This window comes from Aythya marila (genome assembly GCF_965140915.1).
Source record: "Aythya marila genome assembly, chromosome: 20".
Lineage (NCBI taxonomy): Eukaryota > Metazoa > Chordata > Aves > Anseriformes > Anatidae > Aythya > Aythya marila.
The window spans coordinates 5,813,263-5,938,285 of NC_139061.1; the positions used below are offsets into that span (position 1 = coordinate 5,813,263).

The 125,023-nt window shown below is 45.0% G+C and overlaps 9 protein-coding genes and 1 long non-coding RNA gene across 14 annotated transcripts; 5 read left to right on the forward strand and 5 right to left on the reverse strand.

The window, feature by feature from the left end:
- Positions 1 to 2,739: 2,739 nt before the first annotated feature.
- Positions 2,740 to 9,744, forward strand: CCT6A (chaperonin containing TCP1 subunit 6A). The gene is made up of 14 exons (XM_082776155.1): positions 2,740 to 2,907; positions 3,079 to 3,142; positions 4,489 to 4,623; positions 5,230 to 5,403; positions 5,566 to 5,669; positions 6,365 to 6,475; positions 6,771 to 6,930; positions 7,185 to 7,267; positions 7,666 to 7,762; positions 8,191 to 8,338; positions 8,456 to 8,589; positions 8,695 to 8,797; positions 9,149 to 9,221; positions 9,398 to 9,744. The coding sequence occupies exons 1-14, from the start codon at positions 2,774 to 2,776 to the stop codon at positions 9,468 to 9,470; spliced, it is 1,593 nt and encodes a 530-aa protein (XP_082632281.1). The 5' UTR covers positions 2,740 to 2,773; the 3' UTR covers positions 9,471 to 9,744.
- Positions 9,745 to 10,777: 1,033 nt separating this feature from the next.
- On the forward strand, positions 10,778 to 15,658 carry SUMF2 (sulfatase modifying factor 2). Its single transcript, XM_082776484.1, has 9 exons — positions 10,778 to 11,020; positions 11,374 to 11,530; positions 12,397 to 12,511; positions 13,138 to 13,182; positions 13,415 to 13,565; positions 13,829 to 13,884; positions 14,326 to 14,410; positions 14,938 to 15,100; positions 15,443 to 15,658. Exons 1-9 carry the CDS (start codon positions 10,963 to 10,965, stop codon positions 15,546 to 15,548), a joined length of 936 nt encoding a protein of 311 aa, XP_082632610.1. The 5' UTR covers positions 10,778 to 10,962; the 3' UTR covers positions 15,549 to 15,658.
- A 665-nt stretch (positions 15,659 to 16,323) lies between these two features.
- PHKG1 (phosphorylase kinase catalytic subunit gamma 1) lies at positions 16,324 to 22,255 on the reverse strand. Its single transcript, XM_082776048.1, has 10 exons — positions 22,116 to 22,255; positions 20,900 to 21,023; positions 20,298 to 20,473; positions 19,881 to 19,935; positions 19,241 to 19,306; positions 18,882 to 19,045; positions 18,336 to 18,426; positions 17,498 to 17,651; positions 17,292 to 17,417; positions 16,324 to 16,646 (listed from the first exon to the last, which is right to left on the reverse strand). Exons 2-10 carry the CDS (start codon positions 20,980 to 20,982, stop codon positions 16,395 to 16,397), a joined length of 1,167 nt encoding a protein of 388 aa, XP_082632174.1. The 5' UTR covers positions 20,983 to 21,023; positions 22,116 to 22,255; the 3' UTR covers positions 16,324 to 16,394.
- A 1,459-nt stretch (positions 22,256 to 23,714) lies between these two features.
- CHCHD2 (coiled-coil-helix-coiled-coil-helix domain containing 2) lies at positions 23,715 to 26,317 on the reverse strand. Its single transcript, XM_082776049.1, has 4 exons — positions 26,192 to 26,317; positions 25,374 to 25,620; positions 24,582 to 24,741; positions 23,715 to 24,015 (listed from the first exon to the last, which is right to left on the reverse strand). Exons 1-4 carry the CDS (start codon positions 26,239 to 26,241, stop codon positions 24,005 to 24,007), a joined length of 468 nt encoding a protein of 155 aa, XP_082632175.1. The 5' UTR covers positions 26,242 to 26,317; the 3' UTR covers positions 23,715 to 24,004.
- A 3,638-nt stretch (positions 26,318 to 29,955) lies between these two features.
- VKORC1L1 (vitamin K epoxide reductase complex subunit 1 like 1) lies at positions 29,956 to 45,918 on the forward strand. The gene is made up of 3 exons (XM_082776536.1): positions 29,956 to 30,173; positions 40,582 to 40,691; positions 41,386 to 45,918. Exons 1-3 carry the CDS (start codon positions 29,980 to 29,982, stop codon positions 41,610 to 41,612), a joined length of 531 nt encoding a protein of 176 aa, XP_082632662.1. The 5' UTR covers positions 29,956 to 29,979; the 3' UTR covers positions 41,613 to 45,918.
- Positions 45,919 to 45,975: 57 nt separating this feature from the next.
- On the reverse strand, positions 45,976 to 59,781 carry GUSB (glucuronidase beta; the record flags this gene model as incomplete). 2 transcript variants are annotated; one of them, XM_082776534.1, is made up of 12 exons in its annotated part: positions 45,976 to 47,976; positions 49,231 to 49,366; positions 50,283 to 50,459; positions 51,978 to 52,062; positions 53,234 to 53,380; positions 53,773 to 53,951; positions 54,772 to 54,924; positions 55,810 to 55,997; positions 56,513 to 56,655; positions 57,142 to 57,323; positions 57,787 to 57,969; positions 59,545 to 59,781. In XM_082776534.1, the coding sequence occupies 12 exons, from the start codon at positions 59,779 to 59,781 to the stop codon at positions 47,822 to 47,824; spliced, it is 1,965 nt and encodes a 654-aa protein (XP_082632660.1). In that variant the 3' UTR covers positions 45,976 to 47,821. The 2 variants fall into 2 exon arrangements, with proteins under 2 accessions (XP_082632660.1, XP_082632661.1); XM_082776535.1 differs by lacking the exon at positions 57,787 to 57,969 and having other exon boundaries at positions 59,545 to 59,765.
- Positions 59,782 to 61,302: 1,521 nt separating this feature from the next.
- On the reverse strand, positions 61,303 to 69,878 carry LOC309886038 (argininosuccinate lyase). Its single transcript, XM_082776576.1, has 17 exons — positions 69,808 to 69,878; positions 69,648 to 69,716; positions 67,476 to 67,670; positions 66,450 to 66,533; positions 66,077 to 66,133; positions 65,425 to 65,522; positions 65,111 to 65,188; positions 64,753 to 64,830; positions 64,568 to 64,620; positions 64,342 to 64,404; positions 64,105 to 64,219; positions 63,319 to 63,403; positions 63,086 to 63,145; positions 62,743 to 62,826; positions 62,370 to 62,450; positions 62,014 to 62,120; positions 61,303 to 61,525 (listed from the first exon to the last, which is right to left on the reverse strand). Exons 2-17 carry the CDS (start codon positions 69,663 to 69,665, stop codon positions 61,375 to 61,377), a joined length of 1,407 nt encoding a protein of 468 aa, XP_082632702.1. The 5' UTR covers positions 69,666 to 69,716; positions 69,808 to 69,878; the 3' UTR covers positions 61,303 to 61,374.
- On the forward strand, positions 66,104 to 83,809 carry LOC309886040. Of its 2 annotated transcripts, none has more exons than XR_014318884.1 (5): positions 66,104 to 66,238; positions 72,719 to 72,818; positions 78,844 to 78,975; positions 81,320 to 81,509; positions 83,119 to 83,809. It is a non-coding gene; the product is annotated as an uncharacterized lncRNA (long non-coding RNA). The 2 variants fall into 2 exon arrangements; XR_014318885.1 differs by lacking the exon at positions 66,104 to 66,238 and adding an exon at positions 68,878 to 68,936.
- LOC309886039 (delta-1 crystallin) lies at positions 74,479 to 81,901 on the reverse strand (the record flags this gene model as incomplete). Of its 2 annotated transcripts, XM_082776577.1 has the most annotated exons (17): positions 74,479 to 74,702; positions 74,974 to 75,080; positions 75,452 to 75,532; positions 75,826 to 75,909; positions 76,174 to 76,233; positions 76,407 to 76,491; positions 76,885 to 76,999; positions 77,122 to 77,184; positions 77,556 to 77,608; positions 77,741 to 77,818; positions 78,085 to 78,162; positions 78,450 to 78,547; positions 78,814 to 78,870; positions 79,193 to 79,276; positions 80,249 to 80,443; positions 81,721 to 81,789; positions 81,886 to 81,901. In XM_082776577.1, 16 exons carry the CDS (start codon positions 81,736 to 81,738, stop codon positions 74,552 to 74,554), a joined length of 1,407 nt encoding a protein of 468 aa, XP_082632703.1. In that variant the 3' UTR covers positions 74,479 to 74,551. The 2 variants fall into 2 exon arrangements, with proteins under 2 accessions (XP_082632703.1, XP_082632704.1); XM_082776578.1 differs by lacking the exon at positions 81,886 to 81,901 and having other exon boundaries at positions 81,727 to 81,738.
- A 6,958-nt stretch (positions 83,810 to 90,767) lies between the features above and the next one.
- On the forward strand, positions 90,768 to 118,605 carry CRCP (CGRP receptor component). 2 transcript variants are annotated; one of them, XM_082776662.1, is made up of 6 exons: positions 90,768 to 90,797; positions 93,145 to 93,243; positions 96,516 to 96,610; positions 108,384 to 108,441; positions 116,726 to 116,855; positions 117,278 to 118,605. In XM_082776662.1, exons 2-6 carry the CDS (start codon positions 93,235 to 93,237, stop codon positions 117,352 to 117,354), a joined length of 369 nt encoding a protein of 122 aa, XP_082632788.1. In that variant the 5' UTR covers positions 90,768 to 90,797; positions 93,145 to 93,234; the 3' UTR covers positions 117,355 to 118,605. The 2 variants fall into 2 exon arrangements, with proteins under 2 accessions (XP_082632788.1, XP_082632789.1); XM_082776663.1 differs by having other exon boundaries at positions 116,726 to 118,597.
- The last annotated feature ends 6,418 nt before the right edge of the window (positions 118,606 to 125,023 follow it).

Here is a 125,023-nt window from a genome sequence, read left to right on the forward strand (position 1 = left end):
CGTTTCGGTGAATACAGTTAAAGAAAAACAGATCTTGATAAAGATGAAAGAAAACTGTTTTTCCTGGGAATCTGTTGTGTTGTTTTTTTTCTGCCAAGTTAAGCATTGCATGATTTCACTTAAGTGAATTGCTACTGGACATTTCATGAAGGATATTCCCATTACTTTTCTTAGTTTAACAGACTTGTTTGTAATTCGTTTAAATATTACATTACTGATTCCATTCTGCTGTACTTTGTTGTAACTCCAGTAATTTCAAAGGATAACTTAGGCATTGTAAGCATCTGTCTTGTATTTTTACTATGCATTAAGAGCAAATATTCAAAACTGTTCGGCACCTACTACTAAAAGACTGAAAAATGTAGAAAGGCTTGTAGTATTGTCTGAAAAATGCTGCAAAATGGGCATTTAATGTGAAAATGCAAACTAGAAATATTACTAAACCATAACATAAGCACCCTTAGACATATGTGGCCCAGGAAGGAAGCACAGAGAGATGTGCCTGGAAATGTTAGGATGGAGAATTAATGCCTCTTTCACAGGACATCACCCACACGGATCACAGAAGAGCAGCAGGGAAAACATAAAAAAAAAATACAGCGTGCCTGCTGGTGCGCCTATAGGTGTGACAAGGCTGCCCTCTACTGAGCACAGCCTGGAGAAGAGATCGAGGCAAACAAAATTTAACCAGAGGCAAGAATAGCAATGTGTGTGACCTGTGGGCTATAGAGTCTAGGGCAAAGCTAGGCATTTGGGTATTTTCAGTGGGCAGAGCAGCTCGGCACCTCAGACACTAGCACTGCAGCTCCTCAGGGCTGGGCTGTCATGTTTTGTTTCGTTATGCTTTCAGCAGGCAGGTAGCATCCCAGCAAAAGTGAAGAATAAACATTAACTGGAGAATTCCAGAGCCCAGTTATGAAATACCGGGTGTAATTTCCTGTGTTTTGCAATGTTTAATGTTTATTTTTAATGATTACAGCAGCAGAAAATTTAAAAAAAAATGCAGTCTCTCTACTAAAGTATCATCATTAAAATATTTTACAAGACAAGCACGCTGCTGTGCTAAACAAAAAGGCTCCAAACTTGAGGTAAATTTTGCTCAAACATCAACTCCATCCGAAATATGTGAAAATCAGAAACCCAAGCGTAATAGCAGCTGTCCCCTCCAGACCTGCCAAGTCAGAACGATGGGCCGTGTGTGGCGCTTTGCCCAGAAACTTGAGATCCTCACCCAAAGCAGCAGAGCACATTACCGGCAGGTGCCATCCTCTACTGCCAAAACCAGCACGGCTGCTGAGTCTGCCCTTATATTTGACCCTGAATGACCATTTCAGTCAAGCTTCCACCAAAACTTTTGTTGTGCAACAAAACTGTACCCATCAGCAGGCTTTTAGAGGTTACTACTGGAAGTGGCATGGAAACATGCCCTTTGCATTGCTGCTCAGCAGCCAACCTCTCCATCCAGAGCTCCCACAGCCTGGGTTTTGGCAGCTTTCATGCTGCAAAAAGTGGGAAGGAGTAGGGGAGATTTATTCTGCGTCATGTTAGACCTGGTGGATGAGCCCTAGGTGAGGCTCCTTGTGGTATGTACTGAGAAAATTCTGAGCTCAGGACTAATTTTTATAGAATTGTGTGTGTCTGTTTGCTGGGGGTTAGTGCCCTGTGGAGCAGTCAGGCTGCAGAAATACCAAAAACCACTTGGCCTGGACCTTCCCAGCACAGCTTTGCAGCCACAGGCCACAATTATTCTGTGGCAGGGACTTTCCTAACAAAACACTTGAAATAACAGAGGGTTGTGTCATGCCTGGTATTGCCAATCGCCCCTGCAGCAGGCAGGTGCTAGTGGACACAGGTGTGGATGGGGCAATGTGGGAGCCGAACTTGGTGCAATCTGTGCCTGTGGTATTTGTAAGGAGCCCTGGCAAGAGCTCTCAAGCTCTTTCCATGGGAAATTCCCCATCTTCATCCTTTGTGGAGCTGAAAGCCACCAAGATGTGTATGTTGTGCAGCCTCAAGGACTGGGCCCTCACTGGCCACATTGGCCAAACACTGCCAGTATCCCATTGAGGTTGTCTTGATTTTAACAGTATTTTTTCTTGCACAGGTCTCACGGGACACCTCAGCATTGCCTGGGGATATTTTTTCCCCATAGTTCCTAAGACCTGTGAAGTGAAAAGCCACGGCAGTGAGCAGGGCTGTGCTGTGGTGACTGGCAAGATCCCACTGAGAAGCCACTGGACTTGGTGGGCCCACACAGCACCTTCTGTTAAGAAACTTTTGATTAACCTCATCTCTGGTATTTTACCAAGACCCACTTCGATTATTAATCCATGCCGCTTAACTATTAATCTGCTTGATCTAAGGTTAAATGGGCAGGTTTAATTATTTATTCTCACGGTTCTGTGAACCTGCCCTGGGGGGTGTCTATCACATGAGTGGGTGGGATTGACGAGCGAGCACCCCGGCCCGATCAAAGACCTCGTTTATACATTCACTGTTAAGCATGAGCCGAGCCATGCCATGCCATGTCCCCCCTCCCCGCCATTCCCTCATGGCCCCGCTCCCCTCAGCACCTCATGAGGGGAGAGACGGTAGGCGGGAGCTGCCCGTCAGACCGACAGGCCCTTCAGCCAATAGCAGCGCGGCTCTGGCGCCCACGGACCAATGGGGACGCGCGGCCGCCGGAGTGTTCTAGAAGGGGCGGGCGGGGAGGCGCGGCCGGGGGCGTTCCCGCCCAGTGCGCGGCGCGGCGCTGAGGGGAGCGGCAGCGGCCATGGCGGTGAAGGCGCTCAACCCCAAAGCTGAGGTGGCTCGCGCCCAGGCGGCGCTGTCCGTGAACATCAGCGCGGCCCGCGGGCTGCAGGACGTGCTGAGGACCAACCTGGGCCCCAAGGGCACCATGAAGATGTGAGGGAGCCCCGTTGGGGATGGGGGAGGGAGGAGGCCGCGGCCTACCCGCCGTGCGCCTCAGCATTTGGGGCCTGAGGGGAAGCGTGAGGGGAAAGGGGGAGGGAGGCGGGGTGTGGGACTGTTGGGGGGGTCCTGCTCATGCTTACCCCCTCCTGGTATCGCCCACAGGCTGGTTTCAGGCGCCGGAGACATCAAGCTGACCAAAGATGGCAACGTGCTGCTGCAGGAAATGGTGAGTAGGGAGGGGGGGAGGGCTGGGAGCCTGGGCCTGTTCTCCTCCCCATCGCCTGGGTAAAGGGGAGTGTGTCCGTTGCTGCCTCCCGTGTGTGGTTCTGGGGTGTTTGGCCCCGTGTTTTGGGAGGGAGATACTCTTTGGGAAGAGTGTAAGAGATAGTAAGTGCAGTTTGGTAGGTGTTGAATGAAGTTGGCATGCTGATGTGGCAGTTCCCATTTAAAAGAAGTATGAACGAGTTAAATAATATAAACGTTTTTCTTACCCTATATTTTATTTAGGAAATGCATAATTTTATTGTACTAAGGTCGGTTGCACCAGAGTGCTTCGTAACTGTGTGATTTGGAAAAATGTTTAAAGTTGAGAGGTGGGTGGGGTTGATGTAACATGAGGCCCGAAGGGAGCTTGAAAGTGCAGCCCACTCCAGCTCCATGGGGCATGTTATGCAGAGCTGGCGCCACCCTGCCCCTGGCTCTACAGCAGCCGTTGGTCCCAGTACCTCCAGTACCCAGCACCAGTCTCCTCAAATACTGATGCTGTTCTGTAGGTTCACAGGCTCCAACCTATGCTAAAATAATCTTCATTCAGTGGTTGGAGATGCTAAGTGCTGCATGTGTTCCTTAAATTGAAAGGCTGACTCGTGTAAGTACCCTGCAGTCACGTGTGGTGGTTGTGAACTTTGGGCAGGCAGCAATAATTCTCCATCCATCTTCATAGCTGGAACACCGGTGCACTGCTCATCAGAGGAACTGATGAGAAACAAACTGACTGAATGTTGGTCTTCAGTTTTACAGGAGTAAATAAAGCAACTGTCAAATAATAAACCAGTTAGGGTTTGTACAGCATTGATCATGCAGAGAATTAAATTAGTTCTAAACCGTTTTTAGTGCACCTAACAGTCCAGATGTCTTGGTGCACCTTGGTTGCTAAAGGAGAAAAGGGCTCTGTCAAGTGAAGCCCTGTTCATAGCTGAGGACTAGCTGGGGCTAACAGCATGCACCATTGTTCTGTGTAGATCACAGAATATCCGAAGTTGGAAAGGATCTGCAAGGATCATTGAGTGCAACTTTTGCTCCACACAGGGCCACCCAAAAGGTGGTCACCAGAGACTTGTTGGGTCTTCAGGGGGAAAAAAGACTGTGCTGTGCTGATTAATTCAAGAAATCTACTGTCCAAATATGATTTTTATTGTTACTTACTGGAATTGTATGTTGAAACAAGGTAAATTGACAGGAATAATTAAAACATTGCCTATTAACTTAATAAACTACTGAGCTAATTTCAGATCACTTGCTTTCTCTACCATTATGGTAAGGCTTACAGTTCAACTTCTTACTTTTGTTTAGCAAATACAACACCCCACAGCCTCCTTGATAGCAAAAGTAGCAACAGCACAAGATGACATCACTGGGGATGGCACCACCTCGAACGTCTTGATCATTGGTGAGCTCCTAAAGCAGGCAGATCTCTATATTTCTGAGGTACGTGTTTAGTGCATCTCTTGTAGGTGTGCAAGTGAAAAGCTTCACTTAATACTGTTCAGCTTCTGTGTTGTGTGCTTAATGCTCATAAATCAAACATGGAAACAAATACGTTTTCTACTTAAAATGAATTTGTAAAATGGAGATAAGCTACAGAGGAGGACCGGAGACTTGTTCCAAACTGCTTATTGGGAATACAGGAGGATTTTATAAGGTTGCGCTTGATACACGCTTTTATGTCTGGTTGTTTTGTTTGAATTAAAACAGTTACTGCATGTACAAGATGATGCTCTCTGATTATAGGTATTTGGGGGAGTGTAAGTTGCAGAATACATCTATGTTGCACAGTGAACACCCAAGTGTGCTTTGTAGTTCCCTTGGTTTTAATTCTGTGCTAGAGTAATCTGTGCTTTTCCTCTGCATTAGAAGGACTGGCATTCCTTTTATATGTATTCAGAAGGACAGAACATTTTATTGTCCCTGTAGCATGCATGTACCCTGTGTTCTGATGTTACATGAGAGTTGAAACCACAGGTTCTACTTGTGGGAAAATACTTTCTTATCTTACTGTTGTCTAATGATTTCCCTTCTTCTCCTGCACCCTAGGGCTTGCACCCTAGAATAGTAGCAGAAGGATTTGAGATTGCAAAGGAAAAAGCACTTGAAGTCTTGGAGCAGGTCAAAGTGACTAAGGAAATGGACAGGGAGACCCTTATAGATGTTGCCAGAACATCCCTCCGGACTAAAGTTCACACTGAACTTGCTGACATCCTAACAGAGGCAAGTAGTACATGTATTTTCAGCCCCTTTTCATGCAAAGAGGTCCAGGTTTTAAGCTGCTGTGGTTATTTCTTGGGCAAAGGGTGGATAGGAGGGTGCAAACTTGCACTTGGAAAGATTAATGGCCCTTCTGGGGATTTTCTTTTCTCCTCCCTATTCCAGGCTGTAGTAGATTCTGTTTTGGCAGTCAGAAAACAAGATGAGCCTATTGACCTTCATATGGTAGAGATTATGGAGATGAAGCACAAGTCAGAAACTGACACAGCGTAAGTAAGAAGCATCTCTGAGGATTTTAATGGTGTCCTGATGTTTGAGCAGCCTGGGGTCTTTGTTTTCTTTTAAAAAGAAGAACTTGTGTGTTTTAAACCTACAGCTGGGAAAGTCACTAGGAAGGGAATGAAAGAAAGGCAGAAATGGAGAGTTCAGCTGGGGATCATCTAGAGAGCAGAAATCTCCCAGTAACTGAACTTGATTCCCTGACAAAAGATGTTTGGATAGCAAAAGGTGGCACTGTTTCAGACTTGTGCTTTGCTATGGGTGGACACAGTTGTTTGCTTTTGATCTATACCTTTTTTTCTTAAATGCCTGTTTATTGCAAGTGAAAAATAGCATTCAGTACATGGAAACGGTTGTAGTCATCCAGTTGTTTATTCTGTAGGCTCCTATGTTTATGTCAGTGGCATGGATGAATTCTGCACTAGCTTTTCTCAATAGCTACTGCAGTCAGACACTATGCCAGAATAAATTCCCTCTTTACATTCTGATTGGTGTGCTTTCCATATGCGAATGGGCATGCCCTTGGAAGTGGGATACATGATCGATATTTACTCCTTACAAAACCACACAGACAATTCATTCTGAACCTGTTTTGCTGTTAGTTAACTCCCTAGTCTGCACCTCCATGAGGTGCTCATCTCCTCTATGTGTACGTTGGCACACAAAATGCTTTCTCATCTTTCAGGCTGATTAGGGGGCTGGTTTTGGATCATGGTGCTCGCCATCCTGACATGAAGAAAAGAGTGGAAGATGCCTATATTCTTACTTGCAACGTGTCTCTAGAATACGAGAAAACGTAAGTACCCAGCAGCAAGATGAGCAGAAATACTTCTGTCTTTTATAACTTCTTTTAAGGTGTGTTTAAAAAAGTGGCAAAAAGATTGCACAGGCTCTCTTCTAGAGCAAGGAAGGTAGTGTGAAAGGTGGAATGGAAGAGGTAGTGTTCCTCTGCAGCCCTTCTCTGGAAAAGGGAAGTTAGCAACTGAGATTAGATCTGCGTACTAACTTTTAGAATATTGCTTTTAAAAAATTATTTCTACAGCATAGAGGATGGCTAATTTTCTTACTGCCTTTTTTTTTTTCCCCTCCAGAGAAGTGAGCTCTGGATTCTTCTACAAAAGTGCAGAAGAGAGAGAGAAGCTAGTAAAAGCAGAAAGAAAGTTCATTGAAGACAGAGTGAACAAAATCATAGACTTGAAAAGAAGAGTCTGTGGTGATTCAGATAAAGGATTTGTTGTGATCAACCAGAAGGTGAGATGAATGATATAACGAAGTAGAAAGAATAACTTGAAATGTGGGCTTTCTTGGCAAGCTACGCACTGCTTGATTTTGTACGGTTCTTCAGACACAAATAACTAAATCCAGGTTGATGTGCTTGTGGATATATGCACGCAGTTCCTGCTTGAGATTATCTTTGAGCCCTGAAGAAGAACTTAATGATTAATGTCAGACCGAGAGATTTTTTTTTTTTTCCTTATCCTGATGGTCGCTTTCTTTGTTTCTAGGGAATTGACCCATTTTCCTTGGATGCACTTGCAAAAGAAGGAATAGTTGCTTTGCGCAGAGCTAAAAGGAGGAACATGGAAAGGTTGGTTCCTGGGGAAGGAATGGGTAAATAACTTGTTGCAGACTCATTTAGTGAGTTAGGTCTGGCTTGAATCCACCTTTTAAGGACTGTCACTAAAAAGTGTGCTTTGGTCTGACTGGTTCTTACGAGAGAATTTTTTTTTTTTGTACAAACCATGGAACTGTCAGCTCAGCACATGGCGTGTCACACAAATTGGAGCTATCAGTGTGCTTCACCTGTTGAAGAGGCTTAATTTTACAAGCTTACTGCTTATGAAGAGCTGCTTTTACGTAAAAGGAAAACTGTTGCAAGCCTAGTAACTATAGTATTCTGCATGCTGAAATACCTTTATCCATAGTGGTGACTTCAGATTTTACGTAATACAAAACAACTGCTAAGCTGTAACTGAATTCTTCCAGACTGACCCTGGCATGTGGCGGTACTGCTATGAACTCTGTGGAGGATCTCACCCCTGACTGCCTGGGCCATGCAGGCCTCGTCTATGAGTACACACTGGTATGTACAGCTATGCTTGTAGTTGAAGCTGCATTAAATATGTCTGCTGATAGCACTTGACACCGTTTTCTTGTGTACTGATGTGACTGCGTGGAACTCTCTTCATGTTTTAAGAGCTGCATTGGAATATGAACAAAGGCTGGTGGGATTTCAGATCCTAGTGTCACTTCTGTGTGAACATCTACCTGGATGCTTGCTCTTGCCATAGTGCCTTTTCCTATTGTTATTTCTATATTATGCATTTCATTCCTGTAAAATTGAGAACATGGAAATAAGGTTGTAGAATGCTAAGTTCTTTCTGCTTAGGTTCTGCTTCTTATTTCTTCTTGGAGTGCTCTTAGTTCAGAACTGGAAGTGTCTGCTCAGGTTTTTTATAATGTGTACATTTGCTCAATACATATGATATGAATGCCTAACCTTGCTTACAGGGTGAAGAGAAGTACACCTTTATTGAGAAGTGTGACAACCCCCGCTCCGTTACCCTGTTGATCAGGGGACCGAATAAGCACACGCTGACACAAATCAAGGATGCAGTAAGAGATGGTCTGCGTGCTGTTAAAAACGCTATTGAGGATGGTAAGTCTCTGCTCTGTCTAGTGACTCACACAAAATTCACCAACTTTGAGGTAAAATTAACTGTTCAGATTGGAGTAGGTGCTTGTGAAGTCTCAATGTTAGTGCTTTCCCTTGCAGGGTGTGTGGTTCCAGGAGCAGGTGCGCTGGAAGTGGCAGTAGCTAACGCACTTGTTAAGCATAAACCTAATGTCAAAGGAAGAGCCCAGCTTGGAGTTCAAGCTTTTGCTGATGCTCTGCTCATCATTCCTAAGGTATAAGGAACTCTGGAGTGATGGGGCTTTAAAGCACACTGAGATCCATCGTGTTTTCTGCAGGTCTCTTTAGATTAACGTGAAATGATGTTTTCCTTCTCAAAGGTTCTCGCTCAGAACTCTGGTTACGATCCCCAGGAAACACTAGTGAAGGTGCAGACAGAACACGCAGAATCAGGGCAGCTCACTGGAGTTGATTTGAACACTGGTAAGAACTAAAGTTAATGAGATGCTCTGGTAAAATCAATGTGGCAGTTAATACAAAGCAGCAAAACAGTTGCTTCTGAATGACAGAAGTGTTCCTAAGAGGTAAAGGCCTCTCGTGGCTCAGGTCCATAAAGCAAAAAATTGCTTTTACTGCAGAAAGCCAGACTTCATTTCATGAAAAGCTCTGCAGAATGCCTTGGCTACTGTGCTGTTGCCACAGTCAGCCTTGCTTGCTTGTAATACTTACACGTGTTCTGTTACACGTGGCAAGTAATACCAAGTGTTAAACTGCAGAGAGTCCTGCCTTGAATGGTGTAAGCTGGTTAATTAGCTTGTTCTGCCTCTTTTCTAGGTGAGCCTATGGTAGCTGCAGCAGCTGGAATCTGGGATAACTACAATGTCAAAAAGCAACTGCTTCATTCATGGTAAGTGTTACTGCTTTCACTTGAATTAGCAAGGGGTGTTTGATGGTTGAAATTGATAGAGTAATGTGGAACCAAGGGTTCCCATGTAGAGTAAGGGGCTTTGAAGGGCAGAAGTAAAACTGGGTTGTCTTCGTGTTGAAGCAGATACTCTAACGATATTTATTTCATATTTCTAGCACGGTGATTGCTAGCAACATCCTCTTGGTGGATGAAATCATGCGAGCAGGAATGTCGTCTCTTAAAGGCTGAACTGGCAGGGATGGAGGTCAGCCCCAGTAGTGCCCCATGAGATCTCTTCAGGAAATCCACCCGAAGGTGCTCTTTTCTTAGCCAAGGTGGATTTTCCCAGCAACGGAAGTCACTCTGCTGTAACAAGCAGCACTCTTTGGTAAACGTGGCCACTCAAAATGTTAGCAACTATTACAATATTCGGTTCTAAAAATCAGTTATTTATTTTTGACTTCTCTGAAGTGTACAACTGAAGTTGCTGTCCTTTTTACCCAATAAACTGTTATGTTCTGTGCTTTCTGGGTGTCAGTTATTGAAAACCTTGCATTCTGTGGCCAAAGGCTTTGAACTTCTACCACCATTGTGAACAGCGCTGGACTATCAGCTTTGATTTGTTTCCTGGCTCTGTGTGCTGGGCCTCGTTATCAATTCCAGTAGTTGCTGTGACAGTGATTAATAGGTCTCAGAGTTGTGAAAATACTGCTCAGGATACTGCTTTTGGAGGGATGTGGGTTTAAATGGGATTTTTGTGCTACATGACAGAGCTGGATCACAGTTTTGGTCACAAAACTCTTAGTTAATGTGCTCCAGAATGGCTGGGGGCGTGTGTTGAGGTGGCGTCCTTGCCGTAACACTGGTAGCTTTTTACCATTTTCATGCTGCAGGTAAGTTCATGGACTGCTAACACTACACCAGATCTAGGCAGAATTCTGGATGAAAACCGCATTGAGCGGGTAATTAATGGGAGAGAAACAGCCTACTGCAGTCCTAAGGTGATTTTGCCAAATCCTCATCCTCCTCTTTGTCATTACCAGACAGGAGTATCTGTCAAGTGGGATGCATCTAAAAAGCAAACCTCTTCCGTGTTTGCCAGAAGGAAGAGTGAAGTTGGGTTACGAGGGGATGAATGCAGTGTGTGCACAAGTGTTAAGATCTCTGGTGCTTTCTCAGAGCTGTCACTGGTTCCTTGGGATCTTTGTGGGTGGCTGGAAAGGGGAAAACTGCCTGGAATGGCTCCCAGGGCAGGTACCCTGAGGTTGAGGCTGTGTCCTAGAGTAGGCCTGAAAGTGGTTGACATCTTGTAGAACTGATAGAGGGCTTATTTCACCCCCCCTGTCACAGCTGGGTGGCTGGCAAATGAGCACCCTTTTTAAAACAAAACTTGCATGAAAAGCATGCTCAAGTGCTGGTTTTATCGGTGGCCCTGCTAGCTGGAGGCTTTGCACGTGTGGAGGTGAAATTGCAACCTCTGAGCGATCAACGTGGTATGAAAGTATCCCTTTTTTTTTTTTTTTCCTTTCTGAAAGGAAAAGCATCTGCTCAGTGGGTGCAACAGGTCTGGCATGCAGCGTGCGCAGCAGCGTGCAGGCACAGGGAAGTGCGTCCCCTCCCGGAAACACTTCCCTGAGCCTGGAGCACTTCTGGGTCAAAGCCTTTTGGTTCCGCTGCCGTCTCGCTTTTTCTTTTTGCACTGTACCCGCTGCTGCTGCCACTTGGCACTGCTCCCGGGGAGATGCGCCTCACGCTTGTAGTGTGCTGCTGCGTGTTGGGCTGCAGCCGAGCCCTGCTCGGTGAGTTAGGGAGCTTGTGCTGCTCTTGTTTATCTGTCTGCCTCGCAGGGATGCTTTGATATCACTTCGCTGCACAGGTTCCCTTTCTTCAAATGCAGCAATGGATTAGTTTAAGGGGTTTGCTGATTTGTCCTGACAAAAGCTGTTCCTTTCCCAAGAGAAATGCTGAAAGTGAGACCTTAAAATATAGCTTATTTAAAAATATACATATATATGTGCTAATTGTAGCCACTTATTATCTTGCACCATATTCTCCTGTATATAAAGTGACTTTATGGCAGTTACAGTATCCTGTCCTGTGCATTCATATTTACAAGTTAATGTTCTTGTACTGAATTACTTCACTCTTTTAGCATATGGAAAAGATGAAAACATGGTGCAGCTCCCCGGTGGGACGTTTCAGATGGGATCCAATTCCCCGGAGAACAGAAATGAAGAAGGGCCTGTCAGGGAGGTGACTGTGAAGCCGTTTGCTATTGACAAATATCCCGTCACAAACAGGGATTTCAGGTAAGACAAAGTTTTGGATCTGTTTAGTCTGTGGGGAGGTGCCAGCAGGACGTGGCTCTTGGTGCTGGGTCTTGTGGGGTCTGGAAGCCTCTTCTGGGGTCTGGAAGGCAACGCTTGCACGCTCCTAGCAGTTCCATTAGCACAAAAAATAGGTGTCACTAATAAATCACTGTTACAGGTGCAGGCTGAAGGATCTTACTGCTGTAGCTTGCAAATGTAATGTGCTTCTCTATCTTAACTAATAGGGCTGTGCTATTTCAGATTTCAGTTTCCCTTTGTAAATACTGGATCCACTCCTGCATGGACTTTATAGAAGTTCTCGTTGAAAGCACTGGTGAACGTACTGGGGGAAATGCCTTTACTTGCCCAGCTGAGCCCTTGTTGGTTAAGAAGAGCCATATTTTCCAGACACCAGCAGCTGCACAGCAGCATATAGTAAAAATCCATCCTTAAAACAATGAAGAAAAGAATGGGACAGAGGCAGGGGGAGGTTTTTCAGCATGTCACATTTATTGCATTTTGGGGGCATTTAACTAATATAGGAGCTGCAGCTTTTAGTGGCAGGGATTTTTAATTGGTGCAATTGCATTTTGTGACAGAGCAGGGTGAATTATGAGTTCACCTACATAATGTTAAACCTAACCATCAGACCTGTGAAGGGATTGAAATCTGACCATTTAAATCCTTATCTGTCAAACCCATCAGAGCTGTGCCAGTGAGGAACTGGGACTCCCTGCAGATTGGGGTGTCTTTAGCTCCCGTACGTTTGCATTGGTCTGGGCTTGTTGCATGTGCAGCTCGTGGTATTTGCTGGTGTGAGTTGTGACCTCTTACCCAGATGCCTGAGCATGTTGTGTTTATGCCAGGGAGTTTGTTAGAGAAAAGAAATTCAAAACAGAAGCAGAAGCATTTGGCTGGAGCTTTGTCTTTGAGGATTTCGTATCGGAAGAGATGAAAAAAAAAGTCACCCAAAAACTGGAGGTAAATCTGAATCCCACCTGGAATTTGAGAGGTTTCAGTAGGTGGGTGATGCCCCTGGGGATGACTCAGTAATGATGATGATGGAGGTTCTGCTCATGTTCCTGTCTGACCTCCTTGTTGTAAGCACAAAACCTGTGAGGGCAGAACCTTGCTGATTGCAGTACGTATTGCTTTTCTGCTGAGTAACAGCTACAGCTCAGTCTGGCCTTCCTCAAGGCTTGTTTTGCTTTTGAAACTGAATAGCAGGATTGAGCCTGGGTTGATTTAAGGGCTCTTCTGTTTACATCCTCTCCAAATGCTGCCAAACTTGGCTCTCTAGATCTTCCAGCGAGCTGGGAGAGAGCAAAGTATGTTTCCAATGACTTTATTAATCCAATCTTACAACAGAAAGAATGAATACCACAGACTTCTTGATCTGTTTTTACTTTTAAAAGCAGATTTTCTACTCTGTTGAAAAGCAATATTAAAATGCCTGTGATAACCTGGATCAAACCACAGCATTTAACCATTTCCAGACTAACACATGCTCTGCTTTACACCTAGTGCTGTAGAACAAATTAAGTGTGCATGGTGCTGGGGAGGGGATCACCAGTATAGCTTTAATCTGGTGTTGTTTCTTTTCCCAGTCTGCCCCTTGGTGGCTGCCAATCGAGAAGGCTTTCTGGCGACAGGTGAGCAAAAATCAGGCATGGTAAGTCCACTCCCTGCAGGGCCACAGCCAAGCTCTGCTGGGAGCATGCACATGCTGAGCCTTGCTGACTGAACAGGGGAAAAAAAAAACACCTCTGCTTAATTTACACAGGTTCCTAACCCTGGTCTGGTCTGTCTTCTATTTCTTTTTTTGTTGTTGTCATTGAAAAACATTTAAATCAGTTAAGATCTGTTCAATCTAATGCTTCCCAGCCTGCAGGTCCTGGCTCCAGCATCAAGGACAGGCTGGATCACCCGGTGCTGCACGTGAGCTGGAACGACGCGCGGGCGTTCTGCGAGTGGAAGGGGAAGAGGCTCCCTGCTGAGGAGGAGTGGGAGTTTGCTGCACGGGGAGGACTGGAGCGTACGTAGGATAGGCTGGGACTTTTTCCCAAACCCACATAAAGTCATCAAGCAATTTTTATTCTATTAGATCTATGAAGGCTTAGGCATCTCAATACAGAGATGTTTTCACAGGTTACTCTAGGGGGCTGAATGACCTTTTTCAGCCTGGGAGTGGAATAAGCAGTGGCTTAAGGAGAAGGACAGTCACAAAATCCTGGTTAAAAATAGTCAATCCAGTGCTGGGCTGACTCATGGAGTAACTGGTCTCTTCTTCCTTGACAGAAAGGCTGTATCCCTGGGGAAATAAGTTTCAGCCAAACCGTACAAACCTCTGGCAGGTAAGAATCCTACAAATCACCCCATCTCAGCTGAGCTATTCTGATGGCATTTAACTTGAATGCAGCGTATGTGTAGCTGTCAGAGCGTGCTCCTGGGAAGCAATACAGACCTACCTGCGAGGTCCTGAAGATCAGCTCTGAGGGGTGCTCTGAAATACTGTTAGAGAGAACAGACTCAGCCTAGCTTCCCTGGGAAGCTGGGACTTCAGTTCTCCCCAAAACTCATACATCAAGTTTTTGAAAAGCATGTGGTGTTTTTTTTTCCCATCAGGTGAACTTTAGATGAGTGGTTTGCTTTCTTGGACACAAATGCCATATCGAGTTAATTTGCAATGGAGAGTTGTTTCCATTATTTGAGTGTAACAAGTTTTTGTTTGTTTTAAGAAAAAAAGCTTTTCCTCTGCAGTGGCTCTTTACTCAGCGTGATCTTTTTTCACATAGGGTGATTTCCCGAGGGTTGACACAGCGGAAGATGGTTATCACGGGGTGTCACCAGTGGCAGCGTTCTCACCTCAGAACAACTATGGTACGGTGTTCATCCTGGCTGTGCTTTTGGGGTGACATCTGCTTCCTAACATCCATTTAACACTAAGTATAAAATCCCGTAGTTGTAGAAGTTTCAAATGTGAAATGGAATCACATAAGCATCTTGGTGGAATGAGTACAGCAAAAGCATTGACGGTTGTTACCGCAGCTGGCCGATGTACACCTGCTGCACTTCACTGCACCAAACCATCCCTTGATCTTAACCAACAGTTATTTTGCACTGCCGTGTGATTTATCTGAAAATCCCAGGCACACTGGGGGGCAGCAGATGCCATTCCCTCCTGCAGATGGAAAATGATGAGACATTTAAGATGAGAGGTTTGTTGGAGGCCCACCTGCAGTTAGTTAGCAATACAGTAACGAGCTTCTGGTTCCTAGTCTCACTGCTAAACCACACTTTTCCAGTGATGATTTAAATGTTGCACCCCTTTCCCATACACCAAAGTGTTTTTGCAGCCCCTGCAGATGTGCTCCTGTAATCCTTGTGTAAAACCACTTGTGTCTCAGGGCTCTACGATCTGCTGGGGAACACTTGGGAGTGGACTGCATCAGAGTACCTGGCACCAGGACGCTCGAGGCAGCGTGCTCAGAAGATGCACGTCCTGAGAGGGGCCTCTTGGATTGACACTGCAGATGGGTCTGCAAATCATAAAGCTCGTGTTACCACCAGGTAGGTCCGTGCAGTGCCCGAGCAATGATTTCTTCCTTGGCAGTGCAAGAAGGGGTGTTATTTTAGAAGATATTTGTTCCTACTCAGTTTTTCTGAGAAGCATTTAGGAAAACGCACTGCAGATACTGATAAAATTTTACTGTTGTAAACACATTCCTATTGCTTCTCAATTATTTTATTATTTTTTTTTAATTTCCATCAAGAATTTATTGTTAAATGCTTTTCTAGAAATTATTCAGGTAAGTGGAAGATATCTGTAGCCTGTTACACAGGGTCATATTCAATGATTTAAGCACTAACTATGAAGGATCCCTAACTCTGGATGTCTTTTTTCCTTCTAAGAATGGGGAACACACCAGATTCAGCATCCGATAACCTCAGCTTCCGCTGCGCTGCTGACATCCCAGATCACACCGCTAAGAAGAGCAGGACCAAACCTGAGCTCTGAAGAGGTCACGTGGAAAGACTGTAGACATTTTCTCCTGTGGAGATAAACAGTAATCCCCAGAAATCCCTTTCATTTAACCCAGGCAGTTTTAAAAATTAAAAATAAGTACTTTCAGCACTCATTTCTGTGCAGGGGTGTCTGGGCACTCAGTGGTGATTGGGAATGGCAGGCAGGGTGTTCTGTCTCCGTTGTCCTCTGGGTGTTGTGGACATCACAGCTCTCCTCTTAGCGGGTGTTTCAGACAAGCAGAGGGGTGTACATACGTGACCCCGGTGCTCAGGGCTGCCTCAGAGCTGCTCTCATTCCAGCCCAGCACTGCTGCCTGCCTGCCCAGTGCTCACTCCCTTCTGTGCCAGGTCCCTGTCAGCCACTGCAGAGGAAGCAGTGGGGACACGTCCCTGGCAGGGTGGCGTACATCAGTGCCCATCTCCCCAGGAAATCCCAGCTCCGTACAGCCCTGAGCCTTCCCAGGCAAAGTGAGGCACCTTTACTGTCCCTTTGTGACAGAGCCACATGTGTCTGTTCCCAAGTGTGTGGATGACACAAGTCAGTAACCTGGCTTGGATGTTATAACCAGCACACGAGGTCTACAAATGTGCTGCGGGCTGCCTCTGACCCCCAGCCCCATTTGGTTTCTCCAAAGTGGTCCCTTACAGTGATTTTGGAAGAAACTCAGAGTGGAATATACCCCCACGGCAAACCACAGCCTTGACAGCTGTTTGCACATAACTCAAGGCCAGCAGTATTTTTAAGAAAAAGTACAAGAAATCACTGGTGGGTTTTGAAACATTTTATTTGCCTTAACTCTGAGCAAACCCACCAGCTTATGCAGCAGAGGCGCTGTGATCAAAACAGCTCTTCCTCCGCTGCCAGGGTGAGCAAAACAGCCTTGCAGGTGTTCTCGAAGAGAGCGGCTCTGTTCTGCGCCTCCCCCTTCTTCACCCAGTGCCGGTAGGTCCTGAAGGCGCAGGCGTCGATCAGCTTGCGGACGGGCTTCAGGGCGTACGGGTCCCGCACCACCAGCTCCCGCGTCACCGCCTTGACCATGCGGTACTGGTAGTAAATGCGGACGGATGCCAGGACGGTCAGGCAGATCACCTGCAGCACGAGGGGAACAGGCAAATTGCTGATCAGGTCCAAGACAGGGACTGGACTGGGGCTAATGTGCCCCAAATTGCTGCTATTGCAAAGGGGAGTCGGGAGGGAGCCCAGCTCCTGCACTGTTATTTAGCTCTGTTTGAGTGTTACAAGCTTTCTCCAACTGTTCAGGGCTGACACAGTCTTGATGTTAAGATCACATTTCATCTAATGTCATTTTGGACACTCTTTGCACTACCCTAATATTTACCCTAACGTGATAACATAGTCCTAATGATTAGCTATAGGAGAGGGGAAAGAATTGCTCTTTTATCACTCTGCATCATTTGATGCATCTGTGTGAAGTCAGGCTCACTGATTTCCCCTTGAAAGTAATTTTTTTGAGGCAGGTTTTTCTCTCTTCTCTTTTTATTTACCCCTCCCTCTGTGAAAAAGCCCTTAGGAAGTACCAGAAAGTGAAACGGTGCTCAGAGAAGCATCTCCAACCTGGCTGCTGTGTCCTGCCAAAGCCTCGGTCCACCAGCCTTGTTGAATGCCCGGTTTCTCCCAGCTTAGCTAGGAAATCCAGCCCACCGCTCACCTCCCCGGCTCTGGCTCTGGGTTGTTGGATGCCCCAGTTCCCAGGTGCACCAGCAGCACCCTCACCTTGAATTTCCTGAAGGGGCTGAAGTGCCGAACCTCTTCCACGTCGTACTGCTGGAAGAAGGGGTGTGCCAGCGCCTCGCTGGCCGTGTACCGCTGCCGGGGGTCCACCACCAGGAACCGGGAGATCTGCGGGAGGGCACCCGATCGACCCGGGGTGTCCCAGACACCTGCTCCCACCCCAGGTTTTCCTGTCCCTGAGCACCCACCAGGTCCTTGACGGTGTCAGAGCGGTCGTCCCACTCTGGGGAGCCGAACTGGTAGTCCCCGTTCATGATCATCCGCAGCATCAGCATCTGCTTGCGGTGCCAGAAGGGAGGCGAGCCAGCCAGCAGGGTGTACATGATCACCCCGGTGCTCCACCTGCGGGGACCCAGGGGGACACAGCAGCCTCAGCAGCCTGGAAAACCAGGAGGAAACTGCTCTGCTTGGTTCTGACGAGGGGGGCTGAGCTTGCTGCTGGGGCTCGTTAGCCCTAATGGGTCACAGGGAGCAGCAGGTTTTTGAATCATGCAGATGGTGGTGGCGTGGGGCTGCTCTCCTGATGCTGCAGGAGGAAGCTGAGTTGGAGGCATGCACCTTACTTGGTTTTTGTTTTAGGGAAGGGACCTGGAGGTGCCAGCAAGGCTGGAGGTGCCCGGGCAGTTTTGGCTCAGGCTGTGGCACACAAAATGTCCTGCCACGGGGTGTGACGGAGGTAGCTATGCTGAAAGGAGGCTGAAATGCCCCTGTGTGTCTCAGGAGGTTGGTCGCAGCTCTGAGCACTGCAGACCTGAGCCCAAAGGCACCAGCGTGGGTGGCAAAGCCCCTGTTGGGCTCCCGCAGCTCTGGGCTCTTCCCCTGGGGACACAGGCACAGCTAGAGGCTGCTGCTCCCACAGCTCCCTGCTCGCCAGCCCAGCCCCGTGTTTTTTTTGGTGCATCGTTCAGCTCACAAATCCTACAGCTGGTCCCCAGCCACTGACCAGCAAGGAGCAGCTCCTGCTGTGCCCTAAACTATGATCACTTTAGAAGCACCCCAGGGGCTGAGGGCAGGCATCTCACTCACATGTCCACTTCCTTCCCATAGCCCTGGTGCTCATCATCCATGGAGCACTGCAGGATTTCGGGGGCTAGGTAGCCGGGTGTGCCACAGATTTCTGCAAAACAGGGGAGAGCATCCCCTTAGTGACCCACAGACAACGAGGGGTGTCTGGATCTGGGTGGGATCATTGCAGTGATGGTGATGGCAGCAACTGCATCTCGTGTGCACCTTGCTGGTGACTTTTCTTGGTGAATTATAATGAATTATGAAATGCGAGTGAGGAGAGCTGTGGGTGTGCTGGTGGGTGATGCCCGTTGTTGGATGCTTGATTCTTTGCAGGGCAGGAGAGGGTTCAACCTTAATGAATGGGGTGATGTGGGTCAACTGGACAACAGAAAAAAGAAGTGGAAAAATTGGATGGTTTTCCTAAGGGGCAGGAACATGGTCATTGAAAAGAGTGAGAACTGGAGTCACTGGGGCTGGAGGGGCTCCACCAGCTCACCGCAGGCACTATGTTAATGGGGTGGCTGGGCCAGCCCAGCATCACACCCACCTCGCCACACCGCCTACCTTTGAGCTTCTCATTCTCACGCAGCTGGCAGGAGAAGCCGAAGTCCGTCAGCTTAATGTTCATGTCATCATCCAGGAGGATGTTCTCCGGCTTCAGGTCGCGGTGGACGATGTCGATGGAGTGGAGGTACTGGATCACTTCCAGCAGCGCGCGCATGATCTTCCTGGGGACGGGTGACAGCACCTCTGCTAGCCCTAGTGCCCCTCAGCACCCGGGGATGGGGCCAGGGACCAAAGACCTCAACACCCAGGTGTGGGGACACAGCCTGGGGGGGTATTTAGCTCATGGGTGCTGCGCCCACTGCAAGGTTCTCCTTTGAACCTGTACTCTGCTTTTGCAGCGTGGTTTTCAGCCTTACCTGGTTTCCTTCTCGCTTAAGGTGACTTTCTCAGTGAGGTAGTCAAAGAGCTCCCCTCTCTTCATCCTGCGTGTGGGAGGGAAAAACAGACCCAAACCCCTGGGGAGGACTGCCTGGGGCTTGTTGCCCTGTAACAGCCCCAGGGCACCCACTGCACAAAATGACAAGCTGACACATTAATAAAAAGGGTTAAAAAGGACTAGATATTGTCACAAAATGCCAAGCAAGAGGAGGAAATACTGCGCCCAGAGCAGGCAGGCTTTGGGCAGGACAAGACAGGGCTCTCCTGGTGCCAGCTCACTCTGACATCCATCGCACCGCCCCGCTGTCATGAGCCGTGGCGTCACACGAGCCCTGGTCCTGCTGGGCATATAAATAACCTCCAGGGACGCCTGAGGGCTCCCACCAAAGGTTACAGAGAAACCTGAGCTGCTGACGGAGGGGAAACGGGGGCAAGGCTGAAGTGAGCCGGCTCTTTTCTACCTGACATGAGCCCTGGTCGCGCCCCCGCTTTACCCTGTCTGGGTTATAAGGTGCTGGGGAGAATTTAGGTTGGTGGCTGTTTGCAGGGTGAAAATTAGGAGAAATGGGGGCAGCTGGGGCTCAGGGAGCTGGTGGTGCTGGGCGAGAGGGTACTTACAGGTCAAACACCAAGAAGAAGAAGGTGCTGGATTCGTAGCTGTCCTTCAGCTGGACTGCAATGAAAGACGGGGGCTGTGAGCACAGTGTGGTATGTTCCTTGCCACATACCCCATGTATAGCATCTTCCTTTCCAATTACGGGCTAAAAATTGCTGATCTAATTGGTAATTAAGTTAATGAGGTGATCTTTGTTAATGTTTTGAGGGGGAGAGCAGGAGAGAGATAGCCGGGGTGGCCTGGGCACTGGTGGCACATGTGTGCAAAGGTTGAGCAAAGGCTGCTCAGAGCAGGTGCCCTATGTCCTGCTAGGACCATGGGGCCTGTGGAGGTTTGATTTCTGGGGATTTCATCCCCAAACCCTTCCTGGGAACACCCTGAAAAATAAATGAAGCAAAAAACACTCTTCCTCAACTCACTGACGTTGGGGTGGCCTGAGACTTTCCGGAGGATGTCGATCTCCTTGGCAGTGGCTTCCCGCAGCTCCTGCACCTCCTTGGGGGTTATGTTGCCCGCCGTGATGTCGATGATCTTCACGGCATACTCCTGCCTCGTGGCTTTGTGAATGCACCGACGGACGACACTGCTCACCCCCCTGCCAGGAACAACACGGGAAAGATGGGGTGATTTCTGTTCCCTGTTAGCATGCTGAGATGTTGCAGGGTCAGGCTCAAATTGCTTTCTAATTACTAATTGTCAGGGGGATGGTGTGAGCATGGCCTGGGCTCCCACCACCCTGGGGATGTGATGCTGCTCCCAGAAAGGGTCCTGAGCTGGGGCAGTGTCTTCTTCCTCCTGCCCAGCCCAACTCTGGGGATGCACCACAGTGTTTCCTTCACAAATGCATCTCACTCTGTTATGCCATCCTGGTGGGACAGATTTTGAGCTGATGCAAAAAGTTTCTTTGCTATTTTTAACCCTGTGATTCCACGGGCCCTGTTCAGATCAGGTTCCTGTGGGACGCTGCTGCTATTGGGTACTGGAAGGGGCAAAACAGCAATTTGCTAAAACCAAGCTTTACCTGCCCAAAACCTCCTTCGGTTCATATTTTTCATAAAACTCCTTGGACGAGCTCCAGTCGGGGAGGTCTTCCTCCTTCGTCATGGCTGGCTCCCGCCTGGTGCTCACTCACGGGCAGGAAGGGGCTGCAAGGAGAAAAGAGCTCAGCCATGTGCTGCTGGGGCACTGCAGCCGGCATGCGACTGCGAGGTCCAAAGGTCCCCAACAGCAGCATTCACCCAAAAAAAAAAAAAAAAAGCACAATATCACAACCCAAAGACCCCACAAAGCCTTGAAGTCTACCTCTTCTCCACTCACTCCTCATAATTTCAAATACTTTTTTTTTTTCCTACCCCACCCTGATTAGTTCTGACCTGATGCTGTCCCAAAGGCTTTGGCTGAGGAAAAGTAAGAAAAAAAAGATGTTAAAAGGGAAAGGATTGAGGAGGGGAGGGGGGTAATAAGGGACAGTGGGGCAGGGTGGGACTGCTGTGGGGTCAGCCGGGGCTGAGCTGCAGGGCAGGTAGTACAGTGCATGTGTACACCCAAAATCTCCTGAAAGGCTGCTGCCCTTGGTTTTTGGTGTTGGCTTTTACAGAATACACAACCGCTTGTCCCGAGCCCTAATTTTCACTGGTTTCTCTTTTTTGGGCACCGGGAGCAGGATGTCCTCAGCTCGTTCCTGCTTTTTGTGAATGCCAGCGGGGAAAGCACGGGCTGAGTGGTTACCGCCGGGCCCAAGGCTTCCAGCCCCAGCACTGTGGGTTCTCCTCTGCCCTTTGCTCTGACACAAGCCCTACAAGCAGGGCTGGCCCCCATCTCAGGGCAGTTCGATCCCATTACCAAACCGTGTCCGTCCTGACCCCGTTACGGAGGGTTGGCGCTGTCCGGTCCCTGAGCCTGCTGTCAGCGCTGGTGTGGAATCTAACAGAGCTTTAATGAAAATTAATGGAATACATAAACCTATAAACGCCCTACATGGAATTTATAAAGCTCAGCAACGCCGCCACGGCTTATAAACGCCGGCAGGGCCCTGGGTGAAGAAAGGGGGGGGTCCCTGCGGCACCAACGCGGCGGAGGAGCGGGGGGGGGGCCCGGCCGGCGCTGCCTCCTCCCGGGGGGGTTATGGGGACAGGAGCAGGGGGGTCCCGAAGCACCGGTAGCGGGATTGGGGCCGGGCGAGCGCCCCAACCCCATAAACACACCCCATAAACAGCCCCCCCCCCCCTCCCCGTTACCTCCTCGCCGGCCGCCTCAGCCGAGCGCCATCGGGGCGGAAATGGAGCGGGGCCGGCGGGAGGCGGCGGGGGGCCGGGCCGGGCCGAGCCGGGCCAAAAATAACGCCCTGGGAGGCTCGGCACGGGGGGGGGGAGGCCGTGGTCAGAGCTGGGGGGGAACCGGGGGCAGGCTCCGAGCTGAGGGGAGCCCGGGGAGGCCCCGCGCTGAGGCGGCGGGGAGCAGGGGAAGGGCGCTGAGGGGAGCCCGGCTGGGGTCGGGCTGTGGCTGAGGGGGGCACCGGCGGGGTCTCCGAGGGATCCCCCCGAGCCACACCGCGCTGATTGCCCTCAAAAAGGCTCGAATGGGGTCCGGAGAGGGCTCTGCTTTTCCCAAAGCCCCGAGCGCATCTCCCTGCCTACCCGGTGCTACCTCACTCTGAGGCCCGAAGTATTTTCGCCTTCTTTTTTATCAGTATGGTGAGAAACGCGACCGAAATGTGAGGTTTGGTATCAGAAGCGCAGCTTGTGTCCCCTGGAAAAGGTATTTCTGTCCTTGTCCCCCACCTTTGAGGCGGCCCCTCCCCATTCTGAAGGCTAATTTTATCTTTTCACTTCCAGGAACCGCAGATCAGAGACGGGAGGCTCTTGGGAACGGGCAGAATACACAACAGCTCAAAAGCAGCTCAGCAAAAAACAGGTAATGCTATGGCTTTTTAAAAAGAATCGCACCTTTCAGTACAGCCTTATTCCACCCCACACACTCCCCTTGGGAGAATGCACCATCCTGGTTCCCGTAGTGCTCGAGACACATGTGCAGGGTTCACAACACAGCTCAGTGGCACGTGATGACAAGCTGAAGTGCAGGAGGGTATTTACACTGCATGCTCTGGGTGTTTTAGCAGGACATGAACTGGCTACTCCCTCTGAGAGAGAAAGGCTTTGCCCCCTCAGGCACATCAGTAATTTTTAAAGAGAGATTTTTCTTCCACGTGGCACCACCACCTTTGTTACTTCTCTAAACCAGCTGTGAGATGTCACATCACCCTTGCTCAACTTGGCCCCATTCTTGCATTTCAGTTCAAGACTCCCAAGATGAGGAAGAAAAACCTACAGCCTCTGCTTACATTATTGGGGACTACAAGTCTAATAACTTAAGACAGTAATACGTCATTTTAAAAGAGTAGAACTGCTTAGCATTGTATAGGCTTGCTCATGTAATGGACTACCACAGATTTTCTCTGAGTAAAGGTGTTTCTCAGCCTCCTGAATGCGAACATAAAAATTGTATTTACAGGTATGATAGGATGCTGAGTTTTAAGGGAATTGAGACCTGCTGTATGCAGAATATTGTGGCCAGCCATTGCATTCCTTGTCACTACATGTTGTGATGAGCAGAAGCTGCCCGTGGGGCTCAAATGCTCAAGTATGAGGTGTCTGGCAAGCACAGCTAACCACAGAACCAAAGGGTGTTCCTGGACTCCTGGAGCTCCAGCCCTTCAGGCACCTTTCCTGTCCAGTGCACCTGGTGAGCAGGCTGATCCTGCTAACTTCAGTTCTTGCCTGCTTACTCTTAAAATTCAACTCCTACCCCACATTCCAAAATCCACTAGAGCACAGGACTTCTAGAGAGAAGTTTTATTGGTTCACTTACATTCAACACAACAATCAACAAAACAGTTGACCCCCATTAGTTCATTCCACTTTATTCTTAATTTTTCCATGTTGTGGTAAATTAATTTGCAGTTTAAGTTGTATCACACATAGAGGCTATGGCAGAAATCAAGCCACAAGGACAACAGTGTGAATATACGAACTAACAAAATATCAGACAGCTTTAGACTATTACTGAAGCTTTTTCATTCATAGGTCAGTTCTTGTAAGATGGTCTTCAGCAACCTTGTTCTGGAGGCTTAAGCTAAACCTGTAAGATAAGAAGTTGCACAGTTAATCACATCAAGTTTTAGATCCCTAAGCTGCAGGTCCCTTACTATGAAGTAACCATATACGTGTCCCAGCAAACACTGAGGGGTGATAAGGAATGTGTTGAAGGGAAGGCTTCAGCAGTCCACCCAGCCACATGTGCTTGGCAGTCTTCTGTCCACCCACATCAGAATGGTTTGTTAGTTGTGCCCGAGACACCTGCTACAGGCCAGCAGCTCTCCTAAGTAGCAAACTGGCAATGCTACACTGCTTCTCGAAGCACGCTGCCACCCCTCTCCCAAATTATTTGCTTCCATTAATTTAGCATGAAAGCATCAGGAATTCGTGCAATCTCCACCCTACCACCTCCAGCTATATGTACTGGATTGAAACAGGAAAGCCAACAGAACCACGACTCCCTTTAACCAACTTCTGCTTGCTGCTTTGTACCAATCCCTATTCTTTATAGAATATAAAAAAATATAGGAAAAAAAAAAAAAAAACAGGGCATTGTACCCACACAATGACTGCAGCAATTAGCTCCTTTAGTCTGCTACCACTGCTTACCATTAGCAAACCTGCACTGCTTCAGTACTTCACTGAAGCCCTCGCACAGCTTGAGGTCGGTCTGGTTCTGCGCACACTCCAGGAATTGTTTCATTTCATACTGGCAAGGAGCAAACTGCTGCTGCTGCTGCTGGTAGGCAGGTTGAGCTGCCTGGGGTTCCTGAAATGGCAGACACCTCCGTGAGCACCTTTTCAACAGCTCCAGCCCGTGAAACCACACCCCCTCAGTACTGATCGCTGTGTATTTCTTCCCTGCATTTCTGTCAAAATATATTACTTTTTAAATGGAAAACAAATACTGGGTTGAAGTACAAAGTTTCCAGTGGTGACAGCAGACATTCTGAACAGTTTTGTAAATTATAAACACTTAAGTAACTTCGTACAGCATCTAGGCAAGGCAACAGCATTTATTATGTTTGAGCAGCACAAAATGTGACTTCAGGACACCGATCTTGCAATAGATCTTATCATCAGCAGACTGGGCACATGGAAGTCCCGAGTCACAAGGGTACTAGAGCAGGGAACAACACCCGTATACCAGAATATACATAGGAAACAACCCCCGATGCCAAAGGCACACATCACTCGTGTCCCTTTGAACTATTTTTAAGATAAACAAACACGATGACTGTGGAGGTAAACTTGGAAACTGAGTCAGTAAAGTTACCTTTGTTTCCCCAGCCAGAACTCGTGCATCTTTCATTGTATAACAATCACTTCAGCCTATACCTAGCCAGCCTTTCAAATTAACCACACCTCAACGAACTAGCATCCAGCTGTGCTTCCCCTTACCTGATAAGTGATATCAGGCCTCGCAGCTTCTGAGCTGCTTCCCCCGCCAAACCCTCCTGTGAGCGCATGGCCGATGGTGTGGCCCACGGCAGAGCCTACAGCAACCCCCGCCGCGGTCGTGGCCATCTGCGCCATCAGGCCAGGCTGCTTCGGCGCAGGGGCACCCACGGCGGAGGCCGGCGCTGCCGCTGGCACTGGGGCCCGAGCGGCCGGTGCTGGCGGCGCTGCTCTCATTTGTGGCGCCCGGCTGCAAGGACACAAAAAGAAAAAAACACAAATCATTGCCTAAACCCCAAACAAGCCAAGGCCCTCTGCCTGCTGGCGATTCCTCCTTGTGTAACCCCACATGTGGACAGCACAGACTCGGTGTTCCGGGGAACCATTTGTGCACAGCAGGGTGAGGCTGGCAGCCTTATTTTTATTTAGTTTTCAATTGTTTTTTGTTTGTTTGTTTGTTTCTCTCCGGTTTTCACACCCCGCATCCTAAGGCACCGAGGCTGGCGGCCTTATTTCTAGGTTTCAAGGCCAGGAGCACCCAAGGGACCGCGAGAGTTCACGGGAAGCGAAACAGGGCCGGGAAGGGGAGGCTTAAAGCAGGCCTCAGAGCCTGGGGGAGCTCCCTAATGGGGGGCGACCCCTGATGGGGGGAACCCTCCGACCCCACAGAGCCCCAGTTCCGCCCCCCCACACCCCACAAACCCCCGTTTTCCCCTCAAACCCCCCTCCCCGACCCCATAAAGCCCCATTGTCCCCGGACGGGGCCTGGAAGGGCGAGAAGGGCTGGGGAAGGGGAGGCCGCGCAACCCGGCCGCCCTCACCTGGCGGGGGGCGCCACGCGGGACGTGCGGCTGCGGCCTCCTCGCGGCATGGCGGCGGGGAGCGAACTGCGGGGCTGCCCCTCAAGGTCACCCGACACCCGCCGGGCGTGATGACGTCAGCGCCGCGACGTCGCAGGGGGGGCGTGGCCTACGAAAGCCACGCCCCCTGACCCCCTCAGTCCTCCTCAGTCCCCCTCAAGCCCCCCACAGCCCCCTCAAGCCCCCCCAAGCCCCCCTTAAGCCCCCTCAGCCCCCCTCAGCCCCATCAAGCTCCCTCAGCCCCCTTAAGCCCCCCTCAGTCCCCCTCAGCCCCCATCCCTCAGCCCCCATCCCTCCTTCTTGCCTCCAAGGGGTCACCACCACCCCGAAACCTCCCTGCTAGAGGCTCTTTGGGGTTCCTGGGGTGAGGAGGAGGCTGGGGGTGCCCAGGGGTTTGGTGCTGAGGCGCCCCCTGACCACCTTCCCAGGGGTGTCTTGCCCTTGTGGCGCTGTAATAAAGGGGTAAAGGGCTTGAGGTGAAGTGTGGGATGTGTCATGATGGTACCCACAGGCACTGGGTGTCCTGCCACGGAACGTGGCTCAGCCATGGGGCATCTGGGGGCTGCTCCTAAAAGTAAACAAAAAAATAAAAATTGGGAATGTGGAGCCCGGTGGTGAAATTGGCCTGAAAAGGCTGCTGTGGCACAGCCTGGGATTGGGGGCACAGCAAAAATGTGCAGGGGAGTTTTAGGTTAGATGTTAGGAAGAACTTCTTCACTGAAAGGGTTGTGAGGCACTGGAACAGGCTGCCCAGGGAAGTGGTGGAGTCACCATCCCTGGAAGTCTTCAAAAGACGTTTAGATGTAGAGCTTAGGGATATGATTTAGTGGAGGGCTGTTAGCGTTAGGTTGGAGGTTGGACTCGATGACCTTGAGGTCTCTTCCAACCTAGAAAATTCTGTGTGAGATTCTGTGTGAGAAAAGAGCAACTGGGACAGAGTAAATGCTGTCAGGCCTTCCACCATTTAGCAATAAGACAAAATGGGGAGTATTATAAGAAAACCAAAGGCACAGCCCCTACTCCAGTAAATGGAGGGAGATCTTTACACAAAACATAAATGATTTTTGGATTCTGCTGTGAATAATTAACCTTAGTAGAGCCTTAGAAAAGTATGAATTATTTATTAAGGATAGTGAGAAAGGCACAGTTATTCCATAGGAATATAATTAAAATCCAGTCCCTACAGCTTACTACCTCAGTACAGATAGACCAGCTGTTGCACTGAAACCTGTTCTCTATTAATGCAGTTAGCAGACTAGTCATTTGTATTTTCTTTATTTTCTTAATGTCTAAAACCCACTGAAAATAATGAAAGGCATCCAGATGACTAACATGCATGGGATTAGACCTAATGAGTAAATAAACTCTCAGATGCAATAGAAAGGGAAATTTAAAGCAACTCATTTTCCCATTGTAAGCAAGCACCCTTCATTATAGCTATAGTAATATGCACAATTCATCCACAAAATGCAACCGTCACTCAGTAATATCATCACTTCACTATCATGACATTAAAAAATGGCTTGTTCACCATTTCTGCAGTTGTGTAAGGGTGGTGGCTACCCGAGAGCAGTCATTTCAACATCTTGTATGTATGGGGATGTAACTGTTGCCTGATGACAACGACTGCACCTGATGTAGGCAGCATAAATGTTGGCTTATACACCAACAGTAATCCAAAGCACAGCTTCCAGCAGAAAAGCAGTTGCTATAAACGTGAAAATCATTAGGAGATAAATATAAGCAGTACACCATGATTCAGAGCAGCAGTGTCTACGTAAGCCCAGACTGTAGGCATTACTGCAGGAGCTGATCCACAACAGCTCCCCTCTCTTTCCCTTATTCTTGGCCTCCTTCCATTTCGTCTGCTTTCTAAGCAGCTCTGGGGTTTGGGTTTTGTCAAATGCCTGTGCAGCGTTATGGGACTCGCACTCCAGGCAAAGAGCAAGTAATTCACTTCAGCTTTGGCACTTTCTCTCCAGCAGCTGGCCTGGGACTCCTGCAGACAGCTTGCAGCTCTGTCCTGCTCTTGCTGATGTCCAGGGGGCTCCCAGCCCTCGGTATCCGATGGTGCACGTGCAAAAAAAGCTTTGACTAGACCTTGTCTTTTTTAAGGGCTAAACTATAGGTATGTGAGATTACTTTATTTCTTCTTCTGCAACTTTAGTACATCTGTTGTTCTTTATGTTGCTCTTTCTGTCTCAAACACCTCCACATTCTTCCCATTGCCCCTCTGTCCTTGTTTATATTAATAGCAGAAGACACAAGAGAGAGCAGATCATTTACTTTATAAACTAGTTAGGGTTCAAACAGCTCTTTTTAATTGGTTTTCTCAAATATTTTTCATGAATATCTTTCAATTTCCCATTTTGGTGGCAGAGATATTCCTGCTTTACACTGAAGTCATTTTGCAACACATTTCTCTTTGAATTAGCTTTGTTTTGCAGAACAATGAAGGCATGAATGGCAGGATTAATGGGATGAATGCTGCCATTGTGCTGTACCATCCTGCCTTCCTTGGGAAAACTTTGGAGGTTCCTTTTGTACAGATCCACTCCTCCATCTGCTAACAAGTGGCAGAACCTGGAAGGGAAGGAGAACCAGAGGGCTGTGGCCATCCTCCAACGCAAGCAAGAGCAGCATTTGTGGTGGGTGCCTACAGTGGGCAAAACCCAATGTATTTTCAGCTGCTAGGTGGGTTGTGCGTCTGCAGACTGGAGATGTGGGCCAGTTTCCCAAACTCCAACTGGACCAGCACTGGGGCAGCTTTTGACAGAAGCCCGTGGGGTAACTGAGAGGAGATGTGGCCCTGGTGGTTGCCTTTTACCAGGGTTATATGTGGGTACACTGTGAATGCCATCACCAACCTACAAGGACATTGAGACCACGGAGTGTGTCCAGAGAAGGGCTACGAGGCTGGGGAAGGTTCTGGGACACAAGTCCTGTGAGGAGTGGCTGAGGGAGCTGGGGGTGTTTGGTCTGGAGAAGAGGAGGCTCAGAGCAGACCTCATTGCTCTTTGCAACTACCTGAAAGGAAGGGGTGGGGAGCTGGAGGTCGTCCTCTGCTCACAGGTAACCAGTGATAGGACCAGAGGGAATGGCCTCAAGCTTTGCCAGGGGAGGTTCAGGTTGGGAATGAGGAGACATTTCTGCTCAGAAAGAGCAGTCAGGCACTGGGATGGGTTGCCCAGGGAGGTGGTGGAGCCACCACAGCCCTTGGGGGTGTTTAGGGGCTGTGTAGGTGTGGTGCTTGGGGACGTGTTTTTATCTCTGGGGGCGGTTAGGGGCAGGTTGGTGATGCTTGGGGACACGCTGCAGTGGTGGCAGTGCTGGCAGGGGGTGGTTGGAATATCCCGTAGCTCTTTTCCAACCCCAGTAACTCCCTCAATCCATAACGTGTGAACGACGACAGAACCCCAGCGCCAAGCACAGGACTCTATTTCAGTACCACATACAACAAAAACGACCAAAACCTCCTTTTCCCTCCCCAAAACCCGCTCTACCCCCTCCCTCCGCCAGGGGGCGCCCCCCTCCCTCCTTCCCTCCCCTCACGCAGCCCTCCCCCCTATCCCCCCTCCCTCCCCTCCCCTCCCTGACGTGACGTCGTCGCCGAGCGCCACGCGTCGGGCGCGGCCAAGCGGTGGAAGGGAGGGGGGGCGGAGCGAGCCAATGGGGTGCGGGCGCGCATGCGCGGCCGGGCGGCGGCGGGCGCGCGGCGCGGGCCGAGGAGGAGGGAGGGCGGGGGTAAGATGGCGGCGCCCGTCCTGCTGCGAGTGTCGGTGCCGCGCTGGGAGCGGGTGGCCCGCTCGGCCGTGTGCGCCGCCGGCATCCTGCTGTCCCTCTACGCCTGCCACCTGGAGCGGGAGAAGGGCCGCGACCTTCGCTACCAGGCCCTGTGCGACCTCAGCGAGAGGGTCCGCTGCTCCGCCGCCATCACGTCCAGGTGAGGGGGCTGAGGGGAGGCGGGCAGGGGGCTGAGGGGCTGAGGGGAGCGGGCCTCAACGGGCCGGGGGGGGGCGATGAAGGGCGTGGGGGGCAGCTGCTGAGGGGCAGCCGAAGAGGGTCGCGGCCTGAGGGGCTGGGGGGCTCCGTGTGGTGCCGGTGCCCGCCCGGGGGCTGCCCTGTGGTGCCGGTGCCCGCCCCAAAGGGGGTCTCTGGGCGGCCCCGGGGGGCTCGGTGCAGGGAGGTGTGCCTCAGCAGCACGAGCCTCGCTCAAAGCTCTATTTATTTTGCCAGTTTCCCATCAGGAATTATTTTAGGGGGTGTTTTTTAAAGGTACGTGGTTTTCATCTCTGTTAGGAGAGTTGGGGTGTGAATTTCAGAGTGCTGCTGGCTTGGGTCGTTACCTGTCAGGTAACTGGTTTGCTCGGTGGCAGCAGGGAAAAGGCGTAACCTGCTGGGTGGTTACTGGTGCCAGCGGTGTGAGGGTGCTGCAGGAAGTGCCCACGGGTGCCATTTGGCTGGGAAACCTGCCTAGGAGCACGCTCTCAAGTATTTCAGCCAAAAAAATAAGGTGATTTGTCCAAAGACATGCATATACGTATGTGTGTGCATATACATGTCTGTGCATATGTATGCGGAAACAGGCAAAGGTATACATAGGTAAGGAGCTAAGAGCAGGAGTGTTTAGGTTGTTCAGCAAAATTATGTATTAAAAGCTTATGTTTTTGTATCTGTACCTTCAGTGGAGTGTTTTATGTCATTTTTTTTCCCCTTCTCTTGGTGTAATCTGCACAAAAGCCGTCACAATTCGTGTAAGGGCACATTCTGTATTATCGTAACAAAGTTGTGGGTGAGAACACGCCCATAATCTGGTAAGGTGGGAGCTGGTTAATCTGTTTAGACACAGCATACAGGGAAATCTTACTGCTGAAATCACTTCTGGGGTGACATAGGCGTAATTGTCTTAAGTTACGGGGAGAGGTGTATCTGGGGATGTCTGAGAAGAGACTCTTGGGATTGTACGAGGGCTCTAACTCTGCTTTCGGTCTGTCATCAGACAGTCTTTAGTTTGCGAAGGTAACGAGCTTGGTCATGGCACTACTGGCGAAGTGTCCTAAAATTCAATGTTTATATCGAAACAGCAAGAAGGCTTCAATATGCCTGCCTGGATAGCTTAAATTTATAAGTTAAAATTATGTGTGGGCTATGGAGAGTAAACCCTGTGAGATACTTTTCTCACAGCTCTAGAGGTGAAAGAGAATAACGAGGACTCAAGCACCTGAGTAGCCTTGGCAGTGGTCTATTCGTGTATACAATTGGCCCTTCAGTAGCTTGTTGTTATTGTAAAGGCTGCTCTTGAGACTGGGAATTTCAAGTAAACAGTTTTAATATGTATTTACCGAATGCTTTGAAAAGCAAAATAGTTCTAATTATATCTGTAGATATCTCTAATTATAGAATAATGCTGTGTAATTATAGTATTCATTGGGAATGCTGCAGCAGAAATGTTGTGTAAGCTGTGGTAAGACCTGTAAATACTCTACTGCAGGAGTTCTGTATAACAACATGAACGTTTAGGGACAAAATCCGCTGAAATCTCCCCAGCAGTTGCTAGGAGAATCATGCTTAACGACTGAAGTATTGCAAATGTCAGGATAGCTCATGATAATTGAAGCAGGTGGTAAAAAGAGTTTGCGGAAAAAGGAGCATGCAAGTTCTGCTCAGTCAAACCTTATTTGGAGACGAATGTGCTTCCAGCGTTGCAGGATGCAGACAAAAAAGGAATATTCCTCTAAAACCAAGACAAGAGGGCAAGCTGTTGAATTTTGAAGGAAAACGAGGATAGAAATTGTATTTTCTGTGTTGCCACAGCATCCCATCCATCAATCCTTCTTATGTCCCTCTCCCATTTAATGCCTCTCGTTGCTACCATGTGTCACCAAAGTTTCTCTGAAGCTTGGTTTCTGGGAGGAGCTTCAAACCATAATTCAGATTTCACAAGGACAGAAGACTTTCAAATGTGGTGCACACGTGCAATGCAGATTTAACTTTCAGCTCCTTCTTTTTTCATTAAATTATTACGCTGCCAGTTACACAACCAAGCAAATAATCTGTGATTATGATCAGTTTTCACAGAGTTAAATGGATGGCAGACTTGCTCTTTGTGTCTCTCACCAGCTTCTGGAGTGTTCTTTCGGTTGTGTGACTTTATTTAAGGTAGATTTGCTGATGGAAGTAATGGAACTTGGAGCGTAACAACCTGCACGTTTCAAGCGATGATTCCAGCAGAGGACTGAATTTAGAAGTAGAGTCACGGTGTTGGGCTTAATACTGAATTTGTAGAATAATTGGAGTAAGTTCGTGGAGTCATCTTTAGCTGAGTTATTTTGTAACAAAGTTCTGGTCTTTGGGGAGGATTTTTTTCCACTAATAAGCTGCTGTTATTCCCAAGTCTTGTTTTTAAGCCAAATCTGGTATTGGCACAAGAATGAGAGAAGAAATGCGAAGATTAGCAGTATGCAGAGGGAGGAGCATGGAAAATCTTGTATCAGAGACTGACTCACGCAGAAGATTGTGCTGGAGAGCTACCTTCCTAGTATCTCTGACTGCTCAACATGTTAATGGTCAGCATATTTCAAGCTTTTATCACGGGGAAAGTTCATGACAATGGTTTAGAAAGAAAAACTGTTAAGGACTGCATAATGACCACTGTCATTATCCAGGGAGAGATAAGATGTAGGGAAATAGCAAATGTTTTAACTTGGCAATTGCTGGAGATGCTTTAAGTGGATTGCTCTCTTGTATCTGAGAATAATTAAGTGGCAGGAATGGCTTTATTTATAATGAGACTGGCTAATAGCAGGTCCTAAAAACCTTTTTGGTTTTGCTATTATAATAGTTTCATAGCGGAAATTAAACTAACAAGTTTCAAGTCCTATGGCTGGTGGTGTGGCTTGAAATGAAATGGGACATTTTAGTAGTAACACAGAACCCCTGAGCTCTTTGTTTTGTTTTATATGCCATGGGAGAGTTTTGGGGTCTTTTGGTATGTTTTTGCTTTCTCTCTGGATTAATTTAAGGTGCCTGCAGGACAGATCAGGTTAGTGGATGGCTCTTGCTGAAAGAGTTTTGTACCCCAGATTGTGTTAATGCTGTGACAACTTTAATACAGCCGAAATGAATGACCAGTGACTCGTCACAATCCATCTTCAGCCATGTTTGTAGCTTTCAGGCAGCCGTGAAAGTGAAGAGCTTTGGAAATAGTGACCAACATCTTTAGCCAACTCACTGAATAGGTTCTAGAGTCAAACTAGGATTTTAAGAATCAGTGTTCGTCTGGATAGATGACATTTTAGGGATTCCCTCCTCTGAACTTCGTGCTCACATGCAACATCTTGGATTGCCTGTCGGCTTATGGCTGAGCCACTCTGAAACCCCTGTTCAGATGGGGGTTTTGGACTTCTTCAGCTTTCTGTCTTCTGGGTGAGTGGTGTAGTTGAATTGCTCAGTCTTGTGCTGCAGTACTTCAGTGCTGTGATGAGTGAGCATAACTCCACTGCTGTAGGGCTTATTTGTCCACCAGCGGGTGTTCAGTTGTGCTGCAATGGATTAAAGTTAAAAACTTTGACCAGTGGTGGTTTTTGGTGAAGCACACCTTGCCGAATCTGTTCTGCTGGTACATCTTCAGAGTGAGAATGCCAAGTTGTGAACAACCCTGTTATCCAAGGGAGTGAGACATGGAATAAAGCTCTGACCTCGCAGGTTCCCCTTCAGTTCTGTTGAGGACCTTCCTGTAAACCTGCTGTCTGTCAGGTTTGCTTGGTTCCAGGTTAAGGACATTAAATAGCAGTTACCTTTCACTTTACCAGTAAGCTCCTGATGGCCCAGCACTTTTCTATCATTGTGCCCACAGGGAAGCGTCCTGATGTGTTTGGGGTTGGTAGTTGCAGTTGTAGGTGACTGTAAGGTGAAAAATTGTGCTTGGCTGGTCACTTCTTGCAAACCAGTTTAGGCAAATGGGGTCCATGTGCTTTTCTTTTTGAAATGTTACTGGCTTTGTTAGCCCTTGCTTGTCGGTAATGTCTTTAACCTGAGCCACATCCCTGTTTTTTTAGGCATCTGTGGTCCTGTAGAGAAAGAGATAAAAACTTGATGAAACTGCCGAAGGGCAGTATGTGAACAGCTGGTGGCCATTCAACAGGAATCATAGTTGTTGTTCTCAAACTGCCAAAACAGTTCTACATGAAAATGTGGCCTCCCAAGACTATGCCAAAATCTGTCCTGTGATTTTAAACTGGTTGTTGCTCATTTCTGAGGTCTGCAGATCGTTAGATAGCAGCCGTAAGGATGCTTTGCCAGTTACTCTGTAGCAAGGATTCATCGTTTGTGCTGCCTGAGGGAAGGTTTGAAGATCTCTGGTTTCTTGACTGGGCAGCAGAAATCTGTGTGGACAGAACCCATCTCAGGTCCCGCTGTCAGCTGCGGTGGAGTTATTTTTCTTCCCAGTAGCTGCTGTGGTGCTGCGTTTTGGGTTTGGGGTGAGGATAAAGTGCTTTGTTTGTTTGTTTGTTTGTTTTTCTTACAGCAAAGTTTAACAAAGGGTACAAGTTCCTAAAGCTCTGTAGAAGCAGATTCAGCACCAAAGAGGAGCGGGAAGGGACTGCAAGTAATACTTTTGCCGAGAGAAAAAAGCTGCAGCGTGAGCCAAGGTTATCTGCCCCGTTTGCTGTGCCAGCTCCGGTGCGAGCAGGACTGGCAGGTCCTGGGGGAGGCTGGAGGATGTGAGCTGCAGGGTGATCCAGGGTTATTCTTTGTTTGTAGGAATGCTTACAGACACCCATCTTTGTTAGCTCTGAACCCAGGTGCTCCCAAAGCACAGAAGCTGGCAGTTTGAGTCCCTTTTGTCTCATCCTTTCAGTAGAATATTGATGACTTAATACTTGAGGCCGTTATAAAAGATGTGCCTCTGCCACTACGTATTATAAACCAAACCCAGTACCCTCGCTATTTGAGTCCTTTTATCAACCTTACAGTGATCTGTAATGTGTATCATTGCATTTCATGAATATATTATTTCTGGCTTGTCTGGATTTTGTAACAGTGCCGAGAACGATTTTGCCTGATGCCATGAAAATGGAAAAATGTGCCCGTGGTTCAGCTTTGGGCTTCATTCGTGATAGGTTAATAAAAGATGATGTAGAAGGAACGTGTTGCTGTTGGCTTGTGGGTGCTTCGGTAAAGACTGCTATGAAATAATCAACCACTGTCTGCTCAAGGCTTTGCTGATCTAGCTGCTGACATTTTTTGGACCAGTTTTCTGGTGTAGAGCTGGAGGAAACACAGAACAAAATCCTAGCAGATTGTGGTAAATACTGCTGGCAGATTTAAACATGAAACCAAGTTATCAAAACTTGTAAGTGCTCCTGGAGAGCTTACAAATGGGGATTTTTAATCTGCTTTCTTGTGGCTTCTAATTGAAGGCTTTTACTTAATTTATTAAAACTGTTAGGGCGGCCTGAGTGACCTTGTAACCATGAACTGGGCTTAATCCAAAATCCTCCAGTGAAGCTGTAAAGAAGCTGCAACCAGAGTTTCTTAACATTGCTCAGTATTAAAATGCTCCGGATCCTTTGACCTTTATATCAGCTTTTCACTGAAGGCGATGTGTGAGCATAGGCCAGCCGTGCTGCCCTCCTGGGAACTCTCATTCTGTGCTGTAATGTGTCGCAGAAGTCAGATGACATTTAAGGAAATTTGCATATCACTTCTCAAATATAGTATTTTAAAAATATATTTATATATATATATATTTTTCCTCAGGATTACAAATGGCTAAATGGTGCTTGCTGCTGATAGCTAAATAATTTGTATGGGATGAAAACCAATCCTGAAATGATGGGTTTTAAGTAAAGCGCTGGTAGCCAAGAAGCAGAATTAGTGTTCTTTACTTAGAGTTCCCTGAAAATATCACCGCTTTGTTGATTTTTGTTTGCCCTTTTCATTACAGCTAAGCTAAAAATTGTGAGAGATGTGTTGGGAAAGCCTGCTGCTGCACAAGTGCAGTGTCCTCAGATGTTGAATCTCTTGTGCCATTTGATAATCCGGCCTCCTGAAGGATTTGATGGCCCTTTTGACAAGACATTTAGGAGACAGAACATGAACTGGGGAAGTACGTGGTGCCTTGTCCTGGGCATCTGCTGCTCTGATGGCAGAGCCATGGTGCTGGAGCTGCCTGGGCTTGACCTGACCCAGTCTGTGTTTTTTTGTGTGTTAAAATGAACATACAGCAGCTGGTTCCTCTCCTGAGGTGAGAACTAAGGACTGCCAGGTGAAGGTGAGGCGGGGTGATTCAGAAGCTCAGTGCAAGAGGATGTTACAGAGCTCAAAAGATGTGTTCAGAACGTGTCCAGGTGCACTGAGGAAGGCTTCGAGGCAGGCTACAAAGCATGTTGGTGCAGGTGAAACCCCAGTTCAGAAGTTTCTTAGGGATAACTGAGGTCAAGGAGAGCATCTTGGGCAATTATCTCTGTGTAAAAGCTCTAAAAAGCATCATCTGCTGGTAGCTGTGAGAGCAGGGGTGCTTGGCTGGAAGAAACAGCGCGGTGTTTCCTCCAGAAAGTGGGTGAGCTAATGTGACTCCTGGCTAAATATACACTTTGTGTTTGTTTGACTCACTGTGTTCAGCAGGCTTGGAACTGTGCCTCGTCTTGAGCTAATACTGATAACTCTGACAGCTTCTAACCTGTTAAACGTGGAGCTTGGCCTTTCAGGTGTCCGAGAGTACAGAGTACAGCGTGGAGTTCTCCGGGCTGCCCTTCTCCAGCAGCGTTGTCACTGCTAAAGCACAGTGACACGTTCGGTGTTAGAGCATGCTCCTGTAAGTAAGTGCTGTTCTGGAACACGGAGGATGTTCGTAGTGGTGCGAAAGAGGTAATGATTTAACAGCACCCGATGCAATGGAGATATGTCGCTTGGGGATCAAAATGACCTCGGTTCTTGTCTGCTCTGTTACAAGTGTCAAGTGCACAGAGTTACTGGAGATGTTAAAAAAAACAACCGACGCTTCTGAGCGCTGTTAACTATCACACACCATTGTTTAGAGGGTGGGTAATGACCTTCAAGTCTTACTTTTGATAAAAGGAATGTACATTGTGAATAAAAAGCCACTGAACGCTACAGTTTTAGATGCTGGGAAACTACACGCCTCTAAAGACTTTGTCTTGGGTTTCTTGAATCTGCATTCTGAGAACGTGAAGATCTTCTTGAGGGCATAACTTTTCAAATCATTTTCAAAGCTGTTAACTGCAAATGAGAAAAGAAGCAGGCTGCCATCTTAAACAGAGGTGGAATTTGAGTTAGTTAAAATATGCAGTAAGATGTCTTAAAGCTTTCTTTTAAAACTTCCTTGAAGTTAGTTCGGGCCGGTGTGCGGTTTGTTTTACGTTCAAATAAGAGTGAGACTTGGGTGTGGCAGAAGTCGGCCTGCCACATGTCTTTGTGATACTGCTCTGAATCACTCCAGCTGACTGCAGCTTTATTTCCACAGCAGAACACTCGGCTGCTTCAGGATGGGGAGCCATGAGGCAGTGCCAGGAACAAGTTGGTGGTGTGGAGCTTGTGTTTTTAGCTTACTGTGCAAACAGTTCTTCATTAACATTAACATTTTACCCAGCCTTTTACATCAAAAAAAACAAATCCTGAGCTGACTAATAGTCAGTTCTTGTAAATTAAATCCTTTTTTATAAGGACAAGTTCCTTAGAGAACTTCTGAGCAATTTATAACCCTTGTCCTTCATTGGTTTTACTGATGTTTAATTTCTTTTTTTCCCCTGTTAAGTGCAGTCTGTCTTCTTGCTGTGTTTGCTGTTTGTTTTTAGATATTCAAAGTCAAAAAAAAATCATGTGTGATTTATGTGATTTAGATATGAGAAGGAAAATTTTTGTCCAAGTCCCCTTCCCTCTCCTCTGTTCCAACTGCTTGCAAAATGACTTGATTCATCGTGTGTTTTAGCAAGTTCTAGGACCTTTGTGACAGAATTAGGGGATGAATTAGCCTATTCCGTAGAGAAATTAGTCTCTTTCTTTTTTTTGCATTTGTTTGATGTAGAAAACTTCCCCACACTTCAAACCTTGTAAGTCTGAGAAAGTGCTTTGAATCCTCCACTCCAGGCTTCTCAACCACTTCAAAGCATGTGGAGTAAGATGCGAGGCTGGAGCTGTGCTCCATGGACTGAAATCCAACACTTGATGTCCTTAAAGTGACTACAAGGCCAACAAGATGCTTAACGAACTAGTGCACGTGGAAAAAGCTTTCACCGGGCTCTGACCTTGCAGCTGTAGATGGTGACTTGAGGACACTGCCTGTCGCGGAGGGCTGGAACTCGTTAGCTTTCCATTAACAGCAATTCATTGAATTCTGAATAACTGTAGGGTCAGACTCTGAAGTTTGTGATGCTCTTGAGCAGGATGGGATCTCAGGAGGATGAGAGGGTGGCACGTCGGCATCCTGCAGGTGCTTTGAGCAAGGGGACTGCAGGCTTCAGGCACGTGTTAAGTTCTGCCACCTGCCTCAGGAAGGAGGCCTGGAAGGCTTCAAGTAGATTTTACCCTCACCTGGGGACTTGAACAATGAATTGCACTTGTGGGTAGGAAGCTGAAGTGTCTCTTGATGTGTTAATAGAGAAAATTCCAACTGCTAAATGCAGAATAATGATGCCTTTAATGTATTTGTCTGCCTGTAATACTGTTTTTGGTGGCTGGGCAGCCGGACAGAGTTGTTAGATGTGCTGCAAGTATCTTATCAAATTAAGGCTGAAGAATAAGCAGTTCTCACTTAAAATCCAGTGTGGGAAGAAAGTCTTCTCATAGCTGAGATTCTTCTGGACGTGCAGTATTTCTTTGTAATATTTGTTTATGTCTTGTTGTACAATATTTTGTTTTTAAAATCCCTCCCTTGTGGAAGCGTGGCTCCCTTTGCTCTCAAGTGCTGCCCTCGCACCTCTACAGCCGCTCTTCCAGATCTTTGCTGTCCATCCGTGGTGCTGCTTCACCCCAAGCCGTGCTGTAAGCTCACGGGGACTGCTGGCCTTCCTGTGCTACAGAGACTTGCAACCAGATGCGAGGCACTGTCTCCATGGTAAAGCAAGTGCCAGCCTTTTCTGTGCTGATTGGAGCTTTACAATTATGCACAGGTTTCTCTTCAGTCACTTGCAAGACTTGAGACCCAAAGCATGACCCTTTATTTTTTTTTTTTTTAATGTATGCAGTCAATGCTGTTTTTAGGAATTAGTACATAATTCTACTTACATTTTGGGGTGAAGAGCGCAAGATTTGGGTATAATAGTTAATTGCAGGCAGTTACTAAGCTTCAATTAAAGTGATAAATTTGAATATGTTTTATAAATGTTGCAGAAATGGCTCTGAGGTGAAGTATTTTGGAGATGGTGTAAAGCTGCGTTACGGTGACACCTTTCTTGTGAGAAGAAGCCGTAGTGTGGTGGTGGCCTTCCACCGCTGTCACATTTCTGGTGCAGCGTGTCGGCACGTTCCTGTAGCACAGAGAGCAAATCTGTGGTGTACCTTGGGTCTAGCAGGATCATCACCTCTAGGGTAGCAACTGGAGTGATGCATTGGAGTGATCTGCTTCTGGACATCAAATTACTGCTTTCTAGCACAAGTGCATTCACTAATCTCACCTTTTATCCACCCTACTGTAGCAGCAGCTCAGTAGGGCTCGTACAGCTCCCTGCCTTATCACTAGTGTTAAAAATTACTTTGCTGTTAAGGTGCTTGTTCAAATACAGGGCTCTGGCACATGTGGCCTGTGGCTCCTGTTCTGGTACCATCCCCAGCTCGTCTGCCTTCCAGATTTGGTTCCTCCTAAGGCGTTAGATGGATCGGGAGCCACTGAGGTGCGAACATATGTTCCAACCTGCTTGCTGTAGTGCCAGCGAGGTAAATGCTGGCAGGCAGGCAGTAACAACCACTTACGAGGTTTACCATTTTCCTGTAGCTGTATATCTAGTGAGCATGTGTCCAACTCCTCTTGTAGTAGAGAGAGCTGCTAAAACTATTGCTGGAGGAAAGACGCGGTTATTTGACAGAAGAGCTTTGAATTACAACTTGAGAAAGCAGACGTGGTGTTTGGTGAAGCTGCAATTGTGTGAACTTGAAGCTGTCAGTGTACACATAACTTTGGTCAGCAGTTTGTGGGATAAAGGTGTACCCAGCGCACACCCTGTTGCAAGCTGCCTCCTTGTCAGATACCCCTGAACTTCAGATGGGACCCCCTGGTCCTGTCAGAGCATGTGTAGCTCTGTGTTTTTTTCCCCAACAGGAATGAATTATAAATACTGAGGTAAAGCAACAAGTGCCCCACTACAAGTTAACTTAGTTTCATTGTCTTACAGATGGGGTCGAGGATTCGGTCTGCTGGGTTCCATCTTCGGAAAGGACAGTGCAATAAATCAGTCAAACAGTGTTTTTGGACTCGTGTTTTATATACTACAAATGTTACTTGGTAAGTATTAATGCAACTTAGAGCCTAAAATATATAACAGGTGTATGGTGATAAGGGGAATGTGTTATGCATTGCAGAATCCTCATGATACCAGATAAAATGTGTGTTCTTTTTTTTATTAGAACCAGTCTAATGGTACATCTGTGTAAAGGGCTTAAAAGCCCACATGCTAACAAGAGCAATCTTAATTTTCCTGCTATGCTATTAATAATACAAGTATCAAGACAGTTGCTGCGCTGCTATTATCACTTAAATGTATTTAGCATTGGATTGCAGGATAGAAAAGATGAAACTGGAACATGCAAGTTCTGCAGGGGATATGGGGATAGCAGGCAAAAAGTGCACGAAGTGTAGCAGTGTGTGTATGTATGTTCTGACTCTGTGGTCTGCTCTAAAGCTATTTGTATCAATAGACATAATTTGACCAACCTGTAACTTTCCCAAAATTCAGGAATAAGGAAGAAGGTAAATACTACACATACTTCTTATCAGAGGACTGTTGTGCAGAACCTAGGAGCTCCCCTCCGTGTAGTGATTTATCAGCCATCTTGAACTCATGGTATTTTGAACAGACTTTTATGTCCTACAAACTTGCTGAGTAGCCTTGAGTTTGAGTTGGAGTGCGTAGGTTTTGTGCTTTTTGTGGAAAGGGGGGACGAGAGCAGCAGCAGTAACTCTTTCTCTCTTGTTGCAGGTATGACAGCAAGTGCAGTAGCAGCTCTAATCCTCATGACATCCTCCATAGTGTCTGTAGTAGGGTCATTGTACTTGGCGTACATTCTGTACTTCGTGCTGAAGGAATTTTGCATTGTCTGCGTCATCACATATTTGCTGAACTTCATTCTCTTTATCATCAACTACAAACGACTAGTTTATTTGAACGAGGCCTGGAAACGGCAACTCCAACCCAAACAGGAATAACGCCTGTTTGAACTTTTGACTGACAGTCTGAAGACCCAACTTCCATTAAGTTTATTTTGCAGTAATTTTTTATTCTCCATATCAGACACTTTCCTTGAGAATCATAACTGAATTTTTAATTATAAATTGGAAGGGGCCCTAAATAATTTTTTGTGGTAATCTTCAATTCAAATGTGGTTATGAAAGAAAGCTCTAATACAATCAAAGACAAGCTTTAACTTTACTTTGAAGGAGTTCTAGCCACAGCAAAACCTAGACTCTCCACCCCCTCCACTTGTAAAGTGGGTAACACTTGCTATAAAATATCCTGTATATAAATTCAGGTATAACAAGATGTGATCATGACATTAAATATTCTAGAATAGCATTACAATATTTAATGTTGCCATGTTTACAGTATGTGTATTACATTTTATTTTTTTTAGCTGATGGACTTAGATCTAACTAGGACTTATACTGTAAATAAAATTAGAAATATTGGTTTCATCCCTGGAGAACTCACTGTACAATCAGTTTTGTTAGCCTAGGAGCTTTCGGAGTGTTCAGCTAACAGTCGACTGACGTGATGGAAGAAGTGACCTCTGTAGAGAACACCGTGTTGCTGCACTCGCTGCTAGCGCTTTCACGAAAATGATGGTTGGGTTTTGTTCCATTTTTCTTGTTTCCAGTATTGAGAATGGAATTAAAGCTGAAACCTGAAGTATGTTCATTTAAACCACAATTTCATTAATTTCTGTACAGAATGAAAACAGCTTAATGTGGTCAATAGAAGGTTACCACCGGAATGCTATTTACAGACTGGGGGTTGGGGTATCAAAGAGCGCCCTTTGGAAGGACTGAATTTCCAGGCAGTGCTGTTTCGTTTTAAACTGCAGTCAGACAGGCAGTGTTACTAATGTTTGATGTTACATGAGTGCTGCAGTATAGGATTGCAATTTGCAGTGGAAACCACTGACTGAGCGGGATAACCAAGTAGTGCACTGAATAAGCAGATACTGAATTGATCTTCGTCAGGATCTTCGGTTTGTGCTATATTGGGACATGAACTTTAGGCCTGACACACACGAGATCCTTTGGAAGGGCAGTCTGTTTAGCGGGATAACTAAGTAAATGTGCTCCTGAAAATGAAATGTGATATAGTGCTATCATTGCTCTTTCTAATAACTAATTAAAAAAAAATTAAACTGCAGATTTATGCAAAGGAACAAAATTGTAATGTTTCTGCACGCAGTATTCTAAGGCTGAATGTTAAAAGTGCCTTCTGTCTTAAAATCTTAAACCAAATACTTTGTGTTGAACTTGGCAGACAGAAGTGTCCTTGCTTTAAAAATGAACAAACAACAGTCCCAGAAAACTTGCTGGCCGTAGAAAAGTATTAAGAAACCTATGTTAGTTTTTAGACTGAGAAGTGGTAGCAATATGGTTTAACTCAATGCGATAGGAGGTTGACGTGACTGGGAAAGTAAAATGCTTGTGTTTTGGACTCTGACACCAAAATATTCAGCTACTTTCTGTAATTGGTGCTGTGCTGCTTTTTGCCCTTGTCAGCTTCTAAATACGAAGAGTTCCAACTGCATACCCACTTATTTAAAGAATTAGTTTAACTAATCTTAGGATTTTTTCTTGCACATGAATGTCAAAAAGACACTTCTGTTGTACAGCTAAGTGGATTAAAAACACTAAGTTGCCGAGGATGAACTTGACTGTGAAACATGCAGCGTTCAGTAGAGAAAATAGAATTTTTAGGTTGCATTCAGAAAATAGTATTTAAATTACTACTGAAGTAATTTTCTGGTTTGTATCAAGGATGTAGGTGGAAACTGCTTTTATGTGTAGAGTTCTGTGGTATGAGTAACATCTGTTGCATGTAACACTAAATTACACGTCCCTCTTGTCTAAGAGTTTTAGACGACAATTCATTAAATGCATTTTGTATTGACCAGAGTATAGTTAAAGCTTGTCTTGATGTTTAGTTCTGTCTCTCAAATGCCTTGAACTTTGACGTGAGGGGAGCGAATGGTGTTAAGCTGGTCCCTCAGGGCTTCACTCTGTTCTCTTATAAGCCTTGAGACAATATCACTGTTTAATATGTTGTATAGATTTATTTTGATGCATTCCTGTGATCTACACTAAAGCATCTTTTCATCTGAGGAAGAGGTAAACGTGCTGCCTGAAATGGTTAGTCGCAGCGCTAATATCAGAACAAGCAGCAATGGAGACAAGTTTAATCAATGATTACTTGGTCTGATTTCTGGTTGTAATGCGCACTGAAAAAAAAAAAAAGGAAAAAAACATCAACTGAAAGTATAGGTGTTGACTAACTTCACTGTGTCTTGTGCTTGTCTGTGTGGGCATAGTCTGTTAATTCAGTTTTAGTAAAATTGTTCAGGGCCAGATTTTCAGCAGTCATGTCTGCGGTCCTCGTTTGTGTGCACGTAGGGATCAAATGGAAAATCGCTTTGGTCTCTGGAAGAATTTGCAGCTGTACTCTGTGCACAACCTTGCAAATCTGACCCTTAATTGTGAACTCCTTTGTCTTGTGTGCTTTTCTTGCAGTTACTTTTTACTGGAAGTGATTTGCTAGAAATGGCCCTAACTCTTCTACTTTCTCTCTTGTGCTTTGGAAACGCAGTTGGCCTGAATAAAGGGCAAAGTTAATATTAGCAGTAGAAATTTGGACCTTTTTGCTTCCAGATCTTTGACTCTTTCCTCATTGCTACCAAATGATAGAAACAGCATATTTCTTCCAGTAAAATGGCTCGGGTTGCAATTCGTAACGGGATAGAAATCAGACAAGTGCTTCATGCAACTGCCCCCTGCCTCCCCTCAGCCAAAACAACTGTCATTGCCTACGTGTGATTGATACGAATTGGCCGTTTACAAAACTGAAGGGAAATTCTGGGAAGTCCTGTGGATGCAGTAGAATGGGGAAATGCTAGTAAATAACACTTGGCCTGGCAGAGGGACGAGGAGGCGGCAGTATTGTTACACAGATTCTGGTTGTGGTTTCAACACTTGTGAGAATGGAGGGGGGGAAAAAAAGTCTTAAGATACAGTGCTTGTGATTTTGGGCTGTTCCCCAGCACCACTCCCTGCCTGGCTCTCCGTCCTGCAGGGAGGGGCAAATTGAAAGGCAGAAGAATCTCATCCCAAAACCTGTTTAGGAAGTAAACATTCCTGAAATCCTCTTACTGTAAGGTACTCGTTACTCTTAAAGCCAATGAAGCATTCAAGTCTCGTTTAGAAAGTGAATGTTCTTGGAAGCTTCTTACTGTAAAGTGTTTGCAATGCTAAGGACAGCCAAGGAAACATTCCCTACCACCTTTGATTTCCAAAGTGACAGCAGATCTCTCATCAGGAGATTTCTGCATACTGTAATACACACTTGTTGTCTTCTGTACAGTCTCTTGATCAAAAATATTGACAAGGTGCTTTGGGCAGCACTTGGGTCTCCTAATTAACATTGGCTAAAGTTAAGGAGAGTTCTAGTAACTTTGGTTCTGCCAACGTTGTTTCAAGATGATCTAGAGAAAACTGGTCCAGAAAAGATGAAGTATTCTGTTACCATACAACTGTATTAAGCATGGCCTAAATATTAGGTGTTTGTTCTGTACTGTATGTTCCATCAACTATTATCACTAGTGCTTTAAACTCCAAATTAAACACCCATTTAAATGGAGTCACTGGGCAGATGTTCCTTTTATCAATATAGTTGAGAGATTCTCTATCGGAGGTTTAGGATACGATTTTGCTAACAGGTAAAACAATGTAAATATGTACGAATTCTATTTGTTGCACATAACTTTTTGGTATAAAAAATAAATGTAGAAATTACCTGTGGACGTCTTGCTGCAATCATTCTTATGCTGCATTCATGCAGTCCAAACAAGAGCTTGAATGAACTCAGAGGCCTTTTTGGACTCAGTCTGAGCCTTAGAAACTGTCTTTAAAGTCAGTACTGTAATTCTGTTTCTTGAAATGTACGAAGTTGTGATCTCTTTGAAAGAAATTGTATGCTAGCCGTAGAAGGATTAAAGCCCTTGGGTCCACAGAGATCCCAGCTTATAGAACTTCTGCAGCTTCCTTGTGTCTCGCTGAATGTTGTGTGCACGTGGGGGTGTAAAGGTTGGGCAGCATTGACTTGAGGCTTTACTGTTTACAGTTCCTTAAGCAACATGCAAAAAACGTTAAGTATGTTATTTTTATCAGTTCCTTCTTTCCTTGGTCCTGTAGGCCTGCTTTAAATTCTCTCTGACAAGACCACAAAGTATCTGGAAACTGCTGTATATTGTCCTGGGTTTGGGGTGTGGGGAGGGCAGGGGGTGGAGGGAGGAAGGAAGGGAACTTCTGGGGAAGGGTTGGATAGGCGGGCTGGGTTTGCAATTGCACTGAGCTGTTAAGAACAAGCAGGAACTGATACTCTGAAGTATGTGCTTACCATACATGTGCATATTAAACTTTGCATATGTTTTGCTGGACTGAATGAACGTTATCTCTTTCTCTTCTGCAACTGCAAGCCCTGTGTATGTCATAATGATCTGAGCTCGTTTGTAATGCATTAACAATGTTAAATCTTTATTTTCACGTGGCAGCTGTTGGTATGTCATGCTGTCTGTTGAAAGGGGGAAGAAAATGGTTTAAAAAAAATGACTAGAGAGCAAGAAGTTGAAATGGATTTTGAACACTGGAAGTGGGCTTAAATACTGTTCACTCTTGTATCAGGTTACATTTGAGCAAGTGTCTTTTTAATGTGGATAGACCCTTATATTCTGTATTTTTAGTTAATTAGAAAATCTGTAAACCTAGCACGAGAGTAACCATCAGGAATGTTGATAGTATGTTCTTTCTTTTCCTTTAGATGTTCAAGAAATATTGTTTCGAAGTCTGCAGTAAACATGTATGTTGTTGTTCTGCATGTGGCAATGCAAAGTGTTGTTGGTCCCTAATCACATTTAAAGGAACAAATTTGGCTGCCACCGCACAACACAAGCAAATATTTTGTTTATATTGGCAGATGTTTTAGTTACTTTCTTGAGGTACTAACGGAAGAGCCAATTGCAGAAAAAGTAAGCATAGCAGCAGGTTCACACAGTTAGCAGTGAATTGGAATAATGAGACTATGTAACTGCCTCAACTTCCAAAACTCAGAAGGCAGCCTCTGTTTCTGTGGTTCTGCTGTGGGTAATGCTGCTGTTGGGACAATCCCAAGAGCTTGCAGTAAGTTTGCAAACCAAGTATCCTGGGCTCTTCTGTGAGTACTGGTACAATCTGTTACAGTCTAAAGCCTGGCCTTTGGAGTTCTCTATCACTGGGGTGCAGCCTGAAAGGGAAGTTACTGCATGACGTTACTGTGTAAAGTAGCATGTGCACATCAATTTACACCTGATCCTACCCCTGAATGATTCAGGCCAGCATCAAGAAGGCGTAGATGAAATTTGCCCCCGAGAATGCTGTTACTGTAGTGCGTAGTGAGAACTGAATATGAAGGAAGCTCTTCCATGCTGGAAGGTAAAACTGCATCTAATAGCAGCAATTCTGATACTGTGATTTAATAGTTCTAAACAAAGGTCAGTTGATGTAGTACCGACCTATCCAACATACTCCACCTTGCTGCTATAGTATGAATTCCATACTGTATCGGAGTATGTTGGGTAGCCTGACAGGAGTGGTTCACACCCTTCCTGGATGCTGTTAGCTCTCAGAATCTCTCAGCCAGCCACAAGCGTTCTGTCCAGCTTTAAATACAAGAAGTTATATAAATTGTCTGTAATCCTGTGGCCGATACGCTGTTATCTGAGTAGTAACAGATAGGGGAGGATAACTGGAAAACCTCACTCACATTGGAAGGATGTGATGCTCATTTAGAGTAGCTTGGATTTTTGAAGGCGTCAGCATTGTTTTCTGTTGTGTGTTTTTTCTTTTTAATTTTTATTTTTTTTGCTATAAACAGATACCTCAGTTAGGATCTCTCTAACTTAGCTCCTTGAAACTGAATATTCGTTTTGCTACCCGGAAACAGGAAGCCTACAGATATGGCTAAGCATAGAAAAACTGATGTTTCTGATCTGCTTTGTGTCATAGTAACTACTTCAGGTGCAGTAGAAATTGCATTAGACTTGCAAGACTTGTGTCAGGCGTAAATGTTATTTAAACAGAAATTTAATGAAAAAGTTCTGCATAGTACTCAGCTGTTATACCTTTTCATTTCATCATAGAAAGAGGATATGTGATTTCATTATAGGAGGAAGACAGCTTGATTCATTTGCAATCTTCCAGTATCTCTCTCTCAGAACAAACGCAGCTGACTTGGGTTGACGCTGGCGGGTAAATATTCCTTTCTTGTTCCCCAAAACACGTGTGGTCCCTGTAGAGAAGTTACAAAACAAAGTATATACAAAATGCTCTTATATTCCCCCATTGCAAATTGTTTCAACGTATGTACTAAATCAGGTTAGGTGGAAGAGACCTATGCACTGTTTTTCCTATACAACAGGGAACCGTTGTGTTCAAGGTACAACGGGGAACTTGGCAATATAATTTGCATGATCTTGGCAAGATCGACTGATAAAAGTGAGCAATAGAGCTGCAATTCATTGTGTTTACAACTGGAAGTCGGTGACAGTTAATTCAGGTATGCCCATTAACTTCATCAGTATTATATTTACAGCAGATGCTCCTTCTGCCTTTAGTGCCACCTCGTAACCTGATGGTGAAGACGTCAACTACTAATTGTTTTGCTGTACTATCCTTTAGTGATGTCCATATCCTTTTTGCCTATTTTAGCCTTCATAGGAAACTAGAAAAAATGATTTCAACACACAGAGACTGGAACTGCATATGTGTACTTAAATTTGTCTACATCTTTCCATCATCCTATTTGAAACTTGTATTACTTTTCTGACTGCTTCTGTGATGACTTAACTTTTTAATACCTATGTTGGTGCTCAAAAAATGATTCTTAAAGGTGTTTCTCTGAAATGAACACTGACTGTTCACTACCCTAACTTGCTGCAGGTGGCATATGCATAACTGGTTCCTTAATAGGTCTCCTTCTGAGTTGTAATAATTTAATTGCTGTGTGATTGTCTGCACTGTAGTGCCCCATACCTGGCAAATGCACTTACCTTTAATTAATAGTGGATTCAGCATCAAGGTAGACCATTGTCTACCATTGTGACATCTGGCCCTCCATTGCTAAACCTCAATACCAAGTTAATAATACATTATTTGAGGTGCCCCATTATTAAGGGCAGTTATAGATGATATAAGCTAACTGAGACTCTGAACTGAGGAATGCCAAGAAAGAGACATAATCTGTCTGCTCACAAGCTTCCCTTGCATTCTGCCCTAGGGCACTGTCCTGTGTTCTGGCTAGTATTTTGCAGGTGAAAAACTGTGAGAGAGCTGGAGAGAGAGGATGCACTAACCCCTTGCAGAACCTTCCCTCCTGGTTCTAGTTATGCTGGGCTGCTGTCACAGAAACCAGCTATATTCTGTCCTCATAAGGAGAGGATCCCTTTTTCGTACCCTACAGCACGGTATGCTTTCTGTGTGTCATAAACCAGCTTCAACTTGCAGGAAGGATGGAGAATTGCCTAGGATATAAATATAAGCTTACCTTGATTAGTCATGAAATCGGCGAAGTTCCAGATGAGCTCCCCAATCACGTACTCTTTCCTCTTTTTGTCAAAAACAGAGTGGTACTCTCTCAGCATAGCTTTCTGATACTCCTCGCTGAACATAAGAGGTGGATCCTACAGCCAAGAAAAAGAGATGGCCTTGAGTGAAGGTGACAGTTAATCTCAGCAAAGGCTCCATGTTCACTTCTCTTTACTGGAGACCTGCTTCCTGAGGACAAGCTTTACAGGTGCTCAGTCTTTTCATTGCCATTGCATTTACAATGGCTATTTAGTGAAGATCAGCAATTACTGAAATTGCAAAGGGAAATGCATCAAATACTAATGTAAGGGACATCTGGGGAAAATCTGTGGTTTTGCTTTGTAATGGTGCTTTATGATCAGGATGGGAGTGGCATCTCCTTCTGTGTGGGCTGGTGTCATGAAATGAATAAATGTCCACTCTCCAGTGTTCTATCTTCCAGTTAGGAATTTTCTACAAATGCCAAAGTACGGATTTCTGAATGCCTCTTTTAGAGGTTTACATGGAGTAAGTTTAAATTGACAATTACCGATAGCACAGTTGCCAGAATGGTTAATTGTAAAGGGAAACACACTGTAGCTTAGGACCCAAAGAGAAGTGTTACTTGTTCCACACAGGGAGTGGAGCTAATACCAGCAGTCAGCACTGTTGAAAACTGCTTGCCTAGTGGAAAATGCAGGAGAGAATGGCTTTGGCTCTAGAAGTCAAAACTGGTATTCTTATCTCCTGTGAATGAGAACTTAATAGCACCATGCAAAATGCTCACTGATTATTTTTTTTCTTACCAACAACTAAAAAGTTAGGTAGAACCTTACCTCTTTGTTAGTCAGTGGCAAAGCTCATTGCTTTCAGTGAAGCACGATTACAATCCTGAGTCTTTTGGACTTTGATCTAATGCATCTTAAAATTAAGTAGTCAGGCTCGTTGGTACCAATTCTTTCTAATTAGATTTTGCTGAGACCCTTTAGGAAGAGCAGTGATTCTTCCAACTAAGGCATCTACAACACTTACGCTGTGAAGTCCAGGAACTGAGTCAGCTCCGTATTCACTCTGGATAATAGGTTTTTGGTAGGTTTTATACCAGTTCTCAAACTGTGCTGTGAGTTGCAGTGGAATAACTTCCAGATGGCCTGGGTCGTGATACCAGGAGAAGTAGCTATTTACACAAATTACATCCACGTAAGGAGCCTACAAGAAATAAAGGTAGGAATGGTTTGTCATGGAGCTCAGTGTAAGCAGTCTTCATTCATAAACTAAATCTTGGTTTCACAGAATTCAGTTTTGTTACCTGTAGAATAATGCCTTTTGTCCCATTCTTAAGACCCTCCCAACATGACATGTTTCCCAGAAAGGAAAAAAAAATTAACAAGGCAATGGTGTATTTGGCGTTTCCTTACAGACTTAAGTCACAGCAAAGAGTTAAACAAGAACAACCCATTTAATCCTTAGGTTTGTTACAAGTTTCAGAGTTTTGAAGATGTCTCTGGCTTGCTGGTACTTGTAGACATACTGAATATTGGAATGTGATGGTCAAGTTAGTAGTCAACTACTTTGACTAGCAACTAAATTTGTGCATCAATGGTGCAATACTAAAAAAAAAAAAAAGCATTCTGCAAGTTATATGCCATTTCTACCACATGGGCAGTATGATAGAAGGGCACAAAGCCCCCTAAAGATAAAGTGATGTTGTATGTAACTTGTTCAATGTTCTCTTAACATGTTTTGTAATAAAAGAAAAAAGTTCTAATATCACAGCAGCGTATGAGATCTGTTCTTTGGTTTTGTTTTTCTGTGTTTCCTCATGCTTGTCAGAATGTGGTGGTGGGGCTGAGATGGTCTGTGTGTGCCTGATGTAACAGCAGGATCCAGGAGCAGGATCCTTCCCAAGTAAAGCCTCCAGGATCTTTTCCTGGGGTGGGGAGGCAGAGACCCCTCAGTTACAGAAGGCCATTCCTGCTAACTGGAGGAGAGCTTCAAATGTTTCTATGATTCTATAACCTGTAGCAGGGACAGATGGTAGCATCACATCTACCTAACCTACAAACTCACCTTCTAACAGTGTTGATTGTACACCAGTGACACAAAGTATTAAAACCACTTTGAAAAATCAAAAGTGAGGTAGGAACTACCCCTGAGACCAATTTGTGTGTGCTACAGATGCTTCATTCATGCTATGGCCAGCTTGAAGCACAGGCAGCCAAGGAAAGTACCTTTCATCTAATTACGCAGCGCCAGGGTTCCAATTACAAAGCTGAACTTGGGCTAGAAGAGCTTTTTAGATTATTCGACGTTAACAGACATCTGCCAAAGATGAGCTAGAGCAATTTAAAGCAGGAATTAAGGCAAAGTTTCCTTCTTCAGACTCCCACAAAGGCTGTTAGCATTTTAAGAGGTTTAAGCTTTGGTCTAATTGCAAATGGGAAGCCTGAGCATTAACAGACGTGATCACAGGAATAGCAAATCATCACCATGCTACCAGAACCCAGGGGGTGATCCTGTGCACTTGACTCAAGATAACTCCTCTTTTCTCTTACAGACTTTTTGGCTGCCTACAGTGATGGTGTACAGTAATAGAAACTAAAATGTAAGTTTTCTTCTGCCTTCCCTTAAATATCATTAGAGCATTTGGCAAGGTGAGGAAAAGGACCATAAAGCAACTGACAAGAAATGTAATATATGAATTAAAAATGCTAGAAATTAACTTACACCACGATCAACAGCATAGTTGGTATCGGTCACAAAGGTTACAGGTCTGGTGGGATCGAGAGCTTTAGTGTGAGCTACCAATGTCCTGTTCGTAAACAATAAAACAAAGAGTTCAACAAGAGCATGGAGAAGCAATGTGGCCAAGCACAACCTCACCTTCCCAAGCTCCTTGTCTTTTTACCCACCTCAGACATACGGAGCTTCTTTCAATTTAGTAGGCAGAGTATCTTTAAGTAAATACTGCAGGACACTGAATGATTATCTGCTACAATGTGCCTGCAATTCTAGCCAGTTCTGTAGAGTACAAATATGATGGGAGACCTTTATCTGTCACAAAGTTAATGTTATCCCACCTGAAAAGGAGCAGAGTGGAAGGACACCAAACACAGGTGTACTTTAACTTTTCTGTTGGGGCCAGGAGTTGTTGGAGAAGGGGCAAAAAAAAAAAAAAAAAAAAAAGTGAGAAGGTGATGGGAAGCTTCAGAACAACTCTGGGGATGTTTCTCCAAAAAACATTAAGCCCTAGGCCTATGCCACAGAAGACAAAGCAGGCTGGCTGCTGTTAAGGAGACATTAAGTGAGACGAAGAATGGGAAGGTCAAACTCTGCTGCTACCTCAGCACTGCAGGAGGGTGCTGGACCATTCTGAGGAATGAAAATTCACAGCTCTCAATGAGCCTAGAGCTACCAATGACAGTCTGCTACCCAATTTCAGAGATTACTCTTGGCTATCCAAAGCTTAAATCTTTTTAAAGATAAAACCGAGGGGTCTGTAGGGACTCAAAGCAGTGGCTTCAAAGTGGGGTGTCACTAACACCTGCAGAACAAATAACTAGCACTAGCTAAAGAAACTCATCTACAGAATTAAAAGCCAAATATTTTATAACTTTACTGTAATTTTCAGACTTAAAGAATTTAGCACTTGTCTTCTTTAGGCAGGACCAAGGAACGACCCATTCCCATCAGGTCTGCTTTTGCTTGACCCTTAACTCAGAAGAGATGCTCAGACCAAATGGAATCCTGGTAATTTTGGAGATGTTTACTGATTCAGAAACAACAGGTTGAGACCATTATGTGGTCCTGGACATCAGTTCAACATATGCAGCAGCTACGCTTTTAGTTTGCATCTGTCAGTACTGTCTCAGAGTTCGTACAAAACGCTGGCCTTTTCTTTATTACTTCTCTGTACCATCCCAAGGCATGAAGATGTATCACTTGCCAAGATTGAAGCCTCAGCCCTGTGTGCAAGCACTTACTTGAAGTAGTAAGCTGCTGGGGGCAGCTCTGCTGCCGGCTCGTTGGCTACTGACCACATCACAACTGACGGCCTGTTCTTATCCCTGCGGATCAGCTCCTCCATCACAACAAGGTGATGCTGCAGTGACTTGTTCCCAAAGCTCTCACTGAAAAGGAAACAAGGCCAGGTGAGGATACAAAAGCCATCCCGTTTGACTGTCTGATAACTCGGGGGGTGTGTAAGCACAGCTGAGCCTCAAAACCAAATACAGCTTCTGCCCTATTTCCCCAAAGCTTGCTGCACAGTTCAGGGCCGTGATTCAGACTCGTTAATCAAGCCAGATCTGACGACGCAATGCCCATGTGGCAAAACGCCCTCTGGTTGCCCAACCTCTCTGGTCACACGTGGCATTGGGGGAAGCTTCAAAATGCAACGGGCCGATTTCTAAATAGAGCAAAGTACTTTCATTATCAGGGAGTTACAAGTTGCAGGACAGGAGGGGGAAGCTCGTGATAAGGATAAGAAAGAAACGTGGGGAAGGGTCTTTCATGCACTTACGGCATTTTAATCCCCACTCCCGGGCACTCGTCGATCACCACGATGCCATAGGCATCGCACAGGTCCATGATCTCCTCAGCATAGGGGTAGTGGCTGGTGCGGAAGGAGTTTGCCCCTAGCCAGCGGAGCAGGTTGAAGTCCTTCACGATCAGGGCCCAGTCGAGGCCTTTGCCACGGATCTGAGAGGGAAGACAGGAATGGCTTCTCCCTGCTTCTCCTCACACCTCTGCTGGGCAGCCCTCCTTCCTGCTTGCTCCCAGAGCATTTCCAGCCCCACGCACTGCCTCTAGCATCCCACAAGACCTCTCCGTGCAGTATTTGTCTTTCTGAGCACAACCCCATGCACAGCCACCAAGACACAGGGTGCTTGGAGAAGCAGCCCCAAGTGAGAACCTGCACTGCAGCCACCGGCTGTTTTGGGAGGTGCCCTGCCAGGCCACCCTCTCCCTCCACAGGGGTTCTCCATGAGGCAGGGCAGGGCTGAAAGGCCCCAGGTAGTGAGGAGAAGCCCTGAAGGAGCAGGTTCAGGGCTGGGCTGGCCCTGAGGTGAGCGGCACGGGTGGGGACGGAGCCTCCGGAGGGGCTGTGGGGCCTCCCTGTGGTCAGGCTGTGCCTCGCAGCCCTGAGGCTCAAACCTCCCTGCAGGAGACTTTGCCCCCTCTCATTTCTTGGGGAGGGAAACCGATGAAGTTGCTATTTCTGACTGGAAGTGTTGGCCAGGAGGTCGTTTAGATCCTCTGCCAACACAGCCTGGGCTTAGCCATACAACCTGAGAGGGGCGTTATGACTCTGGCAGGTCTGGTCATGGTGTCCCCTTATTATTAAAAATAATAATAATAATAAAGGCAGCACAGACCCGCACCCCTGGCAGCTCCCAACCTGGGAGAAGGGCGTGAGGAATCAGCCCCTTTGGGCAGAGAGGGGAACTGAGAGCAGGCATTGCCTTGGCAGCACCAAGCACAGTGCCGTTAGGTGCCCCAATGGGTGCCATGCACTTACGTCTGCATCCTCGTGCTTGTTGACCCCATGGAAGTAGAAGGGCTTGCCGTTGATGAGGAACTGCGTGCTGGTGACGTGGACGGTGCGGATGCCGACCGGGAGCGTGTATACGTCCTCCAGCAGCGCCTCATTTGCCTGCGCCTGCATTTTCACCTGCAGTCCCAAGGGGAAGACACACATGAGGTGCTGGGCTTCGCAAGGATCCCCTCTCCTTCCCCTCACGTGTAGGGGCTAGCCTGACCTCCCATCCACTTCCCAGCCCTTCCTCGCTGCCTGCTCCTCAGCACTGCTTCATCTACCTTTTGTGGTCCCTGCGTAGCTCTTCAGGAAGGAAGCAAGATCTGACTAAATGGAAAAGAGAAATCCAAGCTGGGAAAACTGAAGGATGAAGAATGAGGCCTGGATGACCCTTTTAGGGCATATTTTCCCCAAAAGCTTCTTTTTCCCTTATTCATCCAGCTGTTTCATTGCCCTGACAAGGCAGCGGTATGCCTTTTCTCCTCTGCACCTTGATACCAGGCAATGACTGAAATGTCTGCTCACAAAAGCCATGTTTCTGAGCCTCTGGAAACTCACAGCAGCTCATCTGCCCTCATTTGTGCATCTCAATATCACTGCTCCCCCTTGACTCACACGGTCTGCCAGGCTCTTTCTGTTGAACTTTCGTCCAGCAGAGTGGGAAGAAAGCTCATTGCACGGGGAAGCATGAGAAAGAGGCCAGCAGCCTCTCAGTTTATACGGTATCTCCTCCCCTATATTGTTTCAAACAGTCCTTTCGAAGGAGGTAGATAAGGCCATTCACGTGAGAGGCAAGCATCTGAGAGCGTGGGGTGCCCCCCTCTTCTCACCGACTGACCTTTCCATTTGGCACTAAGGAAGCTGGCAAAGCTTGATTTGATTACAGCACGATTAGCAATGCCATTCTAGCCATGTAAACAGGATCCAGAGGAGTAAGGAAGATGGGCCATGTGGCAGATCCTTAATGCTATTATATAGTGAGAGGAAATGCAGGCAGAAAGGAAGAAATGGCATTGTTACCTCTAAGAAGTAGCGGTATCCGGGGTTCTCGTGCATCAGATAAGGCCACCAAAGATTTGGATTTGAGACTTTTAACACTCCAGCTGGTCCATCGCCTGTAGCAACCACTCTTCCCTCTTGGTCACGTAAACTCAGGGACAAGGAATAGAGCGTGCTGCCGACTACTGATACCTGATATTGCACCTTTGCTAGTTCAGAGAACAACAAAAAGACAATCAGAGACTGGCATGAAAGGAAAAATACATGCATAAAACACTGGAAGGCTTTCACATACAGCAGCATTAAAAAGTCAGGGAGATGCAGAACAACAACAGAGAGGCACAAATTTTAAGAAGCATGACCTGTCTGTTTTGAGGTCTGGAAGTTTCCAGGAAGATTTGTGTATCACAGGTTTGGTACTTAGGGATAATCGTGCTTTAAGTGGCAGGAAGACTGCTGCCCCTTCTGAGAAATTCTACTTCTAGAAATAACTGTTTGTCCCTTCATTTTAAAGATAAGGTCTTGCAAGTACTTGTTTTTACTTCTTGCTTTGGAATTTTTATCATATTTTTGAAACTGCTGAGCTGTACAATAGACCAGCTGAGGTTAAAAAGAAAGCCACTAAGAAAGATATTCAATTGGACGCTTGCAGGATATTTTCTCTACTGCCCTTGTCATCTCCATTTGAAGCCTGAGGTAGCTGCTGTAATTGTTCTGAACCTACCAACACTCTCTGTTGAAGTAGTTGTCACAGTAATATCATCTATGTAGACAGAAGGAGTGGTGTAAAGCACAACCGGGCGATGGATTCCAGCATAATTAAAGAAATCAAACCTGATGTTCTGTACAAAATAGTTCTTGGGATACCTGAGTGAGCAAGACAGGAAAAATGGCCGCATTATGTTTCATTACACAAGAACTGAAGGCAGCATATGGATGCTAGCAATGTGCTAGTAAAACAGTCCTTACTGGATCTCTATTTCAGAACTGCTACTGATGCTATGCTGAAGGGGATTACCAGTTAACAAACATCTACTGCACTGAATAGGTTTGATCCTTCAGGATAGCAGGTACTTGCACTTCCAGCTGAATTGAAGCTTCTCAAATCTGCCATTGATTCAGCTTGGCAAATCACTTAATCTCAGTTCCCTGTGTATAAAACAGATGGAGTAGTTCAGTGTAAATCTCATAACACTGAAGCTTAAACTTCTCACTGCTTGACTGATGAGTTTTGGTCTACGTACAATCCATTATTTGTAGGTTTTATGGAGGGCCTTAGAACCAGCAGCTGAATAAATTCCCATTCTCTCATCCCTGGGTTAACCTCAGCAAGGCAGCACTTTAGCAACTCACCTTGTGCGGTCATTCATGTACTCAATTGACCCTGGAGGCAGAGTGTGAGGTGTCAGTGTGTTATTCAGTGCAACAGTGATGCGGCAGGGAATCTGCGGGCTGCCCTGGACGATGCTGCTTATATCTGCTTCAAAAGGGAGGTGGCCGCCTTCGTGCTCCACAACCTGCACTCCATTGACCCACTGCAACAGAAGACAGCCATGAGTCCAAGTGGTCAGGTTAGGTTTTTGTGGAAAGTTTAACAGTGAGACGGGAAGGAGTACAGCGACAGGCAGTTGGATTCCCAGTAACACCAGACTTTCTTCTAGGCTCTTATTCCTTGTGGGCTCAATCTGGCAGCCCTTCCTTACTGGGAGCTAAGTCTGCAAGAGTCACTGAGAGACTGTTTTGGGAAAATCGGTATTTTGTCCCTTCCAGGCCTGCAGCAAGGAAATGCTTTATTGACTAATCCTGTTACTGGAGGATCAGAGAAGAGAGCTGGGAAGCACAGCCAAGTTCTTGGCTGGCGGAAGATAATCAAGAGCTAAGAAAATCATAAACTGATATAAAAACCTTGGCAGAAACCTGTTCACTAAACAAGCCATGGGACAAATTTTAGCTCAACACGATCTTGGAAACACATGCACAATTATCCACGCAACGTACCACAACGGAGTAGTAATGGGCGCTCCCAAACCGGAGCACCACCCTGAGGTTGTCCTGAAGCCAGCGCTGAGGAAGCAGCACCTCCTTCTCATACCAAACCCAGCCGATGTAGTTCTCCAGGTTGGGGTCTTGAGTGATATCATTGAAGCTGGCAGGCACGGGCATGTCAATCACAGGACCAGTCTGGCAGGAATTGTACAGAAAAAGGGGAGAACAAATCATTTAAAAAAATAAAGTCTACTCTCCTGGCCATCCAACCTGACAGCCTCAGAAATCAAAATGCCTTTTGCAAGTGAAAATATCTGGAAAAACCTTTTAGAAACTAATGTGATCTGTCACAGGTCCTATGCAAGACCCACTTAATACTACACCGTGCTCCTACAGGATGAAGCTGCTCCTATCTTTTCCCCTCCTGGTTTGTAACGGGGAAATGCTTTCATTAATAGCTTTGGCACTATCAGAAGGGTAGGGGGGAAATGCCCAGGTGGATGTTCAGCCTGACAAAACATAGTTTCTCTTGCACAGCTCTAGCCTTTGGTGTGCAGTGCAGGCGTTGTGGCACCAGCTCATTGATGCAGGATGCTGCTCATCGGGCTATGAGCTGTGGCAGAATGGTGGCAGAAACTCAGGATGTTTTGGGACAGTGTCCCCAGGGAAGGACTATGGAGACTGAACATACTTAGGCTGAGAACAGCCTTTCTCACTCCCTAAAAGCAACATAGATTCCTGAGAATTACCATAGGGATAATTCACTGGCTTATTACTAACATAAGGATCACAGGCAGGCAGCGTAGTGTTGTAACACATTTAACTTTTTGGTAACCGGATTCTATTACACAAGAGAGCTGTTCATTTTTAGCACCTGCTGTGCTCGTGATGTTGCCGAAATGAGCACTGCAGCAGCCTGCAGCTGGGGAGCTTCCCCTTTCCTAAACGAGCTTTTCCACGAAGAGTGGAACGAGGAAGGTCTGGTTGCCCAGGGGCGAGCATCATGTGCGGGGCTGACTCAGCACCGAACTGCACCGGCACTGCAGAGAAATGCACCCCCCTTGGTAGACATCAGAAAATCCTAGCAGAAATTAAAAGACTTGGATGGTGAAGGGGGGTTTGTAGCATCTGATGCAGGATAACCTCTGTCTGGTGTGGCCATAACGTGCGTCTCCTTCAAGGAGATTCTCTGACCCTAAAATAGGGTGGGTGTATGCCCTTCAGCCCCATTAGCAGGGATGTTCTGCAGGACCCCTTTCTTCTGGCTCTCTCTTTTTGCTCTTTTTCTTCTAGCAGCACAGGGTCTCATCTCCCCTCTCCTTCCACAATTAGGCGAAAAAAGCAGCCAAAAGGCTGAAGAAGAACCCAAACATTTGCATGCGCAGAACCCACAACTTCCATAGGAGCGGGAAGGGGGTGAATTTCATCCCAAGCGTGCATCGGAGCAGGACAGGGATGAACTTAAGAGCAGACCCAAATCCAAGCGTGACTCCTCCGTGTGGGACAGGGGCTGAAGGGCGCCCTGCCCGGCCACATTTTAGGCAGTTTGGCTCTGCAGGGCGCAGGGGAGCGCTGTGTGAGAGCTCCTCGTGTGTGGAGCACCCTGCACCCAGCACCCCCGCAAGGGGAGGAGAAGCAGAAAATCACAGCAAAACGGGGCGACGGTGCCCGGGTTAGGGGATGAAGGGATAAAGAGATAAGGGAATAAGGAGATAAGAGAATTAGGAGATAAGGGGCTCCCCGCCCGCCCCCCTCACGCCCCCGCTGTACCTCCCTCAGCGGCCGGCGGTACCAGCGCTGCTCGAAGCCGGCGGCCCTGCCCGGCGAGAAATCGGCACGGAAGCTCCAGACGCCGCCGAGCTCCTTCAGCTCTCGGGAGGGGCTCTCCCGGGGGTACAGCATGCCGCCCACCGCCCCCCGGGACCCCCCGGCCGCCGGGACCGCCGCCAGCAGCGGTAAGAGCAGGCGGCAGAGCCCCGCCACACCGCCCGGCGCCGCCGCCGCCATTTTGGTTGTGGGCAGTGCCCGCTGGGGGGGATGGCTCTATCTGTGTCTGTCGTTTATTTATTCGTTCTTTTTATTTATTTATTTATTTCCCCCCCATAGTGGCTTGTTGAAGTGGGAGGTGCTGAAGCCGTCGGGGAGTGCTGAGCACCCGGCGGCACCTGGGGGCGGCCAGCAGGACGGTGCTGCAGTGCACAGCCCCATTGGGACTGACCCTGAAGCAGTGCTTCCCATGCCGGACACGTCCCTTGAGAACTGCCTCAGGAATAAAGCGGGACAGAAACAAGTCTCCCGGAGGCCAGGGAGGAAGAAAATACCACCTGATGGGTTTTAATCATACAGCACATTTATTTGTGGTTAGCAAGCTGACAGCAGGCCAGCTTATTGCACGGCAGTGAAAGGCTTAGTGACACATGAGATTATCAAAAAGCTGGAGGGACAAATATCAGGCACCTCTGATTATGATCTTTTTATTTAAGTAGGAGATTGAGACGTGATAATATGCAAAGACCACCTTCTTTCAAGCAGCAGGGCCCCACATTACTCAGCTCTGAACCCCAGGATGCTGGGCGGTAGCTGCTGGGAACAAGGGGAATTCTAGTCATCTAAAGCCTGTGTAGATACTGAGCAAAGATGACAAAATACAAACGGGGAGAAAGTCTGCAAGGAAAGGTTTGTGAGCTGGGGAGGCAGAGATGTCCATCTTCTGACCGTTGGTGTTAAATATTGCTGTCACCTCTTCACCTGAATTAAGTGTACATACTTGGTTTTTCTACCACAACTAGCTTAGGGGGCATAGTGTTGGTCAGCTAGGGCTTTTCTTGGTCTCAGTTCTGATTTTACATCAGGAAGGACAGACAGGAAGATAGAAAATGGTTTCTGTAACAGGAAGACTGCAATGCCAGACATTTTTCAAACGCTACCCCAGGTAACTTGGCCTGGCTTGCAGAAAGGAAAGTGCTTGGTCTGGGATGGTGCAGCCCCTGTGCTCCAGTGTAAACCAGAGCTAAAGGTGGTTTTGTGATGGATATGGAAGAGCTGTGGGTTGGCCTGCTGGGCATGTTCTGCCTAAGATGAAGCATGTTGCAGTGCCAGGTGCTGAGGAGGTTTTTCCCTGCCAGGGGGCAGGCTGGCACACATAATCCTAGGAGGAGGGCAGTGACGGCTGGTAATGGGGCATGCATTGCAGGTGCTGTACCAAGTGTCTTGCTTTGTGAACACCCCCAAGTCACCTTCTGTTCCCTGTGTAACATGGCATGGCATCACTGAATGTAGTCTTGTGCTGTGTGTGCTTGCTCCAACTATGTGCAGGTTCACTGATATGGTGAAACCCTCCTGCTGCCCTTTAAGTACCAGCCCCCTAGAGCTCCCCATCCTAGAAGAGTTCCCCTGCCATGGAACAGATTCCCAATTCTTCCACAGCAGTGACCAGTTCCCCAAGCCTCAGAAGTGCTGAGGAATCCCAGCTCAATCTTGCCCCTTAGAAGCAAAACGCGAGACAGGAGCTTGAGTGAACTACAATACACCACAGTGTTTATTAACTCTGCATTAGTGTGATAAGCAAAACACTACATCCACGGGAAGTCTCCCCACACTCTAAGCTTGTTCCTTCTGCTTCTTCATCAGCTCCCTCAGCTGCTCGATCTGGGTAGTCACGCTGCTCTTGGCGGTACCGCCCAGGGCAGTGTACTGCTCCACGCTGTTGACAAAGTTGAAGACCTGGGAGACATCGCTGCTGAACTGGGGGCTGGGGAGGCAAAGAGAAAAGGTGTCAGTGCAGGGTAGTGGGTGCTGGTTGCTGACTTTACAGAGAGGATAAGGGAGTGGAGGCTGAGCCTTATTGCAAGGGAAAAGCCTCTGGCTGCTCTCTCTGCCTCTGCTCTTGCCAGACAGGAGCAGCTCATGGTAGACCAGAGTCAGCTCCAAGAGGAGATTGAGGAGGCTGGGAGCCTGATTCCTCTGGAGTGCTGGTGCCTCCAGGTCAAGGCATGAGCTGCTTTCAAGCCCTCCCAGGACTTGCTGCCCATGCCCTGTTCAAGTTCAATTGTAATGCTATTGTTCCCCTTTAGTTATTACAGGCTTGGCAGTAGCAGCACTGATAGTGAGGCTGGGAAGATTTTTGGGGTGCTGTCAGGCCTCGTCTGTTTGGTGAAGGCATCATAAGAAAGCTTGTATAAAGCCAGGCTGATACCTGCCTTCTGAGGGGAGATGTGGCAAAGTGATAGCGATACAAACCTGATGCTCTTCAGGTCCTCCAGGCTGAGTTTATTGATGGTGATGCCTTTGGTCTCGGCAAGGTGGACGGCCTTCCCCGAAGCAGTGTGGGCTTGTCTGAACGGCACCTGTAATGAAAATAAAGTGCAGAGTCAAGTGACCAGGCAACTGGGCTGCAGATTCAGGCAAGAAAGCATGTGCTCTCATTTTGCTTTGTTGGTTTGATTACACTTAAAGCAATGCAACATAAAGCTCTGTTTTTTGACCCATAGTGATCATCACCTGAGGACAGAACAGAAGGCCTCATCTCAGGCCCTCACTGAGCAGTATTCTCCATCTAAAGAAGTCACAGCTCCAGGCTTCCCTACTGCACTTACTCCTTTGCGAACCAAGTAGAGAGCCAGGTCAGTAGCCAGCATCTCAGGGGTCAGAGCCTTCTCCATGTTCTCCTTGCTGATCTGTAGAGAGAAGCGTCAGAGGGAGACATGATCATCTGCTCCTCCTTGGGGAGGTATAATTGGTCACACTGAGGGGACTTCATTGCTAAGGGACTAGGCTCTCCAATGACTTTTTCTGCAAGCTAATCCCCAGATCTAAAGTGTACCCAAGCTGCTGCTGTGGTGGGGGCATAACAAGCTGTATGAGTGGGCAAAAGGGTTCATCTTAGCACCAGTCTAGAGCTCCTGTGGCTGTGCTATGCTGAGAATGTGCCATACAACCATGTGTGATAGTGAGAGGCTGAAGCCTTACCTGGAGGGTAGAGATCACCCCAGTGGCAACCTGGAGCACAGCAGTCAGGGTGTCCACAACATCAAAGACAGCCTCCTTGTCCTCCTGCGTGAGAACATGGATACACATCACTGTTAGATGGAGCCCAACCACATGGGCAGCCTGGCCAGCACAGGAGGCAACATGTCATCTCTGGGGCTCCCACTGGGGTGGGCTGTGAGCCGCAACATGCAGTGCCTCAGCACTTTCTTTTTTAAAATCATCCTGCACATAATCAGGGCAATGCAGTGCAAGAGCCTGCTCCCAAGCCAAAGACAGCTGTGCCAGTTCAGAGAAACAGACTGAAGCCTAACAGCAGTTTTACCTGCAGGTCCTTGTTGTAGGTGCTTGGAAGTCCTTTGAGAACCATGAGAATTGAAGCCAGCTGCAGAGAGAAACAGGCAAGGCAGTTAGCTTGCAGAAGAGGAGCACTGCCCCAGCAGAAGGTCAGAGCCCACACTGGGCACAAGTCTTTTTTCACACAGAGGCATGAAGGAAGATGCTTCAGCCCCAAAGTGAGCAGCTTCCCTATCCCTCTTCTTTCTTTAGCACACTCACCCGTCCAAACACACGTCCAGCCTTGCTGCGGATCAGTTCCAGGCTATCAGGGTTCTTCTTCTGAGGCATCAGGCTGCTGCCAGTGCTGAAAGAAAAATGTTTGCAGTGTAACAGGGAGCAAGGCCTCAATCCCTACAGAATAATACAGGTTGTGCAGCAGGCTGGCCTGGTCCTCTGTGAGCCATGTGAGTGCCACCTGTTTCGGTATAAGCAAGCACTGAAGCAAGTGCATGGAGTTTGTCATGTGTGCCAATGCAGAGCCTTTGTTTTTGCACTCTTGTCTGGAGCTACTGCCCAGGGCTGTCTCTCAGAGAGGAGAGAAATCAAAGGCTACTTAGCAGGCCCTGCAGAGGTGGCATCAACAGGCAAGAGTGTTTTTGTGGCCTTGAGGAGGCAGGGCTGTGGCTGTGCCACCCTGAGAGACAGGAAGTCTGTTAGGATTGCAAGCCCCGGCTGTTCAGGGAAGGGCTTGGGCAGGAATTCCCAGCAGAGGAGGAAGTTCTGTGCCTGCACATTTACAGCCCAGGCCTGCCAGCAGTCACTGGGGAGGAGCATCTGCTGAACACAGACATGGTTGGGTTACCAGAGCCAGAAATCAGTGATCCTTAATGAGGAATGTTCTCTCTTAGCCTGTCTTTCTGCCAGGCTTTTTGTGCTCTGGGGAGTTGATTTGTGTGTCAGCCTTGTGCAGCAGGGACCCCCCAGCCCTGTCTCAGTCTCTCAGGTGGGGAGAACGGAGGAGGAGAGGCTGAGGGAAGGGCTGGCTGCCCAGGGACCAGCACCTACCTGAAGGCATCAGAAAGGGTCAGGAAGCCAAACTCGCTGGTGCTGTAGATGATGAGATCTTCAGCCATCTTGCTAAGGTGGATCATCAGCAGGGTGGCAAAAGAGAGGAATTCCACTGCAGGAAAGGCAGGAGGTCATTTAGAGATTTTACCCACCTTGTTAATGAGGTTAACTGGGAAGTCCTCTAGAGCCTGCTTCTAACATGGTGGAAGAAAGAAGCGATGGAGTTGTGCTTACCCACAAAGTCTCTCTCACTAATGGCATCCATGCTGTTCAGGCTGATGGAAGCAAATTCCAGCTCTGTAAGGAAAGCAGTGAACACAGCAGTCAGGGTTGGCACAGCTGGAGCTTGAAGGCAGCAGGCTGCCCCAGCCTTCACTGTTAGGCCTATCGCTGTGCATCTATCCCTCCCTCCCAGACACTTAAAGTAGAGCTGTGCCACCCCACTCTAGGCAGACATTACCACTACGCAGCATCTCTCTGTCAATGTCCAGGGGGTTGCCAGCCAGAGCACCGCTGCCAGGGAGAGAGAAACAGGAGTCACTTATAACATCCTGTCAACTCCAACCAAAGATGCACAGGGAACAGAACTCTCAAGATGTCAGAGAGCCAAGTGATGCCCAGGGATTCCAGAAAGTTGGCTGTTACCTTCCCAGGGGCAGGACGTTGATCCTCTTCTTCACCTCTCCCAGGCGCTCAGAGTCACGGGTCAGGGCAACAGCATGGCTGTGAAGGGACAAGAGAGAGAGAAGGCATCTAAAGTCAGGAACTGTCCCATGAGCCGAGAAGGAATTATGGCTAGATGGTGGGGGCATGCTGAGAGTTGGCCTTCAGACCCAAGTGGGACTGAACATGGGGACGTCTTCACTGCCTGCCACATCTTGTGGCAGGCTGGAGGATTTCAGTTCTGTGCTACCAGAGGATGCTGGGCTGCTGGGGTATTGCTGAGCAGTGCCTCAGGGATGGAGAAAGCTCCCTGGAGCTGAGTGTGGAAGGTGGTGGTTACCTGAGCAAGAACTGGCTCCATCTGATGGGCTGGGCCTTCTGCAGGTGGGTGTAGCCAGGCAAGATAACATCAATTTCTCTGCATGTGAAAGGAGAGAAAGAGGTGAGCAGCCCCTGTCAGAGTAAGGGCAGCACACATCAGGCAATATCCCCAGCATCCATTAGGCAAAGAAGAATGTCTCTATGAAGTGAACTGTGGAGAAAGAGGGGCTTTTGTCTTTCCCTACATTATCCCAGACTGCCTGGCTGTAACTTCCCCTGCAGAAGTCTGCTGTCCCAGCAAGGCCAAGGCTGCTGACTGGGGAAAGGACTTACATGGCAGCACGTTCCACCAGGGTCTTGATGAGCTGCAGCAGGTGAGTGGAGATGACAGAGAGGGAATTCTTCATGAACAGCTTCAAGTCAGTCACAACCTGGACAAGATTGGCCATGGTCAGATGAAGGGGAATGTGGCATATTTAGTGACCAAATACAGTTCAGCAGAAAGAATTGGCAGGTTTCTCTCCTGCTTGTTCCATGTGATAGATCAGGACTTATAACCAGAACAATTCCCTGCTCTCTGCTTTGTGAAAGTTGCTGTATCTTTCTTTCCAGTAACAGAAAGAAAGACCAGTACTTCCAGTGCACTTCTAAGGTATTGTCAGCTTTGGATAACATAATCTCCAATTTACATAAGTGTCATCAGCAGAAGTCCTAACCCCAAAAGATGCAAAGCACCCTGCCAGTAAAGTCATGGATTCAATGGGCTTTCAAAGGAAATTTGGTGGAAGTTTGGGGCCTTATACCACTGAGCAACCATCCTGCACAACCTCCTCCCCTCTGCAGATAAGGGGTTGTACCACCACTAGTTAAAAGCTCTGGGGAATACATGCTGGAGAGAGTAAGAGCATGTGAAAGATAGCAGAAAATTTTGATAAGGAATGGTTGGGGAGTAGCATAGGAGAAAAACAAGTGGCTCTATACATACCTGATCATTCCTGCTTCTTCCGGTGTGCAGCTTTCCAGCAATATCACCAATCAGCTCCTGAGGACAACAGGAAGACTTCCATCAGTGTCTCTGTATTCTAAGCAGACTACCCCCAAGAGCAGACCTCCTCCCAGCCTGGAAGGGACTCAGCTCTAGGATTCTGTAAGTAGCTATGGGATCTCTTTGGGGAAGGGCAACTTTGGGTTCTGTGCTTGTACAGTGCCTCTTCCACAAAAGGGGTCTTGAACACTCTTGACCACAGAGTCAGTACCAGAGTTGCTGAGGACTGTTATAGTGGGACAGAGGCAAATGCACTTAGTGTCAGGCAGATCTAGCTAGAGAGGGACAGGAAGAAGAGTTTAGAGGACCAAACCTTCAGTCTGCGTTCGTTGGCAGTGTGGATATCCTCATCGCTCTGTTTCACCACAAAGACTCCCTTAGACCATTCCTCAGAGATCTACAAACAGCAGCAGAAACACCAGTCAGACACTACTTGGGATAGCTGGCTGTAGGTATCCCCAGCACATACCACTTTCTGCCATCCTAATGGAAGTCACAAAAGCTCCAGCATTGCTGTTCTTTCCCCTCATTCTATATAGCACTTGGTGGGGATTCATCTTTTTACCCTTGCTGATCCTGCAATGTTCTGTCCATAGGAGGACTTAAGCAATGCAATGGGAAAGTGAGCTGAAATGTCAGTCGTTGCTGTAGCATTGTCCACAAAGATTTTCCTATACAAACATTGTATAGACTCCCCATTGTCCATGGCGGGTGAGCAACAACAATGGATATTTCAAAAAAAAAGTGCTTAGCTGCTGACTCCTCTTCACCCCTATACAATGCTATGCATTGCCTTCTACTAACTCAGGCAGCCAGACACAAAAGGATCCCAAGCGCCAGCGGAAAAAGAATATTCCTAATTCACACTGAAACAATTCCTCGGGAATGCTCAGTTTGAAGAGGATGGGGCCCAGGTCACGCTGAGCACATCTCACTGAGTCACCAGCCTTCCATAATGAGCACCCACAGTGGGCTCATTGGGGCTGCAGGCTCTCCTTCCTGAGTTTTCAGCTGGTTCACCTCCTACTGCCTGGCTTTGGTGCCTTTAGCTAGATGCAATCTGAGCGTCCATCCCCTGCCCAGAGTGTCCCTCAGAGTACCAAGAGGACAATACACATGGGCCTCTCTGGTTCTTCCTGATTTAGGGCAGCATTCCCTTTCAGGAAGGCACTTCTGCACATGCCTGGTGCTAAGGAATAGCAGTTGAGGGTACAGAAAATGGTTTTAGAGCAGCAGCTGAGGGAGGTGCTGTCTGATAAGGAGCTATTTGTTGTAGTACTGTTGTGGGGATTGTATGTAGGCCTGAGCACAAGTGACAAGTTATGAAGGAAATAAATACCTTTTCCAGGCCACTCAGGATCTTCTCCAGCTCAGTCTTAGTTAGGATCCCAGCCTTCTCCAGAGCTTTGGCATAAGCCTTGCTCCCCTGGATATCAACTTCAGACAGCCTCTGGTCATAGGCAATGGAAGAGTTGAGCTTCTCCATGATGGGATCTGTGCTTCCACTGAATCTTCCTCCCCAAAGTTTATCTCCCTGTGAAAGAGGAAGAGGCAAATTAAAAAGGCATAACTTCTATTAAAGTTCTAAGGACAATGTGATGTCCATTGAGCTTGTTATCCTACATAGAGAGCAAGCTCAGCTATGTTCTTTCAGTGCAGTAGCACTGACCAGAAAACCCCTGGACTTTATGACCTTTGACAGTTATTTGAAAAGGTAGAGAGCATTTTACTGTTGCTAGCCCTTGAGCTGTCACGTCAGGCTCAGGAGTCCTCCAAGACACTTTACCCCTGCAGGACTCTGTAAGGAGTTTGGCTTGGCCCTGAAAACAAATATCAGGGCATATGGTGCAAGAGCAGCATGTATCTAGCTTTTAAGGCTGCTTCTTGTCACTGACCACCTGATAGCCTAATAGCAGTGAAAAAAAATAAGCAGTCACAGGGAATATAGTGAAAGCTAGTATCCTCTATTTTTTGGAATAAGTCCATTGTTGTTGTGCTAAGGAGATTCTTCTGTTCGACAAATAGCTATGGACCAGCACAAGCTGCATTATCAAGTGTTTGAAGTTGCAGTTTAAGCATCTCCTGAGTCCATCATATGCTTACAAGTTTTGGCAAGAATTTAGCATAAAACTAGCTATGGTACTGACTCTAGAATGGAGTCTGGGTATCTTTTGACATCAGGAACATTCAGAAAAATAAGTCAACATATAGATGGTTTTAAAATACATAGGAAAATTTTTTCTACCCAAAATAAGATTAATTTATTGCCCAATTCCTGCCATGCATCACAGCATGGTTTGAGTAAAGCTTTTTCACCAGTGTTTCAGCAACTGAATGGATTCACTAGCCAAGACCCGCCAGATTTTTGTCTATCTGGATAGGACACCTCCTAAAGCCCTAACTCTGGCAAACTTGCATGGAAATAGATAGGAATGTTACTTGTACAGAAACCTTTAAACTAATTCAAAGTCTCAAAAGCATCTCTCTCAGCCTGCTGATGCTGGAGAAGAAATTGGAGAACATTTAAAGGAAGGCCCGGAATATAGTCACCATTGCAGAGTAGATAATCGCTGATCTACTTGATGTTTAAGCACCCCATCAACCCCTTCTCGTTCTGTACATTGTAACTACCATGGACAGCAAAAAGCTGTCTGGGACAGTTGCAAACTAATCTGTGCTGGGGTTTTATCAGTCAGCCAAAGGACTGCTGAGTAACCTTAGAAACTTTTTTTCCTCCCTAGAGACTGTCTCCACATCTCAACAATGTGCCTGAGTGGACAGCGGGCAGAAGCCTACAGAGGTAGGCATTGCACGTGTTTTTTTCATATCTTTGCAGCAGCTTTGTCAGCAAGCTGAGGGGAGGGAGAGGGGAAAAAAATGTCAGAATTCAAGAAGTGTTAGAAGTCCTCCATGTCAATCCAGTGCTTACAGGAGTACGGCATACAGGCTGTAACGTTAGAAGCCAGTACCTGAGACCAAGCACTTCAATGGGGAACTGCTCTGCCTAGGCTTATCTTCAGCATTATGGGTTTCCACCAAATTAAGAGGTGGGTCAGCAGAAACACTGCAACAGATACATTTGCAATAGAGAAATCAAAACCGAAGGATTAATTTCAGCTAGTTACAGGGCTCTGGTCAGAGAAGGAAGTGACTACAGCCTGGCACTGATGGACACTGGTGCACAGCCAACAGCAGGGTAAGCCAGGGCTGTAGGAGCTGCTCCAAAGGCAGGAAGCACGAATCACTAAGACAACTAGTCACAGAAAGTGAAAACGCAGCTTTGGTACAGAGAACTATTTATACAAGCTTTTGTGAAGTACCTGCCTAACCACAGGCCAGCAGGAATGAGCTGCATGGGCTATCGCGAGCTGTCCTAGGTAGAGGGAAGAGCCCGAAGGAAACGGCAGGCTGCGCTGCCAGAGGCTCTGATTTTAGCAAAGCTGAACTCGCGTAAGACAGAGCACCCCAAGAACACCCCCAGAGTCCCCCAAAGTAAAAAAGCAAAGCTCACCCTCGCCTCGGATGCCATCTCAGAGGACGTTTTGCTCGCGTGTGCAGCGATCCCAGCACCTGGTGCAACCTGTGGAACAGCGAGGCTCGGCTCAGCAATGCTCCAGCACCACGGTAGGACAGGACCCCGGGACCCCCGCTGCCCACCCGGCCCTGCTCACCGTGTCCGCAGTGCAGCCCCGGTGGCTCCGTGTGCTCCCAGTCCCTGCTGCCCCGCTTTTACCCTCCTCGGAGCCGGGCTGGGGCGGCTCGTCCCGCCCCGTAGGGGCGGGGTGACCCCATGGCCAGCCCCAAACCCGCCGCCCCCTCCCCTCGAACCACCCGGCAGCACCGGGGTGTTTCTGCTTTGCCTTTCCCAGCCTGCTGCCACGGCATTTTTTTGCTTGTCTGTGCGCTCAGAGGTGTTTGGGGGAGCGCAAGAAGCGCATCCCCTGGTCCCCCGTGGGGTTGTTTTTCCCTTTAGGCAGCCCTGTTGTCACAGGACCGTAGGATAATTCAGGTAGGAAGAGACCTAATCCAGACGTCTTTTCTATGCTCTTTTCTCAGTAGTACCACTCATCCCCTTGCCGAGTTAAAGAGCAAGTCTGGGGTGCAGTGGGATAGATTAGGGTGTGCTGGTTTCTGTGGCAGAGGGGACGCAGGCAGGGTGCCTTGGCTTAGCACCAGGCTTGGCTGCATCTTTAGCAGCTGGGTGTCCAGAGTGCTGCCTTCAGCATCAGCCCAGAACAAGGCTCAAACTCTCTGTCTGGATTCGTACCCAGCTCTTAATTCACTGCTTCTCCTACACTTCCCCTCATGGTCATGTTTTTCTAGGGAGATGACCCTGTTCCCTTTAGGACTAGCGGACCCACAGACACTGACCCTGTGCCTTTTAAGACTAGCAGACCTGCAGACACACACAGCATCACGCTGCCTACACTGGGAAAACTTCTTTGAACCATTTTGTTGCCAGGTTCCTTCCTCCCTCTTCTGAAGTCCCTCCTGTTCAGTGCTTGATTCTGTGATTCTGTGATTCTTGCATCTTGTTGATCTTTTATGAGTGTCTTTGCCCTTATGGCAGGCTTTGTCAGGATGCTGCTGGGAAGCTGGCAAAACAGTAAGCACTACACTTAGATCCAGAATGGATCAGATACAGGGAAAGGCTTTACCTCTTGGTGTCCGTGATATGGGCTCAAGGTTGGCTATGTGGAACATGCACAACATGCAAAGATTGTACCTCCTCGTGTCTAAAGACATGGTACAGGAGTTGCCCAAAGGGATAAAGGGTAGGAGGAAGATGCCCAAAGCACTGCAGTCAGGAGGGCTTAGCGTGCACCCAGCCAGTCCAGGCACCTCTCCCCGAGACACCTCATTTTTGACCCACAGGGCTAGAGAAGAGAAGATGTGGCACCGTGTGGCACTTCCAGAGTTCCCCAGTATCAACTTTGCTAGATGAGTTTTTATGCCATTAAGCACCCTATGTATGTGTGATATGTGACAGCTCTGATTTTTAAAGATTACCTGTATTTAAACAGTTAAATATAACAGTGAAAGCTCTGGTTCCTGTTCTACTACTTCCAGGCCTCTTTGTAATTTTTCCCACTTGCATCCCTCTGTAACACGAGGTATAGAAACAGCTGAAGAATCCCTATGACATTACTTTGTGTTGCCGCTGGTGAAGAGGGGTCTGGATGGACACATTTGGGTGTTGCTGTCTCAAATTCATCCATGGTGCCTGCAGGGGACGTTGCAGTCACACAAATGCATCTGTTCTCGCTACTCCTTCGTGGCCGCAGAGCAGTTGTTTCTTCAATTGAAAGCTAGGGGGCAGAACGACCAGGGATAACAGCGCGTTTAGGAGAGAAAATACTCAGTGGGACTTTTTCAGCGTGTGAAAGTAGGTTAGAGATCTTTTCCTGGTGGTGAACCCAGTGAAGGGTCATTACACTACTTAGTGTAATGTTTCAAGTGCCCCTGTGTAGGTTTTTTATCTGCTTGGGTGCCAGATCAGAGTTACGTAGCCATCTGCTGAGACTTTCAGTAGTTCATGAGCAGCCGACATGTCAGACTGTGCGTCTAAAAGGACAGTGTATGAATTCATAGAATAGAATAGAATCATAGAATAGAATCAGGAAGGTTAGAAAAGCCCTCCAAGATCACCTGGTCCAACCATCCCCTTACTACCACTGTCACCCACTGAACCCTGTCCCCAAGCACCAGGTCCAACCTTCCCTTGAACACCCCCAGGGACGGTGACTCCACCACCTCCAGTCAGGCAACTCGTTCCAGTGCCTGACTGCTCTTCCTGAGCAGAAATGTCTCCTCATTTCCAACCTGAACCTCCCCTGGCACAACTTGAGGCCGTTCCCTCTGGTCCTATCACTGGTTACCTGCGAGAAGAGGACGACATCCAGCTCTCAACACCTTTCTTTCAGGGAGTTGCAGAGAGCAATGAGGTCTCCCCTGAGCCTCCTCTTCTCCAGACCAAACACCCCCAGCTCCCTCAGCCGCTCCTCACAGGACTTGTGTTCCAGGCCCTTCACCAGCCTCGTAGCCCTTCTCTGGACATGCTCCAGGGCCTCGATGTCCTTCTTGTGGAGAGGGGCCCAAAGCTGAACCCAGCACTCAAGGTGCGGCCTCATCAAAGCAGAGTACAGGGGGATGATCACCTCTCTGGTCCTGCTGGCTACCCTATTCATGATACAAGCCAGGATTCTTGGCATAAATGCCTTCCTGTCATCTGTGATGGAGCAGGAGTTAAAGCCCAAGTTACTCCTGAGTAGCGTCCAAGACACTGATCCTTCTGTGGAATAAGTTCTATCACAAAACTTCTGTGATAAGGGACAGGGTTTTAAAAACCCAGATCACAATGAGTCATAGTAGGGTGATAGTGAAAGTCTGAAGATACTCCGGGTCACAGTCTCCTATAATGTCTGGAGCTCCAGAGACCTTCACAGTTCTCTCCCAGTCTAAGTTACTCCATAATTTTTAAGAAAAGGGTGGTTGGGTGGGAAGTACCAGTGATCATGAGCTACTCATTTAAGTAGGAGACCAAGAGGTGATAATCTGGTAAAACCTCTGTTTTGCTTTCAGTTTGGCAGGACCCTGTGGCACCCAGCACCAGCTATGAGGAGCAACGCCAGACACTCGCTGGTAGGAGCAAGAGGAAATCTGCTTGGCTGAGGGTCTTAAGGTACAGAACCGTAGCTAGAAGATACAGTCAAGGAGACTATTAGCACAAATTGAGAAAGTTTATGGGAGGGAAGAAAAGAGCTGTGAGCTGGAAATGGGGAGCTAATCCTTCTTCTGACTGTTGGTGTTGAGTGTTGGTGTCACCTCTCCCTCTTTTGCACCTTCCCCAGATCAGTAAGTTGCATAAATGATTTCTTACCTTATCTAACCTATCTAGAGAGTGAGACAAAGTGACAAAGTGACAAAATAGAAACAGAGCAGGAAGTAACAGAGCAAACACAGAGGAGGTTTATGGAGCAGTGATTGAAATGTGGTGTTCTTTAAATGCCAGGAGAACAGATCAGGTGTAGGGCCAGAGTACAGGGAGACTGGGGGTGGAAGGAAGTGCTGAAGAAAGGGAAGTTTTTGTTGTTGGTGCTTTTCCTCCATATTTAAACCACTAATGCCACAAAGGTAGGATGAAAGCACGTTGTGTCTCCTAGGGTACTTCATTAAAGGCAGGAGATTTAGCTCAGGGCACTTTGCACTGTCCTGTCTATGCTAGAGCCCTTAACCAACACATAGTGAGGCAATGCTTGTGTTACTCCCGTTACCTACGTGTGCTGCAGAGTCTTGCAGTGCTCTGAGTCAATAATGTGTTGTTGTGTCAGCATGGAGGGCAGGGTGCTGAGCAAACCACCAGCTTTAAAATGCTGTGACAAAAAAAAAAAAAAGAAATTGCCCATGACAACAAGCACTATTGTGCTGTGAATTCCAGGTTCAAGCTGGTTTAGTGTTTAATGAAATTTGCCCCGCCTTCCCTATAGAAACTATTATTTCTCTGCCTTTCAATCAAGTAGCAGTCATTCCAAACAGAAATCACTGCAGAACAGTAATGGGAAGTAATGTTACAAATACTTGTTCAACCAAATATTTTCTCCATAAGAGTGACACAAGACTGGTGCATTTTCATTCCTAAAGTAATGCTATTCCTGATCTTTGTTCTGATTTCATTTCAGTAAGGACAGGCAAGAAGATGGTAAATGATTTCTAAGAGTCAGCCAGCAATGCCTGCCCGTTTTCAAGCACTCTGCCCCCAGCTAGATTAGCTTGGCTTGCAGAAAGGAAAGTGCTTGGTCTGGGATGGTGCAGCCCCTGTGCTCCAGTGTAAACCAGAGCTAAAGGTGGTTTTGTGATGGATATGGAAGAGCTGTGGGTTGGCCTGCTGGGCATGTTCTGCCTAAAATGAAGCATGTTGCAGTGCCAGGTGCCGAAGAGGTTTTTCCCTGCCAGGGGGCAGGCTGATGCACATAATCCTAGGAGGAGGGCAGTGACAGCTGGTGATGTGGCACGTGTTGCAGGTGCTGTACTAAGTGTCTTGCTTTGTGAACACCCCCAAGTCTCCCTCTGTAACCTAGTACGGCACCACTGGATGGAGCCTTGTGCTGTGTGTGCTTGCTCCAAGCATTTGCAGGTCTCCTGATGTAGACAGACCCTCCTGCTGCCCTCTAAGTACCAGCCCCCTAGAGCTCCCCACCTTAGAAGAGTTCCCCTGCCAGGGAAGAGCTCCCCAATTCTTTCACAGCAGTGACCCCAAGCCTCAGAAGTGCTGAGGAAACCCAGCTCAATCTTGCCCCCTTAGAAGCAAAACGCGAGACAGGAGTTTGAGTGAACTACAATACACCACAGTGTTTATTAACTCTGCATTAGTGTGATAAGCACAATGCTGCATCCACGGGAAATCTCCCCACACTCTTAAGCTTGTTCCTTCTGCTTCTTCATCAGCTCCCTCAGCTGCTCGATCTGGGTAGTCACGCTGCTCTTGGCGGTACCGCCCAGGGCAGTGTACTGCTCCACGCTGTTGACAAAGTTGAAGACCTGGGAGACATCGCTGCTGAACTGGGGGCTGGAGAAGCAAAGAAAGAGGTGTCAGTGCAGGGTGATGGGTGCTGGTTGCTGGCTTTCCATGCTCAGTGCCTGCAGATAAGGGAGTGGAGGCTGAGCCTTATTGCAAGGGAAAAGCCTCTGGCTGCTCTGCCTATGCTCTTGTAGTGCCACAGGAGCAGCTCATGGTAGACCAGAGAGCTAAGCTGTTTCTTTTCATAAGAAAGCCTGTACAAGCCAGGCTGATATCTGCCATATCTCCCCTCAAAAGGCAAAGTGATAGCGATACAAACCTGATGCTCTTCAGGTCCTCCAGGGTGAGATTATTGATGGCAATGCCTTTGGTCTCGGCAAGGTGGACGGCCTTCCCCGAAGCAGTGTGGGCTTGTCTGAACGGCACCTGTAATGAAAATAAAGTGCAGAGTCAAGTGACCAGGCACCTGGGTTGCAGATTCAGGCAAGAAAGAATGTGTTCTCATTTGTGCTGACTTGTTTTTAATTAGGGAAATGAAATCTGAATCCGTGTTTTCTGGGGTGTGAAGAGGGGAGGCATTAGGACGTAAAATTCCACCTGTAAATTACTATCAAGTCCACCCGGCAGCAGTTCCACTACTTGGGATACATGTAAAGAAAGGGTTTCCAGCTTTCGTGTTTGTTGACCCACACTGATCATCACCTGGGGACAGAACAGAAGGCCTCATCTCAGGCCCTCACTGAGCAGTATTCTGCATCTAAAGAAGTCACAGCTCCAGGCTTCCCTACTGCACTTACTCCTTTGCGAACCAGGTAGAGAGCCAGGTCAGTAGCCAGCATCTCAGGGGTCAGAGCCTTCTCCATGTTCTCCTTGCTGATCTGTAGAGAGAAGCGTCAGAGGGAGACATGATCATCTGCTCCTCCTTGAGGAGGTGTAAGTGGTCACACTGAGGGTGCTTCATTGCCAAAGGACCAGGATCTCCAACAACATTTTCTGCAAGCTAACTCCCAGATCTAAGTGTACCCGAGCTGCTGCTGTGGTGGGGGCATAAAGAGCAGTATGAGTGAGCAAGAGGCTTCATCTTAGCATCAGTGTATTTCTCCTGTGGCTGTGCTATGCACAGAACGTGCCCTCTCCAACCACGTGCAATAGTGAGAGGCTGAAACCTTACCTGAAGGGTAGAGATCACCCCAGTGGCAACCTGAAGCACAGCAGTCAGGGTGTCCACAACATCAATGACAGCCTCCTTGTCCTCCTGCGTGAGAACATGGATACACATCACTGTTAGATGGAGCCCAACCACATGGGCAGCCCAACCAGCAGAGGAGGCAGCAAGTCATCTCGGGGGCTCCTGCTGGGGTGGGGTGTGAGCTGCAGCATGCGGTGCCTCAGCCCTGTTTTTTATCATCCTGCACACAAGCAGGGAAATGCAGGAAAATGAAGTGCAAGAGCCTGCACCCAAGCCAAAGACAGCTGTGCCAGTTCAGAGAAACAGACTGAAGCCTAACAGCAGTTTTACCTGCAGGTCCTTGTTGTAGGTGCTTGGAAGTCCTTTGAGAACCATGAGAATTGAAGCCAGCTGCAGAGAGAAACAGGCAAGGCAGTTAGCTTGCAGAAGAGGAGCACTGCCCCAGCAGAAGGTCAGAGCCCACACTGGGCACAAGTCTTTTTTCACACAGAGGCATGAAGGAAGATGCTTCAGCCCCAAAGTGAGCAGCTCCCCTATCCCTCTTCTTTCTTTAGCACACTCACCCGTCCAAACACACGTCCAGCCTTGCTGCGGATCAGTTCCAGGCTATCAGGGTTCTTCTTCTGAGGCATCAGGCTGCTGCCAGTGCTGAAAGAAAGATGTTTGCAGTGTAATAGTTGTCTGGAGCCCAGTGCTGCCTCTCAGAGAGGAGAGAAATCAGAGGCTACTTGGCAGGCCCTCCAGAGGTGGCATCAACAGGCAAGAGTGTTTCTGTGGCCTTTGGAAGGCAGGGCTGTGGCTGTGCCATCCTGAGAGACAGGAAGTCTATTAGGATGTTACCAGAGTCAGAAATCAGTGTTCCCTAATGAGGAATGTTCTCTCTTAGCCTGTCTTTCTGCCAGGCTTTTTGTGCTCTGGGGAGTTGATTTGTGTGTCCTTGTGCAGTAGGGAGCTCCCCAGCTCTGACTCAGTCTCTCAGGTGGGGAGAAGGGAGGAGGAGAGGCTGAGGGAAGGGCTGGCTGCCCAGGGACCAGCACCTACCTGAAGGCATCAGAAAGGGTCAGGAAGCCAAACTCGCTGGTGCTGTAGATGATGAGATCTTCAGCCATCTTGCTAAGGTGGATCATCAGCAGGGTGGCAAAAGAGAGGAATTCCACTGCAGGAAAGGCAGGAGGTCATTTAGAGATTTTACCCACCTTGTTAATGAGGTTAACTGGGAAGTCCTCTAGAGCCTGCTTCTAACATGGTGGAAGAAAGAAGCGATGGAGTTGTGCTTACCCACAAAGTCTCTCTCACTAATGGCATCCATGCTGTTCAGGCTGATGGAAGCAAATTCCAGCTCTGTAAGGAAAGCAGTGAACACAGCAGTCAGGGTTGGCACAGCTGGAGCTTGAAGGCAGCAGGCTGCCCCAGCCTGTAAGTGACTGTGAGCCCTTGAGTAGCCCCAGGAACATAACCATGCTGAACTTTTATGCTGCACAGGGCCTTCACTGTTAGGCGTAGGTGACTGTTACGCAGCAGTGCTGGTTGTTCCTGCTCCCACCTCACAGACATGGTCTGGATCTTTGCAGTAAAAAAGCCCGTATGAATTATTTCATCTTGGTCCAATGTTACAGCACATGACAGAGCTTTGAGGCACCACCTGTCATTGCTTCCCCTCCTCCCAGACACTTCAAGTAGGGCTGTGCCACCCTGTTCTAGGCAGACATTACCGCTACGCAGCATCTCTCTGTCAATGTCCAGGGGGTTGCCAGCCAGAGCACCGCTGCCAGGGAGAGAGAAACAGGAGTCACTTATAACATCCTGTCAACTCCAACCAAAGATGCACAGGGAACAGAACTCTCAAGATGTCAGAGAGCCAAGTGATGCCCAGGGATTCCAGAAAGTTGGCTGTTACCTTCCCAGGGGCAGGACGTTGATCCTCTTCTTCACCTCTCCCAGGCGCTCAGAGTCACGGGTCAGGGCAACAGCATGGCTGTGAAGGGACACGAGAGAGAGAAGGCATCTGAAGTCAGGAACTGTCCCATGAGCCGAGAAGGAATTATGGCTAGATGGTGGGGGCATGCTGAGAGTTGGCCTCCAGAGCCAAGTGGGTCTGAACATGGGGACGTCTTGTGGTAGGTTTCAGGGTTAGGTGAGGCAGGACTAGCTCTGTGCTGCCAGAGGATGGTGGGCTGCTGGGCTGCAGCTGAGCTGAGCTGAGCAGGCTCCCTAGAGCTGAGTGTGGAAGGTGGTGGTTACCTGAGCAAGAACTGGCTCCATCTGATGGGCTGGGCCTTCTGCAGGTGGGTGTAGCCAGGCAAGATAACATCAATTTCTCTGCATGTGAAAGGAGAGAAAGAGGTGAGCAGCCACTGTCAGAGTAAGGGCAGCACACATCAGGCAATATCCCCAGCATCCATTAGGCAAAGAAGAATGTCTCTGTGAAGTGAACTGTGGAGAAAGAGGGGCTGTTGTCTTTTCCTACATTATCCCAGACTGCCTGGCTGTAACTTCCCCTGCAGAAGACCTTGGTACTGCACCCAGTTGGTCTTGTAGTCAAAGAATAAGCCTAGAAATCTCCTGTCCCAGCAAGGCCAAGGCCGCTGACTGCGGAAAGGACTTACATGGCAGCACGTTCCACCAGGGTCTTAATGAGCTGCAGCAGGTGAGTGGAGATGACAGAGAGGGAATTCTTCATGAACAGCTTCAAGTCAGTCACAACCTGGACAAGATTGGCCATGGTCAGATGAAGGGGAATGTGACTTATATCATGAGCTTATTTTCTCACTGTAAAATAACTCCCTCCTTGTTCTATGTGATGGGAAGACACAACTGCCTCTCATAAAATGTGTCCTTGGTCATTCTGACATGATAATGTCACTATGTCTTCCTCTCAAGGAAGAGAGCTAATGGCTGCTCTGGTCAGGATTCTCATGAAGTGTGGAGCGGGAGGAGTAAAAGGGCAAAAACAAGTAGTTCTGTACATACCTGTTCGTTCCTGCTTCTTCCAGTGTGCAGCTTTCCAGCAATATCACCAATCAGCTCCTGAGGACAACAGGAAGACTTCCATCAGTGTCTCTGTATTCTAAGCAGACTACCCCCAAGTGCAGACCTCCTCCCAGCCTGGAAAAGACTCAGCTCTAGCATTCTGTAAGTAGCTATGGGATCTCTTTTGGGGAAGAGCAATTTGTATGTTTAAGCTTGTACAGAGTCTCTTCCACAGAAGTGGTCTTGGACATGCCTAACCATGCACTTAGATTCAGTACAAGAGACAGTGAGGAAAAAATAGTGGGTAATAGACACGTGTACTTATTGTCAGGCAGGTCTAGCTAGAGAGGGACAGGAAGAAGAAGTTAGAGGACCAAACCTTCAGTCTGCGTTCATTGGCAGTTTGGATATCCTCATCGCTTTGGGTCACTATAAGGACTCCCTTAGACAATTCCTCAGAGATCTACAAACAGCAGAAACACAAGTCAGCCCCTGCTCTTCTGTGCTTTCGGAGGCTGTAGGTGTCCCCAGCAAATACCAACTTTTGCCGTCCTAATGGAAGTCTGAAAAGCTCCAACACTGTCATTTTTTTACGCCAAAGCTGGCTGCTTACTCTGTCCCCATATTCTGTATTGCACTTGGTGGGATTCATGTTTTACAACCTTGCTGATTCTGCAATGTTCTGTCCATAGGAGGACTTAAGCGATGCAATGAGAAAGCAAGCTGAAATGTCAGTCGTTGCTGTAGCATTGTCCACAAAGATTTTCCTATACAAACATTGTATAGACTCCCCATTGTCCATGGCGGGTGAGCAACAACAATGGATATTTCAAAAAAAAGCGCTTATCTGCTGACTCCTCTTCACCCCTATACAATGCTATGCATTGCCTTCTACTAACTCAGGCAGCCAGACACAAAAGGATCCCAAGCGCCAGCAGAAAAAGAATATTCCTAATTCACACTGAAACAATTCCTCGGGAATGCTCAGTTTGAAGAGGATGGGGGCCAGGTCACGCTGAGCACATCTCACTGAGTCACCAGCCTTCCATAATGAGCACCCACAGTGGGCTCATTGGGGCTGCAGGCTCTCCTTCCTGAGTTTTCAGCTGGTTCACCTCGTACTGCCTGGCTTTGGTGCCTTTAGCTAGATGCAATCTGAGCGTCCATCCCCTGCCCAGAGTGTCCCTCAGAGTACCAAGAGGACAATACACATGGGCCTCTCTGGTTCTCCCTGATTTAGGGCAGCATTCCCTCTTGGGAAGGCACTTCTGCACATGCCTGGTGCTAAGGAATAGCGGTTGAGGGTACAGAAAGATGGTTTTAGAGCAGCAGCTGAGGGAGGTGCTGTCTGATAAGGAGCTATTTATTATAGTGCTGTTGTGGGTATTGTATGTAGGCCTGAGCACAAGTGACAGTTTATGAAGGAAATAAATACCTTTTCCAGGCCACTCAGGATCTTCTCCAGCTCAGTCTTAGTTAGGATCCCAGCCTTCTCCAGAGCTTTGGCATAAGCAATGCTTGCCTGGATATCAACCTCAGACAGCCTCTGTTCAGTGGATATGGAAGTGCTGAGCATCTGCATGATGGGATCCGTGCTTCCGACAAACCTTCCTCCCATAAGTTTATCCCCCTGAGGGTAATGAAGTTAAAAGGCATGTTCAAATGGCTTACTGATACATTCTCCTAAGAATCATTTAATGCTCAGCCCACTCCTTATCTAAGTAAAACTGAGGGCTTCCCCAGCATCTTAATTTTTTTCAGTGCAGTAGCACTAACCAGAAAGGTCCCTGGACTTTAGAAGCTTTAGAAATTAATTGAAGAGGTGGAGTGCAAGTCTTTGTTACTAATATTTAGCCCTTGAGCTGTCAGGTCAGGAGTCCCCCAAGATACTCTACGCTATGTCTCTGTGGGACTCTGGAAGGAATGTGTACTGTCCTTGAAAACAAATATCAGGGCATATGGCACAAGAGCAGCACAGATCTGTCCTGTAAGGCAGCTGAAGGTCACTAACCCTCTCATAGTCTATTGAAGAGAAAAGTAAGGGAGTCAGGGTTATAGTGAATGCTAGCGTCTACTGTTACTTGGAATTAAAAAAAGAAAAAAAAAAAAAGAAGGAAACCTTTCTTTTGGGGAGACTGTAAGTAAATATTGGGTTGACAAAGAGCTGTGGGCCAGAAGTAGCCACATCCCTTTTGGCTTAAACTTAGTATCAGATCGGCTAAGGGTGCAGACTGTTCAGTCTTACAAATTTTAAGAAGGGAGAAAAAAAAAGCAGCAGTCCCAAAGCCCCCAAAGCACCCCCAGGAGCTCAGCAAGCCGCAGCACTGGGTGGCAGGACCCCACTACCATGGACAGCGGCGGAGGGACTCGGGGAACCCCTGCCCCAGGTCCCTGCCAAGCTGGTGGACCCCAGAGGAGAGCAGGGGAGAGAGCCTCAGGGGCGAGCCTGGAGTCATGAGGTGTTGGGAGGTTGTTATTTTTTTTTTTCATTATTTCTTTAAAACAGGTTTGTCAGCATGAGAAATCGGAATTGCAAAAGCAAAGTTTTGCAGCCCCTCACTGGGAATCCAGTCCCCTGGGGTGAACGGCACCAGGGTTGGGGTGCTAATAAAGGCCAGTGCTGGGAGCACAGCACTTGGACGGGAAGAGGCATCGAGATAAATCCTCCCTACTGTGGGTTTTCACCAGAATCAGAGGTGAGTCTTCAGAAATACTGCAGCAAACACGCTTGCTGTCCCGTTTTCCGCTTAAAACCCGGCAAAATAAAGCGGGCAGAGAGGAGCACCCAAAAACACCCTGATGGACATAGTAGGGCACACTGCCGGGGTTACCAGTCAGTGGAGCTTGCATTTTCTAGAGCATCCCTAGAGCACCCCGAGAGCACCCCGCAGTTAAAGCAAAGCTCACCCTCACCTCGGATGCCATCTCAGACGACGTTTTGCTCGGGTGTGCGGCGATCCCGGCACCTGGTGCAACCTGTGGAACAGCGAGGCGAGGCTCAGTTCTGCTCTGTCCCAGCCCAGCAGTGGGACAGGACCCCAGGACCCCTGCTGCCCACCCGGCCCTGCTCACCGTGTCTGAAGTGGAGCCCTGGCCGGTAGCTCCGTGTGCTCCCAGTCCCTGCTGCCCCGCTTTTACGTGCCTCGGAGCCGGGCTGGTGGCTCGTCCCGCCCTGTTGGGGCGGGGTGGCCCCATGGCCAGCCCCACCACGGCCCCCCCGCAGCCCCTCACCCTTCCCACCCCTCTCCTGTCCCCAAACCCTGCCGATCCAGCACATGATGAGCGAGTCAGGAGAGAGGCATCCTCTCAGGCTGCGAGGAGGAGCGTTGGGAGAGATGCCCTCGTTCATGTTGCTTGTCTGTAAAGTTTCTGGTGGAACTTTAGGCAGCAGGCCTGTGGTGTGCGAGTGTTCTCTGTGTGTTTTCACTGACAGGTCAGCTCCACTCCTAGGAATATCCTTGTATTGAAGGAGTCATTTCACTCTGTCCTCCTCTACATCAGTATTAATGTACTCGGTATGATGGGTGGATCATCAGTGCTCCATCTATGTTGCCACCCCAGCAAACAAGCAAGAATAAAGTAGAATCATTTAGGTTGGAAAAGACCTCTTAAGATCATCAAGTCCAACCATTAACCCAGCAAATAGATGGGAACTGGCTGCCCTTTCCAGTTTCCGTGCAGAGGAGCCTTTTTACCCCACTTAAAAGGACACTGAAGCTTTGGGGATTTCTGCTCTCACTAATTGCATGGGGTCATTGCATGGGGTCAGTCTTGGGAAGAAGCTCGTGTGAGACTGGGGCTGCAGAGTGTGAGGTTGTGCAGGCTGAAGTGCCAGTCTGGGTCTGTAGCCCTGACAAATAGCCCCAAATCCCTCAAACTCTAAATATCATGAATGTAAATAACTGGTTTAAAATACAGGTGAGATTTGGGAACAGCAGCTCACAAAGCTGCTCCTCAGCACCAGTTTCTCATTAAGTCAGAGCAGTTTTCAGCAGCCACGCCACAGAACGAGCACTTGCTGTTTTGCCGTACAGCGTGTGCTACCACAGTGAAGCATGCTTCCATCTGCATGATCCAGGCCTTTGTCAGAGCTCATGAAATATATTCTGCTTTTCTTGTCCCCATTTTTTCCTTGCCTTTAACTGACCCGCTTGTCCTTTTTCTGCCATTCTTAGTTCTGCAACTTGTCACCTTCTCCCATTCACACTAGGACATCCACACTAGGAAACTGCTTAACTGTTTTGTCATCACATTCTTCATTGCTTTGAAATCCCTTATTTTTAACACTTTTCTCGTCTTCATCAGCCTTTAGGAGTGTCCTTGTCCTTACTTGGACAGAAGACTGCTGATGTTTTGGGAAAATAGTGAGCACTGAATTTACAACCCAAGTGAATCCCATACAGAGAGCATCTCTGTCTCATGGAGTTTGAGGTATGGACTCCAGGTTAAGACACAGCCTGTGTAAGGACTATGTTTTTCTTCCTGAAGATATCAAACAGGACTTTTCCAAAGAGAAAAAGGGAAAAAGGAGTGATCCCAAGTGCCCTGGAGAAAGATCAGTAATGCAGTGACTTCATGCGAAGTATTTGTGGTGATGTGTTGTGGGTTTTGACCTTGGACCCATTGAAATAAATTATTCTGATGGATGCTGTGGGACAATAATCTGCAACCCATGTGTGGCTGGGTTTTAATCACTGGGAACAACCTGGTTGAATTTCTGCTATTTTCATCATCTGTGTCTTGACCATGAATCTAGTTCTGCAACCAAGAAACCTTCTGTATTTGTTATCAGGTGATCCTATTTGGTCCTATTTTTTGGTCTGTCTGATACTGGACGTGGCAAGGACATGTACTTTCACATGGGATCTGTCAGCACTTTCACTGTGCGTTTAGCAAACTTCACAGGAATCGGTTTGTTTGTAGTACGCTGCTTACCTCCTGTCCCAGTTTGTATCTAGGAGGTTACTAATTCTCTCTTTTCCTGTTTTTAGATGAAATGCTCAATAACGTTGTATTTCGAAGCAACATGGAATACAGGGTAATATTTTTATAATAAAAATGGAAGTGGAACTCTAAATACAGTCAGAATTCCTTAATGTAAAACTGGACCCTGAAGAAATAAAAGATGCTTTGGGCTGAGGCAGTTGAATTTTTTGAGGGGAAAAGAGTGAACTAGCATTGCAGAATAGGCCTTCTAACAAATAGGGAAATGTGTTCTCATTACTATCTTCTCTATTTGTGCTGGTTTTGGTGCCTCTCTACATCTCTTCTTCTTCTTCCAGTCTTTTAATTTGCATAGTGAAATAGAAGGATTAAACCCCCAAATCCCCATCCTATAGCTAAATACCTAGGAAGTTCTGATGGAAAGGTTGTCCCCTTACTGTCCATTTATTTCCACATTGTCCACTTATTTTCAATTTTAGCACAGAGAATGGCACATCATTCATCATTCACACATCAGTATTTCCGGCTACACCTTTATCCAAGCTGACATACGATAAGGTAGTAGTAGAGAATAAAGTGCCCATTTTGCAGCATGAAGAAGTTTAATTAAATATATTTTAATGTCCTCTAAGATTTGAATTTTATTTGTACTTGGTTTTGTAATCACAGTCATATCCTTACTATTTCTTTTAGAGTGTATGTTGTTTTTTTTTTCCCCTCCCCATTGGAAGAGTGCAATACTGGTGGAGTGCAGCTCTGAAAGAATGCTTTATTGTTTCTAGAAATGCTCTGTTCATAACAGGACCTAATTTCATAACTGAGTCTGGGGTGACATAAACTGCTACAACGCACCTTCTTTAACTGCATTCTTTTTTTACTGTCGTTTTGGTTCAGAAAAAGAAAAAAGCTCTGTGGACTGAAAGTGCTAGGCAAACGCACTGTCAGCTAGACTGGTATGAAGCAGTGCTGACATTTTTTGTTAAAAAAAAAAAAAACGACGACAAAAAAACGAACCTTGTTTAATGAATTTTGAATGTAAAAGAAAAAAAGACACTATAGGGTGATCAGCGAACTGCTGAATACAGTAAACATCTTTCATGACAAAGAATACAAATACCCTGCAGATCTGCTTTCAACAGCCATCACTAGGCCCCCTGCTTTCAATAGTTAATACCGAGGCCCCTCTCTCCAAGCCTTACTGGTAGCAGTCACAAGCCAATGCTTAAAATGTTGACATGCTAAGCACATTTAGAAAGACCTATGTCTGCATTCCCTATGGATGGTGTAGCATAACTGTCTAACATCGAACGTGCGGCATTAAAAACAAAGTTAACTGAGCTAATCACCCCGTCTCTCCTGGAAAATTGTGTGTAAGGGCAATGAGTTCTCTCTGAGAGATTCCCCTTCTCCCTTGCATGATGTCAGTGGGTCTGTAGCTGGTTTATGTAATTAAATCCCAACAGGCTGCATGTTTCTGTTAGAAAATATGTAGGAAGAATATCTCTACTGGAAAGAAAAAATAAAATTTAAAGCCACTGAGAGAGGCATTTGTGTTGTGCTCCTTCTTCCTAGCTGCTGGGACTGGGCATTGTCATCATGGACTGTAAAAAAAGATCTGGATTGAAACTTTTGGAAAAACCGTGAGAATAACGACGATACACTGGTGTTGGGGGAGAGACATAACAAGGAGATGTGAAGGAGAAATAAAATTAATCTGCTGGAGATTTTGAACCCATATCTAAAGAGAATGGTGAGTTGTAGGCAAGGATTAGTAGATTCCTGGAATAAAACTCTGAAACTTGATAGAGTCTGGAAATTCTATATTCTCACATGAAAGCTGACTTCCTTTCCATTCTTTTTCTCTTTTTAGCCTAGCTGGGAGCTGGTGTGCAGGCAGTTTCATGAACAGGGTTTGAAATATGGCAGAGAAGTTAACAGAGTGTTTGCTGTGCAGGTTTTGGCCAGCTTGCAAGGTCAGTTAATCCTGACATGAAAAAGGGCAGCATCCCTTACATCCCATCCACTGAGTCAGACTGACAGCTTTCAGTCTGTGGCTTAAAGACCTTTCTCCTGGCTCTTTTGCCTAAAAACTCCATGAAAACTGATTCCAGAATATAAATTAATTTCTGTCTGTACAACAATCTGTATGTGAAGGGGTTCACATATCTAATAAAACTTTTTTAGAGGTCTGCAGGTGAAAAGGCATGAAAAAAAAACACTTTACAGAAGGCTTTTAAACTTTGTCCAGCACTTAGGTATCTGATCCTGATGGTTTCTGGATGTCTGAGAGCTGTTTGTTGCCCACTGTCTGTCTGGGCACCTCAGACTGCTCCTGAAGTGTTGCAGTTTGCTCTTATCATTCAGAGCAGGATGAGAATTTTCAACACCCCAAAGTCCCCGATTGAGAGTAGGCTTTCTTCTGGCTTGATTCCAGGGTGAAAACTGGCTGGTAGATTTTGTGGTAGTATCATACCAGGGAGGTTGTGGGCACAAGATGTCCAACCCATCCCGTTCCCTAGATTGCTCTTACAGCCCTGCTGCAAGCAAGCAGGTGTATGGGACTCCTTGGCAAGTTAGTGCTGCTTTGCTTGTGTTTGGGTATAAACTTTAGCCTGAGAGATAATGGCAAAGTAAATTAATCAGTCTTTCTCTGGCTCTCAGTCCCTGGTCCAGATAGAGTTTTTCTTGCAGTAGCCAATGGGATTTTCAGTTATTTGTGCCCAATGAAGTGTCTCTACTTTCCTCAGGAATGAAAAGAGCTCTTTCAAAATTTAATAGCACATAAATTAAATGGGAAAGGATCCCAGTGATGTTAGGAAGACACATGACGCTGATGAGCCTGATAAGATGCATGTGCAGGTGCTTTAACAGACAGCAGCAGTACTGTGCAGCTCCTGCAACTTTCCAGGACTGTTTGCACATGGCTAGAGCTTTGATGTGCAGGGGCCCCAGCGCTGCTGCTCTCCTCTTGTCATCACTCTTAACGCTGGCTGACTGTCAGATCCTCAGCAGGTTATCAGAACGTGTTTTGCCCCAATGACATTTTTTGCACCAAGCTTTCTGTTGACAGTTTTTACTGTTCTGCAAGTGAAATCTGCTTTTCCTTTCAAAATACAAAGGATCTATATATATAGGGATTCTATATATCTATATTCTATATACCTGTTTTCTGTGGTATATTCTCATCCACCATATTATCCAGAGGGACTGACAGGCGCATCTATTTTAAACTTTCTGGATGCCGGAGAGGTCTTTTAGTGCTTCTTGAACGCTCTGAAGAGCCCTTTTTTCTCTACCCAGGGTGGACACGGATATATGAACAATTTGGGGAGCAGCTCGGTGCACACAGTCGGTAGATACAGCTGAGGGGGCGGCAAGCCAATCTTTATCACTTGCATTGGTGGTTCAGTGGTAGAATTCTCGCCTGCCACGCGGGAGGCCCGGGTTCGATTCCCGGCCAATGCAGTTCCCCTTTTTACTTTTTTTTTTGCTCTGAGAGTTCAATTTTTTTAATTAATTTATATATCTTGTTTCCCCTTCCTTCGGCTTTTCCGCTTGCTTCCCTCAGCCTAACGCCCGCACACCGTCTCCGGGCACGCGCGGGGCCGGCTGTGGAAGGGGCCGGCCCTCGGTGAGGCGGCGGCTGCGCAGGCTGAGGGCCGCCGCCAAGATGGAGGTGTAAGGAACAAGGAATGGGAGGGGGGGGGGGCGCGGGCTGCTGCTGGCCCCTCAGCATCCCCCCAGCTTCTGTGGGGGCTCCTGGGCCGGGATGTGTGTGGGGGGCGGTATGTCTGCGTTGTGTGTGCTTGGGGACGTGTATCTGTATGGGATCGCGTGTGTCTGTGTGGGGGTGGGTGTCTGTGAGGCGGCGTGTAGGGTGTGTATGTGTGTGCATAGGGCCTCCTGCACCCCTATGATCAGCAGTTTGCTTAGCCTTTCTGCTGAGAAACTGAGTTTATTTTTTGTTTGTTTGCTTTGCAAGTATGGCTGAAACGTCTGTTTAGGAAAACGACATCGTGGCTTAACTTTAATCCTGCTCTGAGTCCACATGTCCCCTGCCCTTCCTGTTTGGCTGGCCATGTGTGCACACAGCGCTTTCCTCCGCTCTCTTATTTCTAGTCAAGGAGAAGGGAAATACGAATCCTATTCTGCAGGTTGTGGAGGAGGATTGTTCTTGGAAATATCAGCTAATTGTAGGAGCAGCACGTGCTGGTGTGGAAGAAACATAAGGGGTACATAAATAAATACCTGGTGGCTGCAAAACCAGCCAGCCCCAGGCCCTGCGCCCTCAGCCCCGAGGTCACCACATTACACAATGCCTTGTATGTTTTTATCTCGTTAGCACCACTTGGGCACCAAACAATAGGCTTTGACCTATGTGGAAGCTTTGGGACTCATTCTGGTGAGTTCTGTGAGCATTGTGTGGCCATATACATGCACGCCGTCCTGTGGGGTGCGTGTCAGCATCCGCCAACGCCAGCAGAGCTGGGGCCATCCCTACTGGACATAGAGGCTCTATTATTGTTTAATCTTCTATATGTACAACTCAAAAGCAGATAACAAATTGGGAACGTTCATTGAAATGGCAGTTTTTATTGTGTTAGCTGTAACATGAGTGGTGACCAGCAGGGAAATGACCACTTCTCGCTGCTGTGTGCTGAAAAAATGCTGTAAAACGTGTACGTGGCCTCAAGGTTGTTGTTGCATGTGTGAAAGATAGGATTTGCTCTCCTGAAAGAGATTCTTTTGGTACTGTTAGTAGTAAGTCTGTGATGCCACTTACACATCCACTTTATTTTTTTTAACCACCTTGAGTAATTTATTTTACTGGTGGTACCTCTTCTAGTACCAAAAAAATGACCATCAGGAGTAGAAGACCAGGGGTCTGAAGACCTGAGCTGTGGGTGGATGTCCCTTGCATCAAAATGGAACAACTTTGACCATGTTGCACTTGAGTTACTGCTGGAATTTAATCTTCCTAGTCTTATGCTTTCTGTGTGATAGTCTTCTTAAAGGGAAGCTCTGCACCTAGAAAAACATCTCTTACAATGCCAAAAGTATCTGTTAGTAGAGAAAAGAATCCTCTAAAAATGTTTGGGTTTAAATATAAAATTTTAAAACATAAAGCATGAATGATGCCATACAGTAAGACGCTTTCTGATGTTATAAATGAAAGACCTTCTCAATAATACTTTGTTTTCGACTAAAATTTGGACCAATGGTGCCTCTGTGAAAGATTCTAAAAACTGTTTATACGTTTGGTGTAAACACGACATTTCTTATTGTCATAATTAAGCATACTTTTTACTTAAAGAATGAATTTCAATGTATATTTTATCCCTTTTTTTTTTCTGAGTGTAGATTGATAGCTGACTCATGAGAGGACTGCATAAAAATTCCTACTCAAATTTCTACTCAAGCTCAGCAAAATTTTTGAAACTGGTCTTGTTTGCTTACTTTGTAATTCTGATATTTCAGCACAGCAACAATTGTTGAAGTTTTAAGATCTAGACCGACTCATTTACTGTCCATTGTTAGAAGATAAAATAAGCATTTTCCTGATTGACAGTGGTTTAGAATTAAAAAGAAAGCAAGAAAGCAATTGTCTTAAATAATTTAACTTCAGATAGGTTTACTGGAGCTGCATTTTCATAGTAATGTATTTACTCTATATGATCCTCTCACTTTAACTATATAATTCCCTATATAATTCTTCTCTGGCATTATTATTTCTAACAAAGAATGTCCTTGATCCATAGGGATTTCTGTAGCAATAGTCTGAATGCAAAGATTCTGAAGAATTGCATTTACCTAACAACAAAAGCTATATGGTTTGTAAAACATGAATGAAAACTAATGCATGTATGAGCTCACTTGCTGAACTTTCACTCGAGTCAGCGAAATGGAAGTTGAAGTTCATCTCAGCGTATTTTAGAAGGTCGTTTTCATTTAAAAACAATGATAGAACCTGTGGAAGTTTGTGGATGCATTTAACTCATTTGAAAGGGATGAACGTGACAGTTCTGTTTCAACAGTTGATGGTGCTTAACAATACATTGTACCTTTTTTTTTTTTTTTTTATATGCTGTTGCACAGACCTGAGAAAAGCCTTTTTTTCCTTTTGTATGGAAACTTGCTGTTGTTGTGGCTAGTGACTGCTCAGCAGAACGTATTGTTTGGAGAATGTATGATGTTCTGTGTCAGGCTTTTCTCCCTTTTTTTAAATTTAGAAATATAAAATTACAATATCTAGTAGTAGTAGAGGCATGATTAATTTAAAAATGCATTTGACTTGCTCAATTGGGACAGAATGAGTGAAGAAGTGTTAAGCTGGTGGACAACAGGAAACTCTCAGCCTTGTCCTGCTAGTAAAGGAGTAGCAACACAAAGATTCAAATAATAAAGAAAAAAATGATAAGTTTTTTGATGTAGTCATTTGTTTACTCAGTACAGTGTGTGTAATGGCACACCTGCATCTACACACACACATACAATATGTACATTGTACAAAAAAAAGTAATTGTTTTATTTTTCCTTGATTAATAAATAAGTAGCGTGCATAATGTTAATGACTTTTTCTGTCAGTCCTCATTCAAATAAAACTGGAGGCCTTTTTATATAAGGAAGAAGGAAGGAGATTTGGGTTTAGTTGGTAAAATTGGGTGAATGAATAAAATAGTGTGTCTAAGTAAAAGGATTATGTAATGGAAGTGTGTTAAGATTCATGGGTCAAATTGTGCAAAATATGATGTACACCTACGTAATAATTACACCTACGATATGGGAAAATAAATATTTTCCAGAGGAGGCAACAGCTTGGTAATTGTAGAATCCTCAAAATCAAATTATTGATTTTTTTTTTTTTTTTGAAGAAATCAACTCCATGAAAATAGCATCTGTTGTTTTTTGGTTTTTTTTTTGAGTCTTAATAACTCTGCAAAGAAGTTTCAAATTGTTTCATTTGGAACATAAATAATTGCTTTTTTTGTTTGTTTGTTTTTAGGAAAGATGCAAATGCCGCATTGCTGAGTAACTTTGAGGTAAGTTTATCTGCCTCCTGATTTTAAACCAACACTTTAATGCTGGAGGCAGCCACTAGAACACTTTTGAAGCTTAAAATTGCCAGTGACAATCAACAAGACCAGTGTGTGATGTTTGTCCCCCCATTTTATTTGTTATTAAGAATATTTTTAGAGGAAATCTGGAAATGTTTTCAGTAGTGGTGGATATTGTATCATTACTTGGTTGGTCCCAAATCAAATACAAACATGCTTTTCAAATAGATATGAGGCTGATCTTTGGTATATCGGTAACATTAAGTTCAGCCTTGCCATCTTTACACCGAATCCTCCTGTGTATGGTGGTTTGTTGTTTAGAATTTGGTTATCCCCATCTTTAAACAGTTCTGTACCTGGGCTGAATTCACTGATGCTTTATACAGGAGTACAGAAAATAGCAAGTATTTCAGAGATTATTTATTGCCAAATCATCTCTGCTTCCTTCTTTTTTTTGTTTGCTGGCATTTTGGAATCTAGGTATTACTGCCTGCTGTGGTTCAGTAGCAGCACTGGCCATGTTTTGTGAAATTTGTAGGTGTTCTAACAGGGTGGTGCAGCACAGAGAGAATTGCAGAATCAATTCTTTATGCTTTTCAGACAAAACTTTCTTCAGCTTAGTCTTTATGTTGGTGAATGTACCATATATGTTGAAAAAGAACAAAAGGAAGAGGGAAAATGAAGTTACTGATGAGTGCTTATTTCCCTTTGACAGCACAGTTGTCATGCATGCAGCTTTTCAGTTGTTTGCAGGAAGGGATTTGCAGTGTCTGCAGCTATATTGGGCATGGCTTTTTACTGCTCTTCAAAATACTGATTCCCCTAAAACTATGGACTTCTTTCTGTTTGCTCCTCTTTTCTTTGACTGGCATAGCTAACATTCTCTTTATCAAGGTAATATGTTGCACAGAAAGCGGTGTTTGAAAGGAGTATTCGAGACTGACGTGTTTTATGTTCTGTGCCTGAATTTCTTTTGTGAGATTGGAGTTGTCATTTTATGTCTCGTTGTCATTGGTCATATTGTCTTCAAATATTTATTAAATGCAACTATTTATTAAATAGTTTCAGTTTTGAAATCCTTTTGAATCCTTTAAGTCAAAGATTGGCTACTTGTGGTTGATAGACAAGGCGTTCCTTTTTTCATGTTTACTTTCATACAAAGTAAATGTAGGGTTCGTAATAATGTTCATGCTTCTCACAGTCTAGAAATGTTTGTATTGTTACTTCTGTGGACTTGAGCTTATAATTGGAACTGGAACTTGAATTAAGCTAGTTAAAAATGAGGGATGAAACAGTAAGAAGTCATCTGTTACTTTGCTGTGGGTATGCTCTGGATATACGGTAAAGCCCGAAGCAAAACATCTGAAGGAATTATAACTTGATGTGATTTAATATGGGAATAAAGGGGGTAATTGTGACGCTTTCTCAATATTTTCCTGCATATCTGGCTATGATAAATAAAGTAGTCGTGATGTTGCAGCAAATTTGACAAAGCATGGTTGCAGAAATCAAAATGTTTTCCTTGCATTCAGACTTAGCTTCTGCATCTTACTCCTACACTTTTAATATTCATTGCATCATAAATACGAAGACATTTTTATCACATCTTTTCCAGAGCATGTCTGGTTGTACTATATTTTTGTGATGAAATAGGGAGCTAATGTAATCTTTGCGGCTTAACATACCATAACACCATATTGGTCACTCTACCATGTACTATTATGAATAATTCCACTGGAATGTATAAAAGGGCCACTAATCTCGTCTATAGTTCAAACCTTTATTTAGTGGGTTCTTGGCAGTGTGACAGTTGTAGAGTTTATTTTTTTTTCTTGCGGATAATATAAAATTGTGTCTCTGTGAGACAGGGAACATATACATTTAATATTGTAGGTACATGTCATAACAAATCTGGCAGGGCAACAAACTGGCAGGAGATTTTGCTTCAAGCATCACTTGTATTTAAATGGGAGTTCTGTGTCATTACAGCAGGGTATGACCCACCTCTGTTCAGGACATGATTTAAGATAAATAAATGGAATAGATTCATTCTGTCAACTGGGACAGAGTCCTTTGGGACTCTTGAATAACATCTAACAATTGCTGAAAATCCATTTAAAATATTAATTAAAAAAAAAAAAAGAAGTATTTACAAATTTACACCTCTCTCTATTCATCTTTCTGCTGCCAAAATATTTTTCATTTTAAATTGCTGGTGCAGTCAGCAAAGAAGCAACACTTCTATTGGTTTGACAGGATTCATCTATGTTTTCCTGTTGTAATATTTTTAGGTAAAATAATCTCAAATGATTTAAAGCATTTTTTTCCTCAGGTGTTCCAGTTACTTACTGATCTTAAGCAGCAGCGCAAAGAGAGTGGAAAAAACAAGCAGAGCTCTGGTCAGCAGAATCTGAACACAATCATGTATGAAGTGAGTAGCACTGTAAAGTTCCTTCGCTAATTAGCACAAGCTGGACTGATTCACAATATTTGGTCATTTTGCATCAAGGTTACCCTAATATTATTTTTTTTTGTCAGTTTTCGTTATCTCTAGTCAGTTTATTCATGTTGCAGGACAACTGCGCTATAAATTCATAGCTGTGCAGCTGGTTCTGTGTACAGATATTTCTGTCAGTAAAGTTTATAAACTCAGGTGTGGTAGGTATGACCATAGCTGGAATATTTCCAGGGTCAGTACCGGTTGCATTTTAGGTCTCCTGTGCACGAAGCAGAGTGTGGGATTCTACTGGATCCACTCTAACTCTGCAGTAACTTCCAGCTCTCCCTGAACTGTATTCCCTTTCAGTGGGAACAGTTAATGTAGCAGGGCTGTCCTGTGTCTGGCACAGGTAATTCTGGCCTGAAACTAGCCAGCGGTGCCAGGGAGGAGCTTGAGTGCCTGCACAGTGCTTCCAAACATCTGCATCACTGGGCTTTTCTATTCTCTGGAGGCTCCAGCCTCCCTTCTTCCCAGATAGCAGAGCATCGCCTGTAGTGCTGTAATAAGACTTTTGGATTCAAAGATCTGCAAGTTTTCTTTAGCTGGTATGTGAGCAGTGCTTGCCAGAGGCATGAGAACAAAATGACAAAAAGAATTAAAAGAAAGTTTTTTTTTTTTGTTTGTTTTGTTTTGTTTTTTAAGGTTCCACGTTACAATTGGACTTGATGATCTTAGAGTTCTTTCCCAACCTAAATGATTCTATGATTCTTTATTCTATCTTTTTAAGATGCAGGGCAGAACTTGCTATTACTTGATGACCTGATGATGCCACCTGATTTTGTTTTCAATGAGGTGCAGATCACGTATCTTCTTACTAAGAGAATTAAACTAATACATTCAAAAAAAAAAAACATTTTTTTTTTTGGGTCAAAAAAGGAAGACATAGATGACTGTAATCACAAAATTACTTGTACAAATATCAACATCGGTTGGATGCCAGAATGGTCATAAATGTTTGATCTGCTACTAGGAAGAACTATTAAAATCCTATATAATCCAAACATTAACATTTTAAATATCTGAAAATAGCAACGTCAAAACAGATATTTAGTATGACCTCTTGTGTCCATGTCAGAGAACTGCATGAGTAGCACCGTGATTGGCAGCCAGTTGAAAGCAGTTTGCCTCGCTTGCATGAATAATCCCATTGAGCAGTGAAACTACTCATGTGAATAAGATTTGGCCTAGGCTTTGTTTTTGTTTTAGTTCTGGCTTTGTTTGAAAAGGTGCAGAGTTTTAATTCCTAAGCGTCAGATTCAACAAAAATAGTGGCTTACAAAAATTCTCATTTAAATCTTCATGGAGACTAGCAGTCTACTCTTTCAATCAGCTGAGGAAAAACCCTGTAAAAATTTTTTGAGTCACAATATACTTTAAAGCATTAATTGCTTTGTCATATTGCTATATGTTAAATACCTAGGGAAACCTCATTAAGAATACCAGTGTTTCATATTTTATCAACTTTGTTAAGTAGAATAAATTACCTTGTGCTGTTGAAGTTGGTTTCATTTACCCAGACTTTTAAAATGATAACCAATTTGAGCGGAATACAAAATACACTGGAAATATATTTGCATACATTATCTGACATAGTGGTCTTGTAAATCACTTTTTTTCCCCAGTATCTGTTGTTTTTTGCTCTGTAAATACTGATTTAACTTTTTTGGCTTCTCACTTTTTAAATATTTGCTTTCAACATTTTCTGAGAATAAGTACAAAGAAGAAAAGTCAAAGCATAACATATGAAATTATATCTTACTATTATTATAGGTAGTCTATGCATATGTTATCCTACCACAAGTCTTTTTGTATCTGTGATCCAGTTAGCTAGTTGCATTGTTAGCTGTAGAGATACTTTTAAGCTTTATGTATAGCTATGCAGTATCATCAGATAAAGATATTTTTTCCTTAATTCAAAACAGGCTTTGACAATACTCTTTCAAATCCTTCAGTTGCTGATGCGCACAGTGCAGACAATGCAAGGATTTCCTGGACCTTTCTTTTGTTTCTCATTATTTCCAACTCTTTATTTTGGGTTCTAATGCAAGCAACATTTAGGAAGATTTCTAAGCTACTTCCTGTGAAAGATACTTGTTTGTGGGTGGGTGTTTTTTTTTCTAGTAGAAACTTACTGCCATTTTTTTTATTTGGTCAGGTCAAATTACATAAAGTATTATCTGTCTGCTAGGTGTGTTGTTTTAAACAAAGAAAGCAGATCTGTTGCAACAGTTATCCACGGTTGATAAGTTTCACCTGTAAAAAAATTGAACATTTCTAATATGACAGTATCTTGCAGACTTTTGTGACAACCCATAACCTGCTTCTGTGAACTTTAAGAAAGCATTGCCAGATATGTGTATAAAGGATGAAAACAGCCATAGATTGAAAAGGCTTTGCTAGTGCTGTGCAGCTTAAATGATTTTTTTTATGGGTTGGCATTCTACCCCTGCCACTGGCTTCATTAAAACTTGGAAGAAGGTAACATGGTTTTAAAGATGAATAATATCCATATTTTCTCAAGTTTTACTGTAAAAACAAAAACCAGCCATATGCACCTGGTACATTTTTAAGCTTGCTATGAATCTGTAAATACTGGTTGGTTTTAAAAGGAAAAATAAATCTGAGTGATGCTGTTTAGTACAGCTGTAATTGTATCTTAATCACAGTCTTAGCATCACCTGAGGGTATTTCATTCAAATCAAGAAAGCAAATGCATTCTAGGAATTACTCCTTTCCTGTACTCTTCAACAGACAACTCTGGGCTTTGAACAGCCCAGGTAAATGACTGTCCAAAGCCACAGTGGGAACAGTCAAAGCTGTCATTCTAACTTGGTGTGTAATGAGCTAGTTGGGTCATGTCTTTGTGAAGCGAATTCACTGAGACTTTATGAATAAGTACTAATTTAATTTCCGTTACATAAAGTTGTAGTTCTTTATTGCCTGTTCCTTACTCCCTCAGCAAATGTCAGTCTAGTGTCACTGAAGAAAGAAGTGTGAGTGATCAGTGTTGACTATGGCAGCACTTCATACTTCTTTGAAAAAGTGGGAAAAAAAAGAAAAGAAAGCTCTAAAACCTGAAATGACAGGCTGATTTTTTTTTTGAGCAGTACTGAGAAGACTGTTAAAAATTAGCTTGTATCATAGTCACCATGGGAAGAAGGTAGTAACTGTGGAATAATTTATGTTTTTTTCCTATTCCTTAGACACTGAAGTACATATCAAAAACACCGTGTAGATACCAGAGTCCTGAAACCGTAAAAGAATTCCTCATAGCAATGAAAGGCCATAAGCTGACCAAGTAAGTAGAGACGTGCCTTTGAGCTGAAGTATAAACTAATGGTAATGTTAAAAGATCCTTACATACACATTGTGATAATCTGTCTAGTTTGGATTAAGGTATTCTAATTATTTTTTGTCATTTTTTAAGTATTCATCCAAACTTTCCCTTCACTGATCAATGACCGAATACATTCATATTTCCTTAAGCGTGCTTGTGTTTGTCCAAGCATAAAGTAAAAATCGTAAGACGTTTTCTGAGAAAGAACCTGTAAGTTGTAAATTGGTTTTGAACACAATAACAGAAGGGGGGGAGGAGGCAAAACCAACAACACAAAAACTAAACAAAGCTTCAGCTTATTATCACTCTTCTCATTTTTTATGAACTCACTTAAATAAAAATGCATCCATTACGAACAGGCAAAAAGGTGGCAGTTTTACAGGGAGGTAATAAATGAAATCTTGATATAAGTCTATGGGAAGTATGTTCTTCTGAAGCCAAGTTTTATCTGAATCTTTGAACTCCAACTGCTTCAGATCCTCTCTCGGGATTATACTAATTAGTGTTTAGTAAACTAAGATGTTCCATTTTGGGCTGCTTGCCCACTAGGATTGCTGAGATACATGTTTCAGTTACCTAAATACTGTGTCAATTGAGTGTTTTCTGCCCTAGTAAAGCTGAACATACATTGCATTATTCTCATTGTGGGAAGTCCTGCACAGAAAACGCAAGATTTCCTTCACTTGGATTCAGAGGGTATTTTTCCTCTTTGGCAGGGTTGTGAATGCGTGTTCACAGTGCTTGAAACACCTAATCCTCTCAAACATCTCTTCAGAGTGTAAGTGAAGCCTGTTACAAATAATCAGGCCCAAACAAAACTTAATCAGAGAGCTACTTGCTTGAATAGTTTAATCAGTCGTCTGATTTTTAAAGCAGAAATCAAAGACCTAGTTGCTTTTAAATGACTCGCTCTTCACCATGAAGGAGTAGATTATGCTATATAGACACTGACTGCATTTTTCTTCTCTGCTGGTACTTGTAAGGAGCTCATGCTCTGAGAAGGGGGCTTTTAATGGTTTGGTTGTGTCACAAAAAGAAATGCAAGTTGAGAGCAGTGCTACAATGCAAGGGTTTATCCTGTCCAGAGTGTAGATGAATAGAAAGCAGATTCAGTCAGCTGTTTTGTTGACTTTTCAGTGCTCTCTCTCAACAAACCATTATACTCTCATTCAGGATATCAGCAGCTCTGATCACAGTATCGCTCTCCCTGCTGATATGGGGAGGCCAATACTTGGAAGCTGTGTCATGAGTATTGTAACTTTGCCTGTAAGTGCTTTCTTTTGTTGAACAAAAGTTGCCAGGTCAGTATGTCACTGTCCAGTCCTCTTGTAGCTCATTCCATGCAGCAGTATACTAATTTATGTACTAATTTATGAAATAACCTAATTATTTTCTGACACTGAAACGTTCAAGCATGGAGAAAATACTTGGTTTACTGTAAAGAGCTGATTGTATGGAAATGAGAGTAGCTTAAAATTGTCAACAAACTATGTTTTAAGTACTTACCACATCCTTGATTTCCGGTACTGAAAAAGAGACCCATCATCTTGGAAGTGAAAGAAACTTGTCCTGTATGTTTAGGACAGCACCAGAAGAATGGTGCAAATGGAACAAAAAGCCAGGAGGAGTTAAAAGGCAGAATAGGATTTTTCAGAAGTAGCTGAATGAGTTATGAATAAAAGCCTCATAAATATTGGTTTTGTTCTAATATATATTTCTCTCTGATAGAATATTACCGGGAGCTCAGGGTTAACTCATACAGAAAGGTGAGGGAGCTCTGTTACCATGTCAGATACCTTGACTGCATCTGATCGCCTCACTTCCCCATCTGATTTATGCTGCCTCTTGAGAGTGAGGTACTACATGGCATTGGGTCATAATACACAGAATTCCAGCTACAGAATCTCTCACAGTCTCCCTTATGGCCTGGCTGTTAGCTTGAATAGCACTGCTGCAAAGGTTGAAATAGTTACAAGCTTTAAATGAGCTTTCTGACTCTATTTTTCTTCTTTCCATGGATGTCAGGAAGTGCCCTTGGTTTTAGGTGTCATCCTCTTAGTCCTTTTTCTCTGAATCAGAGTCTGTAAGGTACACAAAAGAAGTATTTTCCTTCTGCAGAATGGCAGAAGGATGAGAGCAAAGAGCAAACCAATAGTTTGTTACAGATTTATGGCTTATCAGAACTCAGATTGTACCGTGGTTTCTTGAGCAACCTTTACAGTTTTACTTACAGTTAATATCTGTCATCTGGCAGAGAACTTGCCAGCACTATGTTTGTCACGTACTTTACGAAATAAGAAACAGAATTTAGTGTGATCTTGGCACCTTTTGTTTCTTCTAATCTTTTCCATTCATACACTTCAAGCTGTAAGTATCAAAGCCCATCTGGCAGCCACTTCTCACCAAAACACAGAAAGCATATGGTACACAATTACTCTATAATGCACTCAATTTATGTAAAATGGCCTAAAATATTAATGCCTACAAGGAAATCTTGAGCTACTCTTTGGTTCATAACCAAGACTGTTTCAGCACCGCTCTGCTGTTAAGTAAATGAAAAGCTAAAGGCTTTAATCAGTTCCATTCTCTGGAACGGAGGTAGTATTTGTATAAAAGGCTTCACTTGAGATTTCGTTCCAGTTAGCTGGTGGAGAGCTTTCTTCCCCTTCAAGAGGAAAGAATCTGCAATATTTGCTCTTCAGGACCTTGCTTACATCATCTCCCTATAATGACTTTTCCTCCCACAAAAAGTAATGAACTCCAGAGTCTGTCTTTGCTTCTTCCTTTCTGGGTAAGGCGTTGAAAGAGATGTGCTCTCCCTTAATCTCCTAGGTGCTCTCATGCTGTCTTTTATGGTAACAGTTTCCTGAAGGCAGCTGATTTGATTCAAGCTATGTTAGTGCCCGTCTCTGGTAAGGGGACAGCAGCATTTTCTGTTTTCTCCTTGCGAGAATAATGGACATCACTGGTCAGAAATAGCCCATCATCTGAGACTGTTAGTTTTGCCATTCAAATTCCTTATGACTCTGCATCTAATCGAGGAGAAAACAATTAAGCAGTGTGGTTTTGCTGTTAATTAGGCTCAGCAACTTGTTTTCTAATATAAGGAATTGGAAAATCGTTGATCGATATGGGGCTTTTAATACAAGAGAGCTTTTGTAGCTGTGTCTATAATCATGTTGGAGGAAGGTGGTGAGCTGACTTGCCCTGCTCAGTGTGTTATTGCAGCTCTCCAGCACCAGGTTGTGCTAGTGTATTGGGTAATTTCTGGGTGGTGGAGAAAGAGCAGACACTGTCCAGAGAAGCAACAAGCTGTGGATTGGTGCACATTCACTGAAAGAACAGACCTTTTGTTTAAGTGAATTCTCATTTTTTTCCTGCCCTCCTCCTACAGACCTACAATGCATAATGCCTTCTGATCAGCCTACACGTGGTGTCCTTGGGGGTTCTGGACACAGTTACAGAGGTGATAGTGTTGATAGTTCTGCAGATCCTGTAAAATCACCTGAAAAGTCTTATTTCTGTTAATTTTAATATTTGCTACTCAAAATACCAGATTAACAGATCAGTTTATCTATTCTGCTGACAGCCATCTACTTGGGATGTTTTTTTCTCACCAATACAATAGGCAGAAAAAAAAATCAGTTTTCCTTAAAAATAAAAAGGCAAATTTCAAATTTTAAAAATAAATATGTAAGATAACTTACACCTTTTGGATAGCTGCCTTGCTAAATGGAGCAATTTCTGAGATATCTAAATGTGTATTTAGCTGATGTAGTCGGTAAAGTATGGCAAAGCACGGGGGTTTTGCTTGTCATCAGTTAGTTTGGTGAAATTGAAACTAGAACTGAGAGATTTTTTTAAAAATGAAGAACTCTGAACTGACATCATAGTGAATTTTATATTACCTTGTTAAGGCCTCAAGCTTTGGCTACTGCTTCAGTACAGTAAGCCATGTTGTACTTGGAAATAGAGTGTGCCACTAGCAGCTAATTTTCCAGTTTTAGTCTCTGGAATGGTTTCATATTTTTAAGGTAGTGTGAATGCCATCACATGAAAAGAATGTTTATTAAACTTGTGCTCTGTAATTGCAATTAAATGCAAATTGGCTCTTCTTGTACTTCTTCCTGTTACAGATAACCTGCCTTGGATCTAATTTGGGATTAATCAAATTTCACAGTGTATTTAAATTTTAAAAATGGGGCATAAGCATTGCCGTTTTTGTCTTTAACTCAACACTTTCAAGGAAATACTGAGCTGAAAATCAGTAGTACTTCTGGAAAGTATTTTCCCTTTTTACTGCCAAAGTCTACAACAAAGATAAACCTTGAGGATAGTAAAGACCGAATGATTTCCACTGTAATTTTTGTCTCCTCTAGAGCTTTCAAAGTGAATATTCAACACCAAAGACAGGGTGGTGTTAGTTTAATAATAGCATCATCTAATAGTCTTGAAAAAGACAACTGTATTTCCCACTGAATCTACGTATTTCAAATTAATCCTTTGTAGAATTTTTTGTGTTAAAATACAGTGATCAGCTCTTACAGTTCATCCTGGACAACTGTACCAGCATTCACGTTCAGTGGTAACCCCTGTGTAGGGAACAGAGCCGGGTATGTTTCTGCTGACCACGCACAAACTGGGGCTGTGACTGCACAGACCACAGCTCAGGACTGCTCATCAACAGGCCAAATCCCATGGTGTTGATTCAGACCAGATTTTACAGGAGTTGTCTTGGTTGACACAAGACCATAGGATTTGCCTTATGGATCTGATGTTTTCGGTTAGTAATAAAATACACTGTTAACGTACACTGCTGTTATTTTATAATTTTCCCAGCAACTGAAAAGCATACGTTCTTTGGATAAATCTGCCTTTGTGGTCACAGATGTTTTACTGTGTTTTTTTTTTTTAGCTCTGTGTGCTGCGTCTTGGCATTAACACTGTTCTCTTCTTAGCTATGGCTATAGATGTTACTAGAAACTTACTTTTTGTTCCTAGGTGATCAAAGTATATGTGCATATATATTTATGTACAGTTTAGGAGTTCAGTAGATAGAAATGGGCAATGCAACGACATATAATACAAGATTTTGGCTAAAATATAAATGCTAGAAATATTTGGCTCACTGCTGGTAGAAGATGATAGATTTTGTCTTAATTTGCACGAAAGTATCTAACTTTTTTATTATTTTTTAGAAATTGAGTTTAATATGCGCTGTATCAATGTGCTGTCCATTCTGTCTACCCAAATACACAAGGTGATCTTGAACATAAGACTTAATTTTGTCTTATGGGAGAACTTTTTTTGGCCTTGAGTATGTGGTAATCGTACATCCTCACCTCCCACACTCTCCCCTCAAATGAGGACCTCAGAGTCATTTTCTTCTCCTGTAACTCTGGGCACTTCTGTCTCCAGCAGCCTGAGCTTTGTATGTCCCAAAGCCCACTCAGTTTCATTTAGCCCCCGGCTGGAAATGCTGATCTTGGCACTAGTTGAGTCTCAGCTACTGCTGGATGTGGTCGAGAAGCAGGGAGGCACTGCTGAGCCTAACAGCAGTGATCCCCATTTGGGGATTTCTCACTAGGCAGATCCTGTAAGAATTTGCACACAGACAATTAACTCTGATCTTGGTTTTATGTGAGAAAATGACTTTCACCCATCACTCATCTTTGGTGTGTATTCATCTCTTGAAGAGCTTTCATGTTCCCACCAGTGTTACTAAAATCCAGACAGTCCAGAGAAGATACAAAGATGTGCATTCTGGAGGAAACATGCTGGAAATATTTTTCACCGTCTGCTTAGATGAATGAAAGAGTTATCCTCTTTATTTAATGAACATGAGTGTAAATATGCTTGCTGTAGAAGGTGTAAAAGCAGATTCATCAGAGTTGGGAAAAGTTCCTTGCATTTTTTAGGTGTAACGAAGCATGAGCTAAATTCAGGCTTATTATGTCTGTGCCTGTGCAAAATAGTGCAGTCAGCACTGATACTGATGCATGTGCAGGCTTGCAGCATTTGCTTTCCTTTAAGCTTATTTCTGGTAGAAAAAGACCTAATTTATGTGCGTGCTGTCAGGAAACCCCTGGTGCACAGAGACTCAGATTGCAACAGTCAATTTTTGATAGCGGTGTCAGGAAAAAAAATCAGTGCAGTGAGTACTGAGTTCGACTCCTGTTGCATGCAGTGATTCCCTGCTTGCTGCTCACCTTGGGGACTGAGGATTCCAGTCTTCTGGAGAAACACTGAACTGCAGGGGTATTTGTGTGTGTGTGCTGCAAAGGTATGCCCAGTGCACCCTTCTAGTCACTCTTTATTATTGTAGGGAAGGTCAGAAATTGCATGCATGAAGAAGAGCTAGGACCAGAGCTTCTCAGATCTCATACTTGGAGTGAATTTCTATGTTCTGTACAAACAGCAGGAAGAGCTGGACCTCCCAAGTAAGCAGAGGTAACTTCGTGCCTTGCACACATGCATGCTTGGTATTTCTTAAATAATCTTATTAGCTGGATATTTACTAAACAGACAGTAGAAGATAAAATATTACTTTATTGCAGAAGAGAACAAACATCTACCTGTATCTAGTGTACCCCTATTAGTATCAACAGATTTGTCCACATGACTTCCTTTACAGTCAATTATCTCTTTTGGCACCTTCACATATTTTGCCAGAATAAAACAACTTACATCTTTGTTATCAGAATGATACTTGGGTTGATAAGCAAATAACTACCTGGCTAGGTACCAGTTTTCAGATGTTGGTTACAGAATAGTTGGTCATTTCGGTGTCATCACAGTGAAGCTCTATGTACATAAACCAAACGCACTGCTTAAATCTTAACTGTATAGTGTTAACATGGCTAAAAATTGTTATTTTTTGGTGTTAATTGGTGTTTATAATTTCAAAAACCCTTCAACCCCTACTCAAGCACCTTCAGATGAAAGACGTCATTTATTTAGCTGCTTTTTCTTTTTTAATGCCCTGCTGCTAATTCCTTTTTGATGTTCTGAGTCATTTTTCCAGCAGGGAGCTTTGCAGATCAAAACCAGGCACGAAATATTTCAGATAACACACTTTAATGACTTACTTGCAGATTATCTCTCGTTCTTCTGTATGCATTTTGCAAACTGGAAATATTCTGAATGATACCATCTTCGCTAAAATAATACTCTTGAGATCAGTTTGTCCTGACTGTATAACTTCTACCTGTTCCCTAATAATTTATAATAGTGTTAGTGGCTTATAAGCAGATAAACCTGTGAGAGGTGACCTTTTTTTACTCTCTGCTTGCGTTTCTTGTCTTCAGGAAACATGAACAGTTTCACTAATTAATTGCTTTTAATTTATTTCTGTTGTTGCCTGCTTTGCCAGGAATCTTTCTGTAACAAACAAGATGGAGCTCTACCTGTTTTAAAATAGCTCTGGATAAGTAAGATTTGCATTCTTTAGCACAGGCATAGTATGACTGTGGAGTTTTGGTCCTGATTATTGGACTCCGAAACTTTGTTGGCAACAAATTTCAAAGGTATCGCTCTGAAAAAAAGAAAAATGAAGAAGTGTATCTCCAAGTCAAATAACTTTTTTTGTTACTTTCTTTTTGTCTGAGGATTTGGAGGAGGTTTGAGATTGCATTGGGGTGTGTCCTGCAGCAAAAGCAAAGAAAGACTTGTTTAAAAAGGCTCTGATCTCAGGAGCCGTATGTGAGTGTACGGTGCAGTGAGAAACTTGTATAAAGTATGAATTCATTAAACAGTGAGCATAAAAGTCTATTTTTGTAAGTAGGGCTTTAGGAGGAGGGGAAGTGTTTTACTAATAGCTATCCTCATAGTTCTCCTGCGACAGCTGTAAATGTTATCTGTTCTAGATGTCTCGAACCGAGGCACAGACTTGTGTTTGGCCAGGGACCGTAAAGCAAACAGCATCAAAAGCCAGGACCAGAACACCAGCTTCTGTGTCTCTGTCAAGTGTTCCAGGCACCGAAACAAGCAGTTTCCTAGCTCTCGAGGAAAAAGCACTAAACTTTTCCTATACTTAGTCAGATGAATTAGGTTCTTTTTATGCTGAAGATGTAATTAATATTCTTTACCTACTTTTGTTAAGACTTCTGCTTTTATGTGTGATGATGTCTTTTGCTACAATTTTATGCAGGTAGGTTTTGTTTTTTTCCCATTTATTCCTTAAATGACCTGCTCTCAATTTCAACTCTGGGATAAGGTTTATTCTTATTTCTGTCAATGTTAGGGTTTTATTTCATCCTTTCCTTGCTTATAACAGTAGCAAACGGCAGCAGCTATTAATACTTCGGTTTTGACAGTAAGGCAGCCAACACAGCGGTGTTCTCAGCTCAGTATTAAAGTCAGCCATGCTGTTAATAGTCTCTTGTTGTAAACATCAAGCTGCTAAATAAATAGATACAAGTGATTAGCATGGGAAAACAAAGGCAGCACACTGACTGCTTCCCACCAATGGAAGCATATTTGGCTTTCATCCTTGATTCTCCCAAACCAAATGAATATCTCTGGGTAACTAGGCTAATTCTGATTCTTTTGTGTTGTCTGTAAAATCCCAGCCTTCAGAGTTCAGGACCAAACCCCGTGCTGCCAATGGGTTTGTTAACAGGATACGGAAGAGAATGTAAGCAGCTATTCTGCAGGAAAAAAGAGAGAATGTAGTCACTGCAGGAGGAATTGCCCTTAAAACACTGATTTGTAATGTAGCTGCCACAAAGGACCTTCTCCCCAGCATCACCTTATATTTCTGCTGCCTGGGTGTACCATATGGTTCATGAGTGAAAGGACAGATCCTTGGGGCACTGCAAAGTCCCAAGGAGGAGGGAGCAGTCCTGATCAGGGTCCATGGCCACACAGCCCTTTTATCCAATATTTAATGGAGCCTTAAAAGGATACAGCAATGCCTCCTATGATGATTTCTTTTTTTAGGACTTTGGTTTTGTCACCAAGAGGCTGGGTCTCTTGTTGAAAAACAGCAATCAAGGTATCGTCTCTTCAGAGCTATTTTCTGTTCTCAAGGGCTCTAAACACACATCACAAAACCCTCTGATACAATTAAGTCCATTGTTTGGTATCAGCAGAGCAGCTGTCTGCACTGAGCCATGGTCTCCCGTAGTTCCATCACCAAGTCACTTGCAATCGTGGACATTTTAGGTAAAAATAGGCCCATTAGCTCATCCGGTCTTTGGTAGTACATGATTTTTCCTTCAGGTCACTCTGGGAACGTCAGCCAGGAAATTTTTATTCTAGTGCTGCTTGTTCTGTGTGTTAGGTAGGTAAATGAAGGGTCTTACTCTGTTTGGGTGTCAGCCGACAGCCTTGAGAAGTATTAAATTTGGTGTATTAAATACTAGATTCAGCCCAGACACTGGAGCAATGCATCACTTGTCAAAGGCTTCTCCTGACAAGCGTAAACACCTTGGGCTTGGAGCATTTTCTGGTGCGCACACAAATGATAAAGTATCGAGGTGCCTTACAAAGTTAGGATCTGATAGCTGGGGTTAGGTTTCAAAGGCAGTGTCAGAGGCCATGCGAAATGAGGCAGCATCTCTGCAGTACCTCCAGCCACACAGGCGTTGAGCTGCTGGTTGTAAAGGCTTGCCTGTGAGAGCCCTGGGCTGTGAGTTACGGCGTCTGAAAGCTCTAAGGTTCCCTTTCAAAACCACCCACGGGTCCCACAGAACCAAAGGGAAACTCTAAGGAATCAGTGTAAGTACACATTCAAGATGCCCTTTAAATAATACATTTCAAGCTTTAATTCCTCAGAAGTGTGGTTCACTGCTGTAACACAGGCTGGAAGACGGTATGTGCTAACTGTCACTTCTCATTTAGACACACAAACGTGTGTGACAAAGTATTGCATAAACATAGATGGCTGCTAGGAATGCATATATTTTGGGTAATAATCATTCAAGCTTTTTCCCAGAAAATGCACATTCAATTTTCTTTGCTCTTTGCACATCGTATTATTACTCTAGTTTTATTTTTTTTTATAAAACCTGTCTGTTACTGTTTTGCATGTCCTTTTAAACATCCGTTGTATCCTTAGCAAAACTGTATGATTGTGCTTTTCTGCACTAAAACACAAAGACCAGCTCAGATCATTGGCCGTGTTTCTGTTATGTGGTCAATGTCAATGATCTGAGCTTCTGAAATTAATGAAATATGCCTTGCTAGCATATGCCAGTTGGTTTTTGACTTTGCTGTTGGAATGATTTCTCTTTCAGTAGGGTGTAAAAGGAATAATTTTTGGCTACAAAGCTGTTGCTCAAATGCTGTGGTTTGAATTTCAGGCCAATACTTGTTTGATCACATCTTCAAAAAGAATGATTTTTAAATGTCAGTGAAATTCTCTGCCTCGTACCTTTTTTTTTTTTTTTTTTTCTGTTTTAATGGTCAAAGTGTTTAAATGGAAATTTATGAGATCTCTTGATTACTTGGTGAAAAAGTAGAGCTCATTGCTAGTGGCTAAAAAGAATCCAGACAAACAGTGAGGTTGGATGAGTGTTATCGTGGTCCTGAATGTGCCAGGAATTTTGCCACTGGCTTCAGTGATGCTAAACAGTGAATATTAAAGTGTTTTGTGTTTAAATACCAATGCCAGACTAATCTTCCTGGCTTTCCCCCCAATAGGCAGAGGAGAATGAAAACTGAGCATTAAAAATACAGATGCAACACAGTTGGTATCTAAAATCACAGGAAAAGAGGTTAATATCGGATTGAAGTGCTTTGTGGTAAAGGCCCATGACTGCAAATTTGAATTCTTTCTGCCATAGCATGTGGGTAGCTTACCAAGGTTTTGAGTTACTGTAAGTTAATGAATTATTCCTTGTCTTTTAAACTGCAATAAGTGACGTATCTTTACAACCCAGCTCTGACTGAGGTTGGGTGTTGGTGATTTTTTTTTTTGACATTTTTTATATCTGTTACCATGCTGATTGTGGCTATACCACTCTTTATGGACTGCAGTGAGTCAAGTTAAAAACAAACCAGGAAAAAGAGGGCTGTGAGGGCTATGATTGTCTTTACAGTCCACCTCAGTCCCCCAGCTGGTTTGCTGCACGATTCCCACCCGTTGTAGTAACACAACTGGAAGCAAGGTTTGCATGGGAACAGAGGACTTGAAGCCATTGTTTTTGCCCAGAGACATAAGTGCAGCAGTATGGCCTTAGCCCATTGTAATAGCGTAAGAAAAAATGCGTTGGCATAAACTGTGTGGGTTGCAGACAGTACAAATGGCTGTGTGGTTTTGAGCTAATTTTTTTTAGCCTACCAATTCTTGTGTGCGAAGAGAACAAATAAATTATTGCCATTTGACTGATGGGTTGTAACTTTTTAGGTATGATAATTGTTCTTGTGGTCATTTGTTCATAGCAAAAGAGTCTGTGATCTTTGGCAAGTTGTCTTGCGTTTCTGTGCAGCAATTAACAAAGTAACAGTGCGTATTTGTTAATGCTTGGACTGTAACCATCTAAGGGCCTTTGCCCTGCCACCTTAGACTATAGGTGGCAACAGCAATACGTTTAAACACACAAGGAATTGGTCTTTTTAAAATATGTAAATTAAAGTATGAAACCACACTGCAGACCCTGTCAGAATTCTCCTTGGCAGTGGCTTTTCATCCCCCAGTTATGAGGAATGTATTTGCATCATAACAGTCGTTTGGGGGGGATCCTCAAATTATATAGTAATGTGGATTGTCTTACTCTTTGTTTCTAAACAGAGCAGAAAAGCTGCAGTTGCTTAACCACAGGCCTGTGACAGCAGTTGAAATACAGCTGGTAAGTAACAATGCTCCTAACTGCTCAAAGCTTAAACGAAAGCAGCTTTAACTGTGAGGATCAGCTGAATAATTATTTTCTCATGGTCAGTGATTGAACGTATCCCTTTATACACATCTTTACATTCATGGTTTCTAATCCCAACTGCTTCCTCTCTGAGACCTCCCTTAGAGCCTTGCCCATTTTTCTCTTGGACAGATTCTCCACCCCTAAGTTCGCTTCAGCGTCACATATTGAAAATGCTGAACAGAATCATTAAAGGTTACTTACAGTATTGTGAGTAAGAATATATTTACCTAAGACTTTCTGCTGCTGCTCTGTAATCACTTCCCTTCTTAATGACTGTCATGACATAGTTGTTTTTATGGCAGGGTTTTATGTTATAGTAAAATCAAACATTCTGAAAAGGAAGAGGTAATGACAGATACAGTGTTTTGAGCAGTTGTGCAGAACGAGAAATAGATACAAGCAGATGGAAAGTAGCCATCATTGATCTATTCAACATAATTCTGATGTAAAGAGAGACTTGCAAAAAGAAATAGATGGGCTGTATTCTCTGCAGTATCTCTTTGGGGAAAAAAAAAAGTCGCATAATAAAGGATTATTATACTAAGGATATTAAAATAAAGATCTCTTACACTCAGAACCTCTGTTTATAATCATACACTGAAAGCAATTATGTAGTAACAGGATCGTATTTTGCTGAAAAAAGGGAAGGATTAAAGAGATAGCAGTAGGACTGTTTTTCTTTTGTAGCCAAGGAGTAGGCATTGTAATGCTGAAGGCATCTCATACAACAATGCTTCTAGTCAAGGAATTAGCTCTGTGTTCTGTGGTTGAAGAGATCAGTGTCAGCCTTGTCAGCAACCCAACCAAGAGCATTAAGGCTTCATGAGTTTTGCTTAGGAAGTTATTCATAAGCGATGATGTAGAGCCTCAGTGCAGAGCCTTTCTCCCACCTTGGTTAGCTTTGTGTGCTGCAGGCATGGATGTGTTATGTGCCTGTGCAGGCAGTGTTTTGTCTCTTTTTGTCTGCCTGAAATGCAGTAATCATTTTGTGGCTTTCAGGTAACAAGATTTTTGTCTGTCTTTTCCATCCTCCCCTGAGTTCATCGTTATCTTACCTATCAATGAAATACTGAAAACAATTTGCTGGGTCATGTTTGAAGCCCAGGAGGCAGGTATGAGGAAATTGGGCCTTTATATACAAAGTCAGATTTCTGGGGGGGGGGGAAAAGAGTCATACTTCAGATGTTTTCAGGTTTGTAATGTGGAAGTTAGGCAAAACTCACTGCTAAAACCTACAGACCTCTGTTCTTGTATCTATATTCAGTATCAGCTCATTATTCATAGGTAACCTTTCTCAAAAGCAACTTGTATAAATTGTAATATTAATACATTAGGGGGCTAGTCTGAATTTATATAGCCATAAAAGTATTGGGGATACAGTTACTTCTGTTATGTTCTAATACCCCTCTAATTTCCAGTGCAAGTTTCTCCAAAACTAGTGTTCCAGTAGACTAGGCTGACTGGATTGTTAACACTGCATTAAATTAAGCAGCCCCAAAATTGCAGTACCTAAGTCTTTTCATCAAAGCACATCAAAGTCTTTTGAGCACAAAATAACTGCTAGGAAACTGCAGGCCATTTTTGTTGGTGAAATACTGAGACTAGCAGCCATAGGAAGGAAATGATTTTACTTCGGGATTGCTGTGATCAATCATTTTGTTTTCTGGTGAGGACGGGGGAAAGAGATTGGAGCAATGCAGCATCTTTGAAAAGCCCTGTCTTCCCAGAGTGTCTTTGAGTGTAAAATAATACAGAGCTCTGGAGGCTTAACAGCATTTTATTCTTTGATGTCAGGAGGGAGAAGATTACCCATACGCAGATTTCATGCAGGCAAGTCTATTCACTGCAGGCTGAGAGACAACCTATGGAGAAGTGAATGCTAGGTGTAAAATTGCCTTGATTCACTTTTCATTGTACTTGTCCCTGTCACTCAGAAGGTTTGAGTCCATCCTGAAGTGGAAATTAGAATAAACGATGTCGAGAATTTCTGACAGTTTCATACAACATAGCCAAATCATTTTTATTTTTTTTAAACAGTTTTAAGCAAAACACCAAACCAGCCATATCTCTGTCTCTCCCTTGCTCAAATAGTTTTGATGCCTCAAACTTCTAATCAGTGCTGTCTATACATGGAAGGGGGTCAAATTTACCTGATATGCTTTTACTAGCTGATGGGAGAGGATAGTTAAATTTACTACTGATTGTTAATTTTTGCCTTTCTGGCTTTTTCTTTCTGGCTTTTTGCTTGTTTGGTTTTTGCTGTCCCTCTATAAAATTCCATGTCCTTAGTAACATGCAAAGAGTAAATCAATTTTGAAAAAAATAATTAGAGAGAACATTTATGATCTTTTGATCTCAAGTTTTTCCTTTTTTTTTTTTTCTTTTTTTTTTTTTTGCATAAATTGCTGTATTGTTCATATTTGTCTTTTCCGGACTGTGTGCCAGGATTTATTTTCAAACAACAATAGCAACAAAAGGAGCATGAAATTCTAATTCATATCCCACTGGGTAAAACACTGTACACATTACAGCTATCTTGACCTCCTGTTTTAATCTCTAACATATGTTGTTCTTGGCTCAGTGATTCACAAAGGAGGAAGAAAGACAGCGATGTTGACCTAACCGTGATACTGGCCCAGATTTACTTAACGCTGAACCGTGATGGGTTTGAAGATTAAGCATCTTCTAACGAACAAATTGCTCCACATTCTTCTCTCTCAGCAGAAAAGTGGGTTTTAATTCTGTGCTTTTTAAAACCAGATTTCCATCTTGGAGAGCTTCGTACCTTGTGATGTGCGCTCTGCGTAACCAGCCTAACAGATTGTCTTTTATTATAGAACAGGAAATAATGTAACATGCTCTGCTGGAGAATGGAAGATGTTAGAGGAACTAAACATTTTATTTTCTCAACAATATATTCTGCTTCCCACTTTGCATAGTTGGTTAATTATCTCTGAGGTACATTAATCCAGTTGTTCTTTTGCTTTCCAATCAGTCTTTCACTTTACATCTTTTTTTATGTTCTTTTTTTTTTTTTTTTCCTGCTAGCATGTTGGTCCTGAACTATTTTGAATGACTGCTAAAGGAGGAATTAGCAGTCATTTTCTCATAAAATATGTACTCCTACACTGGAGTTAAATTATGCTTGATAGCTTTGGCAATGATAGGAACCTTATTTCCTTTTTTATTATGGTTTACTGTTTTTTAATAGAATCCTTAGTTTATTATTCAAATAAATAATAGCTTTTTACCCACAGACGATTCTGCTCAGTGATGCTGAGGTTTGTTGCCAATCAAATATCGCTGATCCTTGAGAGTTTCTCAGTTCTTCCAGAACTCTTTTTTTTTAAGAGTTCTTCAGTGCAGCTTTATTTATTCTTCAACATTTGCAGTATATTGTCTTAGGAGGCTATAAACATTAAAATAAACATTAGTCTGAAATCTTAAATGAATTAAATGAATCTTAAAAGAAGCACGGTGAGGATGATGATGTCACTTGTGCTTTGCTTTTTGTCCGGTAATCAGAAAATATAAGGTATTATAGTTAGGGACAGCATGTTCCTAAAATGTTTGCCCTTGCTTCACAGAGTTTTAAAAAAAATATATATAGACAAGTATGTTTGTGTATGTCTGCATGCTGGCACACAATAAGTACACATACATGCCACCATGAAAGTATAAATTTTAATCTTTTGTTTTATGAATAGCAAAAGCACTGCAGATCTTTGAAATTATCTTGATAGGCTAGTGGCTGTTTTCTGATACACCTACTTGATAAATAAAACCTTTTATACCTTCTGCAAATAACTTTCTGCCATGAGAATTTATTAGCAGGTTTTGATGGGACTTACTCCTTAATATAATTCTGTTGGTGTTCTGATTTGGAAATTATGGTTGTTTTGTTCCTCTGAGAAATTTATACGTAGTATTCAATTAAAAAAGGCTCCTATTAAAATGTGCAGCTGGGAAAGGCTGCGTGGTAGTAAAATATTCCACATACACATTTGTTTAATGAATACAGCTCTAGTTCCCAGTAGCGGTTACATTACTGAGCAAGGCATCTGCCAGAGTTTAATTCAGCAGTTGGTGAGTGATTTGTCTTTTCATTCTCTTGTAGCAGGAGCCTAGTGATGGATGATTGTGTGTTTTGCTTTGCTGCGTTAGAAATCCGTGCACAGATATAGCTGGAGGGGAAGGATGGAAGGTGCTTAAGCAAGTGAAGTATTGGATATTAGACATCTACATAAAGATAGGATCGCTCTCAAAGCTGAGCAGTAGAGAAGCTTTAGCTGACTTCTGAGTAATTTGCATATATTCCACAGTTCTGAAAATCTGGCCAGGTAATTTTATTGATGCTTTTTTAAAGTCAATAAAGAAACTTAATTCTAGTTTCTCGGGGTTTGAAAGTATTTACTAACTGCAAGGTGAATGTGCCTCCCATTTATTGCATCCATAGGCACACCAATTAGGCTACCAAATGAAATCATGTTGTGTCCTTGCTTGATTCCTTCTTTAATCTTATAGATTATATTGTTTAGAGCATTAGCTGGGGGGGAAATAAAAATTGCTTACAGCATGAGTAGTGTATTGAGTTAAATAACTAATTGTTACCAGTTTGGGTGAAACAGAAGTTATCATTGAGGCCTGAATTGATCTTAGCCACATAGTTGCATTTCATAGAAAATTCATATTGTATACACGTGTCAAAGACTTTGATATACTATAATATTTGCTAAAAACCACTGTAGTTATTTTGCGGTAATATAGACTTGAATGTTGAAAAAGTAATGACTTGGGATTTATTTATGTAAGAAGACGCACAGATGACGTGGCCTGCTGTGTCTGTTGTGTTCAAGAAAATCCTCGGGCTCAGCCCTGTGGAAGAGACACACTTGTCTTGCTGTGCAGTAGGGTGCTTTTATCTATAAACTGTGTTCCTGTAACATTGCCCAGTTGTACAACCCCCGAATATTGAAAATAGCAGTTCAGCTGGAGCTTTGGTTGATGATACCCTACAGTTTGCACATGGCATCATCTGTGAGAATAATCAATTTCCATTTGGCTTGTGTGGCACTGCCAACATAAATATCTTATGTCATACACTTACTCAAAACATTTGCATTTTTGTTTGCCCTTGTATAAACCGTGCATTCCTGACTGCTTACGGTTTGAATCCGTTGCTCGAGCAGTTTCAGCCAATTGCAAGTTAGAGGTTAGCAGAGGGTTTTGGTATAGATTTTTTCCTGTATTAGTAAATTCTTGCTGGAAAAATCAGCACTTGAATACAGTTTTGTTTTTTCCCCTCTTCTGTTTTCTCTTATACATTTTTTTTCTCTTCTGAGTATCATAACCTCATTTCCTTGTACTATCCGTAGCAAAGGTATTACAGTTGCAAATCAGAAGGCTGTGCAAACATCTGTTGAATCTAGAATAAACTTCTGAGTCACCTTCTGTTTCCCTTGAATCTGTTCTAAAGGGAAACAGATACCATTTGTCTCTTTGTCTGCATGTTCTCTGTGCTTTATTTTTTTAGCTCTTCCTTTCAGCATGCTGCTTTGCTGCTTCCTAATTGCTTGTGTTTTCATAAATTACTGCTCATGCTGTTTCTCTGAAAAAAAAAAAAAGAAAAAGATTATCACTTATGCTTTTGATCCTTTGAACTTCTAAAATGTATCAGAGCCATGTAGTGCTGAAATATCAGCTTGAATAATAAGCCATCTGCCCTGCCAAAATACAGATTTTTGTTTATCAGTAACTCCCAGCCTAAGAGCAGGCAGCGAGGATGCACAAATCTAAGGCACCGAGAGGTGAGCCCTTAATGAATTTGCTGCAGCGGTTTAAGAAATTACCACTTCTCTCTGGCTGAGACTACAAATCTGTCAACAGAAGGGAATGTGGAGCCGTGTTACCCACTGCTCAGAGCAGTGTCCAGCATCTTTCTTTAGAGGTGCTTTTCTCAACAGTTTAACCTTAGACATCAGTTTCAGCACTGATGCTTCTGAAACACTGGAGACTGCTTTTTTTCATCAACTTTCTGCTCAAGTGTGATTTCTTAAACTGCCAGAGCAGTCACCAGAGCTCATCAGTCAATGTCCTGAGGCGTAGCTGCCATTTGTGAGTCCTGCAGGCTCTCGTGTTCAACCAGTACAAATGATGTAAATATGATTGTTCATATTAGAAATTACTTGTTCAGTGCTCAGGAGCACGTAAGAAGCAGCAATTAGGCATGTAAGTATATTGTGTCTTAAATGCAAAAGCTGAGAAGAGCTGGTGCTAATCTAAAAATCAGTATATTATCTAAGTACTCGTAAGTCATTGTGTTTGACTTGGGTCACCTGAAGCAAGTACCTAAAGTAACAATTCTGTGGCGAAGAAAGGGAATGGAGGTATCTAGGGAGAGATAAAATTTAAATGGGGAAGAGGGGCAGACTTCAAGTGATCCAATAAATCAAATATGAGCCAGGCAAGGTGCCAGCTTTCTGAAGATCTGAAAGCAGTAACAAATGCAGGAGACACTGGCCGCTGAGACATAAATCATTCAGCCTTAAGTAATTTTGCCTGTCCAAAGGATGTGGGCTTTTTCTTTGTCTGTACAGATCCTGCTGGTGTGGGGCTGTCACCTTTAAAGTTGAATGTAACAGTCATTAATAACATTGTAATCCAGTCCAAAAAACAGGCTCAGGGACCTCTACAAAACTTAGCAGCATAGGTCATCGCTGGAGTAATGCCTTTGTCTTCAGTACAGGCAACAAAGAGCATATTTTTGCACTGTAACATACCTCGTTGTATAACGTTGCTGCTCCAAGGTAAGCTGGTTAACCTGCTGAGATGATCACCTCTCATCTGTAGCCTAGAAGGCAATTATCTGACAGCACTTCAATTGCTGCAGCAGTTGCTTACGCAGAAAGGTAACATTAGGAGTGGTTTTAGTATATTTTAACTCATTCTATATGCTCTAACAGCTGACAGTAATGAGAGCCAAGGCTGTTTTTCAGGCCAGGCTCCTAGTCATTCCTGAAATGACCATGGTTTGAAAGGCACTCTACACAGAATTTCATCCTTTGAGGATGAGTCCCCAGAAACAGTCGTTGGCAAACGGACATTCATCTGCCTTTTGCTGCATGAGTGGATCCTAGCGTGCTTGCTTTCCTCTCATCAAGGACCTGTGAATAATGACTGCTGAAAGATGACCCGATTGTGCAAAGAGGACTCGTAGGACATCGGGGGGAGGAGGTGGGGAGTAGTTAATTGAATATACCACGCTGGTTTTTAGAAGGCACGATGTGTCTGAATAGCTGGCAATTTACAGCTAGAAATGATTAAACCTGCAGTGACTTGGAACCGTAATTAATATAAATCACCGCTCTTCAAAGGACATGTTAAAGGACTTTGCATAAAAAAGAAAATCGCAAACTCCACAATCCTAATTGGTTTCATTTGCGTTTGAAGAGTTCATTTGGCTTGTGTTTCCAGTCCTCTGACAAGCTTTTCCTTTTAACAGCTGCCTATAAATTAGGGCAGTTGTTTTTCGTGGTAGCAGTGATATGAGAGTTCCCACAGCTCCGCAGTGAGAGTAGGTCCCTAATTAATCTTATGGAATTTTATTGTTGATGCGTGACAGCATGTTTTGTGTTTCTCAGAGCTTTTATATGCTTTTATACTCTGGGATCTCACAATTTAAATAAATTCCAATAAATATGACTGCTCCAGGATTAAGTGGCTTCTTTTCTGCCCTAATTACTTACCTTCTAGGTGCTGGATGAGATACCACGCTTCAGGTAACCAATCTTGGGTTATCTCATTTCAGTTCTTACAAGAAAGCATGGGAATTTAGGAAAATAGGTCTGGAAGTGAGCTCTGCACATGAACCACATGAAAGGCCTGGCTCAAAATATTGATGTCTGCAGTGGGAAAGGTTTTAGGAGAAACCAGGAAGGAAAGACTGGGTCGAGTTTGTTGTTTGTCTTGTTTTAAAGCAAGCAGGGTCTCATTATGGAGTGCCAGTTGTCGTGGTTAACAATGGAGCTCTTCATTCTTTCTTTTACATATTGAAAGAGTTCCACTTTGACTGAGCTCTTTACAGAAGCATTTTACAATGTCTTCAATCCCTTGAAAATAGTATTTCCCACTTAGTTTAGTCCTTCAGTTTGAAGTTGAGGGCAGAAGAGTGGATTTAATGATCGTAATAGATTGTGTTTGTTTTTTTTACCTGCAGATGGTAGAAGAAAGTGAGGAAAGACTAACAGAAGAGCAGATCGAGTCACTTCTCCAGACAGTCACCAGTATTCTTCCAGGAGATCCGGCTGAACAACAGAGAGACTCAGCAATGGCAACTGAAGACAAAGGTGACCAAAAGTAGGAGGTGTCTAGACCAAAGTTGGCAACAATTTCAGCAACAGAGAATTGGTTAATATTTTTGGGTTTTACTCGATACCAGTTTAATCTGGTATTGGACATCCTTGTAAAATATGTTACAATTATTATTATTCAGAGGTGATGAGGGAACTGATTGTTTACAAGAAAGCCTGGAAAAGGACGCTATAGTTCTGGCATTTTGTCATACGCAGGGGTGTGATAGTAACTGGATTTGTAGTGTAGCTGTCAGAAATGATGTGACAGTCTGAAGCTTTTGTATTTTTTCCATTACCCATGTAACAGCTGTACATCTGAGCAGGCTAATATACAGCTGGCAATGTTTTAATTATCACAGCAGTACTATAATTATAATTGCTTTCATATGATTTTGAATTGCCCAACTGTTTTTCAGAATGGATTACAATACAAAGCCGACTTTTGGAGCTGTTTGTGAAAAGGGCTATTTTCAGGGATCGATACGTGGAGTAATAACTGCTTGATACTTGTTCAGTCAACTTCAAGTAGGCTAATATGTCATGGAAGCGAGAGGATCTGTTGATAGAGTAACTGTTCTCAAGGATGTCTGACAGTCTATACTTGATGAAAGGTAGATCGAGATCATCAGCTAAATATTTATTGCCACTGAACACAGCTGAGTTGGACCAGTTCACAGCAGCTGAGGCTCTAGACTGTAATGTTAAGGCTCTTAGTAATACAAACAGAAGAACATTAAGAGTGAGGTGTATATTTTCCCTTTGAATGTTTGTTCCAGTATTTATATATAGACTAGTTAGAGTCTTGTGAACATGCTGTTGACCGTGGAATAAATGAATGAGTCAACACTTCAGTCCTAATCTGGTGCAGAAGAATGAAAATCAGTCATGGCCGAAGGAGAATTTTCTGTGTACTGAGCCTTGGCTGATTAAAGATTTCAGGTTTAAGTATTTAGTGCTGAAAGCATTGATGATTATAATAAATCTTTTGTATATATACACAATGTCATGAGTTACACATGGCACTGGTTTTATACTGTAACCGCAGACTGTTCTTCTATAATTGTTATAATGTACTGGAAATAGAAATAAAGTTTGAAGTATGTCCTGGGATTTTTTTTGGCTTAAATATGGGATACAAGAGCTCGAATTGAAATATCTGACTTTATTCCCCACTTGTGTCATGGTTTTATTTTGTGATCCTAAACAAGGAATTTACCATTTTTGAGCATTAGTTGTGCCATATATGAAAGGGAACGATAACTTCTGGTTTGGGGGGATTTATGATACACATTTCCGTGGTATTTTAAGCTGCTTTGATCTTTGGAGAGGAAAGGAAGGTATTGGAAAATATATTTGTTACCTCCTAAACATAATTTATCTCACATTAAAGGCTTTCCAAGGTTGAAGGCTAATGGTGTGTTTTGACTGGGTATGTTAAGTGTAGTATTAGAGGGAAAAGACCTCAGTGTTTTTTGTTATATATCAATATATCTGTATTTTCTCTCTAGATGGGCAATAAAATAAGAGATTAATAGATCATATCACAGAATTATGTGATATTAATTATAAACTTAGCATTTTTACTCTTAGCAGCCATTAATGCTGTTTGACATTCCGCGGCCTTGGGTTGCAAGTGTTTACATTTTTATCTGTACTCTTTTTCTAAAATTAAATTGTTGAAGAATGTTCTGAACTTATGAAAAGCAGATGGGACCAGATCGCAAGTATCTTTAGCCAGCACTGACATTTTAACAGATCTCTGAATGTGGATGAATTGTGGAATCTTGGGAATTGCTGATTTATTTTTTTATCATAAAGGCTTTTTGCCAGCATCCATGTCATCTTCTGTTGTGTGTGGTTTGTACAAGACACAAGAACCTATCCACTTGCTATCTGGTTAACCTTTTTATCAAAAGAAATTCCAGGCGGGGATACAAACATTAAATTTATGCATGGTTCAGTCTCAGTTAAAATACAGAAACATAAATTTTCCCGAAAATGCAACATTTAGTAACATTTAAAGGTATCTGGGATTTCAACATCTGCATTGCGTTAAGAAATCTTTTTAAAAATCTATGGTCTGTGATCTCTGACCGCCTAAGTACAGGTGAGGAACTATTCTGGCTCTGGGAACGCTTTTCACATCGGGCTGTTTACTTTCAGATGCGTTCTTCGGAATCCCAAGACTCAGAAATGGTTTATGGAAAGCAAATGTCGTCTTGTTTATGTGATTCCATTTTTCCACTGTCCTATATATTACCTAAAAGATCTGCCTGGCTTCCAAGGCTGCTTTTTGCTTTCTGAACTAATCAGTTACCTAGCACAGTGCACTCTGCTAGTTCTTTTGGAGATGAGGCGGTGCAGAAATTGTTGCCCCGTGACATGTCAAGCATACAAGAAAACACAAAGGCATATTGGGCACTTAAAAGCTCGGGTTGTAGTTTTGAGAAGAAAAGTATAGAGTACTCTGCACTTTCTGAATATTTATGAAGTGCATATGATTTATTTTTTTTAGCCTTTTCATTTCTCGCACGCTCCTCATTTTTATTCCGTATTGTGCATTTTGAGTCTTGGCAGATTGACGGTTCTGGTTATGGCAGCGCTCGTGCTCTGTGTGCTTCTCGGGAGAAGGCTGTCAGAATTCATCTACTGTTTTGATCCTTCAAAATATATGGGGCTTCAAGCTGTTTGGGATGTGTCTTGGGTTCTCTTTTTGTAAACCCAAGCCTAAGGAGGCCAGCCGCCGTGATGGTGGTGTGACAGTCATCGTTGGAGATGTTTCATTAGCAAGAAGCTTTGTTTTATAGGAGAAGGAGCTGCCCCTCCTTCGTGGCTGTGCTGTGCTGCTGGGGAAGGACCATATACATTCAAAGTTGAGACTTCTATGGGGAGTTTTGCTGAAGATACAGGAAATCCCTGCAATGAGTTGAGCAGTTTTGGGGGTGATCACACTGTGAAGAGGTGGCGGGGCTGTGTACAAGGCTGTTGGCCCCCAGAGGAACGTGGAATTTGCCTGACAAGCTCTCCTTTTCTTGCAGGGGGAAATACATGTTTTGTTTGTTTGTTTCTGTGGTGCATTTACTGAACTATTTGTAGTCTCCATTACAGAAAGCAAACCAAGAACTCCAAAAGTTTAGCTGTGGCCAGGTTTTATTCTGAAGCACGTCTTCAGACAACAGTGATGAAGTACCTAAAAATGGTACCGAAGCCAGTAAAATGGTATCCAAGCATCGGTGTAAAGGTTAAATAACATCTGTGGAGTGCCTTGAACTTAAAAAGTGTTTATACAAAAAGGTTCTGTCATTAGCACTTAAGTACTTAATTTTTACTTATTAAAATCTTGGTCGTAGTCAAGCTGTTGCTTTTGAGGTCAGCCAACCCGGGCTGAGTTACACGGGCGGAGAATCCTGCCCTGAAACTTTGAACCAGCCACACCGTGACGCTGCGTCGGGAGTGTTTGCAGCTGCTGTAAGCCAGCAGAGCCTTTGACATTTTAAAAATAATCAAAGTGGACATGGTTTTGGGACTGTCATGCCTTAGAAGAAATAAACTACAGGAGTTTAACTAGAACACAGCTGACTTTGGACAGACTGAAGTGAGTGTCTGCCCCGGGGCAAATTCCTGCTCGTCTTGGAGGCTGTGCAGGGAGCAGGACGAGCTGCAGGCTGCCCAATTTGTTCATCCCCTGCCTGACTTGTATGTCCCGTGTGAAATACGTGTTTGTCATGACCAAGAGCTGAATGGGGAAGGCCCAGCTGAGCCTGCTGTGAGCAGGGGGATTGGACTGGGTGAGCTCCATGTTTCTGTGATTTCGCCTCCCCGTCTCCTGCTGCATGCTCGGGTGTTTGCTCCCTCAGTGCAGGGACAAAAGCTGCTCTCGTAGGGGTTGATGCAGCCAGACTGGGGGCTTCCTTCTCCCTTGCCCCTCTTTCTGTCTGCGCCATGCCCCGTGCAGTGTGGCAGGTGGGTGCTCTGACCCCATGCAAGGATTTTATTCTGGGATGTTGACCAAAAAATAAAGAAGGGGAAAGCCTCACGGGGATCTCAGCAGGGCTTTGTGTTGTGCCATCTATTTTATTTGTTGCTTGAGCTCCTCTGGTATGGAGGGCGCACTGCAGGCTGCGGGTGTAAGGTGCTGTTCGTGTCATGCTCATCACGTTTTCTCTTCTTGCTTAATGCTACTCCTTGGGCCAGATTCATCTGTGGTATCGCTCTTCTGCCTTAAATCTGGCCCCAAATAGAAACTGTTCACACTGGCCATGCTCTGCCCCTCTGAGTTAAGCCACAGGTGAATTAAACCAACCCAATTTGGGATTATTCTGCATTTTGGCTCTGTATTGCGTTTTCTATGACTGAACTTTTTCATGCCTCTGCCACCCTGGGGTAGCAGCTCTTTGTCGTGGCAGCACTACAAGCAGCACATCTTGCATCCCCAAAAACGCTTCACTTTGCAGGCATAAAACCTGCCCCCCTGCGTTTGGACACACGCTTTTATTAAAGCATCAGCCTCAGCCGAGAGCTGCAGTTGTTTGAGTGACTTCTGAAGCCCTGCGGCATGCCAGCCTGCCTCAGACCCACTTTTACAACCTTTTAGGGTTTTCCAGGATTTCTTTTTTCTTCCCCAAGAGCCAAGTGCTAGATCTTAACAGCTGAAGCTCAAGGAGCGCTGGGAGGCCGTTCTGAGCTGCAGCTTCTCTCCTCTGAAGCAGGATGATGGATGGCACGCGAGGTTTGTCTGAAGGACTCGCGGATCCTCAGGGGGTAGTGCTGTTACAGCGTTTGAGCAGATGTGCTGGTAAGTGACTGCTCACCTCCATCCTAGCAGGGATTTGGCAGGGATGGAGGGAATCAGGGAATTGTGTGCACCTCAGCTTGGCTGAAATGGGGCTCTCGGGGCTTTTCATGCTTTGCTTTCCATGCACTGAGCATAACCAGTGGTTTCCAAGCCATTCTGCAGAGCTCAGTAGCAGCTCACAGAGCAAGGGAGATGGCAGATTGTTTCAAAGGATGTATTGCAGAAGGAGCATGGAGAAGACCTTCTGTGCCTGAAAACTTGTCTGGTTTTTTTCAGTCGTACCAGTTGGTCTAAATAACAGCGTCTCTCCTCCTCAGCTCTGCCTCACTGCTAAGAACATTCATGGTTGTGAAATGTTCCTGGTAAATGAAAAGGGTTCATGGAAATGCCTCTGCTGACTCCTGTCCAGCTTGGACAGGCGATGCTCACAAGTTCACCACCTGTTGGGCAGCAGCAGCAGCCTCTTCGTGTTCTGACCCACGAAACCAAAAGCCCTAGGTTTACATCTGAGCAGCAAACTTGTCAGGATGACATGGTGATGGGGCAGGGGATACAACTCAACCCCTGCTGATCCAGGAGGTCAGTCCTTCATCCTTGGGGCTAGAGATTTATTTCCTCGGCTGCATTGGGGTGGAAGATGCGGAGGAGGGAGCCAGCGCGGCAGGACAGGCAGTGCCCAAGGTCCTGTGGGGTTTTTGTGCATCCTGACAGGTAAGCGAGCCTTTTACAACAATTATGTGGTCTCCCTGCTCAAAGCGGAGGCTGTCACCTTCCCTCCATCATCCCAGCGTGACCGTGTACTTGCAGATCTGCCGATCTTACAGAGTCGAGTTAGGAATTTTGCAGGGAGAGGAGTGCCAGACTTCACGGCCTCGTGTCCCTGGGAATTACCCTACCATAAAGGCATGTCCTGCACAGGCTGCAAATCCCTCGTAACAGCGATAACGGGGAGTTGAACTGTGCGATGAAATGATTTCCTAATGAGAACATCTGTGCTCTTGGTTTGGGCACGAGATCAAGCCTGAGGACGGGGCTGAGCCGTGAAGCCAAGCGCCAGCGTGGCAGGGCTGGTGGCCGCCATCCTCAGCAGGGGACGGTCGCGCTTTGCCCTGACATGAAAGGCAGCAGGAAAGCTGAGTTACACGGGTTCCTCTCGTGTTTAAAAGGCAGTCGTGGGTCAGATCCTGAGCTGGCGTGCACGGGCGTTGCTCTCCCGACCTCGGTACAGATGCTGGAGCATCCAGCGCGAATCAACCCAAACATGGGGAGGGCAGGAGCCAGTTTGGGTCCCCAAGAGGTGATGTTGGGGACATTTGGGAAGGGGAACTTGGGGTGTAGGGTCAGGGATCAGCCAGAGCTACTGTGGGTCTGGTTGTCCAGTCTTTTTTTCAGGACTCCAGGGAGAGGAAGGGGAATGGGAACCACGGCTGTATGCGTGTAGATCCTCCCGGCGCTCGCTCCCACTCGTCCTTCCTGGCCCTCATGTGTTGGACCTGCCCCGAGCAGCATGGATGGAGGACCCAAAATGCTGAGAGAGGAATGAAAGGTGAGTCCCAAAATCAGTATCCTATCCCCAGCCTCCCCGGTGAGAGCAGTGCCCTGGTCTGTGCACCGTGCTCCTGCCCTGAGGCCCCTTGTTCTTGGGATGCTGAGATGGGGAAGGGCATTTGGGGTGAAGGCACGCAGGGAACTGGTTGTCTTTGGGATGTTAAAACTCTTTAAAATATTTCATCAGCAGCTTGGATGCATCCAGTCCCCTGCACACACTCACAGAGGGGCCCAGGGAATTCGCTGAAGAGGCCAACAGCACCCTTTAAAACACGAGCCATGTTTTGTGACCTTCCCAGCGGGAGGAACATTGTTTCAGCCCCCACTCGAAGTGGCTGAAATTGAGGCGTAGCCTGGGACACGTCCAGCATCCTAGAGGGAGGCGATGGCAGCGGTGTTTAGGTTGGAACCGCTGCCGATGCTGATGGAGAAAATATTTTCTGTTCCCACAGAAAGCAATCCTGCTGCAAAGTTTGTACTGAGCGCGGAGAAATGCTTACGCTGAAAAATTGGAGCTTTGGCCAAAGTGCAGCTTAAATGCAGAGAGCACTTAGGGAACGTTTGTTAAACCCCGAGAACCTTTGCATGCCACGAACAAGAGTCTCCCAGTGCGTGTTGCTTAAATTAATTTCCTTGCGCATTAATGAGCTTTATTTTATTAACTCGTGTTTATTAAAACACCCGTCAAAGGTAGCTGAGATGCTGCTGAAGTTGAAAAATAATTAAAATAAAGCCGGCCTGAGAACCAGCCAAAGAGGGCGAGAGAGCATCTGAAAAGAGAAGGGAGAGCCAGAAATTCCTGGGGAAGGACTTGATGCAAACAGCAAAGCCGGGCAGGGAGGGCATGGGGACACACGAGCAGGGGAAGAGCGAGCATCCCGATGGCAGCGTGGGCTGCAAAGCAATTTAATTCTCCCCCAGCCCCTCCTGCATCGCTGGCTGCAGCAGCGAGGGGGCCGTGCCCCTTTTCTGCTCCCCGCTCCTGGCTTTGCTCAGAGCCCAGGGTGCTGTGGATGTTTTTTTGTCTCCCAGCCCCAATCCTAGCAGCTTCCATGTGCTTGCCGTGCTGATGGGGAGTAAAATCCGTGGTTGTGTGTCCTCGCACGGACAGCTTCACCGCCCAGCCTGCTGCGTGCCATTAGCCCAATCCCCCTCCTGCTCCGGACCCTGCAGAGCTGCTAAAGAAAAGCTGGCAGCGATCACCCCAGCCCTTCTCCTCTGTGGGGCCAGGCAGAATTTCATTGTTCGTTTAAAAAAAACAACAACAACAACAAAAAAAAAACAACCCCAAACCAGCTACTGGCTGCAGGGCTCGTGGAGCCTCCACCCCAAAACCTCCCCGCTGCCGGTCTCTGGGGACAGGGTGGCACGCGGGTCCCCAGCCAGAGCTGATGGCATTTCCCCCCCCCAGCTCCTTGGCATTTTCCTCTTTGGAGACAGGATTAAAATACAAATTGGGTGCTGCTCCTTAAGCTGCAGCTGGTTCGCTGTTTCCTTGCTGGGTTTTGTCCCGCAGTGCTCCCATCCAAGTACAGGCAAGGCTTTGCTGTGCCCAGCCGCAGGTTTCCGTGCTGAGGGGGTCAGGTTTGGGAAGCAGCAGCCACCCTGCGATGGGTTCAACTGGGGGTGCCAGGCTGGGGCTCAAATCCTTTCTGTTCTGGACCAGATGCTGTCAAGAAAACAGATCTGAGAATCGATCAGAGCTGTTAAATTAATCCAGCTGTGGCTCGAGCATCTCCCCTGGCAGGGACCGGCAGGGCTCCCCGCTCCGCTTCGGGTTCCTGCTGTGCTGTTACCTGACGGGTACCCGGTGAGCCCT

Coding starts and splice junctions, on each gene's coding strand:
- CCT6A (XM_082776155.1), top strand. CDS start 2,774: ATGGCGGTGAAGGCGCTCAACCCCAAAGCTGAGGTGGCTCGCGCCCAG. Junction 4,624..5,229: donor CAGATCTCTATATTTCTGAG/GTACGTGTTTAG, acceptor CCTGCACCCTAG/GGCTTGCACCCTAGAATAGT. Junction 8,798..9,148: donor TGGAGTTGATTTGAACACTG/GTAAGAACTAAA, acceptor CCTCTTTTCTAG/GTGAGCCTATGGTAGCTGCA.
- CHCHD2 (XM_082776049.1), bottom strand. CDS start 26,241: ATGCCGCGAGGAGGCCGCAGCCGCACGTCCCGCGTGGCGCCCCCCGCC. Junction 25,621..26,191: donor CGCGTGGCGCCCCCCGCCAG/GTGAGGGCGGCC, acceptor GTGTCCTTGCAG/CCGGGCGCCACAAATGAGAG. Junction 24,742..25,373: donor GGCCTGATATCACTTATCAG/GTAAGGGGAAGC, acceptor CTGCCATTTCAG/GAACCCCAGGCAGCTCAACC.
- SUMF2 (XM_082776484.1), top strand. CDS start 10,963: ATGCGCCTCACGCTTGTAGTGTGCTGCTGCGTGTTGGGCTGCAGCCGA. Junction 13,183..13,414: donor AGAAGGCTTTCTGGCGACAG/GTGAGCAAAAAT, acceptor AATGCTTCCCAG/CCTGCAGGTCCTGGCTCCAG. Junction 14,411..14,937: donor CTCACCTCAGAACAACTATG/GTACGGTGTTCA, acceptor CTTGTGTCTCAG/GGCTCTACGATCTGCTGGGG.
- LOC309886038 (XM_082776576.1), bottom strand. Junction 65,189..65,424: donor CTGGTGGAACGTGCTGCCAT/GTAAGTCCTTTC, acceptor TTTCACATGCAG/AGAAATTGATGTTATCTTGC. Junction 62,121..62,369: donor TCTACTTGGTTCGCAAAGGA/GTAAGTGCAGTA, acceptor TTTTCATTACAG/GTGCCGTTCAGACAAGCCCA.
- CRCP (XM_082776662.1), top strand. Junction 96,611..108,383: donor AAAGGCCATAAGCTGACCAA/GTAAGTAGAGAC, acceptor GTTTCTAAACAG/AGCAGAAAAGCTGCAGTTGC. Junction 116,856..117,277: donor AATGGCAACTGAAGACAAAG/GTGACCAAAAGT, acceptor ACTGTTTTTCAG/AATGGATTACAATACAAAGC.
- PHKG1 (XM_082776048.1), bottom strand. CDS start 20,982: ATGACGAAGGAGGAAGACCTCCCCGACTGGAGCTCGTCCAAGGAGTTT. Junction 18,427..18,881: donor TGAGAATGAGAAGCTCAAAG/GTAGGCGGTGTG, acceptor CCTGTTTTGCAG/AAATCTGTGGCACACCCGGC. Junction 16,647..17,291: donor GCCCCTTCAGGAAATTCAAG/GTGAGGGTGCTG, acceptor CTCGTGCTGCAG/GTGATCTGCCTGACCGTCCT.
- VKORC1L1 (XM_082776536.1), top strand. CDS start 29,980: ATGGCGGCGCCCGTCCTGCTGCGAGTGTCGGTGCCGCGCTGGGAGCGG. Junction 30,174..40,581: donor TCCGCCGCCATCACGTCCAG/GTGAGGGGGCTG, acceptor ATTGTCTTACAG/ATGGGGTCGAGGATTCGGTC. Junction 40,692..41,385: donor TATACTACAAATGTTACTTG/GTAAGTATTAAT, acceptor CTCTTGTTGCAG/GTATGACAGCAAGTGCAGTA.